The sequence below is a fragment of the Oncorhynchus mykiss genome, chromosome 19 (assembly GCF_057628025.1).
Source record: "Oncorhynchus mykiss isolate SJ-2025 chromosome 19, ASM5762802v1, whole genome shotgun sequence".
Classification (NCBI taxonomy): Eukaryota; Metazoa; Chordata; class Actinopteri; order Salmoniformes; family Salmonidae; genus Oncorhynchus; species Oncorhynchus mykiss.
The window spans coordinates 28290026-28413863 of record NC_143040.1 but is presented as its reverse complement, the minus strand read 5'-3'; the positions used below and the strand labels follow the sequence as shown (position 1 = coordinate 28413863).

Genomic DNA, 123838 nt, shown 5'->3' with positions numbered 1-123838 from the left:
GGGGCATCTGATTAAATTGGTCCCCAACTCGCAGCTCAGACACTTCATTCAGGATAAATGGAGTTGGCTCACCCCCGGAGCAAGTTAGTTCGGAAGGATTCATTGCCATAGAAATGTACCTGGCTAAAAGGTGAGACACTTTGGTGGTACTGGTTATCCCCAGTTGTCCAAAAGATACCTCGGTAATGCCTCAAACCCGATTTGTAGTATAGGACTTTGGTATGACGTAATACCAAGGGTGGAAATGTCTTCAAGTGACTGATCAAGACTCTTGGCTCACACACTGCATCACTAGTTGCGTAACACCTACTTGTACAGATGCAGACCCACCCCAAACGAACAGCAACACTCCACATGACATAAATTAGCTTGTGGCCAAACTTGGCAGGTAAGTGCGTGGTGTCAGTGTGAACTTCCAGTGTCAGTACACTGGTGTTCAGTCGCTGCCGTATCGTTCCTGTTACAATAACAGTAAAAAGTGGGTGGTTTGTCTAATAAATGGCATTTTGGCAATTGTTTATTGTTGATAAGAGTTTACTCAGGCCGTTTGCCATCGGACATTTTTTCTTCAAGGTTCCTGTCTGTGTAAGTGGGCATTTCCTCTTTTGCGTGAGCACGCTTTCCCCCGCGTGAACTCACAGCTCCTTCATATTGGTCACGTCCCACTGCTCAGACGTCATCGACTGACAGATTGCTGACAGGTTAGCTGATATGTAAAATACCTAACTGGGGTTGTAAGAGCTTGCAGGCATCAACAACGCCTCGGCAGAGGCGAGAGGGGACAGTTGGCTCTGGTCTCCTTGTCCCCTCCCGCACGGCCAGAATTTTTGGGGCAGTGAGACCCCCAAAATGAGTGGGGTGTCATAGTCTCTGCTCACACCTTCCTTACTTCAGAGCTCCACGGCAACAACAGGCCTCGAGTGTCTGTACTGTTTCCTCTCAACATGCTTCAGCCAACCGGAGCATCTGCACTGTTCCCTCTCGACATGCTTCAGCCAATTAGAGCCTCTGTACTGTTCCCTTCTCTGGTGTTGAGTGAAATGAAGGATTGGCTGGTGGGGGGGAGGGGGGGGGTTTCTAGTTTAGTGTGTCGGTCTGACAGGTGACAAATATATCAAAAGCAGACCAGGGGCCACACGCCTAACTACCTCGCCAGTCTCAGCCAGTCTTCAGCATTTGAGGGCCCCGGTTAAAAGTTGTACACCAAAACAGGGACAAGGGTGCCAATAAGGATGCAACCCGTGTTGTTGATGTTTCCCTTTCCCCTACTGACCAACTGACCTCTCCCAGTCCACACTGTGTTGCGTCTCCTCTGGGTTGTCTTTGAAGAGGTGAGACGATAAGACTAATCAGCCTCTTGACTTCCACCTACTTTCCCCTGCAGTCGGAAAAGAGGATTGGTTCTTTATGGTCAAAGGTCAAATGAAGAGTGGTGTGGTCTGGCTGGGTTGTCCTTTAGTTTATAGCCTTTGGTCCTGTCCAGAAACAACCCCTAGCGTAGACCAGGGGGATTCCCAAACTCTTTTGCTTTGTGACCCACCAACTGAGTCGCGACCCAACATAACGGTTGAGTGGTGAAAAAACATGCTCAGACCCTTGAGTTAATTTATTAATGATACCCTCTTCTTCAAAGCATGTAACTGAATGTAGATTAGAGTATGAGGTCTTAAGGAATTGACTGTATAATAATACACATATTTGTAACAATGCACAAGTGTCGTCCCGTGACCCATCCGCACCCCCCGCCGCAACCCGAAAGTCAGTCCCGACCCACAGTTTGCGAGCCACTCTTCTAGACTATGATGGAAGGATTGGACAGGTGTGGCACATCGGCTAGATGGAATTCAAGGTTAGACGTGGCAGACTACATGTCCGCAGTCCACATTTATCGTCATGATATGCATGTTCTAGAATCTCAAAAACAACAGCAGTAGTACTGTAATGCTTTGACGATCCAGATTTAATAGAGCCTCTATACTTTCCTAGAGTAGGTACAGTACAGTGAGTGAGTGGCCTGTTCAAATGTTCAGTATGTGAAGTTTCAAAGGTGTTTATTAGGATACATTTCAAATAACTCCGTCGCATACATCTGTGAAGGGTGATGATACTCTTGACGCAGTGGGCCTGTTTAACCGGTTTGAGTTGTGTTAGCCAATAGAGAAAGGAAGGAATAAGGTGAACTACCAAAGGCAGAGCCCTAGGCTCAACATAATGCAACTGTGCTTGTAAATGGAACAACACTGCCCTCTTGTGGACGACTGGGATGCTTCAAGTCAGTTTAGTTCTTTCACTAATGGTTAAGGACAGGATTGGAGGAAGGGATAGCTGATTCTAGATCTGTACCTAGGGGAAACAGTCAGCAGTACATAAGAGTTTTTAAAGAGAACCCACTTCTTTTAGGCTTGGTTTTTGTATAAGCACTTTGACAACTGCTGTTGTAAAAAGGGATCTATAAATAAACGTAATTGATTGTACAGAAAATAAAATAATTAGATTTTCAAACAGGTCAATGTATTTAAACCATTTTATTGATGAAAAGAACTTGATGATTTTGACTATGAATGGGAAAATAACACCTTTCCATTTATTGCAATGGTCTTAGGATGATAAACGGCATAACACTGTTGTGGGAATGACTGTTTGGGTTTTTGAATACACCTGGTCATACCGACAAGACATACCTATATCCGATACAGTACATTAAAATGAGCATAATATCAATGACTGTCCAAAAGAATCATTAAAGAATGTGCACACTTAGTTGCCCAGATAAGTGTTGAGGTAATGAGTTCGAATACAACTCAGACAAATGAGCAGAGAATGCAATCATCCATACAGGGAATATGTGCAGAAGAGGTAAAAATAAGCTAGCCTGGGTCCTGGATCTTTTTGTGCCATCTTGCCATGTCAATGACCATAGGGATTGGCAAAATGTACCAACAGATCTGGATCCAGGCTAATTAATTACATAAGAATTGATACGGGTATAAAATGGCACGCTATTCCCTGAATAGCGCACTACTTTTGATCAGGGCCCATAGGATTCTGGTCAAAAGCAGTGCACTATATAGGGGAGAGGGTGCTATTTGGGACGAAAGAGACATACCGTAGATGGAGCATAAAATCTTGGCACAAAGCTGGTCTTAGGAAAAATTGAGGTTTCAAATGCACTCAAATGCCTGACACAGTAGAATAGTTTGTTTTACAAACGAAAATATAAATTGCCCATATCCCAAACAACCTTATTCCATGAATCAGAATTTGGCCTTGAAAAGAGAAATTAAGATACTTAAAAAAAAATCTAAACAGAAAACAATAGCAAATAATTAAATAATGTACCAACTCATTACAATTAAATGAATCAAATAAAATAGCGACAAGGAATATTGATCATGGGAATCATGAAATTATTTGATATTCAGAAAGACTAAGTTACCAAAACAAGTCATTAAAACATTAAATGGAAAGTTCACCAAATGATAAACTGTTATATTGGTTTCCTTACCATTTTATAAGCAGTCTATGGCAGTGGCCAGATAAACAAAACCAAAGCATGGACTTGGTCAATAGACTGCGTATAGGGTAAGGAAAAGTGTGTAATTTGGGGGAACTATCCCTTTAACAACAGACACACTGGATCTTAGCTATGGTTATAAGGTTCTAGTAGAACATGCAGCAGGGACCATCAACTAAAAACAACCGCGGGCGGATTTCTTTCTTGAGCGGATGGTCAGGGGGACAGAACATATTTACAAATCATTTGTAAACTAAGAATTTACGGCAAAGAGCCCAGCAGATACAGTACCAGTCAAAAGTTTGGACACACCTACTCATTTTAAGAGTTTTTTTTAGTTTTTTCTATTTTCTACATTGTAGAACAATATTGAAGACAAACTATGAAATAACACATATGGAATCATGTAGTAACCAAAAATGTGCTGCATCAGATGATCTGGCCTTCACAATCACCCGACCTCAACCCAATTGAGATGGTTTCGGATGAGTTGGACTGCAGAGTGAAGGAAAAGCAGCCAACAAGCGCTCAGCATATGTGGGAACTCCTTCAAAACTGAAAAGCATTCCAGGTGAAGCTGGTTGAGAGAATGCCAAGAGTGTGCAAAGGGTGACTACTAGAAACTAAGATATATTTTGATTTGTTTCAAACATTTTGGTTACATGATTCCATGTGTGTTATTTCATAGTTTTGACGTCTTCACTATTATTCTACAATGTAGAAAATAGTACAAATAAAGAAAACCCCTTGAATGAGTAGGTGTCCAAACTTTTGGTTCTGTATATTTGACTAAAACAATAATTTCAAACCTTACTTACATTTGTATACCATCACATCTCTCTCTTTATTATGCGTGGGAATACTTAGGAACAGATTTCCAAAATAAATCAATTGGAGCTGATTTGCTGTTGTTTTTACAGTTTTATGTCCAACCACTTAAAAATAATTGTCAAAAAGTGTATTTTTTGTTACTCAGAGATCAAATAAAAGGCTAATAAAATCACTGCCCGGGGCTGCCAGTTGGGGAACCCTGACATGCAGTATGTTTTTGTCAGAATGACTTCTCTTCAACTCTTAATCTCATTCTCTCATTCGTTTCCGTTTTCAGGGCATGTTCTAAAACAATTTCAGCAGGACTTCTGTCACACAATGAATCTGGTTAAGAAGCTTTAAAGCAAACCAACACAAACACAGAGTACACAAACTTAGTTACAGTGCCTTGCAAAAGTATTCACCCCCCTTGGCCCTATTTTGTTGCCTTTACAGCCTGGAATTTAAGTATTTTTTTTAGGATGGGGGGATTGTATCATTTTATACCATGTTATGGGGTGATAAGAGGTGTTGGGTTTGTGCCAGACATAGCGTTTTCCTTAATGGCCAAAAAGCTACATTTTAGTCTCATCTGACCAGAATACCTTCCATATAATTGGGGAGTCTCCCACATGCCTTTTGGCAAACACCAAACGTGTTCGCTTACTTTGTTCTTTAAGCAATGGCTTTTTTCTGGCCACTCTTCCTTAAAGCCCAGCTCTGTGAAGTGTACGGCTTAACGCGGTCAGATACTATGGACAGATACTCCAGTCTCTGCTGTGGAGCTTTGCAGCTCCTTCAGCATTATCTTTGGTCTCTTTGTTGCCTCTCTGATTAATGCACTCCCTGCCTGGTCTGTGAGTTTTGGTTTGTGGCCCTCTCTTGGCAGGTTTGTTGTGGTGCCATATTCTTTCAATTCATTATGGATTTAATTGTGCTCTGTGGGATGTTCAAAGTTTCAGATATTTTTTTATAACCCAACCCTGAACTTTGTCTCTGACCTGTTTGGAGAGCTCCTTGGTCTTCGTGGTGCCTACTTGCTTAGTGGTGTTACAGACTCTGGGGCCTTTCAGAACAGATGTATATATACTGAGATCATGTGACAGATCATGTGACACTTAGATTGCACACAGGTGGACTTTAATGAATTATGTGACTTCTGAAGGTAATTGGTTGCACCAGATGTTATTTAGGGGCTTCATAACAAAAGGGGTGAATACATATGGACTCACCACTTTTCCGTTTTTGAAACAGGTTATTTTTTTCATTTCACTTCACTATTTTGTGTATGTCCATTACATGAAATCCAAATAAAAATCCAAATAAAAAATCATTTAAATTACAGGCAACAAAATAGGCAAAAACCGCCAAGGGGGTGAATACTTTTGCAAGGCACTGTATTCTTGCCATTACCTGGTAATGATCATGATTGTGAGCATAAGGTCATGTTGGTGTAAAATGAACCCTCAACATCACTTGAAATCCAGTTGAACCAGGTTGGCCATGGTTCAACCATAAACTTCAACAGCCAATGAGAGCGAGATATGACAGATATAGGTGATAAAATAGGGTCTGCATTGTTTGACATGTTAAACTCTCCATTGTCATTGGCTACTGGTCATGAAGTAATCAACCTTCTTGCCCCTCATTGGCCACCATTCAGTTTAAACCAATCTTCATCACATGACTATGTAGGAGAGCAACCAACCTATCGCTCGCACGACAGAAGAAACCATGGAAACAGCATGACAATGTTGACAGACTGAAAAGTGTGATTTCTTAATCCTAAAGAACCACCATGGAACTCTAAAAGTGCATCATAATATGTCAAATACTGAGAAAGCGTTTTAAACACTAAAATACAGCACTAATATTACATATCAGTATTCTTATTTTTTTCCCACTTAGACGTATTAAAAATAAAAACACAGCATAAACCTTTGCAAGCAATCTTAAAATCTTTTTAAACATTAAAGTTAGAACTACAGCCACTACAGCAGAATATGTCAAAGGCAACGTGATGATTGATGCATGACCACAAACATGCCAACATTATAGACCTCTCTTTTTATAGAAATAAATAGCTCAAATAATCTTTGTCCTCTTTCTTAAATAATGTCCATCTCTATAGCACATTGATCCTGAACATTGAATATAAAGTATCTATAGTACACAACCGCAAATTTCAACACTACCGTTTATACATAATATAGCTGCATCTTTCAGTTCGACTTTGGAGAGAAAATGTTTCAGAATCGACACCTGTAGACTCTTAATTTACTCATTTTTCTTAAAATACAATTTTTTCATCATGAAGATCCTTATACTTATGACCTTTAATTTAACACCAAATGCAGTAATCTTTTTATATTATAAACAACATTATGTACAGTTTTTAATGTCTTAAAGAAGACTAGATTGTCAGGAACTGAAAACCCCCTAAAGTTGCAACCCGAATGGCACCCTACTCCCTATATAGTGCACCATTTTTGACCGGAGCCCTATGGGCCCTCGTCTAAAGTACAGTAGTTCACTATACAGGGAAAAGGGTGCCATTTGGACCACATACCTAAATAAACAAGTGCATTGTGTTTTCCTCTATGGTGGCAGCGGCTTCAAAAACACCTTTTCAATCGGAGGGGCAAGTCTTTCAACCCCTTCTAGTCTTTTCACAGCCACCATGGCAGTACAATATTCAGTTTTGGAAGAGAACATGGAGATGAGAAAGCACGACTGTAGTGTGTGTGTGTGTGTGTGTGTGTGTGTGTGTGTGTGTGTGTGTGTGTCAGGCTAGCACTACTAAAACAAAGCAGTACGTAACTTAGAACAGAACTCGGTGCTCAACTTTACTAAACATCTCTCCATTTAAAAAAAAAACATCTCTCCATTTAAAAAAAAACATCTCTCCGTTTAAAAAAAAACATCTCTCCATTTAAAAAAAAAAAACATCTCTCCATTTAAAAAAAAAAAACATCTCTCCATTTAAAAAAAAAACATCTCTCCATTTAAAAAAAAAAAAACATCTCTCCATTTAAAAAAAAAAACATCTCTCCATTTAAAAAAAAACATCTCTCCATTTAAAAAAAAAACATCTCTCCATTTAAAAAAAAAAACATCTCTCCATTTAAAAAAAAAAAAAACTGCCGGGGAAGCAAAGCATTCGCCCTGCAGCCTTTCCTCTCTGGCACACGGGCTGCATCTCAATAGTCTAAAATGGCTTTCTCTCATTTCCTTTCCTTGATCTACAATGACGTACAAACAAAGGATAAGTCAAAGCCTACCAGAGGATCGATCAAGCTTCCAACTGTTGTCTTCTGTCAGAAGGAGTCCACCTTAGACTTGAGATGCCTCCCTGGGGTGGATGCATGGTTTGGGTCGGGGTGCATTGTCGCCTGAGCTCGACGACTTGCATGAATGCCTGAAGAAATAAATGGTACACTACTGCGAGTGGATACCTACAGGCGATCTTACTCAATTGTCTAACAACTCTGTCCTCTTCTCCCGTCATTGCAAATAAGTGAAAATAACTGGTCAGGTGAAAGACAGCCTAATGATGAGCTTCCACCATTTTGTTTTCACTTGACACGGCAATCAGTGCAGATGAAGAAAGAAGAAGAGGATTTTTAGGCAATTGAGATCAAGACTACATCCCAAATGTCACCCTATTCCAGGCCTTGGGGGCCTGATTGGTGTCACCCCCCCCCCCCCCCATCGCCAGGATTTAAACTAATTGCATTCTAAACTGAAGAGCACAATTAGTTGGTTATTGGAATCAGGTGTGTTAGCTTGGACTGGAATAAAAGTGTGACACCAAATCAGGCCCCTAAGGTGTGGAGCCCTTATGAGCCCTGGTTGAACGTATATATATATATATTTATTTTATTTTACTAGGCAAGTCAGTTAAGAACAAATTCTTATTTTCAATGACGGCCTAGGAACAGTGGGTTAACTGCCTGTTCAGGGGCAGAACACCTTGTCGGCTGGGGGTTTGAACTTGCAACCTTCCGGTTACTAGTCCAGCGCTCTAACCACTAGGCTACCCTGCCGCACCACTGTACATGGGGAATAGGGTGCATCATGTAATTCACTGTAGCTTACAGAGCTAGTGGCTAGTTATTTGAATTAGGGTGAACGACTGACTGCCTTATACAACGCTCCTATAGATTAGTGGCACATCGGAGAAAACACTTTACGAAAGATAGAACACACACAGCTATGAACGTCATCAATTCTGAAATAAAAGGCAAAAGGAATCCATTTGCAACCCTGTTTAAAAAACAAAATAAACAGTAGCTGCCTTATGGACCAGCCGGCCTACAGATACTGTAAGAGTTCCACAGACAAAAGTAATTGACAGCTGAAAATCCAAGTGTGTGCGGGAGAGACTGTGCTCCGCTGATGATCTTGCTGAAGATGGGAACTGCACTGTTCCCATGGCGACCACGCCATGGAGCGGCTGATAGGCCGATAAAGACCTTAGAATAAAAAAAAATCTAAAAGGTGACAAGATATCTTCTCATTTTATGTTTGACCAAGTCTGAAGCTGGTATGTCATGCATTACACACACACACACACACACACACGTTGGGAGTTGAGGGTCTATTTTAACTTACTCCTCTGGCTCAGGACAGGGTCAAAAATCACACACCGTCCATCCCTACATCTGCTTTACTGCTCATGTGCATTTCCACAGAATATGTGCTGTTGAGCATCTTGATAAAAAAAAGCATCCCAGACACATTCTCTGCAAATGCTCTCGGTGAATTGAGAACAAGAGCCTGCTCCTTCATGACATCCATCCCCCAGCTTACAGCTCTTTTCTCAGTTGAAATCAAAATGCCCACCGAGATTACGGCATCTACAAAGTCCAATAGAGTTTATGTTTCAAATCTGTTTGGAAGGTCAGCAAGTCACAAACATGGTCCCTGTTAGTTTTCGTGGAGACTTAGGGGCCCCTGGTCTTGTTACCAGCCTGATGATGTGTTTACTACACTTTACCCCACCATAGAGTTGGATACAGGACACACAAAATGTACTACTTTAAAAATAGAGCTAGCCCTCAATGGTGCTGCCCATTTGGTCAAAAAAGCAGCCATTGAAAAGACAGGAGATGAGCTCTCTAGTACATTATTGGTAAAGGAGGGTTTGGTCCCTTTATGAGAATTTCCACTGGGTTTGTATGCTCCAGGGTAAGGTGTTGACCTGACTTATCCAGGCCTCTTGTCTAGTCTATCCTCTGTTCTGTAATGCATTGCATCTCTCCAATTGGCATTGTAGTGGTCTATGGAGCGTCTATGGAGCGTCTATCTGTCTGTGGTGTCTGAGCTAAAAACACATTGGTTTTATTTTTAACATTAAAGAATCATGTTGCTGAATTTCCCTTTCAGTTACATGTGTGTTGGCTGACTGGTACTTCAGGCTGTTTCGTCCTCGCGTCGCATCAAGGGGTTACAAATGACTAGTTCGGGTTGTGTTGGTGTGGCTGGAAACAAAATGGCCGACCCTTCTTCTTTGGGGGTTCTGGGTGGTGGATGGGGTTAGCAGAGGATGTCCGCCTTCACGTGCAGAATTTTGGAGAAGCCCGGTCTCTTCTTCAAGCCCTGGAGGGTAAAGAGGGGTTAGACCGCTACACACACACTCTCTAGAGGCCGTTGAACCATAAAAAGTGTGTGTGTGAATGAGCGTGCCTCAATCTATTTATATCTGAGTGAGTGCATTTAAGCAATTAGGGCCGGGACAATACCAGCGTTGCGATACTCATTAGTATCATGGCAAGGAAGCAAAACAGCCCTAATGCTGGAAACAAACATCATTACGTTGTCATCCAGAGTCACATGTATGTATTTCCCAAACTATCGCACACTATATTTGACATACAGCAGGTTTTTAAAGGACTAAAGAGTTCGGTCTGCTTCGCGTTCTCATTTTCGCCATGGGAAAAATATTGCGATACTGGTATCGTCACAGCCCTATTAAGCATGCGTGAACCTAAAATATGCTTAGTGTGTGTGTCTCAGGGAGAAGCTTTATTTACAAACAGAAAAGTAAGCATATAACTAAGTTTGTAGACCATTGCGCACACACATGTATACACATAAGAAATGAATGACTCTGCTGGTTCCTAGGCTTGGAATAGTGGTTTTCACTGTTTGTACAGTACACACATAACTCATCGGTTCCTCCCCCTCGAGGGTTCATTGAGTTTGATTAAATGTTTGCTTTGCTTCTCCCCCGCCTGGCTACGGCCGTGACAAATGAACAGGGCCCGAATTTACAAACACACTTTTAGCTCTCTGGAGTTCGTTACTTAACGGCTAGGAGCAATCGAGCACGGCATCCGCCAGCGAGAAAGGGACACCTTCCTCACTGACTCACAGAAGAAGGGAAGGCTCACACGCCCACCCTATTCCCTGTTTAGTGCACTACTTTTGACCAGGGCCCAATAGATGAAAAATTCAGAGTGCGAATATCGAAGCGTTCTTCCTCTTAACCTCTGAGCGGCGCCCGTCGTGGGCGTGCGACCGCCCTCAACACCACACTTCCTCTTTCCAGAATCCCCCGGACGATCAGCTGAACTGGGGATCTTGGTTTTGAGTCATTGTACGGTTCAGTATGGTTGAGTTGTAATAATAGACCACTCTCACTCACCCACCTTACCATCGCTAAAGGACACTACAGATTTAGTCATATAAATGATACGTATAATGTGGGCAGGAGAACCCAAAGACTTGCCCTCAAAGCACTGATCCAGAGTGAGTTTTAATAGTATTGGGTTTCGTCCCGTTTATAAGTGTATTGAGATGCACCCCCATTGTAAATGTTATTAGACGATTCAAATGCAATCCTTTTTAAGAGCATTGGGATTCCTTGGGATGTGGAAGTTAAAGCCTTGTTATAATTACCTGCAGCTTGTTCACCCTCTCGTCAAACAGCTTCCTAGCCTCAGGGCTGTTGGGGTCCTCAAAGTAGTCCTCTACCCCGATCTGCACCACGATGGACTTCAGGTTACGACACACACCTGGAGGGGCGAGATGGTGTGCAGCCCTCACACGGACGCAGCAGACTCGCCACCCAATTCCAAATAGAAACCTATCCCCTATGCCCTAGCCACTTGTGTAGCTCTGAAATGATTGACTGGATGAGAAGTGCAGACCTGGATTCAAAATGGTGCTGACTCAACACTTTGAGCCGTTGTTTGAGCAATGGAAAACAAAAAATGGGCAGGGATTGCACTTTTGGGATTGTTCTACTGGTTCCTTTGTGAAAATCAAGTTCAATAAAGCACATCTTTATTTGAACCGGGTCTGGTGTAGCGTGTACTCACTGTTAAAGTATAGCAGTGCCTTGGGGGGGTCTAGAACCTCCAGACCCTCCCAGTAGTGTAGTAGGGTGTAGCGTGTACTCACTGTTAAAGTATAGCAGTGCCTTGGGGGGGTCTAGAACCTCCAGACCCTCCCAGTAGTGTAGTAGGGTGTAGCGTGTACTCACTGTTAAAGTATAGCAGTGCCTTGGGGGGGTCTAGAACCTCCAGACCCTCCCAGTAGTGTAGTAGGGTGTAGCGTGTACTCACTGTTAAAGTATAGCAGTGCCTTGGGGGGGTCTAGAACCTCCAGACCCTCCCAGTAGTGTAGTAGGGTGTAGCGTGTACTCACTGTTAAAGTATAGCAGTGCCTTGGGGGGGTCTAGAACCTCCAGACCCTCCCAGTAGTGTAGTGTAGTAGGGTGTAGCGTGTACTCATTGTTAAAGTATAGCAGTGCCTTGGGGGGGGGGGGGGGGTCTAGAACCTCCAGACCCTCCCAGTAGTGTAGTGTAGTAGGGTGTAGCATGTACTCACTGTTAAAGTATAGCAGTGCCTTGGGGGGTCTAGAACCTCCAGACCCTCTCAGTAGTGTAGTGTAGTAGGGTGTAGCGTGTACTCACTGTTAAAGTATAGCAGTGCCTTGGGGTGGGGGTCTAGAACCTCCAGACCCTCCCAGTAGTGTAGTAGGGTGTAGCGTGTACTCACTGTTAAAGTATAGCAGTGCCTTGGGGGGGTCTAGAACCTCCAGACCCTCCCAGTAGTGTAGTGTAGTAGGGTGTAGCGTGTACTCACTGTTAAAGTATAGCAGTGCCTTGGGGGGGGTCTAGAACCTCCAGACCCTCCCAGTAGTGTAGTGTAGTACGGTGTAGCGTGTACTCACTGTTAAAGTATAGCAGTGCCTTGGGGGGGAACCTCCAGACCCTCCCAGTAGTGTGGTGTGGTAGGGTGTAGGGTGTACTCACTGTTGAAGTGTAGCAGGGCCTTAGGGGTGACCGGGGTGGAGGTGAGGACCAGCATCTCCAGGCCCTTCAGACCCTCCCTGCACACCTCAGCTGCCACTTCCTGGTTGACCTCACTCACATGGTCCAGCTCCAACACCTGCAGACGCATGCAGTTCCTCGCTACAGGGGGAAAGGAGGAGGAGGGGAAGGAGGTCGAGATGCCTTTGATATCAACAACTTAGTCAGTAGTATGTAAGTAGCATTGACCGCACCAGAACAGCCCACAGGTCAGGAGAGTATCTTCTGTTTCTGTGTAGGGTGAGGCAGCTAGATGCACAAGTACACCCCCTGGACAGGACGCTTGGTATTTGCTCATCCATTAAGTGCTGGGTAAGATATCTAAAGAGCCCATCTAGAGTCTAAAGCAGTCATATACACCTGGCCAGCACACATTGATATACGTTTGTTCATTGGTTGAAGTGTTAGCAATGCTTACATAAAAATACAACTTTAACAATGCTACCTAAGTAAGTTGAAAAGAGATGGTCGTGGCGAAAGCGCACATAACCAGCCGACAAAAACCAAACAGTATGTTCACGGTGTTTCTACCATTTGTATGATCATTTTTTTGAGATGATTCAATTCAACATCTCGTGGGGATAAGTGTTTCATCGTGTTTCGCTCTAGATGGTAGGATGAGAGAGAACTGATCAGAGTGGCTGATTTCCAAATGGCATCCTATTCCCTTAATAGTGCACTACCTTTGACCAGGGCATTTACATAAGTGTTCACACCCCTGAGTCAATACATTCAAATCACCTTTGGCAGCGATTACAGTGTTTCTGGGTAAGACTAAGAGCTCTGCACACCTGGATATATTGTACATTTCCACATTATTCTTAAAAAAACGCATTCACGCTCTGTCAAGTTGGTTGTTGATCATTGCCAGACAGCCATTTTCAAGTCTTGCCATAGATTTTCAAGCCAATTTATGTCAAAACTAACTTGGCCAATCAGGAATATTCAATGTCGTCTTGGTAAGCAACTCTAGTGTATATTTGGCCATGTGTTGTAGGTTATTGTTCTGCTGAAAGGTGGATTTGTCTACCAGTGTCTGTTGAAAAGCAGACAAATCAGGTTTTCCTCTATGATTTTGCCTGTGCTTAGCTCTATTCCATTTATTTTTATCCTGAAAAACTCCCTTGATGATGACATGCATACCTATAACATGATGCAGCCACCACCGTGCTTGAAAATATTATGAGTGGTACTAAGTGATGTGTTGTGTTTGCCCCAAACATAATGCTTTGTATTCAGGACAAAGTTCATTTTTTTACGTTTTACTTTAGTGCCTTGTTGCAAACGGGATACATGTTTTAGAATATTTTTTATTCTGTACAGGCTTCCTTCTTTTCACTCTGTTAATTAGGTTAGTATTGTGGAGTAACTACAATGTTATTGATCCATCCTCAGTTCTCCTAAACAGCCATTAAACTCTAACTGTTTAAGTCCCCATTGGCATCATGGTGAAATCCCCAAGCGGTTTCCTTCCACTCCGGGAACTGAGTTAGGAAGGACGCCTGTATCATTGTAGTGACTGGGTGTATTGATACACAATCTAAAGTGTAATTAATAACTTCACCATGCTCAAAGGGATAATCAATGTATTTTTCTTTTCTATCTACCATTAGGTGCCCTTCTTTGCGAGGCATTGGAAACCTTCCTGGTTTTGTGGTTGAAGCTACACTATATTTACACAAAAAGTATGTGGACATCACTTCAAATTAGTAGATTCGGCTATTTCAGCCACACCCGTTGCTGACAGGTGTATCGAGCACACAGCCATGCAATCTCCATAGACAAACATTGGCAGTAGAATGGCCTTACTGAAGACCTCTGTGACTTTCAACGTGTCATAGGAGTGTCAAGTCAGTTCGTCAAATTCCCGCTCTGCTAGACCTGCCCCGGCCAACTTTAAGTGCTGTAATTGTGAAACGTAAACATCTAGGAGCAACAATGGCTCGGCCGCGAAGTGGAAGAACACACAAGCTCACAGAACGGGACCGTTGAGTGCTGAAGCTTGTAGCGCGTACAAATCGGTTGTCCTCGGTTGCAACACTCACTACCGAGTTCCAAAGTGGCTCTGGAATCAACGTCAGCACAAGAAATGTTCATCAGGAGCTTCATCAAATGGGTTTTCATGGCCGAGCGGCTTCACACAAGCCTAAGATCACCATGCGCATTGCCAGGCGTCAGATGGCAGTCCGACGGACAAATCTGGTTTGGCAGGAGAACGTTACCTACCCCAATGCATAGTGCAAACTGTAAAGTTTGGTGGAGGAGGAATAATGGTCTGGAGTTGTTTTTCATGGTTCAGGCTAGCCCCCTTAGTTCCCGTGAAGGGAAATCTTAACGCTACAGCATACAATGACATTCTATACGATTCTGTGCTACCAACTTTGTGGCAGCAGTTTGGGGAAGGCCCTTTCCTGTTTCAGCATGACAATGCCTCTGTGCACAAAACGAGGTCCATACAGAAATGGTTTGTCAAGATCGGTGTGGAGGAACTTGACTGGCCTGTAAAAAGCCCTGACCTCAACCCCATCGAACACCTTTGGGATAAATTGTAACGCTGACTGCGAGCCAGGCCTACTCGGCCAATATCCATGCCCAACCTCACCATTGCTCGTGCCTGAATGGAAGCAAGTCTCCGCATCTAGTGGGAAGCCTTCCCAGAAAAGTGGAGGCTGTTTTAGCAGCAAAGGGGGGAACAACTACATATTAATACCCATGGTTTTGGACTGAGGTGTTTGAGCAGGTGTCCATATACAGTTGGTCATGTAGTGTATGTTTGAAATTCACTGCTCAACCTGAGGGACCTTACAGATAATTGTATGTGTGGGATACAGAGATGAGGTAGTCATTCGAAAATCATATTAAACATCTAGAGATTCTGGGTTCGAGTCCAGGCTCTGTTGCAGCCGGCCGCGACCGGGAGACTCATGGGGCTGCACACAATTGGCCCAGTGTAGTCCGGGTTAGGGGAGGATTTGGCCAGCAGGGATGTCCTTGTCCCATTGCGCACTAGCAACTCCTGTGGCGGGCCGGGCGCAATGCACGCTGACACAGTCGCCAGGTGTACGGTTTTTCCTCCGACACATTGGTGCGGCTGGCTTCCGGGTTAAGTGGGCATTGTGTCAAGAGGACGCACGGCTCTCGACCTTCGCCTCTCCCGAGTCCGTACGGGAGTTTCAGCTGAGATTGCAGATGAGAGTAGACTGTAACTACTAACTGGATATCGTGAAATTGGGGGGGGGGGGGAAATCATATTAAACGCTACCATTGCAGACAGAGTGCAACTTATTGTGACTTGATAAGCAAATTTTGATTCCTGAACTTATTTGGGCTTTCCAATAAAAAAGGGGTTGAATACCTATTGACTCAAGACATGTAAGCTTTTCATTTTTTATTAATTAGTAAACATTTCTAAAAACATAATTCCACTGACATTATGTTGGCCAGTGAACCAAAATGTAAATGTATTCAATTTTAAATTCAGGCTGTAACACAAAAACATGTGGAAAAAGTCAAGGGGTGTGAATACTTTCTGAAGGCACTGTAGGGCTCTCGCCAAGAGTAGTGCACTATATAGGGAGCCATTTGAGAGGCACTCAATGTCCTTTCCTATTGCCACCCCTCATCCTCACTCAGCCCATGTACTGATAAACAGACAGGCCACCATGACAACCGTTTCTCAACTAGCCACAAAAGTAATTTCCTCCCTCCGTTCCTGCATGCTGTGAATCGTGAGTAGGAACTCAATAGCTGGGTTACATTTCCTTCTGACTGGGAGGTTATTTGCAGTCGCACGCATCCCACTTTCCATCTGTGTGGATGGGACAGAAATAAATCAGAATGTTTTGTTCCTAAGAAAAATAACAAATATTTCTAAATGTGACAAATAACCCCTTGAAGGACAAAGTTCTGTCCATCAACAAAGACCTCTGATATGAACCATCCAAAGCACTTCAATCCAAATTGTTTCTTTGTTCTGAAAGAATAGTCCCTATATCAGTTTATTTATTAAAATGACCAATGAGATTTAATATTCATGAGATATTTATCCAAATTGAATTTACTCACCCAATGAGGCTAGTCCCTGAACGCCACACCCTGCCCCGCCCACGCCCAGGGCTCTGAGGTGTGGCCAGCATCGGCCAATGGTTTGCAGGCATCGGTTGCTGAAGCGAGCCGGTTGTTGGCTGGAGGAGAAAGAGCGAGGTACGTTACAATAGATGTGCTAACGGTATTCATAAAAATAAATGTGTGCTAAGAGAGTTGCCTCTCACCATGGATGTAGTGGTGCCACCTGGAGAGAGATGATGTCTCTACAGCCTGCTCCTAGAGCCCAGATCACCTCCTGTCCTACAGGGTCTGTGGCACTCCTAGAACAAAAAACACCAATTCACTATACTTCATGGTATAATCATCTAGACACCCATTCATAATATATCGCAGGGGTCTCAAACTGTATGTGTTAAAGTGAAAATCTTAGGCCCGCACCCGGCCCTAACCCGCAAATATAGAAAATGCAATGCACAGCCAGAGACAGGCCTATGTTTCTGCTTAGAATTTCCCACATTTTGGTACGCTATTTGTTAGTCAACTTTTCTATAATTAGATACATGTGCAGCTTCTCCTCGGTCATTCATTGTTGCCGTAAAATACAAAATAAACCCTTGGTCACCAGACTGTCATAAATCGATAGAATAAATTATTCAATCTAGTTGACGTCGTTAAAGTTCTTTCATGTCTGCTTCTCTTGCGCAGCAAAGACGTTTAGGGATGCAAAATTTACGTTTGACCGGTTTTAAGGAAATTAAATACTACCCAACATATTTCTGATAAGATTTCAGTTCCACTTGAATGCATATTTTATGTGGTTGAAATACTATCAGCTTTAATGATGCTGATAAAAATAGCACATTTATAGATGGTCTCGAACTGTCAAATTTGTATAGTGCCTCGCAATCATCACATAACACTGTCATCATCCTCTTCACCAAATATTTCCCGAACATTAGGCTATTGTTCTGGTCCTCCCTTCTATTGATTTTCAACTCACCGTTTTGCAGCTTTTCTCATATAGAATTCAACTCCGACATTTCTCTTTTTGCCTCAGTGGATAGACAATATCCAATTGGAGCATAGTTAGGCCCTGAATCTTAGGCTACACACTAACAGCAGAAAAAACAAATGAAATAAATATATAAATGTCCTAAAGAAAAATATACCTCATGTGATGAAATTTCTTTAGAAAGGGGCATAAGACAGGGATGTCCCCTTCCCCCCTCCTTTTTGCACTGGCAATTGAACTGCTTGCAAAACGAATTAGACAGGACCCAAACATTACAGGTATCAGTGTTGGTAAACATGAATATACACTAAACTTATTTGCAGCTGATCTCCTGACATACCTGACCGATATTGATTTCAAAATATATTTTCTGAATACTAAAATCTCAGGAAATACAATTAACGTGGACAAACTAAATAAATGCAATAAACATATATATTTTTTTAAACTCATGATTTACAGCCATCTTTAAGTGGACCACAAAAAATATGAAATGCTTAATACATGACAACAAATAGAAAGATAACTTTATTCCATTACTGAACAGTATGAAAACAGATCTAATTCAATTGAACAATCTTCCCATAAATCTTACAGATAGAATAAACCTCTATAAAAGCTTTGTATTTATTTTTGGTAACACTAATTCATAGAATATAAAGGAAAGTTTTACATATTACTATGTCTGAGAGTGGTTTTAACCTTCTAGACTTGGAATGGTATCAAATGGCTGCCAAAGGCTTTTACTTGTGACATATAGTGAAGATGCACAGCTCATCACCAGAATCTTTTTACGTGTCTATTTTCAAAGGAAAATGGTTATTACGTGAATAACTTAACAATTAAGAACACTATAACAATATGGAATAAACTAAACGTATTCTACAAGAACCAATATCACTTCCTAAAAACACAACCTTATGGGACAATCCTTGGATAGCTTTCCAGAATTCACAGATAAATTGGTCCACATTGAAAAAAACTAAAAGGCATAGAAACCATAAATGACTTGGTAATAGGTAATAGATTTATTTCCATGACAGCTTTAAAAAGCTATTTTGGATTGACCAATGTAGATATTTTAAAATACATGCAACTTAAAAGTTTATATTACAACATCTTGAAATCATCTTGAAAACATCTTGAAATCTTTTGGATATCAGAGCAATCTTGAGGGAATCCTATTGGTCAGAAAAGGATACTCATATGATAGGTAAACTACACAAAACCTCGCAGAGAGCCTATCCAACTGATAATCTCTTAGAAAAATATATAAACTATTGGAACCAAGATTTAAAAAGAACTGATACTGGCACAAGATGGAGGGAATGTTGGAACATAATTAACAAGACTACAGTTAACACAAATGTACATTTAATTCAGTATAAAATAATGCATCTTGTATAAAATTCTCTGTTGTATAATTCGTTGTACAAGAGACAATTCTAACTCTACAGCACAACGGAAGAGTCATGTCTAAAGTGTAAAACTAATAATGACTCAGTAATTCATGCCTTCAGGGAATGTTCTAAAGTCCAAAAGTGAGGGCGGAGTTAAGACATTTGGCTGTCACAAGTATTACGATGTAAATGTACTTCTAATCCGTCTGTCTGCATATTTCAAGACGTGACATATGAGGGTGCCGTGAGATACCCGATGGGTTGGACAATAAAGTCAATCATCAAAAAAAAAAAAAAAAGTATACTCAAAAAAAAATGTAAATGAACCAATCCTCCATCATTAACGCAATGGAAAGGTCAAATTATTTTGAAAAAAAAAAAAAAAGTAATGTGTATGGGCTAGGAGAGAAACAAAATGGTGGCGTTTGAGGCCACGTGGCATAAAGTGATGCGGGCGCTAGAGATGGGGGTGTGTGCTAGTGGGTCTGGGCAGGGTTAATGTTGTGGATGTTTGTATGATGTTGTCATTTCTATGTGTACTTTTTGTATTGTAACATTTTAAACATAACTAATAAAAATCAAATGTAGCCTCAAATGGAGCCTATAGATATGAATTGTACGATGTCAGCTAACCTGTCTGTGTGACGGCCTGCGGGGCAAGGCATTGGCCAGCCACAGGGAGTGACGAGTACTGTATTGTATATATTTTTGTTATGTTACAGCCTTATTCTAAAATGGATGAAACAAAACATTTCCCTCATCAATCTACACACAATACCCCAATACATTTGCAAAAATGTCTAAACCTGTTTTTGCCTTGTCATCGTGGGTTATTGTGTGTAGATTGATGAGGGGGAAACAAATATTTAATCAATTTCAGAATAAGGCTACAACAAAATGTGGAAAAAGTCAAGGAGTCTGAATACTTTCCAAATCCACTGTAAACTGTCCTATATTGTATGTATACTGTACTGTATTATATATACAAACTGTACTCTACTATGTATGATCGCCCCCTGGTGGTAGTACCTATATGTGACGGCCTGCAGGGCTCGGCAGTAGCAGCTGGCGAGCCACAGGGAGCGGTCAGTTAGCAGGTTGGGACAATGAGAAACCTTGAGGATCAACAGGTTCCCTCCTGTAGCCTTCAGCAAGGACTCCAGGCCCTCCTCCAGACAACCACTGGAGAGGGAGAAAGAGCAAGATGAGAGAGAGAGAGACGGACAGACAGAAAAACAGAGAGAGAGAGAGAGAGAGAGACAGACACACAACAAACAAGTTAATAAAGGAACAACCACTGTTGCTGAATAACCAATTACTCAGTGCGGAATGAGTATTGTCCTTGAGTTTAACAAGGCACTGCAGCTATGTATGCCTCTGGATTTGTCTGTCTAAGCAGTAAGAATGTTAATAATGCATGGCATTATGCTGCGCTGAACAAGAGAGTCAAGAAAAATGATGTACTAAAACGTATTCATAAGGCTAAGGAGGGATAACGCGAGCAAGCATGCAATTACAGTGTGCGCACACTCATACAAGGCAGTGCATACACACATTCACAAACACTCAGGAATGTCAGGAATGAGATAGAGCCTGGGGCTTTCTCACACATTCTCAACCTGCTACGGTATATAGACTAGGAAGGAGAGATGATGGGGAGAGGGGAAGGAGAGATGATGGGGAGAGGGCAAGGAGAGATGATGGGGAGAAAGGAAGGAGAGATGATGGAGAGAGGGAAAGGAGAGATGATGGAGAGAGGGAAAGGAGAGATGATGGGGAGAGGGGAAGGAGAGATGATAGGGAGAGGGGAAGGAGAGATGATGGGGAGAGGGGAAGGAGAGATGATGGGGAGAGGGGAAGGAGAGATGGGGAGAGGGGAAGGAGAGATGATGGAGAGAGGGCAAGGAGAGATGATGGGGAGAGGGGAAGGAGAGATGATGGAGAGAGGGAAAGGAGAGATGATGGAGAGAGGGAAAGGAGAGATGATGGGGAGAGGGGAAGGAGAGATGATGGGGAGAGGGGAAGGAGAGATGATGGGGAGAGGGAAAGGAGAGATGATGGGGAGAGGGGAAGGAGAGATGATGGGGAGAGGGGAAGGAGAGATGATGGAGAGAGGGAAAGGAGAGATGATGGAGAGAGGGAAAGGAGAGATGATGGGGAGAGGGGAAGGAGAGATGATGGGGAGAGGGGAAGGAGAGATGATTGGGAGAGGGGAAGGAGAGATGATGGGGAGAGGGGAAGGAGAGATGATGGGGAGAGGGGAAGGAGAGATGATGGGGAGAGGGGAAGGAGAGATGATGGGGAGAGGGCAGGGAGAGAATGAAAAAAGAGAAGGCGAGAGAGTACTGCAGACCCCTGCTGTTCGCTGTACAGAAGGAAATCAGTCCATGACACACACACACGCCTCTCACCGTGTGCTCTTGATGTACTCCTCCTTGATCTCCTTCTTGCCCCTCTGTCGTGGTTTGAGGTTCTGGAGGATGAGGGAATGGGTCTGGGTGCACCACTGGGACAGTGTACTCAGGAACTGGGACGAAGAAATTACAGTTACATTTTAGTCATTTAGCAGACGCTCGAAGCCCTCACTGTAACACATATCACAATTATTGCAAGTAAAACATCGGCAGAATCGGTGCGCGTGAGTGCAGGTGCATAATGTGTGTGTACCACAGGAGGTTGGTGGCACCTTAATTGGGGAGGACAGGCTCGTGGTAATGACTGGAGGGGCATCAGTGGAATGGTATCAAATACATCAAACACGTGGTCTCCAGGTGGTTGATGCCATTCCCTTTGCTCCGTTCTCCCCTCAGCCGCCTCCTGTGGTGTGTACGTGTGTTTGGTCTGTCGTTCCTCGTGTACGACCCGGGTCCTCTACCTTGGAGGAGATGCGGGCGTTCTCCAGCAGCACCCGGGTCCACACTGCAGGGTGGCGGGCCACAAACCTCCAGTCCCTGCAGACCTCCGCGGCCCTCAACAGGGTCTTGGTGTCCAGGTAGGTAAAGATACAGAACAGAGCCGCCCTCATTTTCAGTATCTCCGGGCTGATCACCTCGCTGTTGGACCGGGACGGGCTCTTGTCGTGGCGACACGGCTTGTTGTGGCGGTAGCCCCCCTCGGAACGGCCTGCAGGGTCGGGAAGAGAGAAAAGGATAGAGGTTAGGTGAAGAAAGAGAGGTGGAGAGGGGAAAAGAGAGTGGAGGGGGAGGGACCGGGATATTAAGTCAGGTAGGTAGAGAAAGATGGAGGGGGAGAGGGGGTTGAAGACAAAAGAGGGGGATGGTGAGAAGGAGGGTCGGTAAAAAAAGAGATAAGTGCAGAAGGCAAGGAGAAAAGTGAGGATGAGGAGAGGGGAGGTTAAGAAAAAAAGAGAGAAAGGTGGAGAAGGGGAGGCGAGAGGAAGAGAGGAGGATGAGGAGGCAGGGAGTTTAGTCAGAGAAGGAAAAGGTGGAGGAGAAAGAAACGGCATCCTGAGTCGCAAAAATATATTAGTGGCATTCTACAAAATATCCACCATGTGGTGCAAGCGATCCACTTGAGACTTTCTTACATTCACCCTCAAACACAGACATTCAAATATCTGCCATTGATGTACTGTGTTGGCCAACACCATGTGACCAAACCAACTCTAGCACATTTACATTTCTCCCAGCAGGCATCAATCCATGTGATGAGTCATCGCCCGTGTCATCCCTGTTGGCCTTGGAAAAGAAGAAGCGAAGGAGGCTTTTGAAGCAACAGGCCTCGCGGCAAGAGGCACACCGCCTACGCCAGCTAGCGATCTACCAGTGCATGCTAACAGTCGTACCGTGTGATACGTTGATGTGTGCCATTTCAAACTCAACCCTGGCAAACGCTTTGAGAATCTTATATGGAAGACAATGTCAGAGCATAAAATGTAATTTACATGACAAGTAATGTTATGTAATGTTGGTGGTGCCAATTTGAATTCTCATACCAGACATTCTGGGCTGTGTCAAACATGACAGCTTTATTGCCTGTTTGGGTAGCTTTGCCAAGTAGCTGTAACCAAAAGGACCCACAGGGAATAGGGTAGATCTTTCTTTTGTCCAAAAATGTGTCCATTTAAAGCTAAATGGGCATGTTTCAATGGCTTCTGTCCTAGTTAAGACCACATCCCAAAAGGCCCCCTATTCCCTTTATAGTGCACTACTTTTGACCAGGGCACATATATGGAATAGGGTGCCATTTGGGAAGCATCCTTACTCTCTCCGATGATGCACCTGGTCTCTCTGACTGTGGCTATTGCCATGTCCAAAAAGTCTGCATCCCAAATGGCACCCTGTTCTCTACTGTGCCTGGTAGAAAAGTAGGGCACCAAATCGGGAATAGGGATGCCACTTGAGACGCAACCAAGGTGTTCCTAAACAAAAATGGTATACTGTCGCATAACAGTATAAAACCCTGGGAATGGTACAGTACACAAACACACACACACACACACACACACACACACACAATACCCTGGAGGTTGTTCATGCGTGATCTATCTGGGTAGTGTGTGTGTGTAAGAGTAGTGCAGTCTGGTGAAAAGTCATCCCTCTATGACAGGGCGCCCTGGGCTGATTCGGAATCAGTTTGTGGAGCGCTCTGGTCATTAGTCGTCCATCACTGTTCTCTGGACAGCCTTACCCTGGAACACCTGGGACTAGAACTGCCATGACCCAGTTTCACACCAGCCACTGTCCTTCTGCCCTTCTCTGACAGACCTGACTACTGTTAGCCTGGGCCGCAGGACAGTGTGTGTGTGTGTGTGTGTGTGTGTGTGTGTGTGTGTGTGTGTGTGTGTGTGTGTGTGTGTGTGTGTGTGTGTGCGTGTGTGTGTGTGTGAGTGAGTGAGGGGATACTGTCCGTTTGTGTGTGTGTGTGCTGCAGGTGCCATTGGCAGGATGGCAGGCAGGCTCAGGGTCATACGGCCAGACATGTGACAGCTGTTCCCTTTAGAAATGACTGATTCTTTCTGTAAATCACCAGTACATTACAAGTATCTGCTGAGTAACAATTGAGCAATCAATCAACGGATAAATCAGGATAAAATAATGGTAAGAGACTTAGCCTTCTACCTGGCTAAATAAAGGCCAGTCAACAAAGATTAAGATTAGCAACGTAGCCTAGCCTAGCCTCCTACCGCACTGTACCTGTGACGAAGCAAGGTAAAGATTAGCAACGTAGCCTAGCCTAGCCTCCTACCGTACTGTACCTGTGACGAAGCAAGATAAAGATTAGCAACGTAGCCTAGCCTTCCCTCTTACTAAAGATTAGCGGCCTAACTTAGCCTAGCCTCCTATCCATTCCTACCTGTGCCTTGGCGGTACCCAGATTGTCTCGGTGCTCCAGACTGCTGCGTCTCAGCCATGGTGGCCCTCCTCTCCTGCTGCTCCCACATCTCCGCCTCCGACTCGGTAGTCCTGGAGCCCACGTCCGACACGTCGCCCTCCTCCCCCTCCGTGCTGTTCCGGTAGGGTCGCCGCTGCCAGTTCTGGATGGCCTGCTTGCGGAGCCCCCAGCTCCGGGACACCCCGGCCCTCTCGTAGCACTGTCCGCCCCCTCCCTGTCCGCCCCCTTCCCCCAGCCGACACTGGACGTGGTAGTACTGGCCCTCGGGGCACTCTTCCATGGGGTGCATCTCCACGCTGTCGCCGCTGTCGTAGCCCCCGCCCGAGCCCTGGGAGCAGGACTTGACCCGGCCCGACGCTCTGGGTGTGTGTGTGTGGGGGGGGAGAGAACGGAAGACAGGGGATGAGTTATACTCAGAGGTACCACTTAAAAAAAACGAACTCAAAGTGACTTTTGTGGACACTTTACACATGGACAACTAACAGACGGAAACCATTGAAACGTATACAGTATTAGATTACTCTACACAGGTTCCATCAGATAGGTCATCTGCGTTACTGTAGCCTGGTCCCAGATCTGTTTTGTCAGGTCAGTGATCGGCTGAGATGAGGACAAGTGGCAGTGGAGTCACCACACTGCCACTTGATACCGCATGATTCTACAGCCCAAAAGTGTGCTGCCATGGTTTCCACAGCTCAGTATAGACCAATACCTTTGTAAGATTAACGACTTCCAGAACGAATATGAAATCTATCTGCATCCTCTAATTGTTTTTTCATGTATTTTTTAAACCTTGTAACTGCACAGGGTTGGGTGTGACACTTGTCTGGGGGTGTTTTGAAGGTGTCCCCTTAAACTAAGTTTGTGTAGACATACTTGAATAGTGACTAAAGTCTTGGCAGTGACTAAGATTCTGGCCATAGTCCCAGCTGGAAACACTGTGCCCCTCAAGGACAGCTCTTTTTTTCATACCCAGAATGCATTTCAGGAGCTTACTGCCTTCGGGCAGTGGCTACATGTCCCAGAAATCTGAGGCACAATTAAACATGTCCCTCCCTGTAGCATTGAGAATATAAAAGGTATTTTGACACTTTCCCCATTGACTGACACATACACGCCTCAACATGTGTGTACGCGATTGTCAATCAATGCACCTACAGAGCCTTTTTTTATTTTTATGATATATTTTACCAAAGGTAATAAAGTTTAATCGACTACAATATACTGTAGTGCTTAAAGGCCGACCTGAAAAACAGAAGGAATCATTCCCTTAATATAAACCAGTAATTTAAACCATGAAAAAAGTAGAGGGAAAAGAAATGCAGATTTTACGCTAGTGGCCATTTTCATGGATATTCCTATTTATACCCAGCTCCTGTGCTCTGGATTATTACTGGGTTAAGTGGAGACCCCAGGCATTTGTACAGCAGAAACTTTCAACTGCATGGAAAATTAGAACTCCAACTCTCAGGACCCGAGTTCCAAACAGCCTCTGGAAGCAACCGTTTCAACAGTTTCAGGCTTCAGTGAAATGGGTTCCCATGGCCGAACAGCCTAAGATCAGCAATGCCAAACGTCGGCTGGAGTGGTGTAAAGCTCGCCGTCATTGGACCTTGGAGCAGTGGAAACGTGTTCTCTGGAGTGATGAATCACAATTCACCATCTGGCAGTCGGACGGACGAATCGGAGTTTGGCGGATGCCAGGAGAATGCTACCTGCCCCAATTCATAGTGCTAACTGTAAAGTTTGGTGGAGGAGGAATAATGGTCTGGGGCTGTTTTTCATGGTTCAAGCCCCTTAGTTCCAGTGAAGGGAAATCTTAACGCCACAGCATACAATGACATTCTAGACGATTTTGTGCTTTCAACTTTGTGGCAACAGTTTGGCGAATACCCTTTCCTGTTTCAGCATGACAATGCTACCGTGCACAAACCGAGGTCCATACAGAAATGGTTTGTCGAAATCGGTGTGGTATAACTTGACTGGCCTGCACAGAGCCCTGACCTCAACCCCATCGAAAACCTTTAGGATGAATTGGAACGCCGACTGAGAGCCAGGCGTAATCGCCCAACATCAGTGCCCGACCTCACTAATGCTTCTGTGGCTGAATAGAATCAAGTCCCCGCAGCAATGTGCCAACATCAAGCGGAAAGCCTTCCAAAGAAGAGTGGAGGCTGTTATAGCAGCAAAGGGGTGGCCCAACTCCATGTTAATGCTCATGATTTTGGAATGAGATGTTCAACGAGCAGGTGTAGACATATTTTTGGTCGTGCAGGATATGTATGGGAAGAGGACTTTTTAATAGGTTGGTATATCATTACATATTCTTTGAGATAGATACTGTAGCTAGATACTGTAGCTGAGTGTGGTACATTCGTCCCTCCGCATTTCAATATAAACAATTGCTTTAATACATGTATGCCAACGTGTAAAGCACTTTTCGATTGGATAAAAATCTGCTCCGCTATATAAAATGTATCATTAACATTATTGTCTACTACGATCCCTTTTTCAGAAATCATTTCTGATGTCGAGATTTTAGTCAACCGAGGGAGGCATTCTGGAGGTCATAAGCCGAGCCGTAAACACATTCCCTCTTCATCATGTATGGACAGAGACTAACTCTTGGCGCTGACAAGAGGCGTTAACTGCGCAACAACAACTATTTTAGACTGTATCTCAAAATGTAGGATAACATCAGTGGAGAGTGAAGGATACTGCTTCAGCATAAAAGTGCTTGAAGCTCCGATGATATATGAAGTCGACCAATTTAGATCATGAGGAGTGAGGGAGGGATTGCTTTGGGGCTAAATTGACTACAGTGACTGCTTCTGGAAACAGCAGTTTTTCTAAGGCAGCCAGCGTACACACACACACACACGCACACAGAGAGACAGAGAGCCGAGCAAACAGAGATGCTGTTGGACACTGACATGTACACACGCTACATGACTTTGACATCAAACACAACCATCCTGCGGTTTAGCTAGCTAATTAGCGACCGTAGCTAATGCATCCTGAATTCAGAGTGAATGTAAAACAGTCTAGGCGATTATATCAAGCTGCTATACGACTCCTGCAGTGAAATAATTAGATGTTGATATGAAGATAGCGATTTGAGGTGCACCTGGTAAATCCCACACCAGAACTGGATTCAAATAGTACTGGGCTCGATTGAGCTTGCCTGGCACCATGGAACCAATGGAATACTCCCAAAAGTGCATGTGTTCACCTCACCTCCAGTACGGTAGAACATGCATACATAGACCCTAGTGACACCGCTTAAGAAGCAGAGGAGAGGCCACTTGGCATTGTGACTTGGGTTAATCCCAAATGGCACCCTATTCCCTATACGATACTTTTGACCAGGGCAGATAGGGCTCTAGTCAAAAGTAGCACACCATATCGGGAATAAGGTGGTACTTGGTACACAACCTATATTGGAGTGGTGGCTTTAGGGATAAAAGCCACAGGTCGGATCAATATTGTGGAATCAAATCAGCAGAGCTGGCTAATTGGGTACAGATCATTATTCAAGTGTATAACAGGGAAGTACAGTTTCCTGACCAGTAATGCACAGTGGGGCTCAGGATGGGCGACAGAGTAGCCATCTCGGTGCAAAATGGAGTCGATGACTTCAGTGCGAATTATCCAGACCACGTCAATAAAGCATCAAAATAAGATATTTTTCAAACCCAAATATGCAAAGGTTCAAATATCTATTTCTCAAACAAGCAGCTAAATAGCATCTTCCGTCACTGCATTTGGAACAAATAGAACTCTGGGAGGCCGAGGGCATTAATGGAATGTTCTAATCTAGGAAGTGAAATGGTCACTTCATGACTAACTACCATCATGATTCACTGTACTCGGGAAGGCTTGGGAGGAGTGTGTGTGTGACTTCACGATTGTCTCGCCCCAAAATAAAACGACGGCCGAAGAGGGACGATGTCATCGTCTGAGGTGAGCGGAAGTTGTGTGACAGAAGGTCGGTAAAATCACGAGCTACACACATGCACTCACAGACGCACGCACGCGCACGTACACACACACACACACAGGGTTACATAACGATGCAGAAAAGGTCTACATTTAAAAATACACAATGTTCTGTGTGGATATGATACTATGGTGATACGGAGCTTGATCATTAGGGCTCCAGGGCTGCATACCAAAAGGCACCCTACTCCATTTTTATTTACAAAACGAGTGCGCTAAATAGGGAATAGGATGCCATTTGGGATGCAGCCCAGCGTGGGTGGGTTTGGATCAGCGGTGAAGGAAAGAGAATGAGATGGGCGTCTCAAGATGCATGAGATGTGGGGGGGGTTGAATTTGGACCATTCAGTGAGCCACTCAAATCAAAATACACATGAGGATGCATCATTGCGCAAAGACGAGGAGATCAGTCGGTGACGATCTGAAAACCATACGGGCTGAATCATATCCTTGGTTAGGATGAAACTTTGACATTTAGAATTGAGAAATGAATAGGGCGAAAACCACCTGCAACATACTATTTCATCCCAATCTAATGTTCGCTTGTTTACTCACACCCAACATAATCACATAGTTCACTAATCTGAGTAGGGGGTGAACCAAATATGACAAGTTATGTAAGGGAATACCCCCCTGATTTGGACAAAAACAAATGGCGGTATATTGGCATTGGACAAACCATATACACGATGGTCAATACCACCCAATTTGGCGTTGATTCATGCAAAGTATATTGCAAATGCCATATGGCAATTGCCAATTGTAACACTTCAAAATTCCAATAGGGGGCGTGTGCGTTCCACCGGGGCATTTCATATTGCAAATGGCACCCAAGTCAACATCCAAAAGCCAAATTTTGAAAAATGAAATTTTAAAAAAAAAACTTAAAACCCCTTAAAAAAGTGCTTTCTGGACCTTTTTTCGAAATTCTTTCGAGTTTTTTGTCAATTACACATGTGTAAGAACTGTATGAGTATACTTTTGTCATCATATATATATTTTTTTTAAGTACATGCGCATAAGGCATATGTTTTGTCCATTTGCAATATGATTTCATAGGAAGTCAAAAGTCAAAAGTCAAAAATGTCAAAATTTGGTAAAAAACTTCACACATCCTTAAAAAAGTGCTTTCTGGACCTTTTTTCAAAATTCTTTCGATTTTTGTGTCAATTACACATGTATAAGAACTTTATCAACATACTTTAGTCATACTTTATTATCATATATATATTTTTTTTTTTACTTGTGCATAAGGCATATGTTTTCTCCATTTGGAATATGATTTCATAGGAAGTCAAAAGTCAAAAGTCAAAAATGTCAAAATTTGGTAAAAAACTTCATACATCCTTAAAAAAGTGCTTTCTTGACCTTTTTTCAACATTCTTTCGATTTTTGTGTCAATAACACATGTATAAGAACTTTATCAACATACTTTAGTCATGCTTTATTATCATATTTTTTTTACTTGTGCATAAGGCATATGTTTTCTCCATTTGCAATATGATGTCATAGGAAGTCAAAAGTCAAAGTCAAAAGTAACGATTTTCCTCCGTGCAACTGATGATCTAAAATGTGCAACAACATTTTTTTGATTTTTTTTGTTTATGTTTCCTTACTTTTTCAAAGTCACTGTGCATTTGCAATATGTTTTAATGGGCAGATACCATCACGAATTTGTCATGCTCAAAATTCAAACTTTACTTTGCTCAAACTATACCTTGGTCAACTTGTATTACATATTTCTTTTTGTTTTACTTGTGCATAAGGCATATGTTTTCTCCATTTGCAATATGATGTCATAGGAAGTCAAAAGTCAAAGTCAAAAGTAAATATTTTCCTCCGTGCACCTGGTGATCTGAAATGTGCACCTGGTGACCTGAAATGTGCACCTGGTGATCTAAAATATGCAACTGGTAACCCAAAAAAAAAATTTTGGGATGTTTTTTTGTTTATGTTTCCTTACTTTTTCAACGTCACTGTGCATTTGCAATATGTTTTAATGGGCAGGTACCATCACGAATTTGTCATGCTCAAAATTCAAACTTTACTTTGCTCAAACTATACCTTGGTCAACTTGTATTACATATTTCTTTTTCTTTTACTTGTGCATAAGGCATATGTTTTCTCCATTTGCAATATCATGTCATAGGAAGTCAAAAGTCAAAGTCAAAAGTAAATATTTTCCTCCGTGCACCTGGTGATCTGAAATGTGCACCTGGTGACCTGAAATGTGCACCTGGTGATCTAAAATATGCAACTGGTAACCCAAAAAAAAAATTTTGGGATGTTTTTTTGTTTATGTTTCCTTACTTTTTCAAAGTCACTGTGCATTTGCAATATGTTTTAATGGGCAGGTACCATCACGAATTTGTCATGCTCAAAATTCAAGCTTGTGATCTAAAATATGCAGCTGGTTACCCAACATTTTTTGGGATGTTTTTTTGTTTATGTTTCCTTACTTTTTCAAAGTCACTGTGCATTTGCAATATGTTTTAATGGGCAGGTACCATCACAAATTTGTTTATCGAATTTGTTTATGTTTCCTTACTTTTTCAAAGTCACTGTGCATTTGCAATATGTTTCAATGGGCAGGTACCATCACGAATTTGTCATGCTCAAAATTTTTTAGATGTATTTTTTTTTGTTTCTTACTTTTTCAAAGTCACTGTGCATTTGGAATATGTTTTAATGGGCAGGTACCATCACGAATTTGTTTATCGAATTTGTTTATGTTTCCTTACTTTTTCAAAGTCACTGTGCATTTGCAATATGTTTCAATGGGCAGGTACCATCACGAATTTGTCATGCTCAAAATTTTTTAGATGTATTTTTTTTTGTTTCTTACTTTTTCAAAGTCACTGTGCATTTGGAATATGTTTTAATGGGCAGGTACCATCACGAATTTGTTTATCGAATTTGTTTATGTTTCCTTACTTTTTCAAAGTCACTGTGCATTTGCAATATGTTTCAATGGGCAGGTACCATCACGAATTTGTCATGCTCAAAATTCAAGCTTGTGATCTAAAATATGCAGCTGGTTACCCAACATTTTTTGGGATGTTTTTTTGTTTATGTTTCCTTACTTTTTCAAAGTCACTGTGCATTTGCAATATGTTTTAATGGGCAGGTACCATCACGAATTTGTTTATCGAATTTGTTTATGTTTCCTTACTTTTTCAAAGTCACTGTGCATTTGCAATATGTTTCAATGGGCAGGTACCATCACGAATTTGTCATGCTCAAAATTTTTTAGATGTATTTTTTTTTGTTTATTACTTTTTCAAAGTCACTGTGCATTTGGAATATGTTTTAATGGGCAGGTACCATCACGAATTTGTTTATCGAATTTGTTTATGTTTCCTTACTTTTTCAAAGTCACTGTGCATTTGCAATATGTTTCAATGGGCAGGTACCATCACGAATTTGTCATGCTCAAAAAATTTTAGATGTATTTTTTTTTGTTTCTTACTTTTTCAAAGTCACTGTGCATTTGGAATATGTTTTAATGGGCAGGTACCATCACGAATTTGTTTATCGAATTTGTTTATGTTTCCTTACTTTTTCAAAGTCACTGTGCATTTGCAATATGTTTCAATGGGCAGGTACCATCACGAATTTGTCATGCTCAAAAAATGTTAGATGTATTTTTTTTTGTTTCTTACTTTTTCAAAGTCACTGTGCATTTGGAATATGTTTTAATGGGCAGGTACCATCACGAATTTGTTTATCGAATTTGTTTATGTTTCCTTACTTTTTCAAAGTCACTGTGCATTTGCAATATGTTTCAATGGGCAGGTACCATCACGAATTTGTCATGCTCAAAATTTTTTAGATGTATTTTTTTTTGTTTCTTACTTTTTCAAAGTCACTGTGCATTTGGAATATGTTTTAATGGGCAGGTACCATCACGAATTTGTTTATCGAATTTGTGTATGTTTCCTTACTTTTTCAAAGTCACTGTGCATTTGCAATATGTTTCAATGGGCAGGTACCATCACGAATTTGTCATGCTCAAAATTCAAGCTTGTGATCTAAAATATGCAGCTGGTTACCCAACATTTTTTGGGATGTTTTTTTGTTTATGTTTCCTTACTTTTTCAAAGTCACTGTGCATTTGCAATATGTTTTAATGGGCAGGTACCATCACGAATTTGTTTATCGAATTTGTTTATGTTTCCTTACTTTTTCAAAGTCACTGTGCATTTGCAATATGTTTCAATGGGCAGGTACCATCACGAATTTGTCATGCTCAAAATTTTTTAGATGTATTTTTTTTTGTTTCTTACTTTTTCAAAGTCACTGTGCATTTGGAATATGTTTTAATGGGCAGGTACCATCACAAATTTGTTTATCGAATTTGTTTATGTTTCCTTACTTTTTCAAAGTCACTGTGCATTTGCAATATGTTTCAATGGGCAGGTACCATCACGAATTTGTCATGCTCAAAATTTTTTAGATGTATTTTTTTTTGTTTCCTTACTTTTTCAAAGTCACTGTGCATTTGGAATATGTTTTAATGGGCAGGTACCATCACGAATTTGTTTATCGAATTTGTTTATGTTTCCTTACTTTTTCAAAGTCACTGTGCATTTGCAATATGTTTCAATGGGCAGGTACCATCACGAATTTGTCATGCTCAAAATTTTTTAGATGTATTTTTTTTTGTTTCCTTACTTTTTCAAAGTCACTGTGCATTTGGAATATGTTTTAATGGGCAGGTACCATCACGAATTTGTTTATCGAATTTGTTTATGTTTCCTTACTTTTTCAAAGTCACTGTGCATTTGCAATATGTTTCAATGGGCAGGTACCATCACGAATTTGTCATGCTCAAAAAATTTTAGATGTATTTTTTTTTGTTTCTTACTTTTTCAAAGTCACTGTGCATTTGGAATATGTTTTAATGGGCAGGTACCATCACGAATTTGTTTATCGAATTTGTTTATGTTTCCTTACTTTTTCAAAGTCACTGTGCATTTGCAATATGTTTCAATGGGCAGGTACCATCACGAATTTGTCATGCTCAAAAAATTTTAGATGTATTTTTTTTTGTTTCTTACTTTTTCAAAGTCACTGTGCATTTGGAATATGTTTTAATGGGCAGGTACCATCACGAATTTGTTTATCGAATTTGTTTATGTTTCCTTACTTTTTCAAAGTCACTGTGCATTTGCAATATGTTTCAATGGGCAGGTACCATCACGAATTTGTCATGCTCAAAAAATTTTAGATGTATTTTTTTTTGTTTCTTACTTTTTCAAAGTCACTGTGCATTTGGAATATGTTTCAATGGGCAGGTACCATCACGAATTTGTTTATCGAATTTGTTTATGTTTCCTTACTTTTTCAAAGTCACTGTGCATTTGCAATATGTTTCAATGGGCAGGTACCATCACGAATTTGTCATGCTCAAAATTTTTTAGATGTATTTTTTTTTGTTTCCTTACTTTTTCAAAGTCACTGTGCATTTGGAATATGTTTTAATGGGCAGGTACCATCACGAATTTGTTTATCGAATTTGTTTATGTTTCCTTACTTTTTCAAAGTCACTGTGCATTTGCAATATGTTTCAATGGGCAGGTACCATCACGAATTTGTCATGCTCAAAAAATTTTAGATGTATTTTTTTTTGTTTCTTACTTTTTCAAAGTCACTGTGCATTTGGAATATGTTTTAATGGGCAGGTACCATCACGAATTTGTTTATCGAATTTGTTTATGTTTCCTTACTTTTTCAAAGTCACTGTGCATTTGCAATATGTTTCAATGGGCAGGTACCATCACGAATTTGTCATGCTCAAAAAATTTTAGATGTATTTTTTTTTGTTTCTTACTTTTTCAAAGTCACTGTGCATTTGGAATATGTTTTAATGGGCAGGTACCATCACGAATTTGTTTATCGAATTTGTTTATGTTTCCTTACTTTTTCAAAGTCACTGTGCATTTGCAATATGTTTCAATGGGCAGGTACCATCACGAATTTGTCATGCTCAAAATTTTTTAGATGTATTTTTTTTTGTTTCTTACTTTTTCAAAGTCACTGTGCATTTGGAATATGTTTTAATGGGCAGGTACCATCACGAATTTGTTTATCGAATTTGTGTATGTTTCCTTACTTTTTCAAAGTCACTGTGCATTTGCAATATGTTTCAATGGGCAGGTACCATCACGAATTTGTCATGCTCAAAATTCAAGCTTGTGATCTAAAATATGCAGCTGGTTACCCAACATTTTTTGGGATGTTTTTTTGTTTATGTTTCCTTACTTTTTCAAAGTCACTGTGCATTTGCAATATGTTTTAATGGGCAGGTACCATCACGAATTTGTTTATCGAATTTGTTTATGTTTCCTTACTTTTTCAAAGTCACTGTGCATTTGCAATATGTTTCAATGGGCAGGTACCATCACGAATTTGTCATGCTCAAAATTTTTTAGATGTATTTTTTTTTGTTTCTTACTTTTTCAAAGTCACTGTGCATTTGGAATATGTTTTAATGGGCAGGTACCATCACAAATTTGTTTATCGAATTTGTTTATGTTTCCTTACTTTTTCAAAGTCACTGTGCATTTGCAATATGTTTCAATGGGCAGGTACCATCACGAATTTGTCATGCTCAAAATTTTTTAGATGTATTTTTTTTTGTTTCCTTACTTTTTCAAAGTCACTGTGCATTTGGAATATGTTTTAATGGGCAGGTACCATCACGAATTTGTTTATCGAATTTGTTTATGTTTCCTTACTTTTTCAAAGTCACTGTGCATTTGCAATATGTTTCAATGGGCAGGTACCATCACGAATTTGTCATGCTCAAAATTTTTTAGATGTATTTTTTTTTGTTTCCTTACTTTTTCAAAGTCACTGTGCATTTGGAATATGTTTTAATGGGCAGGTACCATCACAAATTTGTTTATCGAATTTGTTTATGTTTCCTTACTTTTTCAAAGTCACTGTGCATTTGCAATATGTTTCAATGGGCAGGTACCATCACGAATTTGTCATGCTCAAAAAATTTTAGATGTATTTTTTTTTGTTTCTTACTTTTTCAAAGTCACTGTGCATTTGGAATATGTTTTAATGGGCAGGTACCATCACGAATTTGTTTATCGAATTTGTTTATGTTTCCTTACTTTTTCAAAGTCACTGTGCATTTGCAATATGTTTCAATGGGCAGGTACCATCACGAATTTGTCATGCTCAAAAAATTTTAGATGTATTTTTTTTTGTTTCTTACTTTTTCAAAGTCACTGTGCATTTGGAATATGTTTCAATGGGCAGGTACCATCACGAATTTGTTTATCGAATTTGTTTATGTTTCCTTACTTTTTCAAAGTCACTGTGCATTTGCAATATGTTTCAATGGGCAGGTACCATCACGAATTTGTCATGCTCAAAATTTTTTAGATGTATTTTTTTTTGTTTCCTTACTTTTTCAAAGTCACTGTGCATTTGGAATATGTTTTAATGGGCAGGTACCATCACGAATTTGTTTATCGAATTTGTTTATGTTTCCTTACTTTTTCAAAGTCACTGTGCATTTGCAATATGTTTCAATGGGCAGGTACCATCACGAATTTGTCATGCTCAAAAAATTTTAGATGTATTTTTTTTTGTTTCTTACTTTTTCAAAGTCACTGTGCATTTGGAATATGTTTTAATGGGCAGGTACCATCACGAATTTGTTTATCGAATTTGTTTATGTTTCCTTACTTTTTCAAAGTCACTGTGCATTTGCAATATGTTTCAATGGGCAGGTACCATCACGAATTTGTCATGCTCAAAAAATTTTAGATGTATTTTTTTTTGTTTCTTACTTTTTCAAAGTCACTGTGCATTTGGAATATGTTTTAATGGGCAGGTACCATCACGAATTTGTTTATCGAATTTGTTTATGTTTCCTTACTTTTTCAAAGTCACTGTGCATTTGCAATATGTTTCAATGGGCAGGTACCATCACGAATTTGTCATGCTCAAAAAATTTTAGATGTATTTTTTTTTGTTTCTTACTTTTTCAAAGTCACTGTGCATTTGGAATATGTTTTAATGGGCAGGTACCATCACGAATTTGTTTATCGAATTTGTTTATGTTTCCTTACTTTTTCAAAGTCACTGTGCATTTGGAATATGTTTTAATGGGCAGGTACCATCACGAATTTGTTTATCGAATTTGTTTATGTTTCCTTACTTTTTCAAAGTCACTGTGCATTTGCAATATGTTTCAATGGGCAGGTACCATCACGAATTTGTCATGCTCAAAAAATTTTAGATGTATTTTTTTTTGTTTCTTACTTTTTCAAAGTCACTGTGCATTTGGAATATGTTTTAATGGGCAGGTACCATCACGAATTTGTTTATCGAATTTGTTTATGTTTCCTTACTTTTTCAAAGTCACTGTGCATTTGCAATATGTTTCAATGGGCAGGTACCATCACGAATTTGTCATGCTCAAAAAATGTTAGATGTATTTTTTTTTGTTTCTTACTTTTTCAAAGTCACTGTGCATTTGGAATATGTTTTAATGGGCAGGTACCATCACGAATTTGTTTATCGAATTTGTTTATGTTTCCTTACTTTTTCAAAGTCACTGTGCATTTGCAATATGTTTCAATGGGCAGGTACCATCACGAATTTGTCATGCTCAAAAAATTTTAGATGTATTTTTTTTTGTTTCTTACTTTTTCAAAGTCACTGTGCATTTGGAATATGTTTTAATGGGCAGGTACCATCACGAATTTGTTTATCGAATTTGTTTATGTTTCCTTACTTTTTCAAAGTCACTGTGCATTTGGAATATGTTTTAATGGGCAGGTACCATCACGAATTTGTTTATCGAATTTGTTTATGTTTCCTTACTTTTTCAAAGTCACTGTGCATTTGCAATATGTTTCAATGGGCAGGTACCATCACGAATTTGTCATGCTCAAAAAATTTTAGATGTATTTTTTTTTGTTTCTTACTTTTTCAAAGTCACTGTGCATTTGGAATATGTTTTAATGGGCAGGTACCATCACGAATTTGTTTATCGAATTTGTTTATGTTTCCTTACTTTTTCAAAGTCACTGTGCATTTGCAATATGTTTCAATGGGCAGGTACCATCACGAATTTGTCATGCTCAAAAAATTTTAGATGTATTTTTTTTTGTTTCTTACTTTTTCAAAGTCACTGTGCATTTGGAATATGTTTTAATGGGCAGGTACCATCACGAATTTGTTTATCGAATTTGTTTATGTTTCCTTACTTTTTCAAAGTCACTGTGCATTTGGAATATGTTTTAATGGGCAGGTACCATCACGAATTTGTTTATCGAATTTGTTTATGTTTCCTTACTTTTTCAAAGTCACTGTGCATTTGCAATATGTTTCAATGGGCAGGTACCATCACGAATTTGTCATGCTCAAAATTTTTTAGATGTATTTTTTTTTGTTTCCTTACTTTTTCAAAGTCACTGTGCATTTGGAATATGTTTTAATGGGCAGGTACCATCACGAATTTGTTTATCGAATTTGTTTATGTTTCCTTACTTTTTCAAAGTCACTGTGCATTTGCAATATGTTTCAATGGGCAGGTACCATCACGAATTTGTCATGCTATAAAAATCCTGCAGGAATGTGAAATTGACTGGCCCGATGAACTCGGGATGGCTTTGCAGTGATTCTGGGTCATCTCAATCGCTCGTTTGGGTTGATTTCAGAATGTCGCTTTTGGTGATGTTTTTTCACTATAGAATCATATTGCAAATGTACAAGAGTCAAGTGGACAAGAGTCCATCAGTCAATTAGATATCATTCTGACCACCAAACTGATACAAACTGACACCAAACCCACTTTTTCCAACTCGTTTAGTAGCCAACTATTACATACTTCAGAGCTGGCCCAAAATTCACAACGCCTTCGGTACAAACCATAAAAAAACCATAAAACACGTAGTTACGTTCTAGCTGCGGGTCCATTTCTTATGTTATGTGTTGGCCTAGCTGAGGCGACCCCGAATCCCAAGTTTCGGCTCGATAGGTCATTTGGTGTCCGAGAAAAACCCTAATTGGTGCTGAAAATCCACTATTTTCCATGACTTGCTACGGGGTCCTTGAATGAGATATCGGACAGAAACGTTGGGGTCTGTCTATATGGGCCGAGACGTTCGCAATGCACCTAGTCTTGCGACTCTGGGACATTTCTAAATGTCGTCATTTTCGTGATGCAAAAATGAATTGAAGTTATTTCAAATGTACGAGGCTGTTTCTCGGTCCGAGAACCTTCTAGAGCCACGTAACTCACCACGCACCATCTACGGGAGGTCTAGAACAGGTTTCTAAAGTTTCGGAACTCTAGGTCCGACGGTTCTTTTTTAGCTCCAACAAAGCTAACTATTGGAGCCACTGTCTGTCTCTACGCACCCCAATACGTCCCTCCATCCAAGTTGTGTTTTAGTGCAATTTTTTTTTCCTTTGATTTTTTTTGGGAAAAATGACTGATTTACAGTTCATGGGGGTTGCCTAATCACACATATGAAGTTTTGGAAAGATCAGACTTTTTTAACCCTTCGAAACAGCCCCTGAGACACCAATTATGGCACTTCCGGTTGGCACAGGAAGTTATAAATCAACACATATCCTCATTGGGGTATGCTGTTACAGAATCCTGAGTTTTAAGTCCTTACGTTAAGAATTGACTGATCTACACAGGGTTGAATGCACCATGTCTATCAAACTGCATGCAGTGTATGGGTAAACACTTTTAGGGGCATTTTAACCACTTCCGGTTGGTCCAGGAAGCTTAGAATCAACACAGGTAGACCTCATAGTGGCCTGATGGACTGGTACCGAAGACAGGTTCATACGGCATTCATAACCCACATAGGCCTCAGGTTGAAATTAGGGGTGCAGGCAATGTATTCCTATGGGGAGAGATGACACTGTAATCTGTGAGATCAAAAAACACTGTTTTACTGTGAAGGGTTAATGCCACACGGTCAAGGTTAGGCTTGTTCAGATCGGGAGGACCTTAGGAACATTCATGTGGTGGAATTTTTCTTCTCACTCTAACGGTTCTCTCACTGTCACCCAAAAGCAAATGATATTGTGGTGCAGGCTTCATTTTGGGCCTACTATTGTAATGGTCGCTGCGCCTAGACCGAGCGAGCTACGGTCAAGCGGGATAGCTCGTTGCACTCAGAACAGTCTGGAGACTATGGTGATCCCATTTTTTGTGTTGATTTCAGAATGCCATTTTGGTGATGGTCCCTCTCCGTTTAAACATATTGCAAATGTACAAAAGTCAACTAGCAAGTCAGTGTCCATCAGTCAATTAGATGTCATTATGACACCAAATGGATATCAATTGACACCAAACCCACTTTTTCCTACTCATTTAGTAGCCAACTATCACATATGTCAGAGCAGTCCCATAATTCACAGCGCCTTCAGTTGAAAACCTAATAAAAAGGTAAAACACATAGTTACGTTCTAGCTGCGGGTCCAGTTGGGATATTATGTGAAGTCCTATGTGAGGCGACCCCGAATCCCGAGTTTCGGCTCGATAGGTCATTTGGTGTCCGAGAAAAACCCTAATTGGTGCTGAAAATCCACTATTTTCCATGACTTGCTACGGGGTCCTTGAATGAGCTATCGGACAGAAACGTTGGGGTCTGTCTATATGGGCCGAGACGTTCGCAATGCACCTAGTCTTGCGACTCTGGGACATTTCTAAATGTCGTCATTTTCGTGATGCAAAAATGAATTGAAGTTATTTCAAATGTACGAGGCTGTTTCTCGGTCCGAGAACCGTCTAGAGCCACGTAACTCGCCACGCACCATGGCCCGGAGGTCTAGAACAGGTTTCTAAAGTTTCGGAACTCTAGGTCCGACCGTTCTTTTTTAGCTCCAACAAAGCTAACTATTGCGGCCACTGTCTGTCTCTACGCACCCCAATACGTCCCTCCATCCAAGTTGTGTTTTAGTGCAATTTTTTTTTCCTTTGATTTTTTTTGGGAAAAATGACTGATTTACAGTTCATGGGGGTTGCCTAATCACACATATGAAGTTTTGGACAGATCTGACTTTTTTAACCCTTCGAAACAGCCCCTGAGACACCAATTATGGCACTTCCGGTTGGCACAGGAAGCTATAAATCACCACATGTCTTGATTGACATGGCCACTTACAGAATCCCGAGTTTTAAGTCTTTACGTTAAGAATTGACTGATCTACACAGGGTTGAATGCACTATGTCTATCAAACTGCATGCAATGTATGGGTAAACACTTTTAGGGTGATTTGAACCACTTCCGGTTGGTCCAGGAAGCTTAGAATCAACACAGGTAGACCTCGTAGTGGCCTGATGGACTGGTACCGAAGACAGGTTCATACGGCATTCATAACCCACATAGGCCTCAGGTTGAATTTTGTGGTGCAGGCTATGTATTCCTATGGGGAGAGATGACACTGTAATCTGTGAGATCAAAAAACACTGTTTTACTGTGAAGGGTTAATGCCACACGGTCAAGGTTAGGCTTGTTCAGATCGGGAGGACCTTAGGAACATTCCTGTGGTGGAATTTTTCTTCTCACCCTAACGGTTCTCTCACTGTCACTCAAAAGCAAATGACATTGTGGGGCAGGCTTCATTTTGGGCCTAATATTCTAATGGTTGCTGCGCCTAGACCGAGCGAGCTACGGTCAAGCGGGATAGCTCGTTGAACTCAGCACAGTCTGGAGACTATGGTGATGCCATTTTTTGTGTTGATTTCAGAATGCCATTTTGGTGATGGTCCCTCTCTGTTTAAACATATTGCAAATGTACAAAAGTCAACTAGCAAGTCAGTGTCCATCAGTCAATTAGATGTCATTATGACACCAAACCCACTGTTTCCTACTCATTTAGATGCCAACTATCATATATGTCAGAGCAGTCCCATAATTCACAGCGCCTCTAGTTTAAAACATAATAAAAAGGTAAAACACATAGTTACGTTCTAGCTGCGGGTCCAGTTCGGACATTATGTGAAGTCCTATGTGAGGCGACCCCGAATCCCGAGTTTCGGCTCGATAGGTCATTTGGTGTCCGAGAAAAACCCTAATTGGTGCTGAAAATCCACTTATTTCCATGCCTTGCTACGGGGTCCTTGAACGAGCTATCGGACAGAAACTTTGGGGTCCGTCTCTATGGGCCGAGCCGGTTTCAACGCACCTAGCCTTGCGTCTCTGAGACTTTTCTAAACGTCGTCATTTTCGTGATGCAAAAATGAATTGAAGTTATTGCGAATGTACGAGGCTGTTTCTCGGTCCGAGAACCATCTAGAGCCACGTAACTCGCCACGCACCATGGCCCGGAGGTCTAGAACAGGTTTCTAAAGTTTCGGAACTCTAGGTCCGACCGTTCTTTTTTAGCTCGAACAAAGCTAACTATTGCGGCCACTGTCTGTCTCTACGCACCCCAATACGTCCCTCCATCCAAGTTGTGTTTTAGTGCAATTTTTTTTTCCTTTGATTTTTTTTGGGAAAAATGACTGATTTACAGTTCATGGGGGTTGCCTAATCACATATATGAAGTTTTGGACAGATCTGAATTTTTTAACCCTTCGAAACAGCCCCTGAGACACCAATTATGGCACTTCCGGTTGGCACAGGCAATGTATTCCTATGGGGAGAGATGACACTGTAATCTGTGAGATCAAAAAACACTGTTTTACTGTGAAGGGTTAATGCCACACGGTCAAGGTTAGGCTTGTTGAGATCGGGAGGACCTTAGGAACATTCATGTGGTGGAATTTTTCTTCTCACCCTAACGGTTCTCTCACTGTCACTCAAAAGCAAATGACATTGTGGGGCAGGCTTCATTTTGGGCCTACTATTCTAATGGTCGGTTATTGTGTTATTTCAGAAAATCATAGAAAATCACAGAAATGTCGCAGAGCTCCGCAGCACACTTTAAAAAGATTCGTATGAACACCCTGCAACTGGATCTGTAACCGTTGAAAAAAAAAAACGCCTATTTGTGACCATCACCAATTTGTCATTGTTCCGTTTCTCTTAAATGACGATAGATAAATGGCTGGTTCTTTTTTTATTGACACCGGAGGCTCCTTGGCTTTGACCCGAAGTGGAAAAATAATTTCTCTACTTCCATTTTAAGCCTTTAATCCCAGAAAAATGGCCGTAGCTCAAAAACCGTCGAGGCCTAGACGCCATCCCGTTCGGGGCCAACTGCCCCTTGAGCCAAACCTACGCTCGCCAAGTTTCGGCTTCGAAATATTTTCAGTTTTTGAGATAAGGCCCCGTCGCGATTCGTGATGTTTTGCCAAATTGCCATATGATTCCGTATGCCATCTGGTGGGAGTGTCCGGGACGGCGGAAAAACGGTCCGAAACTTGTTTTTTTTTTTAAACGGAAACCGAAAGTCCGACAAAGTTCATTTGATGACTTCCCGGTAGGTCTGGCCCTACCGCACGGCCCGACGCCGACCGCGAATTTTACAAACGATTTCGGACGTCGGGTAAGGGACCGTACATTTGCAATATGGACTTTCTCACTGATCATACACGAAATGCCGAAATGTTCCCTTAAGGTATGTAGGGGGTGAACCAAATATGACAAGTTATCCATGAACACAACAAAACAAAAGTGCACATCAACAGAGAGCTTTAAAAAAAAAAAATAAACAGGTTCTACCTCTCTTTCTGTATCGCTCCCCCTCACTCTCTCTGCCCTGTGCCCACAGAGGCAGCCAGGCCTGAGGAAGCAGGACTGACACTTTAAGTCCTTACTGTCAGTGACCGCCGTCATTTACAAGCATGTGTCAAAGAGAAGTGGCGATGCCCCTCGGCTGTGTGTGTGTATGTGTGTGTGCCATGTTCGCTTGTGTGCATTTGGTGTGAGTGCGAACGCATAGTGGCGGGAGGCAAGAGCTAGGACAGAACATTCCCCTACTGTTTCTGCGTGGCTGACAGATTCGGTCTCACTTCAGCGCCCGGCAGGAAAACAGGATGTTGTGTTTTGTGAGGCTGTCAAAGGGCCAGGGCACAGTACTGGACCAATACAACCTAGCTGGTGCCCTCTGATACCTTCCAACACGGAGGGCGGGAGTCCAGTTCGGTCGGAGTCATTGTTGCCCCAGTCAAATGCACACCGGCTCACTTCAGGCCACGGTCTGGTGCTCAGAATCCATCTGCTGGACCACTGGCCCCCAAGCATAGGGCCCCACATCAAGTCACTGTACCTAAGTGCACCGGGGGGGGGGGGGTTGCATTGCGTTGCATCTTACCTTTAACAGATGCTCTAATCCAAAGCCACTTACAGTGCAGAGAGTGAATGGCGAAGATGGGATGTGGAAGTCACAGATCTAGAAATCAGCTCATCTCCCTCTATTCTAACCTCAACCATGGGGAGGGGACACAACTCTGGGCTCCCGAAATGGCGCGGCGGTCTAAGGCATTGCATCTCAGAGCTGGAGGCGTCACTCCAGACCCTGGATTGATTCCAGGCTGTATCACAACCGGCCGTGATTGGGAGTCCCATAGGGCGGCGCACAATTGGCCCAGTGTCGTTAGGGTTTGGCCGGGGTAGGCCGTCATTGTAAATAAGAATTTGTTCTGAACTGACTTACCTAGTTAAATAAAGGTTACATCATTATTTATTTTTTAACTGGCCTTAGATCAGTGTGTACGGGCAAGTTTATGCTACTTTGTTTGTGTGGCGGAGAGCAGTGCAGTGTGGGATAGCGTATGGAGGACTGGCTTACCCGGTGCTGGGAGAGGATCGTCGGTCAGAGACCTGGTACATGCCCCTAGACGTCCCAGAGATACTGGAGTTCCTCTGAGAGAAAGAAGGAAAGAAGGAAAGAAGGAAAGAAAGAGGAGAGATGGGGGCGGAGAGTGACAGGGGTGTCAATACATTAAACTGTTTCCTTGAATACTGCTGTGTTGTGTTCAGAGGATAGTTTGTTTGTCAAGGGTCAACAACACATCCCACTGTTAGGGTTTCTCTTCAATCTACTCTATGTTTCCAATAAATACCACACACACACGCACAATAAAAACTGAAGCACATAAAACAGACTTACTTCAAATGCTGGAGTATAGGTGTGATACCTTTTAATATACGACCCATAACGAGGACAACTACTCTCATTCAAAGCCCGAGAGGTGAGATTGGTTTAAAGCACTCACTCAATGGAGGTGGCGATTGGCTCCAACACTCACATTCCCAAATGTAATAATAACAACATACTGTGCGTAGTTAATCAAAGAACGAGAATCAACTTCTCTTCGTCAGATATAAATGTTCTCGTCTCTTTCCCTTCATCTAAACTGATTTGAGGTATGTAGGATAGGTGAAAACGTTGTGATGGAAGTGCATCAACTGATTACTTTTCCATCCAGCACAATCTTATCTAAGTGCCTTCAGAAAGTATTCGCACCTAGGTCTGTTGCTGTGACCGTAATACCGGCCACACGAGTCATGACCGGCGGTAATCTCCTCTCATGCACCCTGGACACGCGTTGGGAGTACCCAGCTCGCTAACGACCATCGGGTCACTAATGGCCTGGTACTCAGGGCTCCATTGTCCCTCTAACCACTCAGACATCAACGCAAATGAAATCGAAAATCACATCAAACACTTATCATCAAAAGAGTAGGGTGCTTTTCAAACTCTCCTCACAGGGACTGATCAGTTTGAAGAAAGAAACGGAGTGGAAAACATGGTCGCTGTGGATGTTGTTTCAAAGCGTTACAATGAAATGGCCAGCGCTTTCTAAAGGTGATGATTAAACCCATAGACCTATACTGTATATGAGCCCGAAAAAAAAAAATACGATTGTGCCGTTAAACTGATTTGAGATGCCTTTGGTACATAACTGGTCTAGCCTATACTGCAAAATGAAACTAATTCTAGTAAACCGCCGTTGAGTGTGGACTGTATTTTTATGGATCCTGGTTACCTTAATGCTCCGCTTTCTATCCATGAGTCTGGGACTGTCAACAGTTTATTTAAATATGTGTTGTGAAAACATGTTACTATCGTTGCTCCCGAACGGATTTCACTTGGTTTCCCAAATGAAGCACTGGGTAGCTGAAGGTACAGGGTTGGAGAGCCCATAGCATACAGAGTTTGGGCGGAAAAATCACCTGTTCCGCAGCGAGAAGCTCCTCAAACAGTGGTTTATGCATGGAGAGAAATAACCGGAGTAGCCTATTGAAAAACTAACAGGCGGAAAAGTGACCTCCATTCGCTATTCGAGTGCATACGGGTGACACTTTTCACCCTGCCCATTTGATAATGGGCCATTCTAAATCAAACTAATGGGAGAACAGCGTGCACAGCCTGAAGCAAGGAACAGAGCGCAAGCATTGGTTGTCACACCATGTGATTCTAAGACATTGTAAGGTTTGGATCATTCACAATTAAAGTTGCCAAATAACTCAAAATCTAGCATATAGGACCTGTTTAAAATGATCACATTTAATGCTCATCATAGCCACTTAATTTGCGCACTCGCTATGGAATGGGAAAAATATCCTTTCGATCTTATTCAGCGAAGTTTAGTTACATTTCTTCTTATTATAAAATCATATAATATAAAATAATGGCACAGGACTGGCACAGCTAAATGAACAAGCCTACAACAGGACGCATAGCCAGATAACATACCTTACAGTCGTGGCCAAAAGTTGACAATGACACAAATATTCATTTTCACAGTCTGCTGCCTCAGTTTGTAAGGATGGAAATTTGCATTTACTCCGGAATGTTATGAAGAGTGATCAGATGAATAGCAATTAATTGCTCAGGAATGGCAGCAGGCAGGTGTGAGTGCGTCTGCATGCACAGTGAGGCGAAGACTTTTGGAGGATGGCCTGGTGTCAAGAAGGGCAGCAAAGAAGCCACTTCTCTCCAGGAAAGACATCAGGGACAGACTGATGATCTGCAAAAGGTACAGGGATTGGACTGCTGAGGACTGGGGTAAAGTCATTTTCTCTGATGAATCCCCTTTCCGATTGTTTGGGGCATCTGGAAAAAAGCTTGTCCGGAGAAGACAAGGTGAGCGCTACCATCAGTCCTGTGTCATGCCAGCAGTAAAGCATTCTGAGACCATTCATTTGTGGGGTTGCTTCTCAGCCAAGGGAGTGGGCTCACTCACAATTTTGCCTAAGAACACAGCAATGAATAAAGAATGGTACCAACACATCCTCCGAGAGCAACTTCTCCCAATCATCCAGGAACAGTTTGGTGACGAACAATGCCTTTTCCAGCATAAGGTAAAAGTGATAACTAAGTGGCTCGGGGAACAAAACATTGATATTTTGGGTCCATGGCCAGGAAACTCCCCTGACCTTAATCCCATTGAGAACTTGTGGTCAATCCTCAAGAGGCAGCTGGACAAACAAAACCCCACAAACTCTGACAAACGCCAAGCATTGATTATGCAAGAATGGGCTGCCATCAGTCAGGATGTGGCCCAGAAGTTAATTGACAGCATGCAACACTGCAAGTATTGACTCTTTGCATCAACTTCATGTAATTGTCAATAAAAGCCTTTGACACTTATGAAATGCTTGTAATTATACTTCCGTATTCCATAGTAACATGTGACAGAAATATATGAAGACACTGAATCAGCAAAATTTGTGAAAATGTATATTTGTGTCATTCTCAAAACTTTTGGCCATGACTGTACAGTCGTCAAACCCATGTTCTGTTCTTCTGAAATACATGTTCTTTACATCATAATTTTCCTTTAGACCTGCCTAAAATAAATCAGGGATTTATTGTGATGGTGTACAGTTGAAGTCAGGAAGTTTACACACACTTAGGTTGGTTTCATTAAAACTCGTTTTTAAACCACTCCACAAATGTCTTGTTAACAAACTATAGTTTTGGCAAGTTGGTTAGGACATCTACTTCGTGCATGACACAAGTCATTTTTCCAACAATTGTTTACAGACAGATTATTTCACTTATAATTCACTGTATCACAATTCCAGTGGGTCAGAAGTTTACATACACTATGTTGACTGTGCCTTTAAACAGCTTGGAAAATTCCAGAAAATTATGTCATGGCTTTAGAAGCTTCTGATAGGCTAATTTAAATAATTTCAGTCAATTGGAGGTGTACCTGTGGATGTATTTCAAGGCCTACCTTCAAACTCAAAATAAATCAGCCAAGACCTCAGAAAAAAAATGGTAGACCTCCACAAGTCTGGTTCATCTTATCAACATAACCCGAAAGGCCGCTCAGCAAGGAAGAAGCCACTGCTCCAAAACCGCCATAAAAAAGCCAGACTACGGTTTGCAACTGCACATGGGTAAAAGATCATACTTTTTGGAGAAATGTCCTCTGGTCTGATGAAACGAAAATAGAACGGTTTGGCCATAATGACTATTGTTATGTTTGGAGAAAAAAGGGGAAGGCTTGCAAGCCGAAGAACCACATCCCAACCGTGAAGCACTGGGGTGGCAGCATCATGTTGTGGGGGTGCTTTGCTGCAGGAGGGACTGGTGTACGTCACAAAATGACATTGTGAGGGAGGAAAATTGTGGATATATTGAAGCAACATCTCAAGACATCAGTCAGGAAGATAAAGGTTGGTCGCAAATGGGTCTTCCAAATGGACAATGACCCTAAGCATACTTCCAAAGTTGTGGCAAAATGGCTTAAGGACAACAAAATCAAGGTATTGGAGTGGCCATCACAAAGTCCTGACCTCAAACCTATAGAATATTTGTGGGCAGAACTGAAAAAGCGTGTGCGAGCAAGGAGGCCTACAAACCTGACTCAGTTACACCAGCTCTGTGTGAAGGAATGGGCCAAAATTCACCCAACTTATTGTGGGAATCTTGTGGAAGGCCACCCGAAACGCTTGACCCAAGTTAAACAATTTAAAGGCAATGTTACCAAATACTAATTGAGTGTATGTAAAATTCTGTCCCACTGAGATGGTGATGAAATAAATAAAAGCTGAAATAAATCATTCTCTCCACTATTATTCTGACATTTCATATTCTTACAATAAAGTGGTGATCCTAACTGACCTAAGACGGGGAATTTTTACTCGGATGAAATGTCAGGAATTGTGAAAAACTGAGTTCAAATGTATTTGGCTAAGGTGTATGTCAACTTCCGACTTCCACTGTATATTCAAATGATTTATTCGCCTTTTTTTCAATGTAGATGTTACAAAGGCACGCGCCAGCGGCTTGTGTTTATGTTAATTAACGGTAAATTACACTGAGCCCGTCGTACCTTTACATGACAATAACCGTCTGGCAAAGGAAACCCCTGAACACTATTGAGATCCACCCCCAATGGGGTATCAACAAGGGGCTGCACCAGGAAAAGGGAACTTGACAATCAATAAATCATAGTGGTATGTCCATGTCATGTCCATCATGATCAAATAGTTCTAATTTATATTTTTTTTACTCACCCATCCACCGCCACCCCCCTCTGAGGACACATCTTTTTTGTTTTTTACAGCTTTTCAGCTATATATATATATATATATATATATACACATATATTTGACATATACATGGTACTTTTATATACCGCAATCACATAAGAATGACACATTACCGAACATAAGCTCTTAATCCCACCCCCTCAGCCACTCTTAGCCCAATCACCATAGACCACCCTCGTTTGGTTTCCATCATGATCAAATGTTACTGTCAGGTTCCACACGGCCGCAGAATCCCCCCTCGTTCATCATCTCCGTCAACGTTGGGCTGTCCACCATTTTGAAAATGCCACCGTGGATGTCAACTTCACACAACGATACAATACCACAGAGACCAATTAGTTAGCCAAACGAACGACTAAAATGAGTGGGAGTGGATCAGAGTTGACTTTCAGAAAGGGCTTTGCTCGGTGAAATGTCGAATTCACCATTTCAATAACAACAGGAAAAACAGTCATTCTGCTATCATGAAAGGTATTGACGAATGAAGAAAAAAAGAGAAAAGGTGGGAGTCCAGTCTATCGCTTCAACACACATACTCACTTCTCACGCACACACACACCCACACACTGGAGGAAACTACAAAGCTCCTGTATGCGAGTGATGTCTGAGGTTCAGGGATAATTAACTGTGATTGGCTGAGGCTCTAAAAACATGGCAGCTAGTTGGCAGACATTAAGGAAGTCTAATCACAGCTGTCTGAAAGAGAGCGACTACGTCCCAAAAGGGCACCCTATTCTCTATATATTCCACTACTTTTGACCACCCTGGTCAGACAGAGTGTGGAGAGGGAGGGAGGGTTGGCAATCCCCCTCTTTTACACAAGGAACCGAAGGTATTCAGGAGGCTTTGGGCGTGGGCCTGCCACATTTCCCTTTATCTTCCTTCCCTCTGTTTTTTTCCATGTCTCTTCCACTCCCTTCATCTACTGTATAGGGAACTCACACCATCTCCCGTCTCTCTACTGGACTGTACCTCTATCCCGCTCTTCTCCTCTCGCCCAATACCTTAATCTACAGTACCACTCCCATTTTCTCACTACCCTCTGTAGATTCCTTCTCGCCAACTCTCTCGCTCTACTCCTCTCTTCAAGCAAGTTCCCTACAGGGGCTTCCCATACATCTCAGATGTACTGAGGTGTGTGTGTCACTCACTCACACACACACACACACACACACACACACACACACACACACACACACACACACACACACACACACACACACACACACACACACACACACACACACACACACACACACACACACACACACACACACACACACACAGAGAGAGAGAGTGAGAGAAAACCCTGTCTGGGTTCAGCACCAGTGGAAACAGACAAGGGAGGGAGCAGGCAAACACCCATCCATCTCACTCACTACCCAAACAGAATCAGAGGGAGGGAGGGAGGGAGGGAGGGAGGGAGAGGGGCATCCGTGGATGGCCAATGTGCCGGTGCGCCAGCATGCAGTATTTTCTGTTGTCCATAGCATGCCAAATGTCCTTAATATAATAACATCCTAGCCAAGGACACAAGAACACTGAAAACAACAAATCATAAGCACAAGAAGACAAACAAGATGACTACTGTGGATACAAATCAAGCCTCAAAAGCATCACAACAACACCGCTGCACATCACTGACTGTCTAACAGCCTCTTAACACAGGTTAAGCGCAAACCCTGTAAAATGTTGACAATTTAGCCACTTAATAGAGCACTAACGGAGACTAGGGGTGCATCCCAAATGGCGCCCTATTCCCTATATAGAGCACTAGTTTTGACCAGATACATCTGATCTGATCAAAAGTAGTGCGCAACGTAGAGAATAGGGTGCCAGTTGGGACACAAGCCTAGCTAGGCTACATCAGGCTGGGTAATGAATGAGCTTGATGGGATGCAGGTTGTGTATGGTCAATGGTGGGGAATCTGGGCGGCGCGGGAAACACACATTCACTTAACTCCGTCAACTGTGGGAGAGGTCAGAGATGGGAGAGATAACAGGGAGGGAGAGTAGAATATGCGGTGTCTAAGATGAATCAGAGACCAACTACTGCACTGTCACCTGACCTGGACGACTAGAACAAGTAGAGCCACTGGTGTCTCCATGGAAACGATGGATGGAAGGAAAATGGATAGAAACTGGCCCCTTCTTTCTTACTAACAAGACTTGGATAAATGGCACTTTAGAATTGGAAATGGCAGGGGAGAGCTTAGTATCACAATGTCCACCTTCTTTTGGTCTATAATATGGGAACATGTTATCATTACCTCTACTGTAAGTTTTCTGCATGGAATCAATACCAATACAATATTTTAGGTTTCAGATCATATCTAATGGCATGAGGAAATTCTGAAACGTCACCACAGAATTTCCTCATGCCTCAAGGGTAACCCTGATATCAAGTGAGTCAGACACTACTGATTCCTGTAATCAAAATACCTGTTCATTTGCTAAAACCTATTTAGCATTTAAATTAAAGCTGAGTGCATCTCTATCCCAAAAAACTGTAATGACTAATACCTATTATAGTAATAGTAATGTAGTAATGACTAACACCTAGTATAGTGATAGTAATATAGTAATGACTAACACCTATTATAGTAATATAGTAATGACTAACACCTAGTATAGTGATAGTAATATAGTAATGACTAACACCTATTATAGTAATATAGTAATGACTAACACCTATTATAGTAATAGTAATGTAGTAATGACTTACACACCTATTATAGTACTAGTAATGTAGTAATGACTAACACCTAGTATAGTGATAGTAATATAGTAATGACTAACACCTATTATAGTTATAGTACTATAGTAATGACTAACGCCCATTATAGTGATAGTAATATAGTAATGACTAACACCTATTATAGTGATAGTAATATAGTAATGACTAACGCCTATTATAGTAATGTAGTAATGACTAACACCTATTATAGTGATAGTAATATAGTAATGACTAACACCTATTATAGTGATAGTAATATAGTAATGACTAACACCTATTATAGTTATAGTAATATAGTAATGACTAACACCTATTATAGTTATAGTAATATAGTAATGACTAACACCTATTATAGTTATAGTAATATAGTAATGACTAACACCCATTATAGTGATAGTAATATAGTAATGACTAACACCTATTATAGTGATAGTAATATAGTAATGACTAACGCCTATTATAGTAATGTAGTAATGACTAACACCTATTATAGTGATAGTAATATAGTAATGACTAACACCTATTATAGTTATAGTAATATAGTAATGACTAACACCTATTATAGTGATAGTAATATAGTAATGACTAACACCTATTATAGTGATAGTAATATAGTAATGACTAACGCCTATTATAGTAATGTAGTAATGACTAACACCTATTATAGTGATAGTAATATAGTAATGACTAACACCTATTATAGTGATAGTAATATAGTAATGACTAACACCTATTATAGTTATAGTAATATAGTAATGACTAACACCTATTATAGTTATAGTAATATAGTAATGACTAACGCCTATTATAGTAATGTAGTAATGACTAACACCTATTATAGTGATAGTAATATAGTAATGACTAACGCCTATTATAGTAATGTAGTAATGACTAACACCTATTATAGTGATAGTAATATAGTAATGACTAACACCTATTATAGTTATAGTAATATAGTAATGACTAACGCCTATTATAGTAATGTAGTAATGACTAACACCTATTATAGTGATAGTAATATAGTAATGACTAACACCTATTATAGTGATAGTAATATAGTAATGACTAACGCCTATTATAGTAATGTAGTAATGACTAACACCTATTATAGTGATAGTAATATAGTAATGACTAACACCTATTATAGTTATAGTAATATAGTAATGACTAACACCCATTATAGTGATAGTAATATAGTAATGACTAACACCTATTATAGTGATAGTAATATAGTAATGACTAACACCTATTATAGTGATAGTAATATAGTAATGACTAACGGCCATTATAGTGATAGTAATATAGTAATGACTAACACCTATTATAGTGATAGTAATATAGTAATGACTAACACCTATTATAGTAATGTAGTAATGACTAACACCCATTATAGTGATAGTAATATAGTAATGACTAACACCTATTATAGTTATAGTAATATAGTAACGACTAACACCTATTATAGTAATGTAGTAATGACTAACACCTATTATAGTAATAGTAATGTAGTAATGACTAACACCCATTATAGTGATAGTAATGTAGTAATGACTAACACCTATTATAGTAATAGTAATGTAGTAATGACTAACACCCATTATAGTGATAGTAATATAGTAATGACTAACACCCATTATAGTGATAGTAATATAGTAATGACTAACACCTAGTATAGTAATATAGTAATGACTAACACCTATTATAGTGATAGTAATATAGTAATGACTAACACCTATTATAGTTATAGTAATATAGTAATGACTAACACCTATTATAGTAATAGTAATGTAGTAATGACTAACACCCATTATAGTGATAGTAATATAGTAATGACTAACACCTATTATAGTAATAGTAATGTAGTAATGACTAACACCTAGTATAGTAATAGTAATGTAGTAATGACTAACACCTATTATAGTAATATAGTAATGACTAACACCTAGTATAGTAATAGTAATATAGTAATGACTAACACCTATTATAGTAATAGTAATGTAGTAATGACTAACACCTATTATAGTAATATAGTAATGACTAACACCTAGTATAGTAATAGTAATATAGTAATGACTAACACCTATTATAGTAATAGTAATGTAGTAATGACTAACACCCATTATAGTGATAGTAATATAGTAATGACTAACACCCATTATAGTGATAGTAATATAGTAATGACTAACACCTAGTATAGTTATAGTAATATAGTAATGACTAACACCTATTATAGTTATAGTAATATAGTAATGACTAACACCTAGACAACCAATTATACCTCTGAGGTAAATGAAGAAATAGAGTGGTGACATGACCAGCAGCCACACACACACACACACACGCACCTCTTCTCCTTCGCTGTCCAATTCCGCTCTTCACAGTCCAGCGCTCTGCCCTTCTGTTTATTAAATATTTAACACACTCACTATCGTCCCAGATCAAATTAAAAGCAAAATTGTGGTGAGTCGACACGTATCACAACACGCCCGCCTTGCCTGTTTCTAATAGCCCAAGTGATAAGATGCTGCCCATTCCCAATATAGTGCACTACTTTTGACAAGGACGCATAGAGCTCTGGTCAAAAGTAGTGCACTATGTAGGGAATAAGTTGCCATTTGGGTCTCAGACAGACATCCACATGCTAGGTTAGATTATCAAACTGCCTGTTTTCATGTCGCTCCAAAATCATTTATTTATTTTCGTCACGGATCATTTAAAAGATACCAATACCACCCCAAAAAATGACCCCATTTATTTGACCTGGAAGTAACATATGCAGTTGTAGAACCAATTATATAAGTGACTTATGTTATGTTGACTAATTATGCAAGGACTATATTTAAAGGAATGTACAACTACAACTATTCTATTCAGTAAACACACACACACACACACACACACATATGCTTAAAACCATTAGATTCCCACACACAAATCTGACCTCAGATCAGTATCCAGTGCAACTTCTTCTCCACTCCAGATCACCAGACACTGATCTAGGATCAGCTTACTTTCCCCAACGCTTAACCATTAGGCTGCCCTCACACAAATCTGACTTTTGTTTGTCTACTATACGGTCAACTTCCTCTCTCAACTACAGATCACTTGCCCTTTTGGAGCCTGGCAGGCTACAGATCTAGAGTCAGCTCACCTTAACCATTTGTGTAATCAAAAGCAAAACTGGTCTTAGATCAGCTCACCTGGCGTCCATTGTTGGAGCCCTTGTTGGAGCTGGGCAGGCTGCAGCGTCCCATGCTGCCGTTGGGCGTGGTCCCGCAGCTGCTGATGATCTGCAGCTGTTTCTCGGCGCGGTCGGCACGGTCCAGGAGCTCCTCGATGAACTGCTGCAGGCGCACCTTGGCGTTGGCCTCCCGCGCCGCCGTCTCCTGGAGGAACTGGTCTATCTGGGTTACCTCCCTGGTGAATCAGGAGGAGAGGAGAAGGATGGTTACTGGTGTGCATAAGCACACATAGGTTACATCCCAAAAAGCACCGTATTTCCTATACACACACACACACACACACACACACACACACACTGAAGAAACAAAGTGTTGGTCGTGTAAAGTTGGTCCCCTGTTTCATGAGCTGAAATAAAAGATCCCAGAATGTTCCATACGCACAAACATTTGTTCACATCTCACATCCCTGTTATTGCTCTTTTGCCAAGATAATCCATCCACTTGAAAGGTGTGGCATGTCAAGAATTTGTATTTTATTTTACCTTTATTTAACGAGGCAAATCAGTTAAGAACAAATTATTAATTTCAATGACGGCCTAGGAATGATGGCCTAGGAACAGTGGGTTAACTGCCTTGTTCAGGGGAAGAATGACAGAAGAAGCTGATGAATTAATCAGCATGATCATTACACAGGTGCACCTTGTGCGGGGCACAGTTAAAGGCCACTAAAATGGGCAGTTGTGTCACACAATACTATGCCACAAGTTTTGAGGGAGCGTGCAATTGGCATGCGGACGGCAGGAATGTCCACCAGAGCTGTTGCCAGAGAATTTAACGTTCATTTCTCTAGAGAACTTGGCAGTACGTCCAACCGGCCTCACAACTGCAGACCACGTGCAATCACGCCAGCCCAAGACCTCCACATCTGGCTTCTTCACCTGCGGGATCTGTCTGTAATAAAGCCCTTTTGTGGGGAAAAAAAAAACTATTCTGATTGGCTGGGCCTGGCTCCCCAGTGGGTGCACCCCTGCCCAGTCACGTGAAATCCATAGATAAGGGCCTAATTTATTTATTTAAATTGACTGATTTCCTTACATGAACTGTCACTGTTCAGTCCAGTACACTAAATCTGACCAGAGACATATGGGCTCAGCAGTCATGGACTGGTCTATCTGGGTCATCTCCCTGGTAGAGAGAAGCGAGAAGAGACGTAGAATGGTTTGGGGAGTGCATACACACACACACACACACACACACAGGGGAGTTGAGCTAAAAGTCATGAAATTTAGATCGATACCTGCACACTGATGACTGGTGCTGCAGTTTATTGGGCAACAATAAGCAATATTAATTGCTATAATAATATCAATATGAACTGTTGCAGCATTCGTCAGTGTACAGGCATTTAAGTGACAATGCCAGAGAAGCCAGTATTTGGAGGATATATTGGTACGAAGTCGATGGCAGGCAAACCATGCCAATATATCCTCCAAACGCCGGCTTCGAGGTTGTCATCACTTTTATACAACTGGTAACCAACATATTTAAATAACGATTTATATATTTTTAATTCAAAAACATTTTTTATTCATACTATTTCATCCTTCCACGAGATATAGTCCCGACACGAATCTATGGTTGCTACCCAAGCCGGCTGGTCGTTCATTGGATCGGTTAGGTTGCCAAAGATGCGACCCAGTCATGAAGTCTTTTATTCTATATCCAAGTCGTTCGTTCTAATGTTCTGTTGCCATGCTGCCTGGCAACGTTCATATCCCTTGGTTGCTCGCTAGCCAACTACGGCTGACAAAGTCATGTCCAAATAGTGCAGACAGAATAACAGCAAAGTAGCTGCATTTGCATTTGTTCAGGCTGTTTTGTAGTGGCATTTATTTGTAGTGACATTTACAACGAGCTAATGAGGAGCGATTTCGCCCGGCATAGAAAATGTGCTCTCTCGTCAGGACAATGTTCAGAGGTGCTAGCCAACTACACAGCTAGCACAATCACTTCAAACTGGAAACACAGCAAACTAGCTGCATTTCGTTTCGTTTGGCCCGGTTTTCTATTGACATTTCTTTGTATGTATCCATAAATATTATGCTTATTCATGATTTCCACTGGCTGAGAAAAGACGTCTCATCCTGACACGTTAATCCTCAAATGGGACAGTGGAGATCAAATTTCAATATTGAAAAAGGTCAGAGACAGACAGACAGCTTTATAGAAATGGCTGCTGTTGAAAACCAAATTGTAGTCTAGGGTGACCTATCGGTAGAATAATTTACTCCCGCAATAGTGTTATATGGACACTGTTGGTTAAAAGTATAGGATCATATCAAGTACTGTACCTGAGACCTTCTGGGCACATCTTTGTACTCAACACACACACACCTGCTAGGGGGTAATGTTGACCCCCAAAGTACTGTATATAGCAGATGCATATATACAGATGAGTGATATACTGTATCTGCAGGCACAAGGAATCCATCTCTTCAAAACACACACACATTCCTACACAAACACACAGGAGCAGACTGATTAATGCTATCGCACTCGCTGTCCCAGTTTTTTACATACATAACGTTTTATTTCCACACAGATACTGTATCACAGCTGAATCTTTTTCAGTCTTTTCTCTCTCCCTCTCTCCATTTTCCCTTCCCTCATCTCTGTGGATCTGAGTGTGCGTGCATATACCAACGTCTCTGTCCTTTTAAACACCAGCAGCCGCTCCTGTCCAAACAATCTCCTCGGAAAATCCAAACAAGGCACACACACACACACACGCACAAGGTCCTACGACCGCTGGCTTGCTGTTGGTTTTCCCGGGAGCAAAGTAACTCCTGACTGAAGGTTAACGTAGCACGCTCGAGTTAAGGCTGCATCCCAAATGGCACTTTATTCCCGTTATAGAGCACTACTTCTGACCAGGGCCCATAGGGCTGAATAGGTTGCCATGTTCTATGAAAACGGAAGAGGCTAGACTTGAGAGATGTTTGGCATCCGGTGAAATTAAGTGTCTGTCTTGGGGGGCAAAGACATTCCAAAATGAGATTCTTCAGATTGGGATTAGAAGGAGTGTTTGAGCGACATGAAAGATGTGGTTATCAAATGGTTGTGTAAATAAATAAACTGAGTTGTGAAGACTCCACACACACACAGTCACACACACACACACACACACACACGAGGGGGTTTGCGCAGTAGTTTGAGGTTTGACAATAACATCATAATGATATGGGGTTAGAGCTCATCTCAGGGTAGTCGTATATTTTAATACACTTCCGACCCTCTTTTGAGACACTATTTCTACTCATCTCATTCATGCTGAGTAGGATAGAAAAGCTAATGAATGAATCTTCAACTAGCCCAGAGAGGATTTCATTTTCCCTGTTGCTAAAATGGCTCCAGTCACATTATCTCTCTCCCTCTCTCTTTTTCACTCTTCTCTCTCCCTCTCTTCATCTCTCTCCCTCTCTCCTTTTCACTCTTCCTCTCCCTCTGAAATCGACAGGCACGAATACAAATCTCACACCTGCCTATTTGTATACCTATGGTTTGTGTAGGAGTGTGCATTTATGTTGTGTGTTCCGCCAACAGCGTTCTAATGATTCCGCTTCGCTCCCATCCTCCTTCCAGTGTGTGTGTTCACACTGTCTGTTTCTGTTTTCAGTGTCACAACTAGAGATCGGGAGTCAGGCATGCCGCCACAGTCACCGCCACATTGTCCCTTACCTCCAGGCAGTGGGAGGACGGGTCAATAAGGGCACACACACACACACACACACACACACACACGGATTTCAGCAGCCACCCTCAAAACATCAAAGAGAGGTCAATATCAATACATAACCGATACAGGAGTCTGGAAGTGGCTGGAGCAGATTTTCCTCTATATTATGGCATGTGACGGGCAAAGGAAAGGAAAAGAGAAAGTGCACAAAGAAGTTGTTTAATTTGTCTGGGAGCGAGACGTTGATATCTGTGATGGGGCAGGTTTTCATTTCGCAATCCGTGATTGTCTGTAGACCCTGCCACATACGCCTCGTGTTTGAGCCGTTGAATTGCGACTCTACTTTGTGTCTCTACACTTGCCTTGCGGAGGGAATAGCTACACTGAATCCTCTCTTAGAAAGCGCCGTAGGATTGTGGGTCGCCTTCAAATCCAAGAGGATTGTGGGCTACCTTGTCAGCCTTGAATAAGAGATGAGGGAAGGGTATGTGTTAAATAAAATGTGAGTGGCAAATTGAATGTGCAAAGGAAAAGTGTCCCAAATGCCACGCCATTCCATATATAGTGTACTACTTTTGCACTACGTAGGGAATAGGATGACATTTTGTCACGGAGACAGACTGGTAGTAGAGTTGGATAATACTGTTAAAGAATAATTGGTATTCATGATACATTTATCCAAAGATGATAGGCGTTACAATATATTAAAAGTAAAAAATAAATGGATCTGCCTTTTTGATGACCTTTTTCTATGCACTTCATCTATTCAAATAAAGCTTTCTTTATACACTAGGCTGTGATGGAGGGAAAAAAAATGTAAAAATGACTGTCATTTGAATGAAAAGAAAAATCTCTGATACCGGTGTTGAATGGTTGCAGTGAATAATTATTTGCAGTGGTCCGGTAGGTTGGAGGGGCTTTGGAGGGGCACGCGCACACACACCACACAGCCTAGAGCAGACCCACCTGATAGTAGAGGGAAGGAGAGGAGAGTGACCACAGACTGGATTAGAGGTGTGCGTTCGACTGATTGTACGAGTGCGTATGTGTGTTCAACATGTGCAGTATGTGCACTACACCGCTGACTCAAATAATCAACTCATCATCGAGCGTTGATCGTTTGAATCAGCTGTGTAGTGCTAGGGCAACAAACAAAAAATATATATATAATATATGCATATATGGGGTTCCGAGGGTTGAGTTTGGGTTGAGTTTGGGGTTCCGAGGACTGAGTTTGGGGTTCCGAGGCTTGAGTGTGTGTGCTCAGGCAACCCTGCCTCTGCAGCTGACCCACCAGATAGGTTTCCAAAGAGCAGCAGAGCATTCATCCCCGACAGATCCACCATCCAGGATGATGTACACGTGTGTACCAAAGGTCTCAGGTGACCCGGCGTATCAGCGTGATTCATTTCACTGTATTTCACATTGCTGACGGCTCCTGGTCACGCACGAGCTACGCCAATGCAGAGAAAGCACTAGTGAAGTCTTAAAGGGGGTAGCCATGTTAGGGAAGAAATGCGTTTGAAAAATGGAATACTGAAGGATATGACACAGTAGAGTAAAGCTGGATGAGGTCGAGGTTTTGCCAAAGCATTGTTTCTGACAGTGATGAAGATAAAGGGTTGAAAGCGGGACAACAGTGTTAACTCTTCTGCCCATCTCACTGCTATATGCATCTCAGTCCATGCTTGACCAAACTGACAAGGCTCAAATAAGACCTTGGGCTAGAAAGATAGACACTCCAATCCTCTGGGAGTGTCGGGCGAAGGGAAAAACTGAAAAGCCTCTCTTCTCCCTCTGGCTGCTCACTCTGCATAGCTGAAACAGAGTTTGAATCAGAGAGAGGGGAAATCGGGTGGGTTTAAAGAGACAAACAGACATGCATACACACCGAAACGCAAACATTCAGAAAGAGAACAAGACAGAGAGACATACCAAAAGACACACACCAAGAGATCGAAAGAGCCAAAGGGAAGAAGCAAGAGAGGAGACAGACAGACCGACACACAGAGAGCCAGATGAGGTGACAGATGGACAGACAGACACCGAGATGTCTTGGTTTCCTGTTGACAACCTTCATTAAAAAACACCTCTCTCTCTCTCTCTAGGCGTGTGTGTTATTGGGAAACAGGCTCAGCCTATATCCGACTGGCACAGACCTAGACAAGACATTGGGGGTGAAGTAGTGTCAGTGTGTGACACGGTGCTGTGGAACAGCTGGTCAGGCCACCCTGTTTACAGGTTGGTAGGATGGAACTACAAAAGGGTAGCGCTTCCGTGAATGCATACTTTCTGTTCCTCACCGGTCCTCTCCTCTTCCATATGCTTTACCCTTTAAAAAGAAATCTCTGTCTCTCTCACTCCAACATACACCCCCACACTTACCTCCCACCCTCAGTTGCACCATACAGTATATACACACACCATATAATATACTTCCATAAGGAACACAGTGTCTCAGATGGCAAGTCCTCTGGTGATAACCTCTCTGGTTATCCACACTACAGGTCAGATTAAAGGGCATGTTAGAGACATTAGTATGGAGTGGGACAGAAAGTGTATTTAATTGCATCTCTACAGTGTTTACACCCCAAATGATACCATGATTCCCTTCATAATGCACTACTTTTGACCAGGGCCCACAGTCGTGCACCACGAATGGAATGATGGCGCCATAGACTACCACAGTATGAATCATAATACCCAGAAAATCTAGCGGTAAAACAGGGAAATGGTTCCAAATCGTTTTTCCCACCCTACATTTTTTCCCATAGGGGATTTTTAGAAACACTTCAAACAAGGGCTGTGTTTCGTGTAGGTTTACCCTGACGTGACTTTTTCATAACCACGTAAATCTCTCTCGGACAAGGTGACTCGATTTACTATCAGATTTGAAAATGCTCATTAGCATAAAAGTAGACATCATGGAAGACTACAAATCCCTGCAAGCTCCTGCACGTCATCTCTAGCACCTTTTGACCGCTAGGTTTTATGGGTACTATGACACATCCACTGTGCGGCTCGATTTAGGATGCAGACACAATGAATAGTATCCATCTGTCTCACCATGCAAAGATGAAAGGGCGCTGTGTGTCTGATACAATGCTATCGGATGCTAGTTTCATGGTCAACATATAAAGGGATAGATGTTGGGGTAATTGTACTCTGGACAACATTCTGGAGGCATTTGTAATGAGTTTCGTCTTCATACGAAGGAGAGTCGGACCAAAATGCAGCGTGTGGTTTACGATCCATGTTTATTAATAATACGAAACACGAATCTCCAATACAATACTACAAAACGTAACGAAACCCTAACAGCCTATATAATGTGAACACAGGGACACATAGGACAGGAACAATCACCCACAAACACACAGTGAAACCCAGGCTACCTAAATATGGTTCCCAATCAGAGACAATGACGAACACCTGCCTCTGACTGAGAACCATATCAGGCTGAACATAGAAATAGACAAACAAGACATGAAACATAGAATACCCACTCAGATCACACCCTGACCAATCAAAACATAGAAAATACAAAGTAAACTATGGTCAGGGCGTGACAGTACCCCCCCCCCAAGGTGCGGACTCCGGCCGCAAAACCTGAACCTATAGGGGAGGGTCTGGGTGGGCATCTGTCCGCGGTGGCGGCTCTGGCGCTGGACGTGGACCCCACTCCATGACAGTTTTAATCCCCCTCCTAAACGTCCCTAAATAGGTTACCCACCACAATGATAACATGGGACAGAGGGACAGCTCGGGACAGAGGTAACTCGGGACAGATGGGTAGCTCAGCACTGAGAGGAAGCTCAGCACTGAGAAGAAGCTCAGCACTGAGAGGAAGCCCAGGCAGGTAGTAGAAACTACCAGAACCTGGCTGGCTGGCGGTTTCAGCAGATCCTGGTCGACTAGCAGATCTGGAAGAATCTGGTCGACTGGCGGATCTGGGAGAATCTGGTCGACTGGCGGATCTGGGAGAATCTGGTCGACTGGCGGATCTGGGAGAATCTGGTCGACTGGCGGATCTGGGAGAATCTGGTCGACTGGCGGATCTGGGAGAATCTGGTCGACTGGCAGATCTGGGAGAATCTGGACGACTGGCAGATCTGGGAGAATCTGGACGACTGGCAGATCTGAGAGAGTCTGGACGACTGGCAGATCTGGAAGAGTCTGGACGACTGGCAGATCTGGAAGAGTCTGGTCGACTGGCAGATCTGGAAGAGTCTGGTCGACTGGCAGATCTGGAAGAGTCTGGTCGACTGGCAGATCTGGAAGAGTCTGGTCGACTGGCAGATCTGGAAGAGTCTGGTCGACTGGCAGATCTGGAAGAGTCTGGTCGACTGGCAGATCTGGAAGAGTCTGGTCGACTGGCAGATCTGGAAGAGTCTGGTCGACTGGCAGATCTGGAAGAGTCTGGTCGACTGGCAGATCTGGAAGAGTCTGGACGACTGGCAGATCTGGAAGAGTCTGGACGACTGGCAGATCTGGAAGAGTCTGGACGACTGGCAGATCTGGAAGAGTCTGGACGACTGGCAGATCTGGAAGAGTCTGGACGACTGGCAGATCTGGAAGAGTCTGGACGACGGGCAGATCTGGAAGAGTCTGGACGACTGGCAGATCTGGAAGAGTCTGGTCGACTGGCAGATCTGGAAGAGTCTGGTCGACTGGCAGATCTGGAAGAGTCTGGTCGACTGGCAGATCTGGAAGAGTCTGGTCGACTGGCAGATCTGGAAGAGTCTGGTCGACTGGCAGATCTGGAAGAGTCTGGACGACTGGCAGATCTGGAAGAGTCTGGACGACTGGCAGATCTGGAAGAGTCTGGACGACTGGCAGATCTGGAAGAGACTGGTCGACACAGACTGGCTGCTCTGGCTGCTCCATGCTGACTGACAGCTCTGGCTGCTCCATGCTGGCAGACTGCTCTGGCTGCTCCATGCTGACTGGCAGCTCTGGCTGCTCCATGCTGACTGGCGGCCCTGGCTGCTCTGGCTGCTCCATGCTGACTGACAGCTCTGGCTGCTCTGGCTGCTCCATGCTGACTGGCGGCCCTGGCTGCTCTGGCTGCTCCATGCTGACTGGCGGCCCTGGCTGCTCCATGCTGACTGGCGGCCCTGGCTGCTCCCTGCTAACTGGCGGCCCTGGCTGCTCCCTGCTAACTGGCAGCTCTGGCTGCTCTGGCTGCTCCATGCTGACTGACTGCTCCATGCTGACTGGCTGCTCCATGCTGACTGGCTGCTCCATGCTGACTGGCGGCCCTGGCTGCTCCATGCTGACTGGCGGCCCTGGCTGCTCCATGCTGACTGGCGGCCCTGGCTGCTCCATGCTGACTGGCGGCCCTGGCTGCTCCATGCAGACTGGCAGCTCTGGCGGCTCCTTGCAGACTGGCAGCTCTGGCGGCTCCTTGCAGACTGGCAGCTTTGGCGGCTCCTTGCAGACTGGCAGCTTTGGCGGCATCCTGCAGACAGGCAGCTCTGGCAGCTCCTTGCAGACTGGCAGCTCCTTGCAGACTGGCAGCTCCTTGCAGACTGGCAGCTCCTTGCAGACTGGCAGCTCCTTGCAGACTGGCAGCTCTATGCTAACTGGCAGTTCTGAACAGGCGGGAGACTCCGGCAACGCTGTAGAGGCGGAAAGCTCTGACAGCGCTAAACCGGCGGGAGACTCCAACAGCGCTGAAGAGGAGGAAGGCTCTGGCAGCGCTGAACAGGTGAGAGACTCCGACAGCGCTGGAGAGGAGGAAGGCTCCGACAGCGCTAAACAGGCGAGGCGCACTGTAGGCCTGATGCGTGGTGCTGGCACTGGTGGTACTGGGCCGAGGACACGCACAGGAAGCCTAGTGCGGGGAGCTGCTACCGGAGGGCTGGGGTGTGGAGGTGGCACAGGATGGGTTAGACCGTGAAGGCGTACTGGAGATCTTGAGAGCGGTGTTGGCACAGGACATGCAAGGCTAGGGAGGTACACAGGAGGCCTGGTGCGTGAGACTGGCACTGTCTTCACCAGCTGACTAGCACGCACCTCAGGACGAGTAGAGAGCACTGACCCAGGTGCCAATAAATCCCCGACACGCTCCTTCGGGCGAATATCATATTTAAAGCACCAACACAGCAACTCCCTCATTTCACTCTCCTCCAATTTCTCCATTAACTCCTTCACAGTCTCTGCTTCGCTTACCTCCAACACCGGTTCTGGTCTCCTCCTTGGCTCCTCACGATAAACAGGGGGAGTTGGCTCAGGTCTGCGACCTGGCGTAGCCATACTCCCTGTTAGCCCCCCCCCAATAAATTTTTGAGGCTTACTCTCGGGCTTCCATCCGCTCCGTCGTGCTACTTCCTCATATTTGCGCCTCTCAGCTTTCGCCGCCTCCAGTTCTTCCTTGGGACGGCGATATTCTCCCGGTTGAGCCCATGGTCCACCATTATCTAATTCATACTCCCATGACGCTCTCTCCCACTGCGGCTGCTGCTGCTCCTGCTGCCTCTGTTCCTTCTTCGGCTGCACCTTGGTGCGGCTATACTCCCCTGGTTTAGCCCAGGGTCCTCTCCCGTCGAGGATTTCCTCCCATGTCCAGAAATCCTTACAACGTAACTCCTCTTTTTGCTGCTGCTGCTGCCTGTTGACACGCCGCTTGGTCCGTTGGTGGTGGGTGATTCTGTAATGAGTTTCGTCTTCATACGAAGGAGAGTCGGACCAAAATGCAGCGTGTGGTTTACGATCCATGTTTATTAATAATACGAAACACGAATCTCCAATACAATACTACAAAACGTAACGAAACCCTAACAGCCTATATAATGTGAACACAGGGACACATAGGACAGGAACAATCACCCACAAACACACAGTGAAACCCAGGCTACCTAAATATGGTTCCCAATCAGAGACAATGACGAACACCTGCCTCTGACTGAGAACCATATCAGGCTGAACATAGAAATAGACAAACAAGACATGAAACATAGAATACCCACTCAGATCACACCCTGACCAATCAAAACATAGAAAATACAAAGTAAACTATGGTCAGGGCGTGACAGCATTGATGTGAAAAGTGCTGAGCTATCTAAAGAGGATGTGGCGTTGATAAGGGCTACGCACTTGCCTATCGGTTGATTTCACTTATAATTCACTGTATCACAATTCCAGTGGGTCAGAAGTTTACATGTGCCGTTAAAGAGCTTGGACAATTCCAGAAAATGATGTCATGGCTTTAGAAGCTTCTGATAGGCTAATTGACATCATTTGAGTCAATTGGAGGTGTACCTGTGAGTGTATTTTAAGGCCTACCTTCAAACTCAGTGCCTCTTTGGGAAAATCAAAATAAATCAGCCAAGACCACAGAAAAAAAAATGTAGACCTCCACAAGTCTGGTTCATGCTGGGAGCAATTTCTAAATACCTGAAGGTACCACGTTCATCTGTACAAACAATTGTACACAAGTATAAACACCATGGGACCATGCAGCCGTCATACCGCTCAGGAAGGACAAGCATTTTGTCTCCTAGAGATGAACAAACTTTGGTGCGAAAAGTGCAAATCAACCCCAGAACAACAGCAAAGGACCTTGTGAACATGCTGGAGGAAACAGGTACAAAAGTATCTATATCCACAGTAAAACGGATCCGATGTCGACATAACCTGAAAGGCCGCTCAGCAAGGAGCAAGCCACTGCTCCAAAACGGCCATAAAAAAGCCAGACTACGGTTTGCAACTGCACATGGGGACAAACATCGTACTTTTTTGGAGAAATGTCCTCTGGTCTGATGAAACAAAAATAGAATTGTTTGGCCATAATGACCATCGTTATGTTTGGAGGAAAAAGGGGGAGGCTTGCAAGCCGAAGAACACCATCCCAACCGTGAAGCACGAGGGTGGCAGCATCATGATGTGGGGATGATTTGCTGCAGGAGGGACTGGTGTACTTCACAAAATAGATGGCATCATGAGGGAGGACAATTATGTGGATATATTGAAGCAACATCTCAAGACATCAGTCAGGAAGTTAAAGCTTGGTCGCAAATGGGTCTTCCAAATGGACAATGACCCCAAGCATACTTTCAAAGTTGTGGCAAAATGGCTCAAGGACAACAAAATCAAGGTATTAGAGTGGCCATCACAAAGCCCTGACCGCAATTCTATAGAAGATTTGTGGGCAGAACTGAAAAACCGTGTGCGAGCAAGGAGACCAGCTCTGTCAGGAGGAATGGGTAAAAACCTATTGTGGGAAGCTTGTGGAAGGCTACCTGAAATGTTTGACCCGTTAAACTATTTAAAGGCAATGCTACCAAATACTAATTGTGTGTATGTAAACTTCTGACCCACTGGGAATGTGAAGAAAGAAAGAAAATCTGAAATTAATCATTCTCTCTACTATTATTCTGACACGGAACCAAAGCGGGCTGCGCGCGTGCGCCATAGTGCGCTATCGTGCATAAATTAATTGTGCCCCCCCACACCAAACGCGATCACGACACGTAGGTTAAAATATCAAAACAAACTCTGAACCAATGACATTAATTTGGGGACATGTCGAAAAGCATTAAACATGTATGGCAATTTAGCCAGCTAGCTTGCACTTGCTAGCTAACTTTAATTTCGGCAACATTTATTTTGCGACGCTCGCGCACGCGACGTGTCCGGTCTGGTCAGCATGTGAGAGAACGATTGAATAAAATGAGAAGAATATGAATGTGAAGTATGTAGTGCAATACAGTTGGTAGAGCATGGCGCTTGCAACGCCAAGATTGTGGGTTCGATTCCCACAGGTGACCAGTAGAAAAAGTACAAAAATGTATGCACTCACTACTGTCAGTCACTCTTTATACGACCGTCTGCTAAATGACTGAAATGTAAATGTATTTAGGGAATAGGGTGCCATTTGGGATGCATCCTGAGTATCTATAAATAAATGGAAGATCTTTTAAATGCAAGACTTGCATTCTTCACATGTACAATAACATACTGAGTGCACAAAACATTAGGAACACCTGCTCTTTCCATGACAGACTGACCAGGTGAAAGCTATGATCCCTTATTGATGTCACCTGTTAAATCCATTTTAATCAGTGTAGATAAAGGGGAGGAGACAGGTTAAAGAATGATTTTTTAAGCCTGGAGACAGTTGAGACATGGATTGTATGTGTGTGCCATTCAGAAGGTGAATAAGCAAAACTAAATATTTAAGTGCCTTTGAACAGGGTTATGTTAGTAGGTGCCAGGGCGCACCGGTTTAAATGTGTCAAGAACTACAACGCTAGTTGGTTTTTCACACTCAACAGTTTCCCCGTGTGTATCAAGAATGGTCCACCACCCAAAGGACACCCAGCCAACTTGACACAACTGTGGGAAGCATTAAAGTCAACATGGGCCAGCATCCCTGTGGAACGCTTTCCATGCCCAGACGAATTGAGACTGTTCGGAGGGCAAAAGGGGGAGCAACTCAATATTCCTAAATGATTTGTACACTCAGTGTATCTATTGAACTACTATGTGTTTAGCATTGCAGGGACCAAGATGAAAATTATATATATGTATCTGAAAGGATGGGAGTATGTCACATGCTAATGTAAAGGACATCACGATGCTTCCTTAGCAAGTACCACTTCCTCCCGATTGGGCTCACACTGAGGCTCAAGCCCGGGACATCTGCCCTGCTCGCGCACGTGACCGCCCTCCTTAAGTGTATTAGCTTTTGGGCGCTAAACGAAAAGCTACCTATTGAGCGGCGCAAGAGGCAACACTTAAGGCAGAGGAGTACGTGTCAAACATCCCCATGTGCTACTAACAGGATGATTTCAGACAGGGTACAAATTCCTAATTAGTAATCATAGGATGTAAATTAACGTTTTGGTAATCAATGAGGTGAGCAGAGGACCAGGAACTAATGAGATTAGACTTTGCTCATAAATCTGCTGCTAAATCCACTCAGTTTAAGTGGATGGGCGTCCAGTAGCGTTCAAGCCAGGCATCCTCACTGAATGCTAATGCTAATCATTCCCCTTGTTGACCTACAGAAGGCAATTAGCTAATATGCTAATGCTACAATTCAGGCTAACGATGCTAGCCGGAACAGCAGCGCATTCTATTGGGAAATGCTAATCATTATGCTAACACACAATGGAGTGGGAGGCAACAGGATATTCCAGGGAGCGTATTTCAACTGTGCTTTCAAAAGGAGATCATGTTATCCTTTGGCGTTGTGACATGAAAAGAGTGTCATGCTGACTGAAGAATAATGATGTGTCCTGAGGAAGAGGGGAAGCAGGGAGGAACAAAAAGGACAAAGGGATAAAAGCAGATAGAAATGTAAAAGTCGCCAAACAACAATGATTTAAACTGTGGTTATTTGTGGATAGGGGAAAACTGAACTCGGCAAAAAAAGAAACGGCCCTTTTTCAGGACCCTGGCTTTCAAAGATAATTCATAAAAATCCAAATAACTTCACAGATCTTCATTGTAAAGGGTTAAAACACTGTTTCCCCGTACTTGTTCAATGAACCCTAAACAATTAATGAACATGCACCTGTGGAACGGTCATTATGACACTAACAGCTTACAGACGGTAGGCAATTAAGGTCACAGTTATGAAAACGTAGGACACTAAAGAGGCCTTTCTACTGACTCTGAAAAACACCAAAAGAAAGATGCCCAGGATCCCTGCTCATCCGTGTGAACATGCCTTAGGCATGCTGCAAGCAGGCATGAAGACTGCAAATGTGGCCAGGGAAATAAATTGCAATGTCCGTACTGTGAGAAGCCTAAGACAGCGCTACAGGGAGACAGGATGGCTGGGTTTCTGTACAGCACTTTGAGATATCAGCTGATGTACGAAGGGCTATATAAAATAAATTTGATTGATTGATTGATTGATGGACAGTTGATCATCCTCGCAGTGGCAGACCACGTGTAACAACACCTGCACAGGATCGGTACAGCCGAACATCACACCTGTGGGACAGGTACAACTGCCCGAGTTACACCAGGATTGCACAATCCCTCCATCAATGCTCAGACTGTCCGCAATAGGCTGAGAGAGGCTGGAGTGAGGGCTTGTAGGCCTGTTGTAAGGAAGGTCCTTACCAGACATCACCGGCAACAACGTTGCCTATGGGCACAAACCCACCGTCGGTCGACCAGACAGGACTGGCAAAAAAGTGTTCTTCACTGACGAGTCACGGTTTTGTCTCACCAGGGTTGATGGTCGGATTCGCGCTTATCGTCAAAGGAATGAGCGTCACACCGAGGCCTGTACTCTGGAGAGGGATCGATTTGGAGGTGGAGGGTTCATCATGGTCTGGGGCGGTGCGGTGTGTCACAGCATTATCGGACTGAGCTTGTTGACATTCTAGGCAATATCAACGCTGTGCGTTACAGGTAAGACATCCTCCTCCCTCATGTGGTACCCTTCCTGCAGGCTCATCCTGACATGACCCTCCAACATGACAATGTCACCAGCCATACTGCTCATTCTGTGCGTGATTTCCTGCAAGACAGGAATGTCAGTGTTCTGCCATGGCCAGCGAAGAGCCCAGATCTCAAGCCAATTGAGCATGTCTGGGACCTGTTGGATCGGAGGGTGAGGGCTAGGGCCATTCCCCCCCAGAAATGTGTGGGAACTTGCAGGTGCCTTGGTGGAAGAGTGGGGTAACATCTCACAACAATAACTGGCAAATCTGGTGCAGTCCATGAGAAGGAGATGCACTGCAGTACTTAATGCAGCTGGTGGCCACACCAGATACTGACTGTTACTTTTAATTTTGACCCCCCCCCCCCTTTGTTCAGGGACACATTATTCCATTTCTGTTAGTCACATGTCTGTGGAACTTGTTCAATTGATGTCTCAGTTGTTGATTCTTGTTATGTTCATACAAATATTTACATTTAAGTTTTCTGAAAATAAATGCAGTTGACAGTGAGAGGACGTTTCTTTTTTGCTGAGTTGACATGAACAGGATCTAGTATATATTCATCGAGGGCTAATGACCACGATAAGAGGAGCTAATGAATAGTCACGCTAGCTTGCAGACAGACAGCCATTGTCACTTAAGATGAGACCGACAAAGAGGCCATGTCCCAAATTACACTCTATTCCCTATTTAGTGCACTATTTTTGACGAGTACCCTTGGGTGTCTGGCCAAAAGTAGTGCAGTACATAGGGAATAGGATGCCATTTGGGACAAACCCCGACTCGCTATGTACACTCATGGGTCCAACAAGCCACAACAGCAACGATGAATAAGACATGGTCGTCATTCCAAATGGCACCCTATTCCCTATATATTGCACTACTTTTGACGAGACCCCTAAGGACCCAAAATAGTGCCCTTAATAGGGTGCCATTTATGGACGCAGCCATGATCTTCTAAAGTGATCCTGTTTATATGTTAATTATCACTGGTCAGTCCGTCATAATCACCGGTTATTAATTCAATATTATACAGCATTAATATTCATGGGGTGAAATAATTCATTAAAAAGGCATGCATGACGGACAGATAGAAAATACCTTTTATAAATAGTGGCTTTGTGTCGCTCAGACAAGTGACAAGCGCCTATTATGGATTCTATTCTAAGTAGATGTGTTTTATTTTTTTACGCACACACACACACACACGTATGCATGGAACAAACGCTTGCATGCACACACATTTTACACACACACACACACACGTTTGTACACCTGATCTATTGAATGATACTGAACTGTGAGAGAGAACATGTTGTACAGAGGGAAGGAGGGAGGGAGGAGGGGGAGAGAGAGACAAAGAAAGAGAAGCAGCAGCCTGTCGAGGACGAGGTGAGAAGAGTGCAATAGAAGAAAGGAGAGGCAGTGAAAGAGAGAGTGAGCGACAGATGGAGAATACAGACAAGCCGGAGAATATAGAGTGTGCACGAGGAAGGACAACAACAACAAAAAGTCAGTTTGCCTTGATCATGTTGATGAAGCTCATCGACCCATTTACAAAGCCTTCTCTCCATGAGGTTCTTGCATTCCAAGAAACCCTAATCCGGGTGCTCTACTATTGGTGCTCCCAAAACGTTAAGAACAAAACACGCCGTGCCGACAAAATGGTTAAAAGCAACGGTTAGCTGTCCAATCGCCTCTGAGTAGAAATATCTGGCATCATGTTCTATTCATTTCACAACATGTAGAATCGTCACTGTACGTCGTCACCCAGCAGGTTATCACCAACACACAGTGGCCACCAGCTGCTTTTAGCAGTCAGTCTTTGCGGTGTGTTTTGTTCGTATAAAATGTAGTCCTACGGTCAATAGTTGGGCCGGGACAATACCAGTATCATGGCAAGGAAACAAAATAAGAATGTTGGAAACAAACATTATGTTGCCATTCAAATTCAAATGAGTCAAATGTATTTGTTTATTTTCCAATCTATAGCACACAGTATTTTATATACAGCAGGTTTTAAAAGGACTAAAGAGTTTTGTCTGCTTCGTGTTTTCATTTTTGCCATGGAATCTTTTTTGCTATATTGGTATCGGCACAGCCCTAGTCAATAGATTGACTCATCTCATTTGACAGATTATTGTCAATGCAATGACAAAATCAAGACTCTCCTTTCAACAGATTAATTATATTCTCGAATTTAAAAAAAACGGCCTCTCTCTGCCTCCCAGCCTCTCTCTGCCTCCCAGCCTCTCTCTGCCTCCCAGCCTCTCCAGCTTCAAGGACCTGCAAATCAAACCCTCCATCGTCGTTATCGACCCTCTACCTTCCTGGTTTCTCCATTTCTATGCTCAGGGCTGTAACATGCAGTCATTTCTCATAAGAAACTTCATATTGTTTATGTCAGTGCCTTCAGTTGAGGTTTAAATTATTTATCTTTAAAAGGATTCTGTTAAAAGGGCAATCTAGGACTGGAACATCAATTTTGCGACTTTTTAACCTTTGAAGTTGAAAGGTGCATAAGTTGAGACAGAGCCACTGATCGAAACCAGTACATTTGTTCTTGTTTTCTTGATGAAACAGAAGCATTGTGGTATAGCAAAAATCGCAGTACATTCTTTGCTGTTCTATCGTGCGTGCAATGATGTATTGTCATTCACATAGCATAGGCTACATTTACAGACAACTTTAATGTCTCCCTTTTCTCCATGCCATTAAGGAAAGCTTTCACATCTCCCGTCAGTTTCATATTAACCTTGGTTGAGTGTGTGTGTGTGTGTGTGTGTGTGTGTGTGTGTGTGTGAACCCACCGCTCTAAGACTCTGGTACCTCCCTACCCTGACAGTCAGTAACGCTTTGCATTCTGGGAATGCTGCCTCGCTTGGCATAGAACAAGCCTGTTTCCACGGTAGCAGCAGCATCACATCGGTGAGACATATTGTAAGTCGCCCCTCCTCCCTTCCGCCCTCCCTCTCCATGTGTGTGTCTTGAGGGAATGAGCATGAAATACCTTAGATGAAATACTGTACTGAAATTGCACCACATTGAGAGTGGCTTTTGATGTTCTCACTAGGGGCTTGGTCATTCCACTCAGTCCACCCTAGCTGGGTGTGGGGCACAAATCAAACCTGGGGAGTTACTGAGGCCTACTGCAGCGAATGTGGGTAGGGAAAGGTAAGGTGAGAAACAGTTACAGTAGTGCTCACCATGTATGTATGTACAGTGCCTTGCGAAAGTATTCGGCCCCCTTGAACTTTGCGACCTTTTGCCACATTTCAGGCTTCAAACATAAAGATATAAAACTGTATTTTTTTGTGAAGAATCAACAACAAGTGGGACACAATCATGAAGTGGAACGACATTTATTGGATATTTCAAACTTTTTTAACAAATCAAAAACTGAAAAATTGGCCGTGCAAAATTATTCAGCCCCTTTACTTTCAGTGCAGCAAACTCTCTCCAGAAGTTCAGTGAGGATCTCTGAATGATCCAATGTTGACCTAAATGACTAATGATGATAAATACAATCCACCTGTGTGTAATCAAGTCTCCGTATAAATGCACCTGCACTGTGATAGTCTCAGAGGTCCGTCAAAAACGCAGAGAGCATCATGAAGAACAAGGAACACACCAGGCAGGTCCGAGATACTGTTGTGAAGAAGTTTAAAGCCGGATTTGGATACAAAAAGATTTCTCAAGCTTTAAAAATCCCAAGGAGCACTGTGCAAACGATAATATTGAAATGGAAGGAGTATCAGACCACTGCAAATCTACCAAGACCTGTCCGTCCCTCTAAACTTTCAGCTCATTCAAGGAGAAGACTGATCAGAGATGCAGCCAAGAGGCCCATGATCACTCTGGATGAACTGCAGAGATCTACAGCTGAGGTGGGAGACTCTGTCCATAGGACAACAATCAGTCGTATATTGCACAAATCTGGCCTTTATGGAAGAGTGGCAAGAAGAAAGCCATTTCTTAAAGATATCCATAAAAAAGTGTCTTTAAAGTTTGCCACAAGCCACCTGGGAGACACACCAAACATGTGGAAGAAGGTGCTCTGGTCAGATGAAACCAAAATTGAACTTTTTGGCAAAAATGCAAAATGTTATGTTTGGCGTAAAAGCAACACAGCTGAACACACCATCCCCACTGTCAAACGTGGTGGTGGCAGCATCATGGTTTGGGCCTGCTTTTCTTCAGCAGGGACAGGGAAGATGGTTAAAATTGATGGGAAGATGGATGGAGCCAAATACAGGACCATTCTGGAAGAAAACCTGATGGAGTCTGCAAAAGACCTGAGACTGGGACGGAGATTTGTCTTCCAACAAGACAATGATCCAAAACATAAAGCAAAATCTACAATGGAATGGTTAAAAAAAAAGCATATCCAGGTGTTAGAATGGCCAAGTCAAAGTCCAGACCTGAATCCAATCGAGAATCTGTGGAAAGAACTGAAAACTGCTGTTCACAAATGCTCTCCATCCAACCTCACTGAGCTCGAGCTGTTTTGCAAGGAGGAATGGGAAAAAATGTCAGTCTCTCGATGTGCAAAACTGATAGAGACATACCCCAAGCGACTTACAGCTGTAATCGCAGCAAAAGGTGGCGCTACAAAGTATTAACTTAAGGGGGCTGAATAATTTTGCACGCCCAATTTTTCAGTTTTTGATTTGTTAAAAAAGTTTGAAATATCCAATAAATGTCATTCCACTTCATGATTGTGTCCCACTTGTTGTTGATTCTTCACAATAAAATACAGTTTTATATCTTTATGTTTGAAGCCTGAAATGTGGCAAAAGGTCACAAAGTTCAAGGGGGCCGAATACTTTCGCAAGGCACTGTATGTATGTATGTATGCATGTATACATGGGGCGGCAGGTAGCCTAGTGTTTAGAGCGTTGGACTTGTAACCGAAAATATATATATAATGTATGTATGAAGTAGCGGTCAGTGCCGTTTAAGATGAAGACGATTGCTATTTTTTTTCAATAACATTATTTATATTACAGCATATTGGATGACTGTCATTCATATTCCGTTCACCCAGTAAAATGTAACAGCGATAGGTTTAGGCTACTTAAATTGATAATCAAATGTTCCCAACCAAGCCTATGAATGAAGGTTTACAACATAGGTACAAATTTAGCAAGAGATAAATTTGAGGATTAAATTACGTGCAAGTCTTTGCGTGTGGAAGTGCAAGTCTTCACTTGTGGACTTGCACAACGCATCAGCTGTATATGACCAGGCAAAAAAACAACAACATGCAAAACCATATCATAAACGCTACAAACAGCCTGCATCGTTGCCACCATATTAGCTAAAGTAACATCATAGTCAACATAGCTAACGCGTTAGTAAACCTGCTACAATCATGGAGTAACAGTGTACAGTAGGTAAGCAGTTTAGCACTGACACAAAAGCTGACCTTAACTTGGAAGAGTTCCACTGTTGTATTAGATAGTCATAGCGAGCTAGCTAACATAGCATCCCTCTGTTTGAGCAGGGTGTTTGAGTAAGCTAAACTAGCTAGCCACATTTGCTAGCTAAGTAAGGGGGGGAAAAATACACTCTCTCCCTCTCTAGCCCTCCCTTGCTTCTCCTTCATTGTGGAAAACTGTTGTTCAAAACTGACTCTGAGTCAACTACTCAACACATTTTATGCACTGCAGTGCTAGCTAGCTGTAGCTTATGCTTTCAGTACTAGATTCATTCTCTGATCCTTTGACTGGGTGGACAACATGTCAGTTCATGCTGAAAGTTGTCATAATAACTGTGCAAGTCTATCGAAGATGGTGAGAACCATGAGCCTCCTAGGTTTTGTATTAAAGAAAATTTACCCAGAGGAGGACTGAAGCTAACTGTCCTCCAGCTACACCATTGTGCTGCCCTACAGAGTGCTGTTGAGACTACTGTAGCCCTTCATTGAAAACAAGTTTTTTAATCAATTATTTGGTGATGTGATTATATTTAGTAGTTTTATCATAAGAGTCATTTTTTATTTTTTTAAATGAAATTCACCGAGGATGATCCTCCCCTTCCTCTTCTGAGGAGCCTCCACTGGTAGGTAGGTAGGTAGGTAGGTAGGTAGGTAGGTAGGTAGGTAGGTAGGTAGGTAGGTAGGTAGGTAGGTAGGTAGGTAGGTAGGTAGGTAGGTAGGTAGGTAGGTAGGCAGGTAGGTAGGTAGGTATCTATGAAGTCAGAAGTTTACATACATTTATGTTGGAGTCATTAAAACTAGTTTGTTTTTCAACCACTCCACAAATGTTTTGTTAACAAACTATAGTTTTGACCAGTCGGTTAGGACATCGACTTTGTGCATGACATAAGTAATTTTCCCAACAATTGTTTACAGACAGATAATTTCCCTTAAATCACAATTCCAGTGGGTCAGAAGTTTACATACACTAAGTTGACTGTGCATTTAAAGAGCTTGGAAAATTCCAGAAAATTATGTCATGGCTTTAGAAGCTTCTGATAGGCTGACTGATATCATTTGAGTCAATAGGAAGTTTACCTGTGGATGTATTTAAAGGCCTACCTTCAAACTCAGTGCCTCTTTGCCATGACATCATGGGGAAATCAAAAAAAATCAGCCAAGACCTCAGAAAAAAAACTGTAGACCTCCACAAGTCTGGTTCATCCTTGGGGAAAATTTCCAAATGCCTGAAGGTACCACGTTCATCTGTACAAACAATTGTACGCAAGTATAAACACTATGGGACCACGCAGCCATCATACCGCTCAGGAAGGAGACACATTCTGTCTCCTAGAGATTAACATACATTGGTGCGAAAAGTGCAAATCAATCCCAGAACAACAGCAAAGGTCCTTGTGAAGATGCTGGAGGAAACAGGTACAAAAGTATCTATATCCACAGTAAAACGAGATACCCGAAAGGCTGCTCAGCAAGAAAGAAGCCACTGCTCCAAAACCGCCATAAAAAAAGCCAGACTACGGTTTGCAACTGCACATGGGGACAAACATCGTACTTTTTGGAGAAATGTCCTCTGGTCTGATGAAACAAAAATAGAACTGTTTGGCTATAATGACCATCGTTATGTTTGGAGGAAAAGGGGGGATGCTTGCAAGCCGAAGAACACCATCCCAACCTTGAAGCACAGGGGTGGCAGAATCATGATGTGGGGGTGATTTGCTGCAGGAGGGACTGGTGTATCTCCCAAGATAGATGGCGTCATGAGGAACGAAAATTATGGGGATATATTGAAGCAACAACTCAAGACATCAAACAGGAAGTTAAAGCTTGGTCGCAAATGGGTCTTCCAAATGGACAATGACCCCAAGCATACTTCCAAAGTTGTGTCAAAATGGCTTAAGGACATCAAGGTCAAGGTATTGGAGTGGTCATCACAAAGCCCTGACCTCAATCCTATAGAAAATTTCTGGGCAGAACTAAAAAAGCGTGTGTGAGCAAGGAAGCCTACAAACCTGACTCAAACCTGACCAGCTCTGTCAGGAGGAATGGGCCAAAATTCACCCAACTTATTGTGGGAAGCTTGTGGAAGGCTACCCGAAACGTTTGACCCAAGTTCAACAATGTAAAGGCAGTGCTACCAAATACTAATTGAGTGTATGTAAACTTCTGACCCACTGGGAATGTGATGAAAGAAAAAGCTGAAATAAATCATTCTGACATTTCACATTCTTAAAATGAAGTGGTGATCCTAACTGACCTAAAAACAGGGACTTTTTCCTAGGATTAAATGTCAGGAATTGTGAAAAAAAGGAGTTTCAATGTATTTGGCTAAGATGTATGTAAACTTCTGACTTCAACTGCATGCATGCATGCTTGTAAAATTCTTAATAGCATAGCAATGTTTTTGAAACAGCTGAAATGTATCAGTATTTCTTATATTAGAGACTTGTTTTATTGAGTTTTTACCTGAAATTGCAGTAAAAGCCAGTTACTCAAATTGACACCATAGCTTTAAGGGAATTTCAGAACACTAACTTATTTCATTGCAAAAGCAAGCAGGAACGCACACAGCAACTCAGTAAAATCATTTTTTATGGCAATTTGCTTTTATTCAAGTAATGATTTGCATGACATTGATGAAATTAAGCATGGTTTGTTGGTAAGGTAACTTCAATACGCTATGTAGGCCGAAAAGCAATCTAGCTATGGTTCAGCTAACGTTGGCTGACATTAGCAGTCAGCTAAATAACATAGCTAGCAAGTTAGCAGCAGTAGCTAGTAGCAAAGATTTATATAACTAACCTAAGCTAAACGACAAGCTGTGGTCTCCAATGGGAGCAAACAGTGGGCAAAACATGCAAGGAGGTGGGCAGAGCCAAGAACAAGCTAGCGAGATCCTAATGGGGCATTCTAGCATGTATTTGCATATCTCCGTTAGGGAACGCCTACTCTGTGAAGTGTACGTGTGCAATATCTCAAGTCACCCTTACATTCCTTCAAAAGAACGCTTTTTTAAAAAAAAAGTCTACAAAACTTTGTCTAATCTGTTCGTAACAAATTGTAGTTTTGAAAACAGAAAACTGAGATCAATTGTTTCCTTTTTCAAGTACCTTTATTTAAACAGGTTTTTCTCTTTGAGATAACATCTCTTTTCCAAGAGAGACCTGGTCCAATAGCAGCAGGGGGAACAACGTTTCAGACAAAACAACGTACATACACTAACACAACATTAAACAAAACTATAAACACACATACAGTACAACAAAAACATTTTACGTAATCATTAAATACAAATCATTCAAATCCAGACGTAAAATATTTACACAAGAAGCAGTCTAATATCACACAGTCAACTCTAGTCATTTAGTAAGTTCACCATTCTGCGATTCTCACTTTTAAACAATGCACAGTGTTAAACACAATGCTCTTATGTCATTCATTGATGAGAAAATGTGTAGAAAGTCACCCAGAATCCATCTCGCTCCACAGCAGCCTCTGTGAATACAAGGGGTGGCAGACTATGAATATTTGTAAACAACAGCTGGTGCACGATATCTAAGGAAGTCTCAAGGTTTTGCTCGCCTAAGGTAGAGTATTTCATGATAAGCTGTAGACCACCCTTTCGACCTATAGTTTTCATCTGTATTTTTTGTAGCTGTCTTTATAACACCCCAGATCGATGCTGGCAATAAGACCGCACTCAATAAGCTGAATACCGCCATAAGCAAACAGGAAAACGCTCATCCAGAGGTGGCGCTCCTAGTGGCCGGGGACTTTAATGCAGGGAAACTTAAATCAGTTTTACCTCATTTCTATCAGCATGTTAAATGTGCAACCAAAGGGGGGAAAAACAACCTCTAGACCACCTTCACTCCACACACAGAAATGCGTACAAAGCTCTCCCTTGCCCTCCATTTGCCAAATCTGACAATAATTCTATCATACTGATTCCTGCATACAAGCAAAAATGTAAGCAGGAAGCACCAGTGACTCGGTCAATAAAAAAAGTGGTCAGATGAAGCAGATGCTAAACTACAGCACTGTTTTGCTAGCAAACTGGAATATGTTCCGGGATTCTTCCGATGGCATTGAAGAGTGTACCACATCAGTCACTGGCTTCATCAATATGTGCGTCGATGACGTTGTCCCCACAGTAACTGTATGTACATACTAGAGGTCGACCGATTAATTGGAATGGCCGATTTTTGGACACCGATTTGGCCGTTCAAATTTGTTTTTACACCTTTATTTAACTAGGCAAGTCAATTAAGAACACATTCTTATTTTCAATGAAGGCCTAGGAACGGTGGGTTAACTGCCCTGTTCAGGGGCAAAACGACAGATTTTTACCTTGTCAACGCGGGGATTCAATCTTGCAACCTTACGGTTAACTAGTCCAACGCTCTAACCACCTGCCTTACATTGCACTCCACAAGGAGCCTGCCTGTTACGCGACTGCAGTAAGAAGCCAAGGTAAGTTGCTAGCTAGCATTAAACTTAACTTATAAAAAACAATCAATCAATCAATCATAATCACTAGTTAACTACACATGGTTGATGATATTACTAGTTTATCTAGCGTGTCCTGCGTTGCATATAATCGATGTGGTGCGCATTCGCAAAAAAGGACAGTCATTGCTCCAACGTGTACCTAACCATAAACATCAATGCCTTTCTTAAAATCAATACACAAGTATATATTTTTAAACCTGCAGTTTGGGCCGCCTGGCTCGTTGCAAAACTGTGTGAAGACTATTTATTCCTAACAAAGACAGCCAACTTCGCCAAACGGGAGATGATTTAACAAAAGCGCATTTGCGGAAAAAAGCACAATCGTTGCATGACTGTACCTAACCATAAACACCAATGCCTTTCTTAAAATCAATACACAGAAGTATATATTTTTAAACCTGCATATTTAGCTAAAAGAAATCCAGGTTAACAGGCAATATTAACCAGGTGAAATTGTGTCACTTCTCTTGCGTTCATGGCACGCAGAGTCAGGGTAAATGCAACAGTTTGGGCCGCCTGGCTCGTTGCGAAATAATTTGCCAGAATTTTACGTAATTATGACATAACATTGAAGGTTGTGCAAAGTAACAGGAATATTTAGACTTATGGATGCCACCCGTTAGATAAAATATGGAACGGTTCCGTATTTCACTGAAAGAATAAACGTCTTGTTTTCGAGATGATAGTTTCCGGATTCGACCATATTAATGACCTACGGCTCGTATTTCTGTGTGTTATTATGTTATAATTAAGTCTATGATTTGATAGAGCAGTCTGATTGAGCGATGGTAGGCACCAGCAGGCTCGCAAGCATTCATTCAAACAGCACTTTTGTGCATTTTGTCAGCAGCTCTTCGCAATGCTTCAAGCATTGCGCTGTTTATGACTTCAAGCCTATCAACTCCCGAGATTAGGCTGGTGTAACCGATGTGAAATGGCTAGCTAGTTAGCGGGTTGCGCGCTAATAGCGTTTCAAACGTCACTCGCTCTGAGACTTGGAGTAATTGTTCCCCTTGCTCTGCATGGGTAACGTTGCTTCGAGGGTGGCTGTTGTCGATGTGTTCCTGGTTCAAGCCCAGAGGAGAGGGACGGAAGCTATACTGATACACTGGCAATACTAAAGTGCCTATAAGAACATCCAATAGTCAAACGTATATGAAATACAAATCGTATAGAGAGAAATAGTCCTATAATTCCTATAATAACTACGACCTAAAACTTCTTACCTGGGAATATTGAAGACTCATGTTAAAAGGAACCACCAGCTTTCATATGTTCTCATGTTCTGAGCAAGGAACTTAAATGTTAGCTTTCTTACAATGCACATATTGCACTTTTACTTTCTTCTCCAACACTTTATTTTTGCATTATTTACACCAAATTTAACATGTTTATTTATTTATTTGAGGCTAAATAGATTTTATTGATGTATTATATTAAGTTAAAATAAGTGTTCATTCAGTATTGTTGTAATTGTCATTATTACAACAACAACAACAAAAAACAACAACAAAATTGGCCAATTAATCGGTATCAGCTTTTTTTGGTCCTCCAATAATCGGTATCGGCTTTGAAAAATCATAATCAGTCGACCTCTAATACATACCCCAACCAGAAGCCATGGATTACAGGCAACATCAGCACTGAGCTAAAGGGTAGAGCTGCTGTTTTCAAGGAGCGGGACTCTAACCCAGAAGCATATAAGAAATCCCGCTATGCCCTCCAACGTACCATCAAACAGGCAAAGCATCAATACAGGACTAAGGTCGAATCGTACTACACCGGCTCCAACACTCGTCGGGTGTGGCAGGGCTTGCAAACTATTACAGACTACAAAGGGAAGCACAGCAATAACTTATATGCTCGCATCGAGGCAAGTAACACGGAAACATGCATGAGAGCACCAGCTGTTCTGGACGACTGTGTGATCACGCTCTCCGCAGCCAATGTGAGTAAGACCATTAAACACTTCAACATTCTCAAGGCCGCAGGGCAAGACAGATTACCAGGACGTGTACTGACCAACTGGCAAGTGTCTTCACATTTTCAACGTCTCCCTTTCTGAGTCTGTAATATCAACATGTTTCAAGCAGACCACCAAGGCATAGTCCCTGTGCCCAAGAACACTAAGGTAACCTGTCTAAATGACTACCGACCTGTAGCACTCACATCTATAGCCATGAAGTGCTTTGGAAGGCTGGTGATGGCTCACATCAACACCATCATTCCAGAAACCCTAGACCCACTCCAACTTGCGTACCGCCCCAACAGATCCACAGATGATGCAATCTCTATTGCACGACACACTGCTCTTTCCCACCTGGACAAAAGGAACACCTATGTGAGAATGCCATTCATTGACTACAGCTCAGCATTCAACACCATAGTGCCCTCAAAAAATCACTATGCTAAGGACCCTGGGACTAAACACCTCCCTCTGCAACTGGATCCTGGACTTCCTGACGGGCCGCCCCCAGGTGGTAAGGGTAGGTAACAACACATCCGCCACACTGATCCTCAACACGGGGGCCCCTCAGGGATGCGTGCTCAGTCCGCTCCTGTACTCCCTGTTCACTCATGACTGCACGGCCAAGCACAACTCCAACACCATCATTAAGTTTCCCGATGACACAACAGTGGCCTGATCACCGACAATGACGAGACAGCCTATAGGGAGGAGGTCAGAGACCTGACCGTGTGGTTGAAGGACAACAACCTCTCCCTCAACGTGATCAAGACGAAGGAGATGATTATGGACTACAGGAAAAGGAGGACCGAGCACGCCCCCTTTCTCATTGACGGGACTGTAGTGGAGCAGGTTAACAGCTTCAAGTTCCTTGGCGTCCACATCACCAACAAACTAACATGGTCCAAGCACACCAAGACAGTCGTGAAGAGGGCACGACAAAACCTATTCCCCCTCAGGAGACTGAAAAGACTTGGCATGGGTCCTCAGATCCTCAAAAGGTTCTACAGCTGCAACATCGAGAGCATCCTGACTGGTTGCATCACTGCCTGGTATGGCAACTGCTCGGCCTCCGACCGCAAGGCACTACAGAGTGTAGTGCGTGCGGTCCAGTACATCACCGAGGCCAAGCTTCCTGCCATCCAGGACCTCTATACCAGGCTGTGTCAGTGGAAGGCCCTAAAAATGGTCAATGACTCCAGCCACCCTAGTCATAGACTGCTCTCTCTGCTACCGCACGGCAAGAGGTACTGGAGCACCACGTCTAGGTGCAAGAGGCTTTTAAACAACTTCTACCCCCAAGCCATTAGACTCCTGAACATCTAATCAAATGGCTACCCAGACTATTTGCATTTGCATCCCCCCTTCTACGTTGCTGCTACTCTCTGTTATTATCTATGCATAGTCACTTTAATAACTCTACCTACATGTACATATTACCTCAATTAACCAGTGTCCCCGCACATTGACTCTGTCACCGTTACCCCCTGTAAATTGCCTAGCTATTGTTATTTTACTGCTGCTCTTTAAGCATTTCTTACTTTAATTTCTTACTTTTTCTTAAAATTGCATTGTTGTTTAAGGACTTGTAAGTAAGCATTTCACTGTAAGATTGTATTCAGTGCATGTGACAAATCACATTTGCTCCCACTGGGCTTCCTGTCACCACCATTTATACAGCCGGTGAAATATCTGTCTCATTGTTCTATCAGTAGTAGTAGTAGTAGTAGTGGTGGTAGTGGTAGTGGTAGAAGTAGTAGTGTTAGTGGTAGTAGTAGTAGTGGTAGTAGTAGTTGTAGTTGTAGTGGTAGTAGTAGTAGCAGTAGTGGTAGTAGTAGTTGTAGTAGTAGTGGTAGTAGTTGTGGTAGTGGTAGAAGTAGTAGTGTTAGTGGTAGTAGTAGTAGTGGTAGTAGTAGTAGTAGTGGTAGTAGTAGTAGCAGTAGTAGTTGTAGTAGTAGTGGTAGTACTAGTTGTAGTAGTAGTGGTAATAGTAGTAGTAGTAGTGGTAGTAGTGTATGAGGAGGATGCAGACATTTTGTTTAGCTTGCTAGCTAGCTCTGTGTAATATGAGTGACATCGTATGATAACGTTACTGTACTTTTACATTCCTCTGAGAAGGGTAAAAGTACACTTTTGCCATGCTCAAGTTTTTTCATGAAGCAAATGTTAGCAGTAGCTCCACCACTGGCTGTTGTCTTGCAGCTCAAATTCATGAATGTATAGACAACAACAACAAAAATCAACCATTTCAAATGTCTGTCCATGCTTGTTGATGGTTGCATTATTCCAGAGTGTAATATGCTAGATGAAAAGTTGCTTGAGTTGTTTGCCTGTTTACTGGCTAAAGGCTATGATGATATTCATGAAACATTTAACCCGTAGAGCTGGAACAGCAGGTCACTATGTCCCCGATCCCCTCTCTCAGCATGGGACATTCCATTGCTAAGGTAAATAGAAATGTTTATGTACATGTAATGTCATTTGAAATGACATTGTTTCAACGCTCTTCAGTCTGAATAAGCCCCTAGTTGCCCTGCTATCTACGACTACAACAAATCCCCCGTGGCTTCCCTCTCATGTCTTTTGACCTTCATGTCAGATCACAGCTAAAAGAGTTTAATGACTCTCCCATCCAATCAACTGTGTAAACACTGCATGAACAGCCAATCATCACAGCTCACACTGACAAGGCCCAGGCTATTATTGGACTACTTTCATTTACCCAATCAAAGCCCAGCGCTGGCATTACAATGCAAATGACTTGGGCAATCTTCTGCCTTTACTTGATAAGATCATAGTGAGTTATAAAAAGAACATCCCTCTTCCTGATTTCCTGGCACCATGAGTTAGCTTAATGAGTTGCGAAGCGCATATATATATAAAAATGATTAAGTAAATAGTAATTATGGCAGGGAGCATCTTAAGAGAAAAAAAATGCCTAGGTTTTCAATTCCGATCTGTGAGTCTATTAGCGCACGCACACACACACACACACACACACACACACACACACATTATTAGAACCGTGATGAAACATTGAAATTACTGGGATGGCTTAGCTTAACTACATATCACATTCCATTTTTGTCCTGGGGCAAAACTGTAGTTGCGTAACCCTGAAATGATTTATGTTTACGCAAATGAGTCGAAAATACCCTATTTTAGGCTTAGGGGTTAGGTTTCGGGAAAATAGGATTTTGAATGGGAATCAATTGTTTGGTCCCCACATTAAAGCTGTGTGCACACTGTGTGCATGTGCTTATTGGTATGTCTGGTGCTATGGCAGTAATGTGGCCATGATGACATCCCAGGCCTTGCTCTGGACAGTATCTATCTATCTATCCGTCTGTCCGCAGACAGGCAACATATTATCTAGCCCTGATAAGCAGACTAACTGCTGAGTCAGAGGAGGAAGTGGTAAGGATAAGGACAGACAGAAAGAGGAAGGGGTTGCTTTAACATCCTACACTGATAAGCAGACTAACTGCTGAGTCAGAGGAGAGAGGGAGGGAGTGGTAAGGATAAGGACAGACAGAAAGAGGAAGGGGTTGCTTTAACATCCTACACTGATAAGCAGACTAACTGCTGAGTCAGAGGAGAGAGGGAGGGAGTGGTAAGGATAAGGACAGACAGAAAGAGGAAGGGGTTGCTTTATGCTTTAACATCCTACACTGTGCAGTGATGCTCTGTGTGCCTCTTCTATTAGCGGTCCAATGCATCACTAATGCTAGCTGAGCTAAACTTACAGTACCAATCCTTTTTCATTTACCTTCATTTAAATCAGGGAGTCACCATTGAGACCGGTGTCTCTTACGAGGGAGCCTTGCATGTACAATTTCATAAAAATACATCGACAATCAAATACAATATAAAACAAATCAAATACAAGGCAACACATATTGGACAAACATAAATACACCCAAAACCATCAACAAAAAACATTCTTCATGATAAGAACTGCCTGAACTGCCCTAGGGACACTAAAGTATCTATTCAACATGTATTTTGGAGATCATTCCAAACATGTTGTTGAATTCGACATTTTGAACATTGAGATATTAAATAAATGATAGAGAAGAAGAAGCCTTGAATAGGAAGAGTGGAAGAGAATGGCTTTAGTGTCAGAAGTTAAGGGTTCTCTGTAGAAAGCCAGAAGGCTTTGGAATGTGTTTGATGGAGGAGAGGAGAGTGATGTGTTGATATAGGGGAGACAGATGGATATCTGTGGATTAGGTGAAGGAGTGGTTAAGGTCAGGAGATCCCCTGAAGGGAGTAATACGGATTTAGTATCCTGTTACGCTTTTCCTGTAGAACCATAAGATGTAAGGATTGGAGAGAAGGAAGAGTGTCTTAGGTGGGATATGTATATATATATGTATCTGTGATGGGAGAAATATTGGGTTGTTTGAATTACAGCTGTACAGAACCTTTGGGAAGAATTAAACTTGGTTAATTAAAGCTTATCTAGCGTCCTTGAGTTATTTACTCTAGAACCTAACAGGACCGAACCTAAGAACCTAACAGATGGCGTTGTCGGCAGGATTCACCACGATTTGTAGTCAAACCATAGAATCCAGATCAATGGAGCAGAGCTGGCAACGAACAAGGTAGGCTAGTTCCTATATCTAATATTAGTGATGGGTAGGTTCCATATAGGATAGGTCCCTAGTGAGGATATTCCCCTGCGAGATCTGGAAAAATGACTAAAGTCCCAGTTGCAGTGACTTTTTGGTTTAAGACGAGAGTTCTAGAAGATGGTGAGTTAAAAAAAAAAAAAAGAAAAGATAGGATATTCGAACACTGTTTGATTTACGTGTAGTAGCAGTATCAATACGGAGAGAGGTTGGTTTATGCCCTATGGGGAGAGGGCGCGATGAGAGATGAGGTGGGTTATCAATAATAGTGATATTTGAGGAAGCACTGGAAATGGACATAAAGTCCTGTCCGTATTCTCCAGTAATAAATAATAATAATAATAATAATTATTATTATTATTATTATTATTATTATTATTATTATTATTATTATTATTATTATTATTATTGGGCCATGCTGGTCATTTATGAACATTTGAACATCTTGGCCATGTTCTGTTATAATCTCCACCCGGCACAGCCAGAAGAGGACTGACCACCCCACATAGCCTGGTTCCTCTCTAGGTTTCTTCCTAGGTTTTGGCCTTTCTAGGGAGTTTTTCCTAGCCACCGTGCTTCTACACCTGCATTGCTTGCTGTTTGGGGTTTTAGGCTGGGTTTCTGTACAGCACTTTGAGATATCAGCTGATGTACGAAGGGCTATATAAATACATTTGATTTGATTTGATTTCGATTTAAATTCGCAGACACTATGGTATCGGTTCTAATACAAAGTATTAAGTGCCGTGACCAATTAATTATAATCCGGGGAAGTGTGTGGTGCTATCTTAGAAAATACTTAATAAAAAGGTGTAGTATTATAGACGGGAGTGAAGAAATCTAAAATACCCTGAACACGGTCGGGAGTGTTTAGGGAATAACAACTATTGATATGGCGACAAACGGACCAGTTTCTCCCTGTAATATAGAGCTACCAGAGTTTAATAAAGCCATGGAAGCACTGACCGAAGCGCACGAGCATTCTACCAATTCGGCTGGAATATGGGAAAAATAAGAACCTAACAAATGTGTAGCAAGAAAAGTGAAGGCTGACTTACTTAACTCTCTGTAGACACCAAAGGAGTCTCCAGAGTTATCAAACCCGTTCACACCTTTGGTTAACTTGTCATTGTAAATCTTAACAGTGAAGTTAGGTAAGTCGGAAGCTTGTGAACAAAAAGAGCGTAATGATGTGATCTACGTAACTTCAAAAGAAGCACAGCCAACCTTTTGGTAAAGAATACAGTGATGAGTAATAAAAACGGTCTCCTGTGATAAAACAAAGGGCGCTATGAAAAACGACATCCGGGGGGGTTTAAAAGTAGAGGCAGCTGTACTTTGATAAATAGTTCCAACCTAATTAAGAACAGGTTGAAAGGTTGACTGCACAATCTGCTTCCTGACGACTTAAGAGACAATATCTGTCTGCAAAAATAGCCCACTTTAAATCTTAGTTTAACAAGCTCATTCGTATGTTTTATAAACTATAAATCATTATAGAACATCCGATGAGTGAGGATGTAATCCATCTAAGTGAGAAAATCTTACTCGCAAACAAATCCTAAACTGAACCACCACAATAAAGTGTGCCAGCTATTCTCATATTCCCCATTCACCCCCTGACTGAATTAAGTGTAATGACTATGCCTTGTTGAAGCTGCCCCAAACACAGTAGGCCAGGTGGTTTGAGCCTATGTGATACTGGTCTCCTATTGGCCAGATGTTGCTGTCCAAGCCACCCTTCTGCCTGACTGGCCAATGAGCATGCTGAGGCACTCAGTGACATGGAGACATCAGTCAATAGGCACGCTTCAGGCACAGAGTTATGGAGATGGCAGCAAGGCCACATCTGGAGGACTGGACGTCCACAGAGAATCACACCATCAAAAGAGAGAGAGCGCGTGTGGACGGACAGAGAGAGCCAGAGGGGGGGGGGGGGAGAGGGTAAGAGAGAGCGTGTGTGGACGGACAGAGAGAGCCAGAGGGGGAGAGAGAGAGAGAGGGAGAGAGAGGGAGAGAGAAAGAGAAAGAGAGGAGGGTAAGAGAGAGCGTGTGTGGACGGGGACAGAGAGAGCCAGAGGGGGAGAGAGAGAGAGAGAGGGAGAGATAGGGAGAGAGAGAAAGAAAGAGAGAGAGAGAGAGAGAGGAGGGTAAGAGAGTGTGTTGACGGACAGAGAGAGCCAGAGGGGGGAGAGAGAGAGAGAGAGAGAGAGAGAGAGAGAGAGAGAGAGAGAGAGAGAGAGGAGGGTAAGAGAAAGAGATGGAGAGGGAAAGAGAAAGAGAAAGAGAAAGGAGGGTAAGAGAGAGCGTCATACCATCCATGTCGGGGTCACTGTTCGGTTTACCCTCAGAGTTCAGCCATGCATCAGTAAAACTGACACAGCTGTGGACAACTGTGTGAATGGGCAGAGAGACCAAAGCACCCAGCAGCCATCATCAGATGTGAGTTATCCACAAGGGTCCAGGCAAACACACATTCACACATGGAGTTATGGACACAAACATCACAAAATGAAAGTCAGTTTGGCAGGAAAACCAGGGTCCAAACCTTCTCGGTATGTGGCACTAGCAACAGCTTCTGAATATTGGCTCACTTATCCACAAGGGTCCAGATAAACACAAACTCACACGTGGATATCACAGCCACTAAGAATACACCGTAAAGCTAAACCTGTACAGTATGTGGTCTGACTCACTTGCAACAGTAAAGAGCTACTGTAGGTATATCCATGAAAGGTTTAGAGTAGGCCTCTATCATCAGACTCACTGTTTGTGGGTAAGCCCGTAGGGGTGTGCCGAGTAGTCGGAGAAAACAAGCATCTTAAAAGATATAGGCAATTTTCCTATGATCAAAGTATTTTTTTATTTAAAAAAAAATCTGGGTGGCAGCGCGCAACTTTCAGTCAAGTGCACGGTGCTACGTGGTCTAAAATAACTCAACTGGCTAGTTATCCTGTCTGTAAACAGAAAGGCGGGGCTGTACGTTGATCCTGCTGCACTGATTCATTAGAGTGAAGCTTGTATTTCTCTGTCCACACGCTTCACTTGCATGTTGTTTTCGGTCTGAACTTTTAGATCGCTGCTGCCTCCTGTTTGCCTACTACTATGATAAATCAAATGGTGAGGATGTTTGCCAGCTAGCAAGCATAATATCTAACAAGCAGGCCGAGAGTAGGGAGAAAATATGAACCGCCCATGCACATTCTGACTGAGTAACAGCAAACTTTTCTGCCCGGCCTGCTGCAAGTTGAGGGACACACACACACACTGTTGGGGATTAATCAGAATAGTTGGGTAACATAGATAAGATGTTTTATTTTCATTATATGCTTGTGAGTTACTTCTCATTTAGAATGTATCTTGTTATACTATAGTGGTGGCCATTTGCAGTTATCCTTTCTCTGTCCTGGGTTCAGTTACTTGGGCCGCAGAGAGGGGAGAAGTCAAGCTTGTCTTCATATGTAAACATATCTTTTAAACCATGTGAAGGGATGATTGAGGGGGAACCAATAATGTCTTGGCTCCACAATGTCTGTGTGCCAGTCACTGTGATCTTGTCCAGGAGGGTGTATTTGATATATGCTAGTTTTTGGTCCTGAATGGTACCAAGAGCGAGATAAGAACATAGTTTAGGAGACAAAGCTGAACGATAATTTACAGCCAATGCTGTCTGGCTATGTGTGTCTTTGCTATAAAGGATCTCAGTTGCAATGTGTAAGCACTCTCAGAGAATTCATTTATAGACACTGAATTAATCTGAGAGTCACAGGGTTGTGATGGAGCTCATTTAATTAAAGATGGACTTTATGATAACTCTGACTTGTGTGTGGTTTGCTCTCATGATTTGGTAATACAGGAAATTTCCACTACAACACACACACACACACACACGAGCCTTTTTGGTCTATAAACCTGCAGGGAGATTAGGTATTTTGCCAACATCTACTTAGGCATATAAAAACTATTTTGTTTTTCACAATCACGAGTATCATCTGATCCAACTATCAACTGCCAATTTACGGATACGATTACAAGTATGGCCAGATTGGCACACCCCTATCCTACTGGTAGCAACAGTACAGCTACACAAGGCCTACACAGTAAAGGTAAACCGCCATATTGTCTGACTCACTGTTGTTTGTGGGTGAGCTCCTCCTCCTTGCTGACCAGGTCCTGCTTGAGGTTGGCCAGCATCTCCACCGAAACATCCACCTGGCGGGAGAGCTCCGATGCCTTGTCCTCCAGGTCCTGTTTCTCCTGGCCCAGCCGCTCGCTCTCGTGCTTGGCCCGCTCCAGCTCGCCGCTCTTCCTCTCCAGCTCTGTCTGCAGCCGGCCCACACGTGCAGCTATCTTCTGCTCCACCTGCAATGGAGGAGGGATTTTGGTTCCAGTCCAGTGGTGGTGATGGGAAATACTTTTTATTTGAGTTTGTTGGTACATACAGTGCCTTGCGAAAGTATTCGGCCCCCTTGAACTTTGCGACCTTTTGCCACATTTCAGGCTTCAAACATAAAGATATAAAACTGTATTTTTTGTGAAGAATCAACAACAAGTGGGACACAATCATGAAGTGGAACGACATTTATTGGATATTTCAAACTTCTTTAACAAATCAAAAACTGAAAAATTGGGCGTGCAAAATTATTCAGCCCCCTTAAGTTAATACTTTGTAGCGCCACCTTTTGCTGCGATTACAGCTGTAAGTCGCTTGGGGTATGTCTCTATCAGTTTTGCACATCGAGAGACTGACATTTTTTCCCATTCCTCCTTGCAAAACAGCTCGAGCTCAGTGAGGTTGGATGGAGAGCATTTGTGAACAGCAGTTTTCAGTTCTTTCCACAGATTCTCGATTGGATTCAGGTCTGGACTTTGACTTGGCCATTCTAACACCTGGATATGTTTATTTTTGAACCATTCCATTGTAGATTTTGCTTTATGTTTTGGATCATTGTCTTGTTGGAAGACAAATCTCCGTCCCAGTCTCAGGTCTTTTGCAGACTCCATCAGGTTTTCTTCCAGAATGGTCCTGTATTTGACGCCATCCATCTTCCCATCAATTTTAACCATCTTCCCTGTCCCTGCTGAAGAAAAGCAGGCCCAAACCATGATGCTGCCACCACCATGTTTGACAGTGGGGATGGTGTGTTCAGTTGTGTTGCTTTTACGCCAAACATAACGTTTTGCATTGTTGCCAAAAAGTTCAATTTTGGTTTCATCTGACCAGAGCACCTTCTTCCACATGTTTGGTGTGTCTCCCAGGTGGCTTGTGGCAAACTTTAAACAACACTTTTTATGGATATCTTTAAGAAATGGCTTTCTTCTTGCCACTCTTCCATAAAGGCCAAATTTGTGCAATATACGACTGATTGTTGTCCTATGGACAGAGTCTCCCACCTCAGCTGTAGATCTCTGCAGTTCATCCAGAGTGATCATGGGCCTCTTGGCTGCATCTCTGATCAGTCTTCTCCTTGTATGAGCTGAAAGTTTAGAGGGACGGCCAGGTCTTGGTAGATTTCAGTGGTCTGATACTCCTTCCATTTCAATATTATCGCTTGCACAGTGCTCCTTGGGATGTTTAAAGCTTGGGAAATCTTTTTGTATCCAAATCCGGCTTTAAACTTCTTCACAACAGTATCTAAGACCTGCCTGGTGTGTTCCTTGTTCTTCATGATGCTCTCTGCGCTTTTAACGGACCTCTGAGACTATCACAGTGCAGGTGCATTTATACGGAGACTTGATTACACACAGGTGGATTGTATTTATCATCATTAGTCATTTAGGTCAACATTGGATCATTCAGAGATCCTCACTGAACTTCTGGAGAGAGTTTGCTTCATTGAAAGTAAAGGGGCTGAATAATTTTGCACGCCCAATTATTCAGTTTTTGATTTGTTAAAAAAGTTTGAAATATCCAATAAATGTCGTTCCACTTCATGATTGTGTCCCACTTGTTGTTGATTCTTCACAAAAAAATACAGTTTTATATCTTTATGTTTGAAGCCTGAAATGTGGCAAAAGGTCGCAAAGTTCAAGGGGGCCGAATACTTTCGCAAGGCACTGTATGTAAAATACAGAAGAAAAAAATATTCTGAAAAAAGGGGAGAAAATACCAATAAATATATATATATATATTTTTACTTTTCTCTTCCAAAGAAGGGTAGTGATGGGAAGAAATTAAATGTTAATTAAATGTTTCCCAAACCTCTTCTTGAGTATTCTCATATTAGTATTCCACATATTAGCATTCTAGAACAAGCCTGATTCAATTAATGAGCTTAGTGGGCTTGGTGATAAATTCACCAAATGAATTAGGTGTGGTAGTACTGGTATATATTATACATTGAATAAGTGGAATTAGCTCGGGGTACTCAAGGAGAGGTTAGGGCAAAACTGAAATAAATAAACGTAGATGATTACCATTACCTCCTCTGAGAGTTTCTCCAGCCTCTCGTCCAGCTCCAGACGCTCAAAGGCCCTTGCCTTCAGCCTGGCCAGACCCTCCTCATAGGCCGCCTCCACTGCGCTCGCCGCCACATTCGCCGCCACCGCCACGGCCGTGCTTTGGTTGCTGTGGGAACCGTGATGGTCACCGGCTGCACTCATGGCTTTCTTCACAAAGATCTCCCCCAGGGGGAACTCTACATTGGGGATGTAGAGAGCCGCGGCGTTGGACGTTGTGGACAAACCGCCGAGGTCGTCGGGACAGGGAAGCTCGCGGCACGGGAAGCGACGCTCCTTGAAGTCCCTGAAGGCGGAAGACCGGAGTTGAAGTCCGTCGAAGGGGTCGTTGTTGTTGCTGCGGTTGCCGCCGGGGGCAGAAGGAGCGAGGAGAAGGTCTCCGTCGGCCACCAGGGGGAGTAGTGCAGCGGCGTCACACACGCTGTTGGACTTGGAGAGCACGTAGAGCGTCTCGTAGGTATGGCTGTACTCCAGGTGGGCGCGGAGGGAGGACAGCGACCGGAAGCGTTTGTGCTCCCCGCAACGAGGACAGCGGTAGGGCAGGTCCAAAGAAGCCATTCCGCGAAAGGCCGGCGGGGGGCCCCTCACGCGGCACAGCGGCGCAGACACGCCGCGGGCGTACTACTCACCGAGTACTGGGCGGGTCCTCTCATGGTACAAAAATGGTGGTGGTGAGAGTTAGATGAGGGCGAGAAGGAAGAGGGATGTCTGAGGGAGGCGAGAATTAGACCAAAGGCCATTCACGCCATCACACATAGTGACAGTCTGACACACACAAACACAAACCCGCAGATTCAGAATCTTCTTAGGTTGTAGATTTGTTCCTCGTCACCGTTACTTCTGCCTCACCATGAACCTTAGGCCCTGAAAGAAACAGCGAAAGAGAGTTTAGGACATTATTTGCATTTCTTACAGGTGAAGTTGGAAGTTTACATACACTTAGGTTGGAGTCATTAAAACAAGTTTTTCAAACCACTCCACAAATTTCTTGTTAACAAACCATAGTTTTGACAAGTCAGAAATGGAACAGCAGATCCCAGACGTGCTCAATGGGATTGAGATCCGGGCTCTTTGCTGGCCATGGCAGAACACTGACATTCCTGTCTTGCAGGAAATCACACACAGAACGAGCAGTATGGCTGGTGGCATTGTCATGCTGGAGGGTCATGATGCTGGCCTTCTAGGCAGAGTTCCCCTGTCCAGTGTCTGTGTTCTTTTGCCCATCTTAATCTTTTCTTTTTATTGGCCAGTCTGAGATATGGCTTTTTCTTTGCAACTCTGCCTAGAAGGCCAGCATCCCGGAGTCGCCTCTTCACTGTTGACGTTGAGACTGGTGTTTTACGGGTACTATTTAATGAAGCTACCAGTTGAGGACTACCAGTGAGGCGTCTGTTTCTCAAACTAAACACTCAAATGTACTTGTCCTCTTGCTCCATTGTGCACCGGGGCCTCCCACTCTTTCTATTCTGATTAGAGACAGTTTGCGCTGTTCTGTGTAGGGAGTAGTTCACAGCGTTGTACGAGATCTTGAGTTTCTTGGCAATTTCTTGCATGGAATAGCCTTGATCTCTCAGAACAAGAATAGACTGACGAGTTTCAGAAGTGCTTTGCTTCTAGCCATTTTGAGCCTGTAATCGAACCCACAAATGCTGATGCTCCAGATACTTAACTAGTCTAAAGATGGCCAGTTTTATTGCTTCTTTAAATCATAACAGTTTTCAGCTGTGCTAACATAATTGCAAAAGGGTTTTCTGATGATCAATTAGCCTTTTAAAATGATCAACTTGGATTAGCTAACACAACATGCCATTGGAACACAAGAGTGATGGTTGCTGATAATGGGCCTCTGTTCCCCGATGTAGATATTCCATTAAAAATCTGCCGTTTCCAGCTACAAGTCATTTACAACATTAACAATGTCTACACTGTATTTCTGATCAATTTGATGTTATTTTAATGGACACATTTTTTTTGCTTTTCTTTCAAAAACAAGGACATTTCTAAGTGACCCCAAACTTTTGAACGGTAGTGTATGTTTTTTCAACAACAGGTTATGGTCAATAATATCAAAGGCTGCACTGAAATCTAATAGTACAGCTCCCACAATCCTCTTATTAGCGATTTATTTCAACCAATCATGTCATTTGTGTCAGTGCAGTACATGTTGACTGCCCTTCTCTATAAGCATGCTGAACATCTGTTATTAATTTGTTTACAGAGAAATAGCATTGTATTTGGTCAAACACATTTTTTCCCAACAGTTTGCTAAGAGCTGGCAGCAAGTTTATAGGTCTGCTGTTAGAACCAGTAAAGGCCGCTTTAACACTCTTGGGTAGCAGAATTACTTTGGCTTCCCTCCAGGCCTGAGGACAAAGACTTTCCTCCAGGCTCAGATTAAAGATATGACAGATAGGAGTGGCTATAGAGTCAGCCACCATCCTCAGTAGCTTTCCATCTAAGTGGTCAATGCCAGGAGGTTTGTCATTATTGATCGTTAACAATAATTTCCCCACATCTCCCACACTAACTTCACAAAATCCAAACTTGTACTGCTTTCCTTTCATTATTTGTTTTTTTTTGTGCCTGAATACAATTTCTCACTGTTCGTTGTTGGCATTTCCTGCCTAAGTTTGCCCACTTTGCCAATGAAGTAATCATTAAAATAATTGGCAACATCAAATGGTTTTGTAAAGAATATGCCATCTGATTCGATGAAAGATAGTTGATTTCATCTTTCTGCCCATAATTGAGAAGGTTTTGAGAAAAGTATTTCTGTCAACACACAAGACAGTCATCGCATCGACCGCTAGTGATGGGCATTACGAGTCTTTTCTGTGAGCAGGATCATTTGGCTCTCAAACGGCTCTTGGTTCAGTAATGCTTAGAAAGTGAACTAAAACCATGAAAAAAATGGTCAATCTCTAATTTAAAGCCTAAAACAATGAGGCTCTCTTCTCACTAGATGGTAATTCCTCAGTGCAGAAACAATCTTCGGATAATATTTGTATAGTTTATCTGCAGATGAGATGTCTGGAGCTCAAACAACAATAGTAAAAGTACGCAAATCAGAGAGTCAAATGAACATCTTTCACATATGGGATTTGACATTCGCCAAAAAGAGCCGTTCAAAAAGAGCAGTTTGTGAACAAACGACTCATCACTACTGGCTACACACGGAGTGATAGACAAACGCCCGCACCACACAGACAAAAATGGGCAATATTGCTGGAAATTCATTGGCAGATAGTGTTAGGTTTGGCTTTTTAAGCCAATAGTGGCTAACCTGGGGTGGGATAATGTCAAATGTTGCGTTGACTAGATAGGTGGGAGCTTGCAGTGTCTGATACTTGTGAGATCTGTTTATGACAGTTTAAGATGGAACACGTGAAAATTGCATGTACTTTGGGAAATCTTTAGCGAGCTACTCATAGGTGGGCTACGAGCTACTGGTAGCTTGCGATCGACCTGTTGGAGACCCCTGATCTACTGAATCATTGTGGTAAAATCAATTTGAGTTATGTATAGTTGAGATGTAGCTAAAGCGGTGGTCACCAACCTTTGAGTCAAGATCGCTTTGAGTAGAAATGCAAGCTGAGATCTACAGCACAGATTATTTTATTTTTTCACAGGACAAAAACGTAAGCCTATGCAACATTAACCAACTAAAAACCGCTTTGTGCAGTCGGCTATAGGCCCAGTACATTATCACTGCATATTGGCTATGTTTGAATTGCCCTAGCATTGTTGTTCTTCTCTTTCCATTTTAATTGTAGGGATTGGACACTGGTAATAGCATCGGTTGGTCAGTCTGAGGGCAGGGAGGGGAGTAGCGGTGAGGCTGCATCTCACCCTTCCTCCTCTCTCCCTCCCTCCGCTGAGAAAAAGGGGACACGGTCTTCCAGCTGACGGCGGAACTCAAGTCGCACTGCATTATTTCTGCTTCCTGCACCAATTCATGTTGTTACTCCAATGACCAGAGAAAGTGAAATACTCCTCAATATAAAAAAAGACAAGCCTATAATAATAATAATAATAACAACAATAATAATAATGCAAGCTTATCAGCACCCTGCTCATTCATTGCAGCTGGTTGTAGTGTGAGTGGAATTAGGGAAAATGTGCATTTTATGGTTTTATAAATGTGTTGACAGTGCTGAATAACAACTTCAACATGAACTTACTCAAACAGCAGCTCTTCGCTGTATTCCTCAAGTCTCTCCCGTCATGGTTTTAAAAGTTTTGTAATCTCAAAGTATCCATTTTACTTTGCGTTCAAGGCTTCTTTTTACAGTCTATGGCTCAAGGAAACTGCAGATTCGGTGATCTGAGCTATCCGATTGGCCAGCTGTAGGCCTATAGGTGCACTCGATTTGCTCTCTGGTCATGCCGGGTAGGCGGAGTTCTACCTTCAGACACATGAAATGGTTCAAAATGGGAACACTTTGCCGTCCTGGCGCCAGGGCTGCGGAATCAACTGCATCCACTGCAAAAACATGAAACAATTTTTTTTTAAAATAGGAATGCGAGGCTTTGTTTTTGTTTTTTTTACATAAATGTTTGGTAATCGACTAAGAATGCCTTAGAGATTGACCAGCCGACCATTCACAGGTTTCCTAAGTAACACATCTACATCTCAGCCCTCAAAGGGTGCTTGTTTGAGTATGATGTTTGCTGATGCAGTGTGCTGCAGAGTCAATGCTGGAAACAAGAACAGGCAGCACAGCTTTGTGTCCCAAATGGCACCCTATAGGTCCTGGTCAAAAGTAGTGCACTATAGAGCGAATAGGGTGCCATTTAGGACAAACATAGTTTTAGAGGGGACAACTGACAGGCTGAGCTCATTTTTAGAAACATCTGACATTTCAGTGACAAGGTCGAGACACTGCCGAGGATGTAAATTGCTGCTGAAAGCCCTTCTCTTCCCCTTCAATGCATTGTCTTATCAGTTGAATTATTACCATTTGGTTAGCAATAAAATATAGAACGATAGACATCTTTCGATCCTATCATCCCCAATTATAGATTAGAACGATCAGAATATGACTTGGTTAAAGCGGTTTCACTAGACAAGCCTTATCCAATACATCTCCATTCAACTAATAGCCTACAAGGCTAATTCAATTATTCCTATACATATCAACGTCAATGGATAATGGTTTTATAACAGCTAAGTGACCCCAGAGACACACAGACCAGATGGACACTGCCCGTTATAACAGACAGTGGAGAGCAGAGGGAGAAAAAATAAAAGAAAAAAACAACTGAAAAACATATTCAAATGTTTTTAAAAATTTTTTTAAAAAAAAAGGTTCTCTCTGCCCCCTTCCCCTGCCCCTCACGTTCTCTTGCTCTATCACTCCCCCTTAGTACGGTGCATTCCGAGTGGATAGACATCGGGGAGTGGAGAGGTAAACATAGAGCCTATTAGTCTGTTTACCACCGTCCTCGCTCGCTACATCTTCAGGGCAACCATGCTAAGTCGCTAACAACGAAGTCTAGAGGGTTGACCCAGGCTGCATGTCTGGCACAGTGGACCCTCCTTACCCCTGGCGCCACGGTCAAAGCCTCACAATTCTGCTCACGTTGTGGTCGCCTCACTCTACTCGTTTTTTTTTCTTCTTCTTCTTCTATCTGCCCTTCCCTTCCCTTTGCAGGCCTTTTGATTCTGGATTCTGCCTGTCAAAGTCTTCCCAAAACTAGCCAGGTCCGGTTGACAACGACCACAGGATTTGGCCAGACAAAACAAACAGAGCTGGGGCCCGGCTTATTCCAGACAGCGAGTGTTGATGAACACAGCCCCCGAAATGTAAAAAAACTAAACAAATCTGACCAAGCAGGTCAAATCTGATCCCCCTCCTATTTAAATGAGTGAATTTAGCTCTGAATATCAGTCAGTCAGTGTGACAACAGCAGGCTACAACAGTAGGGTCCATGTTAATGGCATTTAACAGTCCAGTGAGTCCACCCAACCATCTGCCAATTAGAGTTCGGACGCAGAGCGTGAGCAGCTGGGCCACTGCGGTGAACATCACAATGCCGTAGCCCGCCGTCGTCAGGGCAATTAACCTGAAAGTGGCCTCCCGAGTGGCGCAGTGGTCTAAGGCACTGCACCGCAGTGCTAGCTGTGCCGCTAGAGATTCTGTGTTCGAGTCCAGGTTCTGTCGCAGCCGGGAGTCCCATGTTGCAGCGCACAATTTGCCCAGTGTCGCCCGGGTTAGGGGAGAGTTTGGCCGGTACGGATATCCTTGTCTCATCGCACACTAGCGACTCCTGTGGCGCGCAGTGCACGCAGACACGGTCGCCAGGTGTACGGTGTTTCCTCCGACACATTGGTGTGGCTGGCTTCCGGGTTGGATGGGCATTGTGTCAAGAAGCAGTGCGGCTTGGTTGGGTTGTGTTTCGGAGGACGCATGGCTCTCGACCTTCGCCTCTCCCGAGTCCGTACGGAGTTGCAGCGATGAGACAAGACTGTAACGACTACCAATTGGATACCACGAAATTGGGATAAAAAAGTAATGAAAGTGATGCCCCTCGCTTAATTGAATCCAATTAATTCTGCTTGGCATTTGGTTGGTTTTCCTGCAACTATTGTGGCGTCCCCTGTATCGTCTGATCTAATTAGTGAAGCACATTTAGCTTCAGCGCAGAGAGAGATTGCCTGCTGGGCTAAAAAGGTCCAGCATGTGAGACATTGAGGTCAGATACTGTATAAGGTAGTGGGTACTTGTACAGAGTAACAGCGAGAGACTGACAGGTTGGAGTTTCAGCTAAGTCAGACCTGACTATATTGATTGTGGAATTGACTGGTGGCCTAACATTACTGCCCTGACTCATGACAAAACTGCATATCATTGAGTGAAACAGTGTTGCTTCCGTCCCTCTCCTCATCCCTACCTGGGCTCGAACCAGGGCAACAACTGCCTCCCACGAAGCATCATTACCCATCGCTCCACAAAAGCGGTGGCCCTTGCAAAGCAACTACTTCAAGGTCTCTGAGCGCGCACCTCGCTAACTAGCTAGCCATTTCACACCGGTTACAAGAGCACTGTTAAAATCACATTTAGCTCAAGTGCATTTTTTTTAACAAACCTAAGAATTGATGCTAAATCTATTAAGCTTATAATAGAGATGTTGGAACACTTCAAATCCTTTAATTGTGTTGGCCACATCTTTCTTGTTATCATTTGGATGAATGCCACTGCAAACTACCGTCATCCCTAATTTCAATACATGGTTAAAAACATGTAAAAAATTCTCAGCCACAATACAAAAAGTCTTATGAGGATCTGTTAATAGGAGAGAGCAACATTAGCTGCTTGCACATTAGTGTGCTGCTGCCATAGAGGTGAGATCTCCCCACACAACCCCCTGAAGCGCTTTTAAACTTTAACTCACATATTACAGCACTGACAAATCTTCATGATTCGTGACTCTGAAAATATTGTGGGCAGCACAGCTGACCTCTAACCTCACCCTAGCAAAATAGCTCATCGTGATGGCATGTTTATTTCCCCTTGAACAAATTGCTATCGTTATGTTTAGCATGTTAGCTTGTGCTGCTTTAGATGAGCTGGACAAAAAAAAAATCCCATCAGCGTGACTCCCTATTCAATAGACATGTCTTCCAGACACTGATCCTGTGCGTTACAGGTCTGAGACCCAGCGAATTAGGCAGAGTAGGCTTTTAGGCATTCAGTGGAGGGGGATTAAGCATGAAGGTCTATAATGCCTATTAACATGCCAAGCAGGCATGATAGTAAACATACTAGCCTGGCACAGACACATCCTTACTCAGCTCAGTGTTCTCACACACCAGTGATCCCTAGACCAGTCCCCGATTCAAAAAGGGGTTGTCGTCTTTCAAATACTTTGAGTGTTCATCTAAGCTTACCTGGACTGCCAGTTGAACAGGGTTTGCATTTTGGGGACTATTCTATTAGTTCCATTGCTGCCAGGTAAGCGCAAATCAATATCAAACTGTTTTTGAAAGAAGAAAAAAAACAATTTGAGGTAGTGTGCACTTTCTCGCATGGATTTAAGCAAAATAGTGGAAACTCCCACCTTCCAATGCACACCATTTTCTATGCTTTTAAATCCATGAAAGGGAGCACCCAAGGGCACACTTCTTGAAAAAGAGTGGAAAATCAGAAAGAATGGGAAGAGCACTGCCAGAGTATACCCGCTCATTAAACCAGGAAGGCTGTGGTCAGAGACGATAAAAGACACAATCCAGAGAGATGTAATTGGCCAATTGGGCGGGAAGGAAGTGAAGTGGCTTGTCAGTCACGTGTCACTTCCTTTGACTGGAATGTATTGGCGTCCCACTGGCCTGCTCTCACAGTATGAACTCACTTGGATGTACTGCTGTAGCGCACATACACACATGCCACGCACGCACACCCACACAAACACACTGGTACAGTTTATCCTCACACACACTTTTGCTCGACAAAAATAGCCCCTCTAAAGCATTTTCCTCAATAACTGACTGTGTACACATCCAGTTCCAAACAGAACAGGAGACAGAAGACAGCACATCAGATAGCTTCATCTCTAAATGACACCACAGGGAGATCTTGTCGATGCAGCGTTTACCTCAGTCAAGCATAAACACACTCAAGCTGTAGCCCACTCACTGCCTGCACTATCCCCCACCTGCCTGCCTACAGTACATGCAAAAGTCATATACACACACACATGGGTTCAAAGACTATTTGATATCTTTCATATACTTTCGCTTCAACAGGTGTCTCCAGTTTTGTTGACATTTTGCCGTTGGTGATATATCTATCCCTTTTCCAAGCACATTGAGTTTGCCTTGTACATCTGAATCAATGGAACAGTCCCAAAAGTGCAAACTCACTTGGCACTTCAAATACTATTTGAGCCCAGGTCTGGCTGAATGGTATACTACTGTTAGGGCTGTGACTTAATTGACGATTATGGATGAAGAGATTGTCATGATTGTCATGAATCAAATAACCATTTTTTTTTTTTTTATTAAATAGGGCTATATTCATTTTCTTTTTTTTTGTATTAACTCTATTTTCATGTAGACAAACTTTTTCTAATAGGGGTTTTTTACTAATGATTATAAGCAATTGTTTGGCCATTACCTGGCATGGTATAGTTTGTTACAGAATTCATTTTTAGACTAATCAAAGCTGATCAGGCCCGTACCAGGCCGATATGCTGCCCAAGGCGAAGAAAATACAAATAAAATACGTGCTGCCCTCCTATCCCCGCAAAGTAGAATAGTATAGGGTATACAGTGTCAGCCCGCAATGCACTGTTATGAATGCCCAGGTGGGAGACTACAGTTCGTAAAACATACAATTTACCATTAATCCCTGTAATTTGGTTGCATTTATTTCTGCTAATGCATGTATTAATTAGGGTAATTTATAGTTGCATTCTCTGAGTTTAAATGTTATTTGCAGAGTTCACAACTTGCTACACTTGTGAGAAACAAGTATTGGTTTATTTTATATAATTTACACGCTCCATGTGAGCAATGTAGGGAAAGTGCCCAACTGGGCTTCTTAGTGTTTTTTTCTTCACCTTACAAATTAGAATAGTTCCTCACAGTACTTGAAAATGGTCATCAGCGTTGCAGATAAATAGGCTATGGACATGTTGCGTGTATTTGTTTCTATTTGAATGATTGTCAACTTCATACTATAGCAGAGCTGTCCCCTTCATACTTTCCTGGTTAAATATCTTATAGCATAATTTCAGGAAAGCCTAAAAAAAAAGGTGGAGGCCCGTGTCTGACGACGCTGTTGGCTTTGATTGACTGGTGCTTTTACTGAGGTGTGCGTGCGTGAGTTTGCGGATTCTCTATAGGCCTATATGTCCATTCAGAAAGTTTCCTAAAGTAGCCTGCCTGAACTCCATCTCTTTAATAAGAATCGAACGCTCCTGTGATGATTTAATCTAGTAAAAGGCCTCTCAGTAGCTTAGATGACATTATTTATTTCATTACGGCGTCCACTTGTTGAAGAAAATGCCATCGAATGACGGCAACAGCAGGGTGTGTGACGTCGTGCGAATGTTTTGGTAGAAGTGAGAGAAAATCCTTCAGACTTAATTTGAATGGTTTTGTGTCAAATCGGATCTGTATTAAAAACAATTATATGCAGAAAAGCCAACAGACAAGGTAGGCATATATCTTTAGTTTGACTCCGTTGATGTTGTGTCAATACCAAAATGTGACAGATCCTCTCCAAACTGTCATTTCTTAATTTGTTGATTTCTATTTGTAAGTAATAACCTGAATAATAATAAAATACCAAGATAACAACGAAGTGTAATGGCTAGTTTCAAATGGATATGCTTCTTAAAAAAAACTATGGAAACACGGTTGTCGATGACCATGTACAATGGCCTGGCAAATTACCAAAATTCCAAGACCGCCACAGCCCTAACTACTGTATGACTGTGAGAGGGGATCTCCTCACACACACACACACACACACACATACACACACACGGCTCTTCACAGCACCTGGGGCTTCCACTGTGTTCAGTCTTGTGCAAGGCAGTACAGTGCAGCATCGATCTACAGTGATATTTACTGTATCAGACATTACTGTATGTTATTGTAAAAATTATTTTGTGTGGCGGTGCTGACTAACGGGGACTAAACTATAAAAATAAAAAGAGTTGCACACTCCATTTATAAACTCCCAGTAATGTTGGTGATTTTCCCAATAAATTACTGGGAGTTTATAAATGGAGTGTGCAACTCTATTTTTATAGTTTAGTCCCTGTTAGTCAGCACCGCCACACAAAATAATTTTTCTGGGTGTGCGCCAGCTCATGCTTTTTTATTGTATCACTTATCCTCATGTCCACACAGCATTGAAAACTGTTTTGTTCTAACTGACGACATTCAGTTTTTTGTTTCCCTGCATGTCCTGTATGACCCTACTGTGCCTAAACTCAGCTCTTTAAGTCTGGACTAGGCCTTCAAAACAAATGGAAGGGAACCTATAAAATAGAGATATAATGTTTAAAAGAGCCTTCCCTGGCTGGCAGGCAAACTGTAACGGTCTCACAAACCTTTTTATTGCCGTCCGTTTCTATTCAGGCTTCCAGACGAGAAGGAAGCAAAATAGAAATGAGACAGGATTAACGCCAGATCAATTATGCCATAAGTGTCCCGGTGAAATAGAGCAACACAGTTTTTCGATTAAAATGGTTACCGCCAAGGTTTTTGAGCGATTAACGTTCAGACTGGTTACATCCTGAATTACTCCCTATATCGTAGTGCATTCAGCTTGGGTGGTATACCATATACCAGGGTATTTTGAAATACCAACGGTTTTATTTTTAATACCGTCAATATTAAGGCCAGGCGCCACAGGCTAATTGGGATTTTTTCCTTTAGTCTCATCGGACTGAAACTTTACCACTTGAAAGTATACATAAATACAACATTGTATTGTATTACAAGTTTTATATATTTTAACATTCAAATATGCAAATGAGACAAAACCTCCTTTAACATGTGCTAATTTGCATATTATGAGAATCTGTTTTTCAACACATTGCTTCAAGGCAGATTCAAATGTTGGGACTTTTACAGATACATTTATCAAAATATTGTATTTTCATGGAATTATAAAAAATACAAAAAACACTTCACATGTATGACGGATGCATATTTTGCATACATTTACAGATAAAATGACACTTAAAACCAAAACAACACAAAATATTTTTAAAAAACCTCTGACTATAAGACCTAAGAACCTGTGTCTGGAATAATGTGAATGTATGTCCAAGGAAGACAGAAAAATGTGTCATTTTGAGAAAATGGCCGATGAAGATAAGCTAATGCAATTAAAATGTACTTTCCATAAATTAATCACATTAAACTCTTATACATAAACTCAGCAAAAAAATAAACGTCCTCTCACTGTCAACTGCGTTAATTTTCAGTAAACTTAACATGTGTAAATATTTGTATGAACATAAGATTCAACAACAGACATAAACTGAACAAGTTCCACAGACATGAGACTAACAGAAATGGAGTAATTTGTCCCTGAACAAAGGGGGGGGGGGGTAAAAATCAAAAGTAACAGTCAGTATCTGGTGTGTCCACCAGCTGCATTAAGTACTGCAGTGCATCTCCTCCTCATGGACTGCACCAGATTTGCCAGTTCTTGCTGTGAGATGTTCCACCAAGGCACCTGCAAGTTCCCAGACACTTCTGGGAGGAATGGCTCTAGCCCTCACCCTCCAATCCAACAGGTCCCAGACATGCTCAATGGGATTGAGATCTGGGCTCTTTACTGGCCATGGCAGAACACTGACATTCCTGTCTTGCAGGAAATCACGCACAGAACGGGCAGTATGGCTGGTGACATTGTCATGTTGGAGGGTCATGTCAGGATGAGCCTGCAGGAAGGGTACCACATGAGGGAGGAGGATGTCTTCCCTGTAACGCACAGCGTTGATATTGCCTGCAATGACAACAAGCACAGTCCGATGATGCTGTGACACACCGTCCCAGACCATGACGGACCCTCCACCTCCAAATCGATCCCGCTCCAGAGTACAGGCCTCAGTGTAACGCTCATTCCTTCAATGATAAACGCGAATCCGACCATCACCCCTGGTGAGGCAAAACCGCGGTTCATCAGGGAAGAGCACTTTTTGCCAGTGCTGTCTGATACAGCGACGGTGGGTTTGTGCCCATAGGCAACGTTGTTGCCGGTGATGTCTGGTGACAGCTAATTTCTCGGTAATCACAGTAGGCTCCAGCCATAGGACACTGTAGGCCTATGTGACAGTCTCATTGTATAGTTATGTTTTCCTATCACTCCGTTTTATTCACTCTGAATACATTTGCTGGAGCAAGGAAATCTATACACAGAAAGTCACCTGACAATACTGGGCTACACTCCCCTTTTATTTACCTGTCACTCTCCTGTCATGTCTCTTACAACAGGCCTACAAGCCCTCACTCCAGCCTCTCTCAGCCTATTGCAGACAGTCTGAGCACTGATGGAGGGATTGTGCATTCCTGGTGTAACTCGGGCAGTTGTTCTTCCCATCCTGTACCTGTCCCGCAGGTGTGATGTTCGGATGTACCGATCCCGTGCAGGTGTTGTCACACGTGGTCTGCCACTGCGAGGACGATCAGCTGTCCGTCCTGTCTCCCTGTAGCGCTGTCTTAGGCGTCTCACAGTACGGACGTTGCAATTTATTTCCCTGGCCACATCTGTAGTCCTCATGTCTCCTTGCAGCATGCCTAAGGCACGTTCACGCAGATGAGCAGGGACCCTGGGCATCTTTCTTTTGGTGTTTTTCAGAGTCAGTAGAAACGCCTCTTTAGTGTCCTAAGTTTTCATAACTGTGACCTTAATTGCCTACCGTCTGTAAGCTGTTAGTGTCTTAATGACCGTTCCACAGGTGCATGTTCATTAATTGTTTATGGTTCACTGAACAAGCATTGAAACAGTGTTCAAACCCTCTACAATGAAGATCTGTGAAGTTACTTAGACTTTATCTTTGAAAGACAGACATTTCTTTTTTTTTTGCTGAGTTTATATCACTTCTAAACTGACAAATAAACATCAAATATACCTTTTACAAATACATTAGCATGTTTAACACATTTGTTTCAAGCAATAGAGCATATGCTTTGAATACTGGTCTGTTGGACAAATATGCAGTTTTGGGAAAATTCTCATATCACTTTGCTCAATTTGTCACATAATACAAGGAATTTGTATGGCTGTTAAAATGTGCAGAACATTAAATCAGCTATGCCTGCCCCATATGTAAGGTCCTCTTTGAGTTGTTGCTGGTGCCACTTTACTGTCTTGACTGTGTCATTGGACCTGCGCCTACGCTTGCCACACTCCGTTGAAGCAGCATCAGCTCTCACAACACGCTTCGCATCCTCCTCTCTGATTGCTTCCAGTGTCACCAAAGTGCAGTCAAGCCACGATTTGTCCATCACATTTGATATAGCAGCGTCTCCCTTATTGAAAGTGGTTACTGCCATACTAGCTGCTGTGTCAATGAGGCTTTTCCCCACGAAGACCAGTTTCAGGGCATCGCGACCATATTAGAGTTCAGACATTGTCACGGCCTGGCCATAAAGAGGTTTTTATTCTCTATTTTGGTTAGGCCAGGGTGTGACTAGGGTGGGCATTCTAGTTTCTTTATTTCTATGTTGGTTTGGTTCCCAATCAGAGGCAGCTGTCTATCGTTGTCTCTGATTGGGGATCATATATAAGTTGTCCTTTTTTTTGTTTGGGTTTTGTGGGTAGTTGTTTTCTGTTTAGTGTCTGCACCTGACAGGACTGTTTTGGTTTTCCCTAGTTGTTATTTTGTTCGAGTGTTTTGAGTATTAGATTTATCATGAACACTTACCACGCTGCATTTTGGTCCACTCCTTCATACGACGATCGGTACAGAACTACCCACCAAAAAAGGAGACAAGCAGCGTGTTCAAGAGGAGCAGGGTTTCTGGGCCCGGGAGAAAAGAGAGTGGAGGACATCCTGGACCTGGGAGGAGGTTATGGCATAACCTCCCTGGGAGGAGGTTATGGCATGGCAGGGTACTGTCACACCCTGGCCAGAGAGGTTTTTATTCTCTATTTTGGTTAGGCCAGGGTGTGACTAGGGTGGGCACTCTAGTTTCTTTATTTTTATGTTGGTTTGGTTCCCAATCAGAGGTTATCGTTTGACATCCTATGATATAGGAGGTAGCATTTTCTGTGCAACCTCTCTATTCAAAAATGTATGGCCTCCATGGTTTTTGTGACTGGGTGGATCTTCACCATTTTCTAGGGCTCGCTGGTACCATCACCAAGATGACAAGCATCTACCGTGATTAGGGATTTTGTCAGTTGACAGGGAATGGACAAGACCAGCCCAGATAGCATTCTTCTTGCCCTCTACATCACCCTCGTTATCAAGAATCGCACCCCTGTAATAGTTTTACAGACTTTTACATTTCCTGTGCAGTGAGTTTCCCGTCACCTCTCCCCCCCACCTCAAGGCGTTTCTCTGAACTCAGTTTACGAAGCGCTGTTCCCATCCTCTTGTGAGAATGATTGATGCATTCTCGTTTCCATATCTCAATGCCTGGGTAGGGATCTAATTTGACAACTGCCTTGTGTGCAGTACTGTCACCATCTGAGAGCATCTCGGTGTAACGAAAGTGGCGGCGAATGACTGATCTGGCCCACATGCGTTTAGCTACATCCTGCTCCATTGCTTTGCTTTAAGCACACAGTCATCTGCATGTGAATCCTTCCATTCCCTGAACTCCTCCTCACTAATTCCACGTTTCCTTTTCCTCACACATGCATGGCAGTATGAAGACAACACCTCATAGTCTTATCACTAGACCTGTTACAATGTCTATGCCCACACCTATTCCCGTAGTTGGAAGTGAATCCTCTCTTGTGCCGTCAAAAGGATACATGAATGTCTATGATGGCATCCTTCTTCAGCAAATCTGCTATGTCTGGGTCTATATCTGCATATACTCAGCTAATTATCTTTGTGGCACTCTCCAATGACTGTAGCCCTCTCTGAATCTCTGCAACTAAAGTGGGTGGGGGGGAAGTACTTATTATTTATCTGTCGACATTAGTCATAACTGCATGACTAAATAGCAGCATGTTACCCTATGTAAGCGTTAGCATATCAGCATGTATTTACTTTACGTGAAGCTAATTTCTCAGTAATCACAGTAGGCTCCAGCCATAGGACACTGTAGGCCTATGTGACAGTCTCATTGTATAGTTATGTTTTCCTATCACTCCGTTTTATTCACTCTGAATACATTTGCTGGAGCAAGGAAATCTATACACAGAAAGTCACCTGACAATACTGGGCTACACTCCCCTTTTATTTACCTGCCACTCTCCTGTCATGTCTCTGATATGAGCTGAGACACAAGGAAGGAATCCCTAGGCCGTTGCTTATTTTCTTAAGTGCTGCATAACCAAGTCCAAGTTCGTGGGCAAGAAGACCGACCCATCCTCACATTTATGTCAAATGCCACATCTCCCCTGGAGCACTCCTGCAGCCTGGAGGAAGTGTAAACACTCCTCCTAAATGTATCACGATCACCTTCACAGTGTGCATATTCTGTCATGACAGAATCCCTGGTTGGTGGGGTCTATAGTGATTTTCAGTCCTGTGTATAAACACTTAGGGCAAATTAAATCATGTACAAGTTGGTTTATTTGTGACATGTGGGAAAAAAAAGCCACTGTTGGCTGGCTGGCTGCTGGCTGGTTGATCACTGCTAGCTGTCATCTTCGTCCCAACTCATTTGCATCTCGACGCGCAGCTGCCGGCCACCTCCTTTTCCTCATCTACCTGTACTGCCATTGCCTCGATCAGCTGATCAGCTTAATTTTTTCTTTCATTCAATGCTTTTCTCGCACTGGCTAACTGAGAACGCCTATTTTTATTCACATACTGTTGGTATATTCCTGGAGATTTGCTCATTTTGTCTCTCTTTACGTAGATTCTTCACGGGAGATATTTTCAAACAAGGAAGTGCTGCGCATTTTAACCAATCAGGTTGCTGGAAAGGGCTGGAAAGGGCCGTTAAATGCCAGTAACCAATCAGATGTCAGGAAATTACTCATATTTCGGCATGAAGCACTACGTCTACAAAGCATATCGCCATGTATGGACTAGCTAACAATATGCTCCGGAAAACAAGCTTTTGAATTATATATGATTCAACATGGAGAGTTTTAAAAATAGTGGTTGAATATCTACATGAAACATGCTAACAAGAACAAAATGTATGATAGGTGTAGTTGACGGAGTTGGGATAAAATGATGCAAATCAAGTATGTATATACATTATTGACAATTTATTTTTACATTTTATGAAAGTAGGGACGTTATAGCAGCAATATATCCCAAAATCTGAAAATTGACAGATCAATCTAAAAAATTTGCCTGTGGTGCCTGGCCTTAAATAAATCAAATACTTTGTCAACTTGTGCAATAGCTCAGTTAATAGATAACGCAATAGGCGAAATTAAGAATGCGATCTGCTTTATTTTTTTCATTATGAAGCCGTTTCACAATGCAGCCGTAAACAAACATACCATGACGGGCTCAAAGAGCACACGGAGGCTTTCATGTCATGATAGTCCAATGTTGTGCAGCTCCAGAGAGGTGATCAGGTTGAAATTAACTACTAAAGGTTTGCCAGCTAAATACAGTAACTATACGTTTAGCAAATAAATTATCTTCAGCTCAGGGCTACAGCTATGCATTTGGTTTGCTAACTTGCTAGCTTGCAAGATCAAGCTCCTTGGTTACATCGTTTACAGCGTGCCTTTGAACGGGGTATGGTAGTAGGTGCCAGGTGCACCAATTTGAGTGTGTCAAGAACTGCAATGCTGCTGGGTTTCACGCTGAACAGTTTCCCGTGTATCAATAAATGGTCCACCACCCAAAGTACATCCAGCCAACTTGGCACAACTGCGGGAAGCATTGGAGTCAACAAGGGCCAGCATCCCTGTGGAACGCTTTCAACGCCTTGTAGACAACATGCCCCGATGAATTGAGGGTGTTCTGAGGGCAAAAATGGTGCAAGCCTGAGAAGAAGAACGCTGAAACAATGTTTCGCCTATGGGTCTGCAGAAGCTAGCAGGTCTAAAAATGGAAGTCAGCTATTGGTCTCCGGGGATACCAGCTAACTCCTAGAATCCTGTTCTGCTGTGATGAAAGGATCCGTGGCATGCTAACAGGAAGTTGAAATTACTTGTCAGTGAAAGGTCGCAGAGAGAGAGAGAGATCAAGACAAGGTGATGACAGCAGAGGGAGTGTAAAAAAACAAGTGAGGGCAAGTGGCACAGAGAGCCGAGGGGTTGAGCTGTGGGCGTTGGGAGGGAAGAGACACAGATGGTAGAGGAAACAAAGAAGTGACATGGTAACAAGGGACTGCAGCAGTAGACAGGCCAGGTGGGTACCAGCCACTGTGAATAACACCTCTGACTTATATTAAGGGCGAGAGGGTGGGAGGAAGATGAGATTGCTGGTGTCAATATTATCAAGCTGTGCAGTGCGTGTGATTTAGTTAGCCAGCGTCTAGAGGAAAGAGATGGTGTATGGTGTTCCCAGTGAGGGTTAAGGATGTTTTGCATTTTTGCTTTGTTTTGAGTGAGATTATACTAATTATGCATGATTGCTTTAGCGTTCCTGCCTTGACTGCAAGTCTGCATTGACTGGCCAAGCAGGGACAATAACGTAGTGTTTTGAATAATCTTTCTGTTGTCGGGCTGAGTCTAAAATAGAACCCTATTCACTACTACACAGTGTGCTAGTGTTAACAAGAGCACAAAAAAAATAGAAGCCTACAATATATAACACCCCCCTTTCAGACAAACAGATCCACAGACCCTCACGGACAAACTGATTGACCTCTTTGAGCTAACGACACAAACGAGCTCTCCCGTTCCATCAGTATCGTCTCGCTGGGTGGATGCAGAGAAGCTGACCTTGAATTAGACCCAGACGGACTCCGAGGGAGACGGCCCATCGTGTGCCCATCACCAAGTGGCTTTTAAAACCACATCCAGTTGTTTTTAAACAACAATCCATTCTGCTGGCCCACAATAGATACCTGAATCACCCAAATCAGAGGTATTTCTGAAATCGGAAGCGCTGAAATCAGTGCTGAATTGCGTCCCATTATCGGTAAGCACTGTACAGTTGGAAAGATGCATCACGTCCTCACCCTGATCTTAGTTGGTATTGTTCAGATCGTTCAAGGGTTTTATTCTGAAGACGTAAACGAGAAAGTTTCCGAGTGAGAGGAATTAAATGTATGCATTTTATAGAGGCATGTAATTACAAACATATTGGCGAACGTTATGACAAGGACAATAATTAACATGCCCCTGTGCTTTACTGTGTTCCCGTTGGCTACACAGATTCCCAAATCTCCTTACTGTATAAGGGCTTCTGCTAGGATTGTAAAGTTCCAGCAACTTTCCCAAAATTACCAGGTTTTCAAGAAATCACAATTAAACCGATTCCACAAATCAGGAGGGAATAAGCAGGAAATACAGAATCCTCCAACCAGGATTTATGGAAAGGTTACCAGAAGTTAGCTACCCTAGCTTTTGCCTTACCTGACTTACTGAAACCCACAATGTCAGCTAGGCTTTTGCATGAGCAAGTCAGTGTTAGCCCTGAGTAAGCCACTGGCTCTCCCAAGACGGACAAATCACACAGCCAAGGGCTACCCACGTGACCGCAGAGGGCCAATCACATAGCCAGCCAATTGAACAGAATGTCAACAAAGTCCTCTTCGGGGATCCCCACTCTATTCAAATGGACTGGACTGTGTCACACAACGGTCTACCTTGCCTTCATGACAGTTGATAGGTGAAAGCCAAGGTGGGAAGTCCTTATGAAGGACAGGAGATAAAGGAGACCGTTTTAAGAAAATTGGGGCACAGATACTGTGTGAAGGAAAAGAGACAGGAAAAGGTGGGAATCTTTAGAGTAGATACACTGGGTGCAGTTGTTGATGACTGAGGAGACACTACAATTATTGTCCTAGCCTCACAGTACAGTAGCAGCCGCGTAATCGACAATAACTGAAATTGTAAAAAAACATTTTTTTTTAAAATCAGAATTGCCATGAGTGTCTTAAAGTAGTTTTAGGAGCGGAGTATTCAACTTTAATTTGCAAGTAGACATAGTTTACCCAATTGGCACCACAAGGAGGCCTGACAATAAACAGCAGTAACACAGTGAGCGTATTGTGGTAACACGGTGCGACTGTCACTGTTCTGGATATGCCACCCAGTGAGAAGCTACAGCAGAGGCTACGTCCCAATTCCTCACCCTTTTCCAGAAGTGTGCACTTGCACACTTCTCACTATGGATTTAAAAGGATAGGTGTAAGCATTTGCTGGAGGGAGTTTCCACAATTGTCAAATGCATGCGAGAAAGTGTGAAAGCGCAGGAAAAGGGTGGAGAATTGGGGCTGAGAGCTGAGAGGAGATGGGATGGCTGTGGCTGCATAGCACTGCACAGCATAAGGACACTGGGTCTATGAGGAAACTCGCTCAGAGTCGTTTGTCCCCCTGCCTCCACTGTCATCTATTGATCCACGTGGCTCGTCAGAGGCAATTATCCACCATTACACAGACCACCATCATCATATGCTCCGTGCCTCGGCTGGGTATGTCACTGAGAAAACACTCGCAGCCTTGGAACCACCCCACCCCCATTCAATAGCCCCCTCCATAACCTGCAAGTGCTACAATTTAATAGATCTACTTCTGCTTACGTGACAGATTCACGCTGCCATTTTACAGGATGCTTGCATATGGAGTAAATTGCGAGTATATCGTAAGTGTAGGTACATCTGTTTATTTGCTTGGTGAAGTGACATGGGATTGACATTAAGATTAACACTTAACACCTTAACACTTTTCAGACCAGGATAGTAGAACATGAACAGCGCTAACCTGAGCGATGGGTAAAATCTTCTCTTTTTAATTATTGCATGGCAGATTTGGACCCTTGACTAGAAGTACGTCATCCGGGCTAGTAGGATTTGCAGTCCTTACATTTCATCCCAAACTTGCCAACATGAATACCAAATCAATTTCAACGTCATAATTTTCACCCACAGTCATTTCTGTACCTGCCAGTTACTTCCATAATAAAACTAAAAAAAACTAAAAATGTTCGTTATACAAATAGGCAGATTCTAAATCTCCATTCTATTGTTAAACCTAACGTACCTGCAAGTTTTCTGTAACTGCAAGATCCTTCCATAATGAAAAAGTACATTAAAAAAAATAAAAAATCCTAAATGTACAGTAGCGACCAAAGTAAGTTTTATTATTTGAGATAATGTAAGCACGAGATAAGCCTTCTGACCCTGGATCTGTGTGTGTGTGTGTGTGAGACAAGTTATTCTGAAATAGACACAACATCGAAATTCTAGCAACTTTCTCATGTGTATTACACAATTTTCTTCATAACGCATGTGTACATTACACAATTTTCTTACGAATTCCAATTTGTTGTCGCTAATGTTAGCTAGGTAATTTAGGTGGCTAACATTAGCTAGGCTAGGGGTTAAGGTCAGGATTAGGGGTTAAGGTTAGCTAACATGCTAGCTAAGTAGTATGTAGTTGCTAATTAGCTAAAATTGTCCATGATGTGATTTGAAGATGCAACGTTTGGGTTGGTAGACAGTGTTATTTGCACTAGAGGTCGACCAATTAGTCAGCATGGCTGATTAATTAGGGCCAATTTCCATTTTTCATAACATTCGGTAATCTACCTTTATGGACGCCGATTATGGCCGATTACATTGCAATCCACGAGGAGACTGCGCGCAAGGCTGACCACCTGTTATGAGAGTGCAGCATCAAAAGGACCTTGTGGCTGCAAGGAGCAAAGTTAAGTTGCTAGCTAGCATTAAACTTATTTTATACAAAGCAATACATCTCCACATAATCACTAGCTAACTACACATGGTTGATGATATTACTAGTTTAACTAGCTTTTCCTGCGTTGCATATAATCAATGCGGTGCCTGTTAATTTATCATCGAATCAGAGCCTACTTCAACTTTGTCAAACCGGCACATTTGCGAAAAAAGCACAATCGTTGCACAAATGTACCTAACCATAAACATCAATGCCTTTCTCAAATTCAATACACAAGTATATTTTTTTAAACGTACATATTTAGTTTAATTTATTTTATGTTAGCAGGCAATGTTAACTAGGGAAATTGTGTCACTTCTCTTGCGTTCATTGCACGCAGATCTCAGGGTATATGCAGCGGTTTGGGCCGCCTGGCTCGTTGCGAACTGTGTGAAGGCCATTTCTTCCTAACAAAGACCGTAATTCATTTACCAGAATTTTATATAATTATGACATAACATTGAAGGTTGTGCAATGTAACAGCAATATTTAGACTTAGGGTTGCCTTTTACTTTCTTCTCCAACACTGTGTTTTTGTATTATTTAAACAAAGTTGAACATGTTTCATTATTTGAGACTAAATTGATTGTATTTATGTATTATATTAAGATCAAATAAAAGTGTTAAGTATTGTTGTAAAAAATAAAATGAAAATCATTTTCAAAAAAATTTTAATAAAAATTGGGCTGATTAATCGGTATCGGCTTTTTTTGGTCCTCCAATAATCGGTATCGGGGTTGTTAAATCATAATCGGTCAACCTCTAATTCGCACACCCAACCTCCCTGACCAACCTCCCTCCTATCGTTTCTGTCATCAGTAACCTTAACAGTAATCTTAAATACGTGATTGTTCCTGTGTTGCTCAGTTGGTAGAGCATGTCACTTGCAATGCCAGGGTTGTAGGTTTGATTCCCACAGGGGACCAGTATGAAAAAAAGTGAAAATGTATGCACTCACTACTGTAAGTAGTTCTGGATAAGAGTGTCTGCTAAATGACTGAAATGTAAATAATTGAGATGGACTGTATACAAAATAGTGTATATTCCAATACTTTGTGTGCCTTTCATGAATTTCCAATAGGTCATTTGTGTCCATTTCACAAAAATCTGTGATAGTGGGTTGTGTGTGCTTGCTTAAATCGCTGGCATCAAGGCCGTTATTATGTTATCTAACCCAAGGGCCCTGCCTTATTGTCAAGCTGTCAGCCTTGCCAAAGCCCGGATTGAATGGGCACTAAAACCATTTCACAGCCTTTTCCCTATAGCCTCCCTATATACACTTGTCCACATACAGACTTGTGTCTTTGCAAATAGAATGAGGCTTAGACTTTTCATTTCATAGAGGGCAGATCTTCTATAGAGGGAAACTGTGGAGAAAATGGCCTCAGGAGCAGAGCAAGAAATCACAGACTGTCTCTCAGGTTGCGACCAAAATGGCACCATATTCTGTATATAGCGAAGTGGTCAAAAGTAATTCAATCAAATTGTATTTATCACATGCGCTGAATACAATAGATTATTAATACAACCTTACTGCATTTCTATTCTGTTGTGAGATTTCTAAACACAGTATATGAGGTCATAGATTTTTGGGGTGGCAAAGCAACGTGCATTGATGTGTGTCCACAATCCATACATGTAACCTATGTTAGGGGAGACAGGGACACCAATTAGTCTGTGCAAATATCCATCAAGGATGGATGTAATATTTCAATTGATTCAGACCCTGGAGTGCCAGATGGGCGGGGTTTGCACTTTAGGGACTATTTCATTGGTTCCATTGCGCCAGGCAAGCTCAGTCAAGAACTGCTTTAAGGTATTATGAACAATTTGATCACAGGTCTGAATATGTACAGTGCATCTTCAAGGTGATTGATTCTGCACAGCTGTCACCAAGTACTGTATGCGTGGCGAGACTCCCAAATCCTGGCCGGAGAATTTCTGCTGCCCCATTGGGATTCCTCTCCACCTCCCAGTAATTCACCACTACAGATCTCAGACTCACTCACTCAAACTAGACCACTCACTAGTGGGAAAATAGAGTTACTTTGATTAAGGAGGGAATTGGTAGATTGGTGAAGGGGCAGCTCTTGACAGGGAATGAAGTGACAAAGCTAGTGTAGGAAAAGCAGGCAAAGAAAGGCTGGGAGAATGACAGCATCCCAAATGGCACCCATTTCCCTATAAAGTGCACTACTTTTGACCTGAGCACCACATAGGGAATAGGGTGCAATTTGGGACGCAGATGGCATTTCACTGTAAGACCTGTTGTATTCAGCACATGTGACAAATCAAATTTGATGATATTCCCCTTCTGACTGGGGATGGCCTTTATTCACACAACGGCAAAGGTCTGATTGATCCAATTCACTATTATTGGGAAAAAGAGTTCAAATAAATTGAAATATATAACGTGTCATGCTGATGGCAGAGTCAGGATTTGGCATAAGTCCATGGCCCCATCCTGATACCAATTGAGCAATGTTCTCATGCCCCAAATAATTCAGGCCGTTCTGGACACAAAGGGGGTCCGATCTGGTACTTGATGGGTGTACCTTGTAAACCACCGACTGAGTGTAAACATCGTGCTGTATCGAATCTCCGTTCAAGATTGATGGGGAGATCAGAGGCAGTCGACAACTGAGGTCTCTAATGTAAACAAAAACAAGCTCTCGTTACCGTTCCATAGAGGCAGTCATGGATGGTGTAGTGGCGCTATGGGACAGGAGGAGTACAATCAATGTTGTTTTGCCAGAGGTGATGCGATACTGTATGTCTACTTGGGGAAAATTACTATGGAATTGGGACGCTCCGCTGTCACTGTAGAGAATAGTTGACACCTACACAAGAAAAAATGACTATGGGAAGATCCGCTGTCACAGACACACACAGTTGGGAATACTTGACACTCAACTGTCAGCGTGACAGACAGTAAACATTCTGCATGAGAATGACATTTCACTGAATATGCCGCATTCCTCTGAGGTAACTAGTTGTTAAAGGAGTGCAGTAGTTGACGGAGACAGTGCTCATCGGTCACCATTGTCAACGAGATTTTCTTGAATCGTTTTGGGAATGTCTTCCACCTGGGTCACTGTGTAAAAAGTGGACAAAAATGTCCCATGAATTTCAATATAAACGAAGAAATAGGTTTAGGCTTGAGGAAAAATTGTCTGCAAAAGAAACTCAAATGAAAAGCCTCTGGGTCGTTTGGGAAGTAAAAATCTTATCAGAGCTTAATATATTTATACTGAACAAAAATATAAAACGCAACATGTTGGTCCCATGTTTTATGAGCTCAAATAAAAGATCTCAGAAATGTTTCATACATACAAAAAGCTTATTTCTCTCAAAATTTGCACAAATTTGTTTACATCCCTGTTAGTGAGCATTTCTCCTTTGCCAAGATAACCCATCCACCGGACAGGTGTGGCATGTCAAGACGTTGATTAAACAGCATGATCATTACACAAGGTGCACCTTGTGCTGGGGACAATAAAATGCCACTAAAATGTGCAGTTAACACACAATGCCAGAGATGTCTAAAGTTGAGGTAGCATGCAATTGGCATGCTGACTGCAGGAATGTCCACCAGAACTGTTGCCAGACAATTGAATGTACAATTCTCTACCATAAGCCATATCGTTTTAGAGAATTTGTCTCTACGTCCAACCGGCCTCACAACCGCAGACCACGTGTAACCACGCCAGCCCAAGATCTCCACATCTGGCTTCTTCACCCGTGGGATCGTCTGAAACCAGCCACGCTGACAGCTGATGAAACTGTGGGTTTGCACAACTAAATAATTTCTCCACAAACTGTTAGAAACCATCTCAGGGAAGGTAATCTGCAAACTCGTCGTCGTCCTCACCAAGGTCTTGACCTGACTGCAGTATGGCGTCGTAACCAACCTCAGTGGGAAAATGCTCACCTTCGATGTACCACTGGCATGCTGGAGAAGTGTGCTCTTCTCAGCTGAATCTAGGTTTCAACTGTACCGCACAGATGGCAGAGAGCGTGCATGGCGTCGTGTGGGTGAGCGGTTTGCTGATGTCAATGTTGTGAACAGTGTGCCCCATGGTGGCGGTGGGGTTATGGTATGGGCAAGCATAAGCTACAGACAAACAATTGCATTTTATTGATGGCAATTTGAATGCACAGAGATACCTTGACGAGATCCTGAGGCCCATTGTCGTGCCATTCATCTGCCGCCATCACCTCATGTTTCACCATGATATTGCACAGCCACGTCGCAAGGATCTGTACACAATTCCAGGAAGCTGAAAATGTCCCAGTTCTTCCATGGCCAGCAAACTCACCAGACATGTCATCCATTGAGCATGTTTGGGATGCTCTGGATCGATGTGTACGACAGAGTGTTCCAGTTCCCGCCAATATCCAGAAACTTCGCACATCCATTGAAGAGAAGCGGAACAACATTCCACAGGACACAATCAACAGCCTGATCAACTCTATGTGAAAGAGATCTGTTAACTGCATGAGGCCAATTATTATTATTTGACCCTGCTGGTCATCTCTGAACGTTTGAACATCTTGTACTGTTATAATCTCAACCCAGCACAGCCAGAAGACTGGCCACCCCTCAGAGCCTGGTTCCTCTCTAGGTTTCTTCCTGGGTTCCAGCCTTTCTAAGGAGTTTTTCCTAGCCACCGTGCTTCTACATTGCTTGCTGTTTGGGATTTTAGGCTGGGTTTCTGTATAGCACTTTGTGACATCAGCTGATGTAAAATGTTGGGCTATCGATACACTTGGCTACTCATTCATTGCAGCAGCGCGAGTGAAAGTACGGAGAAACGCATTTTATGTTTGGCAATCGTGTTGAATAAAAAGTGTAGACAGTGCTGAAATGAAAAGCGATCATAAAAACAGCAGCTCTTTGCTGTATTCTGACAGTCTCTCTGTGGCCATGGTTTTAAAGTTATTAAATCTTACTTAGGTTAGTGTCAAACTTTGCTTTGCCGGCGTCGTGGAAGATCTGTAGGCACTGAGCCTACAGAAATGTTTGGCGATCAACTAGGAATGCCTTGAAGATCGACCAGTCAACGGACAAAGCCTTAACTGTAACTCAGTAAAATCTTTTAAATTGTTGCATGTTAAGTTTATATTTTTTTGTTCGGTGTAAATACGTCACTGAGACCCGTTATGTGATTGTGACCTACATTATCCTCCTATTGGCTAACTTAATTGCAGTGGTTATTGACTGGGAAGTGAAATCACCGGTGATAGTTAGCCTGAATGATCAGCTTATTATAGTACAGGCAGAGAGATTTCTGTGGTGGGCTGACTGTCTTTTACCTTTAAAACGAGAGGAAACAATATCTTTCTTCTCAAGCAATGTACATGCAAATGTATTTCAATTGACTAAACGTGTGTGTGCAGTGTTTCTTCTGAAAAATGAAAAAAATGCAGTGGGGGGGGGGGGGGGGTGTCTGTGCATGCAAGAGTGCTCTTGTGTTTTTGACGGTTTGTTGGCGTGCATGCACATGTATGCAATTTCATCTTGTATTTAGGCCTAAAAGTAAATAATATGTGCAATCTTACTTGTTTCCCCTAATATCGGCCTGCTAATACAGGACTAGTAAAGCCCCAGGGCACTACTTTTGTAAAAATAAAAAATAAATGTAAAGGAATAAAAATCGAGTAAATATTGTAAAGTACACTCACTAAAGCGTAGCAGTGGGAAGTAGGGGTGCTGAGGGTACAGGGGGTGCTATAGCACCTGTACTTCCCGCAGCTATGCTTTAGAGTGTACTTTACTGTATTTATACTTGGGATATCACTTTTGAACAGGAAAAGCTAAAAAAAAAAAATGACTGGAGGACATCTTTAAAGCTTGACTTCAGTCACATCTGATGGATGCCCAACAGCAGCAAGGGAACAGCGAGGCAATATTTCCCACAGTAGTCAGCCAGTCACACACAAACTGTAAATTAGTATTTCCCACGGGTCACACAGAGCACAATTCCCCACACTAGAGTAGCCTGTCTGTCACTCTAGGCAAAGTGCTGCTTTGGCTTCAAGAGCTGTTGGGGCAGATCCTGGGAAGTTTTCTAAGTGGCCAAGCAGGAGCAGTGCATAATGCCAAGTCATGATTTCCTTTGAGACCTTCCCCTTGAGCTCAAGTATATTTAGTGAGACAGCTGGCGGTACTATGAGGCTCATAGCTGAGTAGTGGGCTCTTTCAAATATAAATACATATTTAAAGTGAATGATGATATGATGTATTATCAGATAGTCCCTATTCATATTGCTTTGATGTTTGGACATTCTGCCCAAATAAATGTCATTTCTCGGAATAAAAACACATGGATATACTGGAATGAGAAAGTGTTTCTTGACTGTTAAAAGCTTCCAAAAAAAGCTCTTATTATATGCAACAACAAAAATAGGCCACATTACACGTTATCAACTGAAAAATGATTCCACCGAATGGTTGATATCATGTTATGACGGGCATGGGCCAGATCTTCACTAACCGTCACGTAGCCTATGAGTAGCAAATTAGGCCGGTGTCGTAACATTATGGATTCCGAATGATTCGATTGACAACTGATTGATTAAGCGACAATTACACACGTGCAATGAATGGCTACACACATCGCACTGACTGAACGTTAGTCAGTCTTCGATTGGGTATGAAGACCCAAAGACAAGTGGCATAAGGTAGCCTACCGCAGCAGGAACATGCGGCTTGACTGTAACCTATCATTTCATCGATTTGAATAAGCGGAGAAAAACTACACGTTTTATTCAATAACATAACATTGACAAATATCAATGCAGTCGTGTCGATACGGATGACAACGTGCAGAAGGCGGCGAGTGTCCGGCGCGGGTAGTAGCGTAGCACTAGCAGCATGCCCTGATTTTCCTGCCTACCATTTTCGACAGTGCACAGGCACATCACTGGTGTCCTGCCTGCTTGCTCTAATTTGGAGTTATTTTCAGCCATTCCCTCGTACGTGGTGTCAACGGCATTGTTCGACTGATACATACACACAAACACTAAGCACTGTCATCCACCCCAGAAAAAACATTATGTAGGGTAAAAAGCGCTTCTCACCTCGGAATTTTCTCCCCATTTCTCGCTCGAGCCAAGGAGCCGCTCCAGCATTCATTGACGTCACACGCCCCACTCTGCAGCAGAAATACAGTAGGCTTGCTCTAGAGCGGGAGGGCGCACAGGGAGAGCGAAGGAGAGAAGATACGGCTGTTCGAGCTCCAATAAAGATTTCTGCCGGCCGAAATCTAGAAGATGAAAGGCATCCCTCTACCTGTGTGATTCCCAAGGAGCTTTCATTCCTGTGAGCACAGGACAGAAAAACACTGGATCGTTCCCTGGAGAACGAGGCCTTCAGATGAATGCATGCGTAACAGAGAACATTTCTACAACCGAATCATTTAAAAAAAATCATGTCCAAGTAGGGCTAGTTACTGCAACTGCATGTACCAGTGATAATGACCACCTGTCATGTCATCTATAATGGGTTCCACACTTTATTTCCAACCAAGCAATCAGTAATAAATGCATCAATCAATGAGATTCTCTTGTCAATAAAAAAAAAGTGCCCGTATAAACGGGTAGGTAACATCCCAGGCTAATCCACTATAAAAATCATCAGCTAATGCAAGAGGACTAGGAGTCCTTGTACGGAGATGAGGTGAGGGGTGTGTGTGTGTGTGTGTATGTGTGTGTGTGTGTGTGTGTGTGTGTGTGTGCAGAGGTGTCATGCTCATATGGGACACAGGGCGAAGTGCCCCCTCAGATGTCCTGGTAACAAAAAATAGAATAACGATTATGGCTCTAGATTGCAGGAAAATGTGCTCTCACTTTTGCAAAATTCTCAAACTTTTCGCCCGGGTGCCTAGTGTATGTGTGTATGTGTGTTGTGCATGCGTGTGTATCTGCCTGTCTGTCACTGTGTGCAAGTGGCCCATTAGCAAATTGCTACATGGTTAGGGAGGGTGACAGACAGGAATCTGTAAAAGCAAAGGGCAATGGAGAAGTTAAACTATTTCAAAATGGCTTACACATTATTTTTTGTTATCTACAAGCCCAATCCAATTGTCTATCAAGATAGTGGAAATTCTCAAGGATTAATCCTCTGCTACCCTTCTTGTCATTTCTCATCATTACTATCATTTTCCTTTAGATATCGGAAAAAAAACTCTAATGCTGGGTGGCATTCAATAGTGTACATTAGTGTAATGTAATGTAATGTAAACAAGCGTTACTCAGGTAGTCCCTTCCTGTTTCACTCTGTTTTATTCCATGTGGTGCCTAGTGAATGCAACCCTGGTGTTTAATGTTCCCAATACAGGTTCAGCCAGGACACAGTGTGCAATACAATACGTGGATGATACTGCAGGTCCTGCCTGTCAGTGTACAGTCTGATGTTTTGATTAGGGGGGATAAAGTACCACCTTGTGGCCAAATGAGAAGACTGCACTCCATAATTCTCCTCATTAAAGGGCAACACCACCACTTTTCAACCTCATTTTCATTATATCCAGCACAATACCAGTGTCAATATGTGAAAACGGTGCATTTCTGTTTTGTAAAAAATTAAAAAAATATATAAAAAAAAGTTTTAAAAAGTTCTACCTGATGACATCTTCAAAAGTTAACATTTCAAAAATGGATTCTCAAATAATGAGATTTGCTGTGACTGTGAGCAAGAAAAGATCCTTCCTTGGGCTAGAAACTGGATGAAGGGTTTGAAAATCACTGTTTTTTAAAAATCCTACCTTGTGATGTCACAGAGAAGCATTTTTTTAGTACCTTTCTTTATAACAACAGATCATGGAAAGACTGTTTCCACATAAGAGACACTGGTTTGGTGCTGGAGAATTTGAACATGAGGTTGACAGTCAAAAACACCGCCTGGAGCCCTTCAGAGATCGGTCCTATTCAGGAATGAAATGGAAGCAAATGGGCTGAAACATTGCAAAACATTTTGCCACACTGTACACCAATTAATATTATCTTGTGCACTCAAAAATACATACTTTAGGGGATTTTAATGGTATATTGTATGTCCCGATACAAATCGAACACTATATTTCTCAAGAATGTCCTATGCACTATGTATGGAATAGGGTGGCATTTGGGATGCATCCAAGAAGAGAATCCTGGTGGTGTTCAAGTGGCAGTTAGCCAGAAGATTCTGACCGTACCGTTACGCTTGTTTACACTGAGCTGCACTGTGGTCGGAACGCCATCATGTTTAGATTAAGAAACTGTGGAGCCGGCGCGAGATCAAAGCAGGGATGGGATAGGCCACTGTAATCCAAATTGTACCTTTATCCAAACTGATACATCGAGAAGATTGAAATACTGCTAGTTTTTCCAGAAAACTGTCCTTTTTT

General features: G+C 42.5%; 1 protein-coding gene across 1 annotated transcript; it reads right to left on the bottom strand.

The window, feature by feature from the left end:
• Positions 1 to 9665: 9665 nt before the first annotated feature.
• LOC110498678 (F-box only protein 41) lies at positions 9666 to 122167 on the bottom strand. The gene is made up of 14 exons (XM_036954437.2): positions 121533 to 122167; positions 92947 to 93846; positions 90656 to 90885; positions 54852 to 55068; positions 44191 to 44264; positions 24421 to 24818; positions 21980 to 22227; positions 21516 to 21631; positions 20134 to 20286; positions 16917 to 17012; positions 16711 to 16829; positions 12589 to 12747; positions 11228 to 11343; positions 9666 to 9925 (listed from the first exon to the last, which is right to left on the bottom strand). The coding sequence occupies exons 2-14, from the start codon at positions 93538 to 93540 to the stop codon at positions 9863 to 9865; spliced, it is 2583 nt and encodes an 860-aa protein (XP_036810332.1). The 5' UTR covers positions 93541 to 93846; positions 121533 to 122167; the 3' UTR covers positions 9666 to 9862.
• Positions 122168 to 123838: the final 1671 nt, after the last annotated feature.

What these genes read in the sequence shown, in the direction of transcription:
- LOC110498678 (XM_036954437.2), bottom strand. Translation starts at nt 93,540, where the DNA reads ATGGCTTCTTTGGACCTGCCCTACCGCTGTCCTCGTTGCGGGGAGCAC. An exon ending in GCTCCAACAATGGACGCCAG is followed by an intron (nt 44,265 to 54,851) that starts GTGAGCTGATCT and finishes TCTTTCTCTCAG; the next exon opens with AGGAACTCCAGTATCTCTGG. An exon ending in TCAGGGACTAGCCTCATTGG is followed by an intron (nt 12,748 to 16,710) that starts GTGAGTAAATTC and finishes TTCCCCCTGTAG; the next exon opens with CGAGGAACTGCATGCGTCTG.